The following is a 134,699-nucleotide window of genomic DNA, read 5'->3' on the forward strand; positions in this document are numbered from 1 at the left end:
AAACTATGAATAATGATCTTAGAATCTGATATAAATTTTACAAGTGTTGATTTTTATTCGTCTAATAATGCTCAGATTGCTGTTTTCGTTTAGAATCTGCTAGAATGTCCGTTTCTCATTCTTGTTTATCTTTCTTATTGTACCGAATCAGAATTAAAATCTCTATAAGTGAAACAGCATTATTAGACATAACCGTTGTCTTTTTGCAGCTTCAGCTCTTTTGAGAGCTACAATTCTCATCATTCTCATTAGAAAAAAGAAAAGAAAAAAAAGAGAAGAAAAAAGAAAAAAAGAACTTTAAGAATGATGAGAATAAAAAGTGTTTTTCATCTCCCATTTCCTCTAATTCTTATATGATTATTTAATCCTTATATATTTATCTCACGCGCAGTTCTAACAAAGGCAGTTCTATTTACGTTTTTATCTTTGTTCTCTTTCTTGCGCTGTTAAGCGAATATATAATCAACATCAACAAAAATTGCTCATTTAAATTAAGAATATAAGGATTAAGTACATATACATTATTAAGATAAACGAGTATTAAATAACTGCGGAATACGTCGCTGTTGAAGACTCATCATGGGCGAGACTGCGAGAGTAGCCAGATGTAACGTTCAGGTAGGACAAAGCTTGTTCACTATTGCGCATCTAAATATTCTGCATTGATTTTTCAAATTGGATGCAATTTGCAGGATCAATGTAGAATTAATATTTCGACTCGGGAAAGACTTGGGAATGAGAACGAATTGTCATTGCACTTGGACAATCTTCTGACACTGATTTCTGGTATTGACCGATATTCGATTTTCGGTACTGATTTACTCTTTCATTTTTCTACAAGAAAAAAAATTGATGATACGATGATTGATACGACTCGTTTATTTATCCGCGTTAATTTGATGAATAAATTAAACATTGATCGGTCTTCAATTTTCGGTACTGACTGATTCTCTAATTTCTTTATAAGAAAATAAAAATTGATACGAATCGTTCCTTTATCCGACTTAATTTGTTGAATAAATTAGTGGGGTAAGTACCTGCAAGATGAAAACAACTTGTCATTGCACTTGGACAATTTTCTTGACATTGATTTATGGTATTGATCAGTCTTCGGTTTTCGTCACTGATTTATTTTTTCAATCTTTTATAAGACAAAAAAAATTGATACGATTCGTTCGTTTATCCGCGTTAATTTGTTGAATAAGATTAGAGGGGTAAGTACTTGAAAAATGAGAACAAATTGTCATTGCACTTGGACAATTTTCTGACACTGATTTACGATATTGATCGATATTCGATTTTCGGTACTGATTTACTCTTTCATTTCTCTATAAGAAAAATAAATTCATACGAATCGTTCATTTATCCGCGTTAATTTGATAAATAAATTAAATATTGATCGGTCTTCAATTTTCGGTACTGACTGATTCTCTAATTTCTTTATAAGAGAATAAAAATTGATACGAATCGTTCCTTTATCCGACTTAATTTGTTGAATAAATTAGTGGGGTAAGTACCTGCAAGATGAAAACAACTTGTCATTGCACTTGGACAATTTTCTTGACATTGATTTATGGTATTGATCAGTCTTCGGTTTTCGGTACTGATTTATTTTCTCAATCTTTTATAAGACAAAAAAAATTGATACGATTCGTTCGTTTATCCGAGTTAATTTGTTGAATAAGATTAGAGGGGTAAGTACCTGAAAAATGAGAACAAATTGTCATTGCACTTGGACAATTTTCTGACACTGATTTATGATATTGATCGATATTCGATTTTCGGTACTGATTTACTCTTTCATTTCTCTATAAGAAAAAAAAATTCATACGAATCGTTCATTTATCCGCGTTAATTTGATGAATAAATTAAATATTGATTGGTCTTCAATTTTCGGTACTGACTGATTCTCTAATTTCTTTATAACAGAATAAAAATTGATACGAATCGTTCTTTAATCCGACTTAACTTGTTAAGTAAATTAGTGGGGTAAGTACCTGCAAGATGAAAACAACTTGTCATTGCACTTGGACAATTTTCTAACGCTGATGTATAGTATATTAATCAATATCCGGTTTTCGATACTGATTTAATCTTTGATTTCTCTATAAAAAAAAGAAAAGATTGATACAAATTGTTCATCTATCCGCGTTAATTTGATGAAAAAATTAAATATTGAACGGTCTTCGGTTTTCGTCACTGATTTATTTTTTCAATCTTTTATAAGACAAAAAAAATTGATACGATTCGTTCGTTTATCCGCGTTAATTTGTTGAATAAAATTAGAGGGGTAAGTACTTGAAAAATGAGAACAAATTGTCATTGCACTTGGACAATTTTCTGACACTGATTTACGATATTGATCGATATTCGATTTTCAGTACTGATTTACTCTTTCATTTCTCTATAAGAAAAATAAATTCATACGAATCGTTCATTTATCCGCGTTAATTTGATAAATAAATTAAATATTGATCGGTCTTCAATTTTCGGTACTGACTGATTCTCTAATTTCTTTATAAGAGAATAAAAATTGATACGAATCCTTCTTTTATCCGACTTAGTTTATTGAGTAAATTAGTAGAGTAAGTACCTGCAAGATGAAAACAACTTGTCATTGCACTTGGACAATTTTCTAACGCTGATATAGTATATTAATCAATATCCGGTTTTCGATACTGATTTAATCTTTGATTTCTCTATAAAAAAAGAAAAGATTGATATATATTGTTCATTTATCCGCGTTAGTTTGATGAAAAAATTAGATATTGATCAGTCTTCGGTTTTCGGTACTGATTTATTTTCTCAATCTTTTATAAGACAAAAAAAATTGATACGATTCGTTCGTTTATCCGAGTTAATTTGTTGAATAAGATTAGAGGGGTAAGTACCTGAAAAATGAGAACAAATTGTCATTGCACTTGGACAATTTTCTAACACTGATTTACGATATTGATCGATATTCGATTTTCGGTACTGATTTACTCTTTCATTTCTCTATAAGAAAAATAAATTCATACGAATCGTTCATTTATCCGCGTTAATTTGATAAATAAATTAAATATTGATCGGTCTTCAATTTTCGGTACTGACTGATTCTTTAATTTCTTTATAACAGAATAAAAATTGAATACGAATCGTTCTTTTATCCGATTTAATTTGTTGAGTAAATTAGTGGGGTAAGTACCTGCAAGATAAAAACAACTTGTCATTGCACTTGGACAATTTTCTTGATATTGATTTATGGTATTGATCAGTCTTCGGTTTTCGGTACTGATTTATTTTCTCATTTTTTTATAAGACAAAAAAATTAATACGAATCGTTCGTTTATCCCAGTTAATTTGTTGAATAAGATTAGAGGGGTACCTGAAAAATAAGAACAAATTGTCATTGCACGTGGGCAATTTTTTGACACTGATTTATGGTATTAATCGATATTCGATTTTCGGTACTGATTTACTCTTTCATTTCTCTATAAGAAAACAGAAAATTAATACGAGTCGTTCATTTATCCGCGTTAATTTGATGAAAAAATTAGGTATTGATCGGTCTTCGGTTTTCGGTACTGATTTATGCTGTCATTTCTTTATAAGAAAAGAAAAATTGATACGGATCGTTCGTTTAACCGAGTTAATTTGTTAAGTAAATTAGAGGGGTAAGTACCTGAAAAATGAAAACAAATTGTCATTGCACTTGGACAATTTTCTGACACTGATTTATGGTATTAATCGATATTCGGTTTTCGGTACTGATTTACTCTTTCATTTCTCTATAAGAAAACAGAAAATTAATACGAATCGTTCATTAGTCCGCGTTAATTTTTTTTTTTATTATATATAAGTGGTCCATGGGACGATTAAATATTCGAATACATGGTGCCGTATCAAAGTCTCCTCTATAATAAACGATTTGACACGTCTGGAGACGCATGATGTATCGTTGCCCGCATTCCATTCCCTTCGTCCTGCTTCCTTGTATAAAATGTCGAATTGAAACGTATCAAAAAATATTGACATTTTGAATATGTCTGAATTCTGATTCTTTTTGATCCGAAGAAAAGGATTGAAAAGTATTAGTTCCCATTAAATTTTATTGCGCTAAATGCGAGACGGTCTCTTTCGCCCGGGTGCCTCACCAGGGAAATTTCTCTGGTACGCTAAATCCCGTAAGGCCATCAGTCTTTGTAGTATATCTCGTCGGTGCATAAGGTTTATATTTCCTGTACATATATATTTTAATACATTTTCTTTGGATATTATATCAAACGGATTTTGCGTGTCACGTATCCTTCAGACTACACGGACATCATTATTTTGATCATTTTGATTTGTTTGGTATTCATTGAATTACCCAGAACGCGCAACTGCTATGTTGAACGACTCAATTGTCGTGTGAAATATTTCGATTTTCACAAATTCATATAAAATTTTTTATTTTTCACTGATTCACAGAAGTCTTTCACTTTTTATTAGTTCACGCTAGGGAAAAGATTCATGATCGCTGCCCCGAGCAGCTGCAACGCTTTTCGAATCATCTATGTCGGCGCGCTTTTACTTCTCAGATTTCTGTCATTAATAACTCGATAATTATTGCGAATCTCGCAAAATGGTATGGGACTTTTATGTTTGTCTCAACCCAATCTACCCTCACACTTTGGGTTGGCAGCTAATTACCGGACACTTCGTATGATCTTCATGATATTAATCATACACAATATCAATTCTTTTTTTTCTTGCACATGTTAACATGTTAATTCATATTATAAACGCGTAACAATGTGCGAAACCGTGCTTGTCAAGTACGCTATTATGGTTGTAGCACGGACTGTCACCACATACAGGTTTTACCGCCGAAACCTGAAAGTGAATGTAGCATCGTAGTTCCCCTCTCAAAATGGATGCAGATGGCGCCCTTTCCCAGTGCGGAAAGTCGGTGTCGTCGAAAACACCGTGTTGGCCGCTCTTACGTCCTCTCTAGTTATACTACAACCTCAGTTTGTCGATAAAAATGGTGGCGACTCGACCGACGGAGACTTTAGAACACTTGAATGATTCAACTAGCGATAAGGACAAGCTTTACTCATCACCTCACTGTTGAGTGGCGACATCTACGTCAGTTAAGCTCCAGCGAAAAAATATCATTTTAATTCCATTTGGTTTTCACCTCTCTACATCGTAACATCGTTAATGTGAGTTTTTATCTAATTTTTTATTATTAATAATAGCAATTTACTACAAAGAACAAAGGAAAAGGCTTGTGGAACGTTAAGATATAAGCGTTTCATCTTTTCCATGGCAATATAATCTTTATCTTCTTATGCGTAATACGAAATTGGGAGGCTACGACGGAATCTCTTGTAACCTCATTTCCATTGCGAATTAATTTTTTTTAAGTAACAATCTAGAACAAACAAGATTTTTCTTCGTCGTCGTTTATCCTTTCCATGCTGCTGCATATCACATATTTGCACATGAGTTTTGTGACTGCAGTGCCATTTGATAATTATAAGACGAAATAAATAACATATAAAATATGTGATACACTTTAACACGAAGAATGAAGTAGAATTTAAGATACACTCAAAAGATCATCGTATAAGCCACGAGAGAATGCGTAGAAAATTACTTCTGAATTAATACAACTGCTTGAAGATGCAAATAATACGGAAACGAACGAGCGAGATGGCGGCATTAATCTATTCCTATATTCGACGTCACGATGTTCTTCGCGAAACGTAGTTATCGCATGCGATAATGCAAAAGCAACGATCAATAAATTTTTCGATTCTCCCATCAAATGATAATGTAACATGCATATCGTCGGACAACAATAACAGTAACTTCCGGTCGGGGCAACATTTCGCGATTTCACGCGTGCTATTTCATTGATCGGCGTCTCTCGCGCAAAAGACAAATCAAACGCGGACTAATTCATTTGGAATTTCACAGAAAAGTGCGAAAAGCGAAAAAGCGAAAAATATGAAAGAGATGAACGACGTTAGTTTTGAGATCTCTCGCGTATGTTGTATTTTGTATTCATATAATCGCGCTTCTGTAATCGCTTCTGTAATTTAATGGTAACCCAGACAGCACCGGACATCCAATGGATTACGTTTCACGTCCAATTTGTGTCCGTATGTCCGATTTACGTCCGTGGACATAAATTGGACGTAACAAGGATGTTCTTATTGGACATCGGACCTGTAGGACGTCCGATATAGTATATCCATCAGACATCCATGTCCGAAATTGTGACAAACGTATGTCCTATGGACGTCTTTTATAAAAAAAGATGGACATATAACGGACGTCCAGTGAACGTCCATGTGCTATCTAGGAACGTAATTGCTTCTGCACATCTACTTGTGTAAAAAGGCAACTTCTGTCGTAAATTGGAAGATTATCACAACGATAGGAAAAAAGAAAAAACGATAGGAAAAAAGAGTTGCTCGTCACTTGAGTATCGCGTGTTGGACAAATCGACCGCAAATTTATTCACCGCTTAAACATCTCCCTCCTCTCTTTTTCTTCCTCCTTTTGATTAAAAAAAAGAAAGTTAAATTAGGAAGCTAATATTTATTTACAGATTACTCGCGCCCTCACAATTACATGTCGCGTTACGGAATCGTTTACGGTAATCAGCAATTTCTTTCACTATTCGCTTATTCTTCGAAATGTCCTCGAACACGATCCTTAGGGATCGTCCATTAATCACGTCCATGATACATTTTTCGGTGTTTTTTTACCCCCATTCCCCTGCGTGATTTTAAGTGATCCCTTCCTTCTTATCACGTGATTTATTAATGTCGTCTTATTAATAAGAAATTCACGTATATAAATATATATTTATTTTATATATTATATAATTTCATATAAATTTTACATAAATGACTCAACCAATAAACAGTCGCGACGTAAACATCAGTTGGTATTGAAAAGAATTAACTTTCGCGAAAAAATATACGTGATATTTCGTATCGTCTTCCCTTCCCCTTTCATTGACTCTCCCCTACCCCCTTAAACCTCACGTGATTAATGGACGACTCCTTATCACGCGTCTCACGAGATAAGGTGTGCAACGAAAGCGATTAAAAATGATGAGAATTTATCATTTCCGCCCGGAATTCGTTGGAATACAAGCGAGGATATTCTCATTCGTTTATCGTTAATTTACTCGTTTATTCGATAATTGTCCAATTATCGATGTCCTTAACGAACAATAAATCACAACTACGGCATCGGGTGCGCAACCTGTGTGCGAAAAATTCGCGAGTCCCGAGCACGAGGATGTTAAATTGATCGAAGGAGAAGGAGGAGGAGAGAAGTTGTCTCGTTATACACACACACACACACACATAGTTTCTGAATCCGAAGATCCCGGATTGATCGAGAAAGCTCTCCGTTGTTGGTAATTACATGTTCGAGTTTCCAGGACCTAACTGAGTATATGTTTTCGAAAAGAACTTCGCGGCGCATTTATCCGGAACGGGTCAGCCGGGATGAATCTGCGCGCTATTGACTTCTCGCTGTGCAATCATCACCACCGACGTAACAGCTCGATCTCTCCCCCCGCCACCTGACCTGATTAATTCCCCCCTTGCCCCGAGATCCTGCATATCATGTCATCACGATGACGTAAGCGCACTCTTTCTCTCTCTCTCTCTCTCTCTCTCTCTCTCTCTCTCTCTCTCTCTCTCTCTCTCTCTCTCTCTCCCTCCCTCCCCCTCCCTCCCCCTCCCTCCTCAGCTTTTCCTTATTGATTCCATGACGTCATTCGCACATCCTACGCAACAGGAGTCATCCTTAATCCTCTGCGTCATGATCACACCTCCGAGCCCCAGTGGCTCGCGCATGCGCAGAATGATGGTTCGAAATTTGAACAACGATTGTGCGGAGAGGAGTCGCGATGCGACAGAAGATAATTGTATATGATTATATATGGAATTTTCTCTCTAATCACATATATGATTATATATAAATTTTTGCCATGTATAAACATACGCCTACATCGGAAGAAGAATGCTGTTCTCTATATAATTATATTTGACTATGCAGAGACAAAATTCTCACGTATGGATCTATATGTCATAATATATAATTTATGCATAATTATATATAATTTTATATAATTACTGTAATTTTTTAAGATTTTATCTCTCTTCGAGAATCGAACGTGAGAATTATGACATAATGAGCACGTGCATTTTGCGACTCGAAATAGGTCTTTGCTCAGCGAGAAAGAAAGAGAGAAAGGAAACGCTGACTTTATCGCGGGCTCGAATGCATTTATTATTGTTAATGTGCTGCTCCGTCGCAGCGACAGCTTACTTACCGTTTCCCGAAAGGCGATACGCATCGGTTGATCAAACTAACGTGAAAAATGCGCGCACGTTAATAATACGCTGTGTAATCGAGGCAATGCGTACTCGCTTATTATCACATTTCTTTTTTCTCTCACAGTTGTAATCCCGCTGTTGCGCGCATTTCCATATTCAATGACTCGTTCCAACGTGTATAAAACGGCGATGATAACGTTACCGGTTGCTTCGAGCGTCCTAAGTAAAAGTATCAATATCTAGACAGAAAGGTTGTCCGTAATTTTTTCGCGTGAGCTTTGGAATGTATCCGTCTAGCTTAGCAGAAAAATTCGATTTCTGCTGGGAAAATTCGCCCACTGAGCAAAGTCGATGTAAATCGATTCTAAATCTCGCACGAGAAATTACGGCAAGCTTTCTGTCCACCCGCCTAACCCGCCGCTCTGGTGACATTCTTATTATTTTGGTTTTTAATTAGGATGTTTGGTCTTTAAACACGAACATTTGAACTTTCACCCAACAAAAAGTAATTTCAGAATAAGCGAAATCATTTAAATTTTAGAGGATTTTATTCTTATATATGGTCTCAAATAGATTCTTCAAAGATTAAGAGGAAAATATTATAAATAAATTATTCTTAAAATTAAAGGGATTATATGTTAAACGTATAATGCAAATCTTATTGATTTTAATGTAAATTTCCTCTTGTACACAGATTATTTAATCTTTTTTAAGAGAATTATTACTTATTCTTACTGTATTTTATTCTTACTGGTTATATTGATTAACTTGAAAAAATTATTATAAAGTATAGTAAAAAGTAATGTGTATATATATATATATGTGTGTGTGTGTGTGTACTTCTAGCTCCAGTTCTACAATAAGTATATAAGTAATAAGGCATAAATGAAATAAAATCATCATAACAAACAAATTTCCAATCAGTTTTGTTATGGACTTCATAGCTACGAAAGATGTTCAGATTAAAGATGTTCATCATAACCAATTGTATGAAACATAGTTAAAAGAAAGAATATATTATTATTCAACTTCTTACAATAGATTATAAACTATTTTTGACCAAATATGGGTAAATTATCTTCGTTACAGCAACACACATACCTTTTTGAAAAAGCATCCCAAATATTCTGACCCATGAGCATATGGTTATTTTTTCATTCATATCTGGAGGTAGAATATGACTGAGCAAAAGAAGTCGACATTCAAATCAACATATTTCTCTTCATATGAGAGGAAAATTAATTGATATAAGAGGAAATCCTCTTGAAATAAGAGGAAAACAGTTAGAATAAAATCTAGTAAATTTTAGATGAATGGTTCACTTTAATCGCTTTATCGGAAGAAAAATCCTTTTTCTGTAAAAGGTTTCGCTTAAAATATGAGACTACAGGAAAAATTACGTTACAAGTAAAATACTTTTTTTTGGATGTTCAATATAGAATACATACGTATACGCGATACATGTGCACACATTACGTGTTGGAAGTTTCAACATATTTATATTTAAATTCAAAACGATACGGATGTCCAAATTCAGGCAGATGTCTCGGCATTGTTACGATTTTATCTCACGCGTGTATGGCGCCAATCAGACCCGCGTCTTTCTGTCCGCTGTGTTATTAAGTCGATGGTTTTTCCGTTTTTCTATTCTTTATTCTATATTCGAAGCTGCTGGTCTTGCACTCCTTTTCCGCGTCTTACGAATCATCGTACGATCTTTCGTCATCCGCGCACGTGAGAGATTTACTTTTCCGCGAATTACATTTAATACCCCGGCAGTTTATTCCATTGCCGGCATCAACAGCGATCGCATCGATATGTTATCCGATAATAAAAAGAAGGCTGCCGAGCAGCGTCCGTCCGCTGATTTAGCGCGTCTATAATTTAGCGCGAACGACAAAAAATAAAATCGACGTTAACTAACGGGAAATGATTGAGTAGAGCAAAGGATGAATTTGAGATTAGGGAAGGCGACGTCGCTCGCCACTTGAGCGGTACGCGAGAACTTTTGCGGCAGCCTTGCGAGGTGAATTACGATGATTGATCGTCTCGTTTCTTTCCTCACCTCGTGCAGATACTCAACGGCTCTAATTGCAGCGATATCGTAACGGGAAATAACTTTTTCAAACATAATTAGGCGCTCTGAAGTACAATTCAGGGAAGCAATCGCGCCAATGATCGCGATGAAGAATATACGAAGAAAATCGCAAGTCTCACGTTAAATAACATCTCATCGAACGTTTCAGTCATCGATTACTAGACGGGACTCGTATTCCTTACGATTCCTCGCAGGTGGCTATGATACGGTGCCTCGATACGAAATATTCATTTCCGTGAGAAATATTTATTATTTGATAAGCATCGCGCATCGCGCGCAATATTGCGGCACCTCTCGAGGCGAGTTTCCTCCGTAGCAATAACCGTCTGTCAACCTTTCTCAAAGCAGTCATGCGAGGCAACATAAAAAAACCGACACACCTGGTCGAGGTTGAAAAAGGACATGTCGCGGAGGGGACACCCCAAAAACGCATGCATTCTTTCGCGCCCTTTCTTCCCGAGACCTTTCATTCCGCTCTAGTCTTTTATCCTCTCTCTCTCTCTCCCTCTCTCTCTCTCTCTCTCTCTCTCTCTCTCTCTCTCTCTCTCTCTCTCCCTCTCTCTCTCTCTCTCTCTCTCTCTCGCGACGATTCTCCGGGAAGCCACACAGCAAAGTTTTGCATCCACGCGAGGCGTTGGGCAAGCCTTATCAAACTTATCAAACAGCCTCGTTCTTTTATTCGTTCGTTGTGTAAAGTTACAAAAATCGTTCGAGTAAGTTTCACTTACGATTGCAGTGCATTGCCTATTACATGGAAACGTCGGAAATCATTTTTACCATTTTTTATTATTCGCAATGAAAGTGAAAGTCGATGAGTAACAGACAATCTCGACGGCGATCGATCCCTTTGCCGGATCAAGCCGGATTTACGCTATCCCTTTAGACATGGTCAGACAAAAAGTCTCCCGATCCTCCATCGAATTTATTTTCAATGGAGACGGTCGAGATGTGACGATGGCGGATATAATCCGTGAATACTCCAACGCGAAAGCGTTGAAAAATATTTTGTCGAAGAGTTTATACAGTTTAATTTATCCTGCTTGCCGTCGCCTAGACGGGATTTGAATCCAGCCTTACACAACGACGGAACGTACTCCGCTCGCCAGCGAATATTACACTCTCGAGTAATGATCGGTTGCAAACGTGTCAAAATAGAACGACGGGCATTGAGTAACGCTCGACCGCGGCTTCGATTGACGGCAGTGTGACTGACCTTTTAGCGCGGTTACGTAAAACGCAAAAATGCACGCGCGAGAGGCGCGGAAAGTTTTGCAAAATAATTACGTCATTGAATAATGAAGTCTCGCAAAATAATTAATCGGTGTGATTTGTTTTTGTCCGCCACGATATCACGAGTGCGATAAGGACGACGAGATATCCCCCGTTACCCTCCACCGTCACGCCTTCGTGAGTCTCTTCATTGTCCGATGCAGATGTGAGATTTATCTATCTGGTTACCGTCTGTTTATCTATCTGTCCATTTATCTGTTTATCTGTGGATCGGCCGGTCGATAGAGCGAACCCCCTCGCGCCTACCAGCTTAAATCACGTTCGCGTTAACGAGCTGTTGGACGGTTCGACGATTATTCACTTAAGCTCGGCGAGCGATCTCGTGGAATATATTAGAAAGGTAAGTGATTGTTCGATCCTTGCCACCTCGGGCGAGGGACGAAGGATCGCTTCCCACCGCAAGGTGAGACGAACATATCGTGCAGCGGAAGGGAACGACTCGGTCCGACATCTCGAACGTTTCTTCTTTTCAACACTGCGACACCGCTCCCTCGAGGCCGGCTAAGACACAAGTGTTTCGACTTGAGGTACACGCGTGTATCGACGGTCTTCCGGCGATTAAGCGGGCGGGAAACAATGAGAAATCGCGAGTCGCGTTTACCAGGTCGCGGTGATACGCAATATGTCGCAAGAGGATTTTCATCGGAGACGCGAAGCGACGCTGTTATCTTGACGGCCGGACGAGAGAAATCTTAACGACAGCCGGTGAGGGAGAGATAAAAGTTCGGAAAAGACTGGAGGATGAGGAAAAGCACGTATCTCTCGGTAACAATGTCGAGCTTCGATTCTTCTCCCCGCTCTCCTGCAACTCCGCGGCAGCAGCCTCGTTACTGCAGAATCGCGTTAGCGCGAGCTCCGACTCGGCGAGAAAGCCGGCTGTGATACGCAATGCGCAACAGCGAAAACATGCCCCGCGTTTGTGGATTTTAATTTGATAATTTCAATTTGCGTCACGACCGCCTTCGTAAGAGCGCGACTATGAGATTGACATCGGCGGGGAAAGAGAGCGCGAGCGATAGTCCAGCAAGTGAGCCGTAAAATGACAAAATATCGAGCCGGGTTACTGGAAAACTCTCTCGGAACTCTTCCTCCGTTCGCCGTCCGCTCGCTGTCACTGAGCCTCGCTTCGCGTTAATATGTTTCATAAGCGTGTGTCAAGTCGATTTTCTCAATCCGCCGCGTCAACTATGAATGAGTAACGCGCGCGCGGCTATTGTCACGACTTCGCGCCCGCGCGAAGCACGACGGCCGATGTGCGTTTATCGTCCTGGGATCACGTTCATCGATCTTGTTTGTCGATCTCCCCAGAGATCGAGGCCGATGAGACGTCTCTGGAGTCTCGTCTGGGAGGCATGATAATCCGTCGACGATTGCGCTCCAGAGATCTCGTTGAGTATACATGGGGATTTATTAACTACTTATTTGTTACAGTTGCTTTATTATATTAATTAATTATTAATTAATTATTTAATTTATCATACTTAATTATAGTTTATTATCTGTTCTTAATACGCATACAGTTTAATATTGGATAAATTCCGCGCAGGTTATAAGTGGCAAAACGCCGGCTACCGAAGCGTTCGAACTTGTAAGCGGAGAAAGAGAGATTTGGAATTCAGGAAAAGTTAAAATGGAGAGACGTGAGATCAGAGCAGAAATTGTCAGATTGCGGAAAGCGTTGTACCTGCGAGGAAACTCGGCAAACAGAAAAATCCACGTCCTGTTCCGTGGAGGAAGGATTTAGAATTTATACTACTGTGATCAAAAAGTATCCGAACTTTATTTTTTAAAAATCGCGGGTAAACTATAAATCAAATCCGTTTGCTTTTTTAAGTTGGTACACATGTCCTTCACATTTGGTGAAGAAATCATGGCGTTCCTTCAAGCCGTTTGAATGATTTTTACGATGTCGAAAAAGATGGAGTAAAGAATTCGTTTGAAATTTTGTGTTACGAACGAAATTTCGTTCACAAACGCATTCCAAATATTGCAAAAAGCTTGTGGCGATGATTGTTTATCGAAAACAAGTATGTTTGAGTGGTTTAAGAAGTTTCAAGAATCCGTTGAAGACGATCTCTGGAAGACCATCAACATCAACGCCGATGACGCTCACATTGAGAAAGTGAAAGAATTGGTGCTCCAAAATCGTCGATTGACTATGCGAGAGATAACAGATGAAGTTGGAATATCATTTGGATCGTGCCAGCACAGTCAATCCGTAAGAAACGACCAGAATTGTGGGAAAACCAGCTCGTGGATTTTGCATCATGATAACGCACTATCGCATACTTCGACACTTGTGACGCGTGAATTTCTGACAAAAAACTCAACGTATGTCGCTCCGCAAGCACCGTATTCACCAGACATGGCCCCCTGTGACTTTTTCCTGTTCCCCCTACTGAAAAAACTATTTCGCGGACAGTGTTTCGAATCGATTTACGACATGAAAGAAAAATCGTTGCGTGAATTGAAGGCCATACCGTCCTGCCGCGTATGTTTCCTGGACTGGATCAAACGTTGGCATATGTGCGTTGCAAGCAATGGGGACTATTTTGAAGGAGACTATAAGAATTTTGATGATTGAATTGTAATTTTGATTCTTAAAAATAAAGTTCGGATACTTTTTGATCACAGTAGTATTCCAGCGGATAAATTTAGACCGGATCGTGGGAGAGACCGCTTGTCGTTGCACATTGTAACGTCGTTATCGCGCGAATTTATCATCGTGTTTTCGACACAACGCTGATTTCCGCGCGGGGGTCAGCGCTTACGCGTCGTCGGGTTACGCAATTTTTACGTATCGGCACCTCGCGCGCGTAATGTGTTTTTATCGCGCGCGATAAGTCCATAACAGGCGCTGGAATTCTCTCGCGTTTCCCAATAGGACGCAATACGATCAACGATCGTAAAACGACAACGAGACAATCGATTAATGACCCCCTGTTTAGACGCACCGCAATGGTCGGTTATTTTTGACGTCTCTCTTTTGACGTCTTTCGTGATCTTAGATATTCTCATCTCTGATATTGCGAATCCTTCGACGATTCCGAGAATCTAACCGGGTATACATGGGAATTTATCAACTACTTATTAATTATAGTTTATTACTTATTTTACCGAATTTGTTGTTATTATTTATTGAATTTATTATTATTATTTTACCGAAACGGGAATCCCCCGTCGGGGCAACATTCAATTTCAAATTCAACCAAAACGTTGATTTATCAAAATTAATTAACTATTGGCTGAGTACGAGTTAACTATCTGATAGTATCATTTAACCACGATTTCGTCGCCTGTTTCCCTCCTTGAAAACCGCCTCGACACGGAAAATCGTTATTCCCACTCGTCGATCCCCTAGGCACCCCGACATTTTCGCTTCGCGAAAGTCAGTATCAAATCGTCTGGGAAATTTTATTAATCCAAAAGTGGGAATCACGTCCAGCAAACGCAGAAGCATCCCACGCGTTGACATAGAAACGGTCATGAATCATCCGTTAGCCTCAGCGAGGGCTACCCTTAACCCTCACCCCCCCGTCCGGGAGGTCGCTATAGCGGGTTAGCTTAACGTTTACCAAGTCACTCTTCAACCTACAGAAAAAAAGTTCTAGTTCAAAAATCGCGAGAAAATCAGCCAAAGAAGCAGCCGGACTGTAAGGGTTAAAATCGCAGAAAGCGGCGTTCCAGGGGCGGCCGATGGGTCGCTCGATACGTCACCGGAGGGTGAGACGGCGTCGGTTGCGCGGAGCTCTCCCCTGCGCCCGTCCGCACGCAACTAACGCGCATACTCTCATCGCGATCACACACATACATACACACACACACACACACAGTTTCATAAATACATCGGGAGTACGCGCACGACGTCCACGGCACGGAGCAAGCGGGAGCGAGCGTCATTCAGAGCTCGACCAGCGCTCCGTGCAGACTCGGCGGCTCCGTCCGAAGCTTTCTCTTTCCTTCGTCCTCGTGCTGGCACGTGAGAAACCGCGCTCTCGCAGGTCTTCCTCCATCGAGATCGGTCTTTCTCCCCGAGAACGGGAGTGCGCGCGCGCGCGACAGTCGGAGCCGCAATCAGCGCGCGGGTGGTGCGACGACGGTGGTGCGATCCGAGAGGAACGTCCGCGAAGGCGAGGAAAGCGTCCGCGAAGTGCGATGGCCGGCGTCTGAGATCGATCCCACAGTGCGACGCGCCTGCGAATTTACCCCTTCGCACACACCTGGCCCCCGGTTGACCCGCAGCAGCAGCAGCAGCAGCGGCAGCAGCGGCAGCAGCAACGACGACGGCAGCCTGCGACGCATCTGCGAGCACGGGTGAGAGAAATCCGCGCGACGCGGCGCGGCGTCGCCTCCGCCAGCGGGAGTCTCGTCGTCGCGATCTTCAATGAAAAGTCTCGCGGAATCTCTCGGCACCGTCGCGAGACGTTAGGCCGAGGGCTGGCGTGCGCGAGGCGCGTCGAGCAGGCGCGACGTGCCCGTCGAATTCGCGAGGAAACGACGACCGTGACGAGCAGCTCGGCGTCGGCGTGCTGACGCGCGCGACGCGCAGTATGGCGGCCGAAGGGATGCATTGTGCGCCGTGCGACCTCGGGAAGGGCGGTTTCAGACGTGCGCGCGGCACCCCGAGAAGGTCTCGCGACGGCCTCACGCTCACTCGAGAGGGTGCTCTGCGGTACCGGGAATTCGAAGCCAGCCGCGTGCCGCTCGCGTCGGCTGGACTGCTCGTAAACACTACGCGGACCTCGGCGACGTCTCTTCGGCTGCTTTCCTACGGGTCTTTCGATCCGGCCAACCGACGATTCACTGGGCCGGCCGGAATTGCCAGCGTAGGAACTGAAAGATAGTTCGTCGCTGAAGCGAGTAAGAAATTTGCGCGTTTTTCGGCATTTGCAACGCGCGCGTTTCGATCTACTCAGTCTCTCAGTCTGCCGTTCATCGCTCTGCTAACCTAACATACACGGGATTGTTCAAGTTTCTGGTTATTGGCAATATTGGCAATGGTTGGCAATATTGCCGGCTGATTGACGACTGGTTTAATCGTAGGCTGGAGGAAATCGCTCTTACGGTGAAATCTCTGGTGAAGCGACGCACTGTAGGGCCAGATGACATTCTTTGGTTCAAAATTGTTTAGAGACTGAATTTCCAACCGATCATCGATACACCGATGGATGAGGTTGATCCTGAATAAATTCCGAAGAGATCTGTCTTGCCAAAATTTTGAAAAAAATTTTTTTCTCGAATTACTAATCTCAAAAGAGGAAAAATTATCATTAAACGCGAGAAACTTGTGGAATACTCATTATTCGGCACTTATTTCTATCTAATAGCGTATTGAGCGGATTGAAACTATGAAACCAATCAACAGACACTTCGAGATTTATCGATCTTGAACCAGAAACTCATTAACCCAAAACTCATATGCCCAAGATACAAAAACATCAAACATAGACCCGTTAAGCATAAAACCGAGAGATTTTAATCCTTAATTCTTTCTTAATGTGGGCTGAAATGATGAGCTTTGAAATTCTGAGTCTTCTAAAAAGTGATTATAAGTTCTGGGGTCTCGCATTTAGTATCCATAGGCTCGAATGCATTGAGGTCGAACCCAAGACACTGTACTTTAAACGATAAACTTTTAAGACAAACCCTAAACCCATGAACCCTGAACCGATAATTTTTTTCAAAATTTCGGCTAGACAGATCTCTTTGGAATTTATTCAGGACCAACCTCATCCATTGGTGTCTTCACCACCATTCTTTCGGAATCGCAAGAGCGTACGTTTCACTCAAGTAGAGATTGTTAGTCGTAGCGAATATTCCAGTCGATTAGGAGAATCTGTTCCACAGGAGCGAGTTGTTGAGACGGTGAAGCGTGTCGAATTCACCGCTCGATTTTGAATGAAAATGTTCGCTCTGCCATTCGGGATGAAAAAACTCACTCTGTACGGGTGAGAAATTACTCGAACACGCGCGACTCGAAGTGTCTTCTCCTTCTTGAAGTAACGCTATAAGTTAGAATGAAACGAGTATACTTTCTTTCAACAGTGTGCGTTCTATTTCAGAAGTTCTCCGAAAACGTATGGACCCTCGGCTGTCACTCTGCTTTTCGAGTAGAATCTCAATTTTTCTATTCAGAGAATTATGAAAATTGAAATTTCACCTCCCCCCCCTCCACAACCGATAAATGACTACGTGAAATTTTGGTACTCAACTCTCGGTGGTTTATATGTTGTTAGATCGCGATTAATCTATGTTGTTTTTTTACGAGCCGCAGAGTATCTTATTTAACGCTTTGATTAACGAGCAATCGTCGAGTGAGAAGAAGAGAAAGAGAGAGAGAGAGAGAAAAAGAAAGACAGATAAATTTATTATCAAATGAATGTCCTCCGGAATGTGAATGCGTTGATAATGCAAGCACGCTACAAACGCGATAAAGGTCGCGAGCGTAACAATGCTTATCTTAATATCGATCGCGCTTTATAAATAATGAACATGATACTTAAGAGCGTCGAATATTCAGCATCCTCTGCGCTCGCACGAAAACGAAACGAGCGAGTTCGTTTACGATGATGCTTTACGAAGCAGGCTACTCAGAGACCGCAGGAGATTCCGCCGGAAGTCAGCGATTCCTTCGCGAGTTTCGAAAGTGGACACGACGAAATCGAGAGTCTCTCGCGAAGATTCACGCGTTCTGAGTCCGCGGTGCCGACGGTTCCCCTCACCTCCGAGAAAGTGATGGACTTCAAAGATCGACGCGGGGAAATAATTTCCCCGAGAGAGAACAAACTTCCGGTTGTTCTTTCTTCCAGGATAACGAAAGAAGACTTGACTACCGCGTCTTCGTATTGCCGCTCGGCTCGCACATGCGACACGTCACCGCGTATCTTATTCGATAGATACGCTCATGCATAACGGACGTTCTATTTGGTCGATTCCCCACGTAAACAGCGTGAGCCTGCGGCATTAATGCGGCCGGCACGAGGAGGAAGCGGGCGCGGGACGAAAACTGGGTTTGGGAAACCCGGTCGGCGACCCACGTGGCCTATTGATTTTCTCGTCTCAGCCGTCACACTTCGCTCGCGCTGGCGAAACTGGCCCTTTCGCCATCGATGAGTCGCGCGCGCCGACGACGATGGCACTCGACGCGAGCGCGCTTGATAACGCGCATTAAATTATAGCCGCGAGGGGAGCTCGCGACTAGCGCCTGTAATTTCCGCGCCGACGAGGATCGGCCCACGTCGTTGTCGTTTGCAGCCGTCAGCCGTCTGGCCGTTAAACGGCGAGATGTCGATTTCGCGGCCGGAACGAGTACCGCTCGCGCCGTTTTCTGCGCGACCACGAGAAGAGGGAGGGAGGGAGAGAGAGAGAGAGAGAAAGAAGTCGCGGCGGGGACAGACGCGGGTTAATTCGCGGTCGCGAACGAGATTTCACAAGCGTCACTTCGTACGCGTCGGTAGTGAATCAACGAGAACAGGGAGGGAGGAGGAAACGAGGTGATTTGTCATTCTAGCGTCGGAGGAGCTACGCCTCGTCGTCGTCCTCTTCGCGGAAGGTAATCGATGGCGCCTGGCCGTGTCTTTGCTCTTTCCGCAGATGACTTTAAGCACAGTTCGTTGGCGAGCGAGCACGCCAAGCGCACGGAGGCCGTCTGAGAATCGATAAAAAGTGATGCAACATTCGGCTGGGCTTTGGTGGACACTATCGTCAGCTGATATGCTAGTCGGAATTGCCAACAAAGCGTTCTCGTGACCCGCACACGTGCTTCGCTCGCGACAATAACCGCTGCGATAATATTCCATGGAGAGAACAAACAGACAGAGGAGGGAGAGAAAGAAATCTGACGTTCTGCGACGCGAATCTAAAGTTATCAGACACGAGAAAGAAAGAGGAGTGTCGATGAAAAAGAATTACGTAATGTCAAATTACGCAAGACTCGATTCGCGTTCAACAAATCAGAAAATACACCGATGTTGACGAACTGGAGGTAAATTAAGTTTGATCGAATTTGAGAGAATGCTCTGAATTTAACGGATTAAGAATGGATCGACACGTCTCAGCAGGGGAAAAGACAAATTGAGATCAAATTACAAAAAATAATGCACGTTGAAGGAAAGTTTGTGAGGAAACGTGAAGAAACGTTGTGAGGAAAGAATACGAAGGGACGAGAGTAAATCACGCACGAAAATCCGTTACGCTCGGCGTATCTGAGGAACGAGAACGGCGCTTCGTCGAATACTTTTTTCACGCTCCCAAATGGCGGGTATTAGGGACCGGTATTCGAAAATGACGAGAAGGAGGGAGGGAGAGAGAGAGAGAGAGAGAGAGAGAGAGAGAGAGAGAGAGAGAGAGAGAGAGAGAGAGAGAGAGAGAGAGGGAAAGAGAGAGAGACAGACAGAGAAAAGAAAAGAGAGGGGTGTATATATACAAGAAGAAGCGACGGGGCCCTAGATAATCCCCCTGTATGGCTTGAACAAAGCTCCTTTGAATGTGTTCGCGACCATACGCGGCCACGCTCTCATAAGAAAGAACCGTGTAGACGAGGCGATCCTCGAATGTGTGCATCGCCGCGTTGCACCGAGCGGTTGAAGCACTACGAGTGCCCAGACTGACGCATTAAGACGACTTCGAATAAAGGGGGTTCTACGTCCGCGCGGTCCCTTCACGAAGAAACGCTCGCCGTAGAATCGGGACGCACGAATTCAAACATTTATACCTCTCTCGGCCGGCTTCTTTTCCCTCTCTCCTCCTTCCAAATTTCAGGGGAGAATCACGCGTGAGAGTTTACCGCGGTAGATAAGATAAAAGCGATCACACCTGGAAGAGCCGCAGCGCACGACTGATAAGTCTGCAAAGTCGCACGGCAGGATTTCGACTTTGATCTCTTTTCTCCTCTCTGGTGGCTCAACTTTTTTCTCGCCATTTTGCATTTCGATTACATTTCAGGATATCTCGGATTCCTTCGCAACACTTGCTGCAACAGTGGTTCCGCCGGCAAGAGACGTTCTTGAAGTATAAATTTACCTTCGAAATTTGCCCGTACATGATAATGACTTCGATATGCACGTGTCTTATTTTCAGCGTAAGTTCCCAGGTACAATTTTTGCCTGAGGACGAAATTTACAAAAGAATGAACGCTTATTCGCTTATGATCCTTCTCGGTAGCGAAAACTCTTCTTCCGCGTGTATCTCAACGAAGAGGAGACCGTTCTTTTTCGCTGACGCCCTCTACCTTCGACGATTCGGCGTGTTTCTTCAGTACCGTCGAATCGAATCAATGCCGACGTCGACGGGAGGCGCGACAAAGTGGAATACGCGCGATATATCGTAAGGTTGTTTAGTCTGTAACGCGAGACAGGACATTCGATACTAGACACATCGAGCAAGTCAACGCGATTAAAGATCCGCGCCACCCGCCGCGTGCTGGATTTAGTGTTGTTTCAACAAACACGACAATTGCTCCATGTTGCACTGGGAAAAAGACTTTTGTTGTCACAGCAAATGGACGTTTGCTGTTTGGCATTTTTCGTTATTTGTAATTTCCACGAATACACATTGCCGGAGATGCAACAGAGATTTGTTCCCGTTACGAAATTGTTGAGGTCAGAGCGACAAATCGTGAGTAATAAATTATTTGTTATCACAACGGAGTCATTTGCTGTTCCACATTAACAAACCATTTGCTGCGGTGTTTTGTCAACCCAACAAAAGCTTTTTTTCCCTCATCGTGTGGTCATCGTCGCGTCAAGGAGCCCGGCGACGTGGGGGGCATCGACCTCGGGACAAGCGCTGACAAGTGCATACTGCATCGCGCTTCTGCAGCAAACGGACACTCTTTATCGATAGCGCGACGTTAGCTGACTTGTCCTCAACGACGTTGACGAACTTACGGTAAAACGGTACGTGCGAGCACATCGAACGCAACGATTGATCCGCGAGATGATCAACCTTCGTTCTCGTCGTCACGGCGAAGAAGCGGAGGAAAACGAGCAGACTCGAGAGACGATAACGGAGTGACGAACTACTTCTCGAAACGAGTAACGCTAACGAGTTGATTTTAACCCTTTAACGCCCGACTTTTTTTTTAGTGTTTGAAGAATAAAATTTGAGTTTTTTGAACTAGTCAATCGTCCCTTTCCATTTTTCGCTGCATAAAAAACTGTAGGTCACTAGGTTTCACGATAATCGGTTGATTTCTTGATTTACGTGTCCACCATATTGGATTCGCCATTTTGAATTTCTGTATTCTTTTAATTTCACATTTTGCATCTGAAAAAGCTTCCGAATGTATAAAATTATAATAGATACCAATCTATTCATTTATAGTGCACTTCTAGACGTCAGTAACAATGCCAACTATGCCTACTTGGAATTTGACAAAATATGTTATCACTAAAACTGAGCTAAAAACAGACTAAACCGAATCTACATACAATCTATATACCATTTTTTAGACGAAGAACTCACCTTTACGGTGAAGGTGCAAAGAAAACGAAAATATCTCCTTTTTGATTAAGTTATGGATTCTCAAATGCGTTTCTGGTAACTGTGGTTACCAGTAGGCGTTAAAGGGTTAATAAGCAACTTCCTCAACGTTCTGGTAACGAGTCTCTCATGAGGAGCGCAATTAAAGAGCGCTCGAAGTCGGCGATGCGACGAGTATCGTTGGCCTCTCGAGACTCCGTTTGACGAAACTTGCTTTTCGATCGAGAGGAATCCTCACCTGAGTGTGTGGACGAGCAGGTAAAAATCGAGCGCGATCGATAACTCGCGGACTTGGCGGGACGAAAATGACATCGACGCCGCGCGGCACGGCGCGGCGCAGGCTCGCCGGTCGATCGGCAAATCGGACGCGAGTTTGACGTAAATCGCGCGACCTTTCGCAAAAATCCGACGAACAACCGGTCGCCCGGCGAACGTGCATGCGTGCTAATGACGAAAGCGCAAGGCAGGGGAACGAGTTTGTCACCTTCGCGAGGCGAGTCTTTCGTCGGGCGATAATAGGGCGTGTATCGATGATTGCGCTCGTGATTGGCGCCGAGTGGACCATCTGACTCGATAAACCGCCTGATATCGATGGAATCCCGACGAATTTGTGACGCGTTTCAAAAGCGACTCTTTCGCCGGCCAGTCTGGCGGCCGCGTTCGCGACGGAACGTTGACTTCGGGGCTGGAGAATCGCGAACTCGCGGAAAGGTTAGCCAAGTGGAGTGCTTGAGACGCACGTCGCTCGATTTCCCACTCTTTTTCTCTCTTTCTCGGTTTCTCGGTTTCTTTCTCTTTTTCTCACAAACCCGGAAAAGTCGTAAGTACGAGAAGATGATCGTCATATCAGCAGCTTGCGAAAGTACGCCGGATCGGCGACGATTTCGTCGGCTCGGGAAACGAGTGATTTCACAAAATGCACAATTAATCGAAAGATGGCGGGAACTTTGATCAAACCCGGCGTGTCATCGTTATTAATGAGAAAAAAAACGTGGCTGAAAATCCGACAAATTTTCGCAAGCCATTAGGAAGTAATAAATAATTCGTATCGTATTTGTATAGTAAGGTAAATAATATTCTACAGGATTTTGTCATGATCGGCTTCCTTCTCGACATTAATTTTCCACTCGGGGTTGTTTCCTTCGCGAATACCTTCATCGGCCCTGACATTTAATGGCCATTCAATGTCCTTTCGACGGACCGTGACCGTTTTCATGCGCTTGATACCGGAGACGGCAAGGACTAGCGAATTTTTCGGTAGGATAAACCTGTTGCAGGAAGGCGCCACGAGACCCGCGAGTTTCCTCGTGAAAAGAATTGGAGCAAACGTGACTGCCCACGCAGCATCCCTCCGCGTATCCTTGCGCACGTCCTCGTAGCGAATAGATCCCTTTTCTCCCGGATAACACCGCGATAAATCGGCGCTGCTAGTTACAAAGTAAAAGTCCCTCGCACTCGCCCGTGTCGGTTGAATTATTCAGGACAAGGGTGGGAGATCCTTCGGAAAGCAGAAAGCGCCGGTCCGAGAGCGCAGGATCGCGGATTTATACATACGCCTCGCTCTCATCGAATTACTCGCGACCGACCGTGAGGAAAGGCAAAGACGCGGTGATAAATTCACGATGTCTTACGGCTGGTAGACAGTCACAGTCGTCGTAAACAGCATTTTCTTGATTCTAAGAAAATAACTCTGTTGCAAGTAATCGTGTTGATCCTCAAACATGATCGTGCTTTGCGCGCGAGATATGCACCGACAAACATGAACCATCGCGACGACGACGCTCGTCTCTCTCTCTGTTTCTCTCTCTTTCACGTTAATTTAAGAAATAGATTTTCTTATTCAAATGAAAAGCGAATGTCCACTGGGATCTTTTCACTGTTAAGGCGGAACTTTTGTACAAATTGGACGCTTCAAGCTAACTCACTAATTACGACTCGACGCTTCCGCTGCAAAGCTCAACGATATACAGGAATCGGAAAATTTAGAAATGCGTGTATAGAGAAGTTTTTCACACTTATTACATAAATTATATTATATAAAAATCTTTTCTTATTATATAAAGAGTTTATTATATAAAAATTTTAATTATCGTGAAAAAGGAAAATTCAGGCTCGACGGAGCCTCTCTGCATAGAAAGTAATTATTAAGGGATAAAATTCATTATAACGCCTGTGTGTCCTACAATATTCTACAAAAGTTACAAACGCAAAGGAAAATGACGCAAATGCATTTTATAAAGCAGACTTGCGCGACTGTTGCGTGACCGAATGAGATCGCCTCAAAATGATGATCGATTCGCTGTGCCAACGACGCGGGGATCATCAACGTAGAGGGGGGTTGAAAATTTGTTACGTAAGTGGGGGGGGGGGTTGACAACTTGTTACGTATTATATCTCGAGGTTCCACGGCGGCCGAGGCGTAATGGACTTAGTAACAATGAACTTAACGCTTATATCATTAGGCTTGCTACGCGTACGATTTTCAATCGTATACGCATTTACGCGTGCGTACGGTTGACAATCGTACCCGCTGCGTGCTAAGACTATTATGCAATCTTCCGTACAGCACGTGTAAGCAAACTATAACACGCTTATAACTGTTTGCCGACGCGGCTCGTATAAACTCCGCGACAAGCAACGTTGATGAACTCCTCGCGGTGATCATCGTGAAGCAATATGGTTGGTCATTAATCGACTGACATGATGAAAATCAACACGCGGTAAATCGTGATTGCATACAATGACTGTCGTAGTCGATTGCTCTGCTTTAATGAGTCACGCACTGGTCGATGATTAATTTCATTGATTTCGTTGCGTTGTTCATAATTAATGAATTTTGACTACCGCTTCGCCGATTATTTCGGTCAATTGAGACTTTGACCGAGTAATGCTCTCGACCTCGTCGCGAACTGGACACGCGAATTGGAGATCTCGCGTTGCGTGTTTCAGGAAAAATGTCCAAGTCGGGGAGCATCAAGGATGGCGAGAAAGGGCCGTACGATCCGGTCTCCACCAACGAGAAGGGCAACGACGAGATCAAGCTCGAGGCGAAGATGTCGCTTCTCAACGGCGTCACCGTCATCGTCGGCTCCATCATCGGCTCCGGTATCTTCGTCAGCCCCACGGGTGTCCTTAAGTACACCGGAAGCGTGAACGCGAGTCTCCTCGTGTGGACCGCGTCCGGCATCTATTCCATGGTGCGTGCAACTGCCATCGAGGAAACCGTCCTCGCCGCCATCGTCGCAACTGCGATATTTTTTCTTCCACATACAAAACACCTTTATTTACTCCGTTATTATGCCGAGCGCGATATTATTCAAGTAGTCACGACCGAGAGACGATAACACCGCGTTCCCGAGCTATTTTTACACGATGCATTCTCGCATCGCATTATCGATATTTACAGCCTCTCGATTCGGGTCTCCTGACGATCGACGCTTATATCGGAGAGAACAAATAAACAAATAAATAAATAAAAAAGGAACAAGCAAGATTCGCGCGACGAAACTCGTGTCACAATTTGTTCGGGTTTTCAGCGCGCAGCAAACATCGGCTTGTTTTCATTTATTTCTCGTCTTATCTCGACTGTTTAGCGACACTCCGTCGAATCGGCCGCGAGGATGAACTTTGCAGCTTTTCTCTCTTCCTTGGTCGATCGTTTCGGTTAATCTCTCCTCGAATGTTTCCTCGCTCGACAGGTAGGAGCCTACTGTTACGCCGAGCTCGGATGCATGATACGCAAGTCGGGCGCGGACTACGCGTATATCATGGAGACCTTTGGGCCCTTCCTGGCCTTCGTACGATTGTGGGTCGAGTGTATGATAGTGCGGCCTTGCAGCCAGGCAATCGTGGCCCTGACTTTCAGCGTCTACGTTCTCAAGCCGCTCTTCCCGGACTGCGTGCCGCCCGATGACTCCGTCAAAATGCTCGCCGCCTGTTGCATATGTAAGTAGAAAAAAAGAGACGAAAAAAAGAGATGAAAGACGGCGAAAAAAAGAGAAAGAAGAGAGACGAGAGAGGGAAGCCGCGTGTCTTGGAGAAATCGCGCGCCTCGACATTAACACGGAATGACGGACGATAAATTCGAGAATTTATATCTATTGTTGATTATCGATTGCGCGACGCGCGTCTGCGGTGAGAAAAAGAGAAAAAAGAGAATGAAGAACAGAAAAAGTACATAAAGAAACGATAAAGATAAGATAATAACATAATACGATAAGTACATACAGAAACGATAAGATCAATGGACTTGAAATTTTCCCAGGGTATTCATTAATGTTCAAAGTATAAAATAAATTTTATTGAATCACAAAAACCGATCCAATTTGTAATTTTAGATAAAAATACAATCATCCGTTTGCAAGCTCTGTATTTGCTATGTCGACATAATCCCGGATCTCTAACTATTCTGATACCAAAAAATGAAAAAAATTTTTTTAATATATGGTTATCATTATAGTCAAAATGAAGACAGTGAAGCCAAGTGTGGAAAAATAATGACTGTACAAAAAAAATATCGAAAATGAAATTTTTTCCAACTTGTAATCATGTTTAAAAAAATGAATAAAATAATATATAACTGTGTTCGAAGTAGGAGAGGAAACTACATGTCTACTGTATAATGTATAAAAATTTCAAGTTATTCGGTTTAGTAGTTTTTGCGTGTCGACAGTTTAAGAAAATGGTGTTTCCAGATAAACGCGTTTAAAGTTTTATGTGTATCTATACTTTCCATATAGATAGTAACAAATTTATTTTATACTTTGAACATTAGTGTAGAATACACTGTAAAAATTTCAAGTCCGTTGATCTTACTGTTTTTGTTAAAAAAATTCGTAAAAATATCCTTGAAAACGGCCTGCTCCGTATGTAATTCTCTCCTTAAATACATAAACGAAGCGCATAACCCAGGGGTTCCCAACCGAGGGTGCAAGGAAAAGTGATTGTAATTAATAATGAATAAGATGAATTTTGAAATAATTCGGCATTTTTATCATCAAATTAAAAAAAATGTTATTAAAATTATATATTTTTTATGTACGTATATATTCTGTACATATATATTCATTACGTATCCTCTGCGAAGCTCGTGATATCATGGATAATAATTTTATAATATTAAAATGATAATTAATTTCTATAAAACAATACTATGTAATAATAAATTATTATAAATTAACTTCTTACCGTAAAATCCTAACAACTAATTTTTATCACAAAACATACGAATAATTTCTTTTTGTAAGGGGTGCGAAGGTTCATTAATGAATTTTTAGGGCTGCAAAATACAAAAAAGGTGGGAAACCCTGACATAACCGTAACGTGACGCGACCCGGCCGCTACCTGAAGAGTGAATCGTGGATTTTCGGCATTATTATCGGTTTATACTTTTATCGGTTCTATTATCGGTTATTATCGATACATTATTATCGATTATCGACACGTCCCGAAAGGTAGCGTCGGCGTTGCGTCACCACGAAGAGAAAGGAGCTCGATAATCCACATTGCGCGCACGATCGGACCGAAGAGGGTTGGATCTATGAAGGAGAGCGCGAGAGAGCAATTAAGTTTGTCCGCCGAGACCCTCTGGTCGTACGCAACAATTACGATCAAACGAGGGCAATGCTGATCCTCAGTGACGAATAATATGCGCACAATACCGAGGCCAACGATTGAACTTCATTGGCTCGTGTGCGTTTGTCCGGGATTAAGCACTTCAAACGGGCCGACAATGCGCCGCTCAGAAAATTCATCTCTCCCACAGCAATCGCGCCCACAACGCGCGTCATCCACGACAGTGTCATCGTTCCGATTCTTATCTCGTCTCACAAGTGTTCTCTTTTCTTCGTCTTCTACCGCGTATCGTGAGATACTCCTCGTATCGTCTTCTCTCTTTCCCGGGGGTTATTGGCTGATTCAATTACGTCATTCAACTACGTGAATTCAGCTACGGGTCCAGGTTGATTGCTAATCTAATCGCGAGATCGCGTCTTCGGGAAATCCAGCCAAAGCGGCTGTGTAAATCCGCGGCGCGTGAAGTATTTTTCTTGCCGTCTAATGGGGACATGGATTAGAATTGGAAATAAAAGAGAATCACAAAGAAGAGAGCGGATTTCGCCAACGTGGATTCCACGTCGGTCCCACGCGATCTCAAATATCTTTTGCTATTTATATAACACACCGGGATTGCGCAATGTGCAATTGCGGTAAAAAGCGTGCCACGCGGAAGGAAAAATGAACTGATGTTATCAGGAGCTCCTGCGTTCCTGCGAGCTCGCGGCGTAGTCGCGCTGTTAGCCGCTGTTAGTCGTACACACCACTTGGGAATTCCGCCTCTTAAATGCGACTTTCCTCTCGAGAAGAACGTCAAACGGAATTCCCTGAGCGACGGGAGGAATGACGATATTCCTCGAGCTTCCTCGCGCAGTACTTCGTCCTTCGACGACGTTTCTCACCCCCGCGGTTTGTTTTCTATGGGGGACTCAGTCTTTCTTTCCTACCTCGGCAAACGAATAGATCGAATGGTACTCGTCGCATGGTACTCTTAATTTACAAGATATTATCAGTGAGACGGTGCTCGCGCTTGCAGGGGGGAGGGCATGGAGAGGGAGGACGCTGAGGCTCGAGGCGGCTTCCGAAGTAATCTCCCGAGTACAATGCAATGCTTCCTCTCCAATAAAACATAATCGCGATAAAGGACTTTCCGAGAAAAGTGTAAACGACAAGTGTAGAGCGGAACCGCGAGGTATATGCGAATGAATGATTTACGAGCCCGCGCTAATTACGTCGCGATAACGTATTTGGTGAGGAAGATGAAACTGATAACGACGGCGTTAGACGACACGCCGTTACTTAATCCGACACGTTCGCTTACGACGCGAACATTCTCCCTCTCTCTTCTGCCTCTTTCTCTGTGCTAGCGTGAACGCGACGATTGAAGTGCGTCAGCGCAAAAATACGCGCGACGAGGAGGCATGAAAAATGGCCTTCAAATTAATATTTCCCACTTTTTATTATACTAGCGCGTACGACTCAGGAGTTCCGATCTTGTGTGACGCGTGTCCTCGAGTTCCAGGAATTTCGTTGACATTTATTACCAGCGTAGAAATAATTACGCCCTCTTTCTCCCTTCTCCCCTACCTGAAACAACGCTCTGTCTTCTCGCCTTCGCTTCTCTCTCTCTCTCTCTCTCTCTCTCTCTCTCCCTCTCTCTCTCTCTTTCTCTCGTCGGAGAAATTATGGGCGATTATGCATACTGTGATTTTCGCTCCCTTTCAATATATCCGCGGGAATGATCGCGGGAGAAACTCGGCGATAAATCGCGAGAAACAAGCCAGAGAGAGAGAGAGAGAGAGAGAGAGAGAGATGCAAATCATAGCGCACGGTTTGCTCACTCCATATTTTCTCAATGAATTGCGTCGCGAAATCGAAACGCTTCGTCACCGCGACGCGTTCTTCCGAAGTATTCGTTTAATTGCTCTTAATTCTCCCGGAGCGCAACGAGATTGCTTGTCGATGATGCCGCGCGTAACATCACTGTAACGCTATCGAGCGTTATTTCAGCAACGAAAAAAGTGCGCTCGCAGCCGCGTCGCTGGGAACGCGTAACACGGCGGGATCGCGACAGGAGCAGCGCATACTTCCCGTCTTTGTGGAAATTCGAGGACGCACGCGATTTTTCTTGCGTTGAACGCGCATGCAACATTCTCGTGCGCTCGCGTTTTTCGAGGGCGGCCAAACAAACGTGCGAGCGAGCGAGCTTGACGAAGAATGCGCAGTTTCGAAATATGCCGCCGCTCGCCCCTGAAGCTCGTTTCATTCAGAGCGATTTTTACTCGCCATGTCGCTAACTCACGTTAGAAAAAATTTCCATCACCGCATAATGTACATTTACAACGCGTTACCGCTAAACGCTTGAATTCATTAACGATCGTTAGCAATCGGCGATGCACTTTCGCGATTGCGAATTCCGATCGCAACGATTTTCACCTACTACGTTGCGCACGTTAGCTACTCATAAATTTAGTTTAAATTTTAATCAGGACAATCTCTCGTCTCCGGAGCGTGCGATATATTTTGTGTGAATTAACGGTAGCGAGTTAATCAAGCATCATTAGAGCAATTGCACACGCACAGTTGCAGAAATCGTTTGTACACCGCGGAAAAGGATCAATCGGGCGTGTCGATCCTGCGGGGCCCGGCAGGATCTCGCTAACTGGGTTGCTCGAAGATGTCCTCGCGGGGAGAGACGGCGCACGCCGCGCCGCGCATAAAAAGTCACTCCTGGCGCGTCCACCTCGCCGGACGAGGACATGACCGCAAACGGGCGTATCGTGTTCTTGCGGTCGTTTGACTGCGCACTTCTCTCACTTCGATATCACGCTTCTGCATGCGCGGATCGTTTTACAGATAGATATACGCGCACGCAGCCGCATTTTACGGTTCGTTTTTTTTCCTCTCTCTCTTTCGTGCAGGGACAACGAGCGACACGCTGTTGAGAGGTCCTTGATCCGCATCCGCGCGACGCGCGATCCTCCCGTTCGATCGCGCGGACCACGAAAGAATCCTTACCACGCGATGCTCCAGCTGAGACTCGAGACGTGAAATTGGGGCTAAAAAAGCACGGCGAGAGAAAAACAAAAGATCCGGAATAACGAGCTTTAGCGCGACACCGCGCGGTTCTTATGAATAAATCGGCTCGAATAGCATTTCAAGCAGCCAGACTCAGCGGTCGGATACCTTTTATTAACGAATTAATTAACGCGAAGTCGCACCGCGTGCGGAGGCGTGCGAGTGTGCGAGATGACGCAAGCGAGACAATCGTTTATCCAAATTCGATCGTTGGGTGTCGATCAGATAGTTGGACAAGTCGCGAGCGGAAGACTTGACATTATTGATATATTACGCTGTCGGGCTCGCGATAAGCGCGATACGCTCCCGAATTAACGGACCGTGACCGCAAGAGTATTGCCCGCTGCTCGCGCCGCGGTCTTTGCTGGAAAATCGCCGAGGGTGATCCACGAGAGCGGGATCGATCGACTAATTGGGCCAGCGGAGAGCCCTCGATTGGCCACGCGAGTTGCGCTCATCTTCGAATCCGACGGAAGGAAAACGCAGAGCCGACGGCGATAAAGCGCAAAGTACGGCGTGAATTTATCACACGACTGATAGTTGGATAGCTCGCCTACGTTTGAAGGAAATAAGATTCACCGTGCATATATAGAGTCCCATTTACTTGCCGATAAATCGCTCGGCAAACCGGGAATGGCTTTTCCTGCGAGGAAAACGAAGCGCGGACACGTTCGATCGGCGCGGCGATGTCATTTGCGAATAGATGAGTGCGTTTTCAATGCTCTCATCGCCGAGCATCTCCCCGGGGACGGAGTTATAAATTATCGCTAGAGAAGCCGGTGTTCTCTCGCGGAACAATTCACGACGGATCTCTCTTAAGTAAGTCTTGAAAAAAAAGAAACAAATGAAGGAGAAACGTTCGTCCGATGCATTTATCGTTTCATCGTAATGATTTCAGATTCACCGTTCCTTCTTTCCTCCTTCGATTCTCTCTCGATAAATTTCCGCAGACTCGGAATCAAACGAAATATACCGGTGAGCGAGAAAATTGACGGCAAATTTGCAGCGTTAGGCGATATTCGTTGATTTAGCCAACGAGCGGAATTCTCAAGGAAAGGTGAAGCAAAATGCGCGCACATACACCATCGAATCTGGTTGATCGCGCGCACACGCACACGCACACGCGTATACGCATCGTGCGTGCTTAACATCGTAATTCAGACCACACATGATTCTTACACGACATGTAAAATTCGTAAAGATCGCAGAAAATCTTAGTAAAAGAGTGTAAAAAGGTAAAAAAAGAGACATCAATTTCTTATCCTTCTTATCAAAATACATACAGAAATTACTATGCAAAATATTTCACTTCCAGAAAACGACAAAATTTACGAACGTTCAGATAAGACAATACATAGAAGAAAATTGCTCGAAAAAAATATTTCGGGAAAAAATCTGCGAAAAATAAAGTTAAATTTCGAAGGAAGAATATCATTTGGCGCGTAACGGCGTGACGACACGTAAAATTAAAGATCATAGAAAATCTCAGTAAAAAAGCATTAAGAAAGGTAAAAAAAAGAGATGTCAATTTCTTGTCTTTTCTACACACATACACACAGAAATTCTATGCAAGAAATTTCACTTCCAGAAAACGACAAAATTTTTACGAACGTTCAGATAAGACAATAGAAGAAAATTACTCGAAAAAAATATTTCGCGAGAAAATCTGCGAAAAATAAAGTAAAATTTCAAGGAAGAAACATTTGGCGCAGGACACTGCTGCGTCTTGAACAAAACTCGCGTGAAGCGATCTGGCGTAAAACGGTACGCAAATCTGCCTGGATTTGCTGCTCTCGCACGAATCGATCTCGATCCGCTTCCATTCCGCTCGAGCAAGTGGTGAAGATCAATGACCAAGACGCTCGCGCAAGCGTATGCGCGTGCACGCACCTTGCCGACACGTTTGCGTTTCACGGTTTCAGCTGCGACGCGTTTCTCCCAACGATTGCGATCGCCGCTTCTCCTTGCGTTTCTTTGTTCTTACCGGCATTCATTCACGTGGTTCCTGCGGTAGATGGATCAATAAGAACCATCAATCCGACCATGATTTCGATGTATTAATCTCCGCGACTTCTGGAGACGAGAAACGTAGAATAAAATATTAGCAAACAATATGCAACCGATAAGCATTGTCAAGTGAACAGAACCTGCTTCAGACCCTGAAGATAATTCCGTCGACCCGTCGAGGATTACGCTTCGCCGGCTCGGAGCGACTGAACGGTATTTAACGAATGAAGAGATTCCCGAAGGAAGAAATCGAGAGGACCGAACTGCGAAGAGCAAGAGAACAATTACCGAACGACATGTGATTACGATGTGGCACGTGAACTGCCGATTGAAGAAAGTGGGGACTGGAGGCGCGCTGGAAATGCCGACGCGAGACGTTCGCGGAGTCTGGTGAGTCAAAAGCTCGATGGCAATCACGTCTCATTGTGAACAAATGTAATTTAATAACGTGGCAACTGGCCATCACGCACGGCATAATTCAGCGGACGGTACGAGCGAGGAGGAGGAGGACGGCGAAAGGGAAGGACAGAGCGCGGACGGAGAAGACGGAGGGCGCACGAGGCAAGAGGAAGAGGAGGAAATCTCGCGATCGGCGCGAAGGGGAAAGGACGGCAGGAGTGTTCTCGCGATATTCGCCGACGATGTTGCATCAGTCTGTCGACGGCGTCTCGTCTTCCTTTTGTACCGCGGCAAGAATCCGCCAAGGACGAGCTCGACGTCGAAGGTGGAATTTTTCGCGAGCGCGAGCGCGCGCCCGGCTCGAAAGGGTCGCTCATGATCTCGACGGAGCGTTGTCTCTCGGCTCCGTCCGTGAGACCGAGCCGGAATTGAACATTTTTTAAACTCGGCAGAGAGGCCTCAGGCTTCTGGAAATAGAAGAAGAAACGTGAACAACGAAGAGAGTTAAGTTAATTATTTCCAGACGCGTCCTTCTCTTCAAGATGTCAGTGTGAATGTGACGGTTTGTAGCATCGAGTTGTGGCATCTCAGATCTCAATAATCCGCAAGGGACTGTCCATTGAGATCCTGCAAACTCGATGAAGTTTGCGGAATCGATCTAGAAGCGGTAACAACGCTGCGCAATTAGCAAACGACCGTTGTCCATCCGCGCCGTGACAACCTTAGCAGCGCGGCTCTTCTCGCTTGCCTCGGCCGATTATTCCCCGCGGAATGAAGCGAAAATTGTCAACATTCCACACCGCGTCGGCGTCGAGCCGGAACGTGATGGCAGATAACGATCTACGTTTAACGAAGCAACAATTACCTCGTCGAAGTATGCCATGACTTAACGCGGCTGTAAAGTTTTACGACCTCTCTCTCCGCCGCGGCCGCCGCCGCTGCCGTCGGCGTGAAGTCACCGCGAAAGTCGCCGGCAATTCGCGCCGATCCGCGCCGCCTTCTTCGTTCGCGCTTCTCACCCCCGCCGGAATCCCCGATGATACGGCGCCGTAATTCGCGTCCACTCGCTCGCTCTCGCAAATCGCGATCGTGCTCTCTCCACGTGCTCGATAACCCGTTTCCGTCCACCCCCGAGTCGCCGAGTGGTCTGAGATGAGGAGAGCGTGTGTGTGCGTGCGTGTGAACGCACGCGCAACCGGTTCCACTGACAAGCGCGTTAACCGACTGTGACGGTATAACTCTCGTTATCGTAAAGTTACATGCGGAACCGCGTCGAGCCGCGTCAGTACACACCGCCGTCGAGAGACATCGCCGTCGGCGAATAACCAGGTGCCACGCGCCCGGTGCGGTCGGCCGGCCGGCTCGGGAAATTCACGCGGAAACTTGTCCCCGCGAGTCGTATTACATCCGACACGCTTATCGCAGACGACACGTTAAGTAGCGGAATAAATTTGCTGAAAGGACCGAGAGGATATTTATCAAAGAAATCCCCTCTTCTTATCTTAATTTTATGCGATACGAATTCTCGCTTTCGAGGCCGACGAGGATCCTCTGCTGAAGAATTTTCTTCTCCTCTGAGTTTTTCTGAAGTCTCGCGAGAAACAAACCTCTATATGTGAATTGCACCATTAGATTAAAGTAACTTGCGATGAAAAGTAACTTGCGCGCGAATATCCGTGCCAGTTAGCTCGCAGTGGCCTAGTCGAAAGGATGGATAAAACTTGCAAGGATCACCCGCAAAGTTTCCCCCTCGGATTTCGATGAAACTCGATCATACTCGTACAGCATAACCGAAATTAAGAAATACATTCCTTTTTGTCGCCAGTTCATTTCAGCCTTCAAACTTATATCTCAGCCGATAAAAAATACGTATCCTTAATTCTGATTACTGTGAAAGATACATGCACATAAATATGTTCTCCGTTTTTAAAGAGCAAATACCATCGCAGTTGCGTAGTAATTTGGTATATCAAACACTCCCCCCCCCCCCGTTCACGATTCTACGTTTATATAAGACAAAACGATACGTCGCATTTGCATTTCAGGTGTCCTCGCCTTTATAAACTGCTGGGACGTCTCGTGGGCGACGAAGGTGCAGGATATTTTCACGTACGCCAAGCTCCTCGCGCTCTTCATCATAATCTTCACCGGAGCGTATCAACTCTGCACCGGTGAGTGTGTTGCACGTCCGAATCTCTCTGATATATCCACGAGATACGATTTCACGACGGCGATTCCACGTTGCGAAATATTCCACTGCTGATAGGACAGAGTCAGATAAGAAAAATATTAAGATGTATATTTATATTTCGGCCAACTCGGCGGTATCGCTCGATTGAGCGATATACGCGCGAGAAGTTGATTGTATGAAATGGACAGGCTCACCGGAGAGAACGCATTAAGGGGTTAAAGGTTAATGACACCGACATTCGAGCACGTTCGCGTGCGGCTCGCCGGCAATTTACGCTGGCAGTTGCAACAATTTCGAGCGACGCTAATCGGCCCGCCCGTGATATCATTACTGCCGCGTTCCCCTTCGTTTTTCTCGCGGCGCAATTTTTCTCTCGTCCAGCGGAGCCCGCATTCTCGATCGAGAGAGAACTCTCCCGCCTAGAACAAGCACCGGAGTTTCCGTGTACGTTCGAGCGGGCAAAAAGGATCGCTCTCCCTCCCTTCCCCCCTCCCCCCTCTCTCTCTCTCTCTCTCTCTCTCCCTGTTACGTCAGGCTGACTTTCTCCTCGCGGACGAATTGTCTATCCAGCCGATCGCTCGGCTCTTTTTTTCGGCGCGCTGATCGTGTCTTTCGTTATTGGTTTCGTACTCGCTGTGTCACGCGCTGCCACGCTGAAGAATGAAATCGCAACGGGCGAAGTGAATGAGACAGGAACGAGCTGCTCGATCCTAGCGAGAATCATACTTCGTTGGGTAAAAATATAAAAAAAAAAGATCGATCCTAGGAGAATAGCGAAATATCTTGAGAATAGACTTCGTTACATAAAAGTATAAAGGGAGAAGAAAGACTGAGAGGAGGATTATAAAAATGATCTTGAATCTTGTGAAGATGGCGGATCTTTTCACGTAAACATGTAAAAAGGGAGGACTAATTGAGAGAATTCTAAAAATCGAGGAACATCTTGAGGGTAGATTTTACGATGACTCTTAAACCGAGCTTTCCTCCGCGAATAATGTATTCTTCGTTTAATACAGTTCCTCGCTCTTCCATTCCATTGAATTCAATTGCCGCGTTTGAATGACGTTGTGTCGCTCGCTCGCGCGAGCGCGAGCAAACTCCGAGGAGAACGAGAACTTCATTATCTACTTATATGAGTGAGAAAAATTAAGGGAAAGGGACCCAGCCGGGTGGCTGGCCGACGGAAGTCGGGCGTCTTTTCAGCATTGTACACTTGCCGGACGGGACAATTTGCCCAATCAAAAAGGTGGATTAAATACGCAGGCGATGCAACGTGGCTGGCGTGCGTGCGAGGAATCGCTTAAATTGGACTATTCAGCGAACCAAATGCTTCCTCGACCGTCGTGCGTGGCCACCACCGTCTTGCTTCTGACGAAACCTTTCTTCGACCTTGCACGACCGTATGTGCTCGCCTTTCGTTGACGATTCCGCTCACGGAATTTCGCACGGAGCCGCGCTCCTTCGTCTTACGCAACACGGACGAGATCATATCGAATCGCGAATACGAAAACACGCGTATCGTGCCGAGGGGAATTACAAATTGGGAAAAAAGAATTACCAGCAGAAAACATTGCCAATATTCGAGGAAACCGAATATGTACTCAGAGTGCATGGTGAACAGATGATGATGATGATGATGACAATCTTCTCTTCTTGTTGTATGTTTATGTGAAAAGATCTTCCATCTTCGCGAGACACTTGAAATCACTTTTATAATCCTTTCAGTCTTTCTTCTCCTCTCATATGTTTATGCAATGAAGTCTATTCTGAACATATTCCCCTATTCTCCTGGGATTTTCTTAACTCTTTGAGGCATAGTGGTAAGTATACTTACCACCTATTTATTCTCACATTTTCATGAAATATTTCATATTTGAGGGATTCTTGTCGGGTTTTTGCGTATTTTAGCTTCTTATATGATATGGAAATATACACGACAGGTTAAAAAGTGTTTTGCATAAGTTGTCCACTTATTATAAATAAACAAAGTGTGAAAAATACAAATTTTTACAGAAAAAAATCATTTTCCACGAACTATGAGTGAATTTTTTGTTCAAAATCAAGATTTGGGGATTTTTTGGGTCGCTGATTACGAATCTGAGGTCTAAATTCCAAAATTAATTTTCCAAGATGGCGGATTCCAGATGGCGGATCATAGAATGAACATAAAATTAGCTAAAATTGTACTCTGGTTAGTTTTTGAGCTCGCTGATTACAAATCTGAGGTCCAAATTCTAAAATTTATTTTCCAAGATGGCGGATCGTAAAATTTTTTTATGATTAGCTGAAATTGTACTTTGGTTAGCTTTCAAGGTCACTGATTACGAGGTCTAAAACTCATTGTCACCGAAATTATCGATTTTTCATATTTGTGACTGCCATCTTGAGTTTCGAAAATCTGATAACAGCGACCCCAGAAACCCCCGTATATAAATTTTCACGTGATTCGGATTTTCTGAAAAATACGTGCCTCAAAGGGTTAATCGATGTTTTTACGTATGTCCGCATCGCATCTGACGAAAACATTAATTCACGCGGATGACCGACCTCCGTTTTCTCAGGACACACGCAGTATTTCACGTTCGAGAACACCAACACGGAAGTCACGTCCATAGCTCTGAGCTTTTACTCGGGGTTGTTCGCTTATAACGGCTGGAACTACTTGAACTTTATAATCGAGGAGCTGAAGGATCCCGTTAGGTGAGTTTCCAGCCAAACCCGTCTCGACCCGCAAAAAGCATCGCGATTCTTCTTCACGGCACGAATAACAAATTATCCGGGGATTGTATTCCGTTTGCACCGGGTAGAAAAATAAGAACGACTCTCGAACGAATCTTTCGATTTACTCAGGAATCTGCCGAGAGGAATCGCCATCTCGTGCAGTCTCGTCACGGTCGTCTACGTTTTCACGAACATGGCCTTCTACACGACGCTCAGCCCCGTCGAAGTGCTCGGCAGCGAAGCTGTGGCAGTGGTGAGTAGTCGCGAGTGTAATTGTAAATCGTCTTAACACATTTCATCATCCCGTCTCATTTTCATCATTCTTCATCCGCAATTTTCGTCTCGCTTACAACCTCGCCTGCTCTTCGTCAAACCGTGTTGAATTTCTCTTTCCCTCTTCTTTTATCCACAATTCCTTGCTTCTGCTTCTGCGCATCCAATTACCAGTCTTCTGCTCTCTTCCATCTCCTGTCGTTTTTCTCTCTTAAACTTAAACTCTGCTCAATTTTAACCGATAATTCCGCCTTTGTGATGAAAAATCGGCTGGTCTCGCTGTAAATATTCTCGCTCGATCGGCGTGCCCTCGATTTTTCTTCGGCCGCGCTTTTGTCAATCGTCTCGAGGGGCCCGAGTGCGACCGCTCGCGTTATCCTTGACTTTCATAACCGGCCCCATTGTTCGCAGACCTTCGCCAATAGACTATTCGGCGTGATGGCGTGGACGATACCGGTTTTCGTGGCGCTGTCCACGTTCGGCGCGGTCAACGGCATCTTGCTCACGTCCTCACGGCTCTTCTATGCGGGCGCCTGCGAGGGCCAGATGCCGGAGATCTTGACTATGATCCAAATCTCCAGGCTCACACCCACGCCCGCCGTACTGTGCATGGTGAGTAACGCTTTCCTTCAGCTAGCTCAGCCTCGCGGATTGAACGCGTCCACGTCCCGTCAGTCGTGACGATCGTACACGACGTATTGATCGTATTAACGCGTCCTGCATAAAATGCACCAATGCGATCAATGATTTATTTAATCGCCGCTGGCAACGTCGGCTACAACATTGCGACATGACTGAACGCGCCGGATGTTGCGTGCAAAATGCGTCTGGGAAGAAACCAGAATAGCGGATCTATCGATGCCTCACTGCGCTGCGCGCGTTAGCAATATCTCTTGCGATATTTGTATAACGTTCAGCTTGCGTTTTGTATAACGTTAGCGTTCTCTTTCCATCTCGTAGTGATTAAAGCAATGTTCTGCTTTGATAAAGCTCTGTTCTGCTTTGACAAAACAGTAATTCGCGAACAATATCTTTTGCAATATTTGTACGAAGCACAACGATCGAGAGGCGAAGCTCTCTCGGAACAACCGCCATCGCTTCTTCGTCGAACGATTTGGTAAATTGTCCTCTCCCGATGTCTCTGCAAACAATTAGACCGAGCAACGCGTTTAAGCACTCGCGAGATCCAGTCGCTCTCTCCTCCGTTGACCAACGCGTGATTACCGGCAGCGTCGACAAATAAACATTCAATGTAACCGCGGCGGCGGATTATCCAGCATCGTGAAAAGCACGATGGCGGGACTAAAAATCTTGATCATCACGAAAGTTAACCGCCTTCTTTGCAGGCCCTACTGTCCATGTTGTATCTGTGCTCTTCCGACATCTCTGCGCTCATCAATTACGTCGGCTTCGCCACCTGGGTAAGTGCAGCAATATCTTTCTTCTCGCACCTTCTCGCGCTCCGGTCCGCCGAAAAGAGGAAATATCTCAACCACGATTCACATATTCGTGCGTGATTGAAGGAGGATTGAGGAAGATAAAAGGAAACTTTTTTTCTTCTTTTCCTCTCTTACCTTTTTCTTTCCTTTCTTTCTTCTTTTTCTTCTTTCTCTCTTCCTCTGTCTTTTTTTCGTTTCTCTTGCCTTCTTTTCCCTTCTTATTATGTGAGAATTTTTTCATCCTCGTTATATTTACTATTTTATTTCATTCTCTGTACACCAAAGGGGTCACAGGCCCGTATATTATAAATAAATAAATAAATTTTCAGTTAGACCGTCCCGGTCAGACGGAAACTCAGTTATAGAGACGAAAGAGGAATTTTTTTTTCTCGCTCGATCGTACTGCTAATTGATTGTTAATGCAGCCGACGAATTCCGGGCGCGATAACTGCAAAATGTCATCACCGATATGCCGCGACTTTTCGTTCTGCTTTCTACTCGACTACACAAACTGATACTTGCTTCTGCCTGCAGGCATTGAAATCCTCATTCGCCGAGATACATTCCGCCCAAAGGCGGAAATACAAAGAGAGACGGCCGTCAGTGTAACAGCGGCCTTCTCGTAGGGATTTTTTGCCGGTATAATTAACACGAAGCAGCGCGACTTTCCCCGCTGATTGTTCAAAGCCCGAATGAATGCCAGTCTCATGAGCAAGGTCCTTGCAGTGCGCTCGTCACGATCGCGTGGTCCTTGCGAGACTCGCATGTACACGCAGCAAAATCATTAGTTCGACCGGACGAGTGATAATTTTCTAATTCCCATTGCTCGCGGCGTAATTGGCAATTGCTCGTCGGGCAGCGTCTCGCCTCTATTAAAAAGCAGCCGCCTCGAAACACGAGACGCTCCCTCATTGCTGGCCCGTCGTGCCGTGTCGCGCGGATAAATACTCGCCGATTCCGAATATTCCAGATAGCCATCGATAAGTAAGAACGGACTTATCAAGCTTCGATCGAGACTCGATAGGTCGCCATCGCGCGATCGACTCTCGGCGACGACGAGCGAAAGAAAGCGCCCACGACGGGCAACATAGTTGATCCGGTTATCTCGCTCGCCGATTAATCGCCCCAGTTGCCTTGATATTTCGTCAAGGGGCAATTCAAGCCGGCTAATCGCAGACGTCGCTTGTTGCAGCTGAGCATAGGCGTATCCGTGCTGTGCCTTCCTTGGCTCAGATGGAGTCAGCCGGACCTGCCGAGGCCGATCAAGGTGAATCTTATCTTCCCGGTCTTCTACATCCTAGCCACCCTGTTCGTCACCGTGGTGCCGATGTACGCCAGCCCGATTGAGACAGGTGAGTGCGACCGGGACGCGCGCGGGACCGCGCGATCGCGGATGGGAGTCTTGACGAGAGTGATTTTCGCTTCCAGGATACGGCTGTCTGATGATACTCTCGTCTGTACCTGTCTACTTTGCTTTCATCGCGTGGAAAAACAAGCCCAAGTTCTTCCAGAAGGGAGTCGGTAAGTCGCGAAACTACGCCGCTTCCGTCGTCGTTGGCGCACTTAGCAAACATCTTCGATCGTCGAGAATAAAGGATTCGGTGAAAAAGAAAGTTCGATGAGAGAACGGAGGAAAACAGCGGAAGCTGGCCCTTGTCGGTTTTCCCTTTTATGTCACTCTCGCAAGTCCAACCGGCTCGTCCTCGAGTCGCGTCTTCGAGGGCGAAGCTAAAACTTGAGCGTCGTGGGCGCTCAGCCGACGTATTCGATTCGGGCAGTCTCCTCCACTCGGAAACGACACGATTTAGCGTACATACGATAGCCGTCGTCTTGATGTAAAAGTTTAATTAACAATCGTGTCAAACGAACTGCTCGAAAGTAACGCGGGGTCCCGCAAACGCTCCCCGACGCGCCACTCTTCGTGCGTCTCTCTGTTTAACCGATTTATTCCCACAGGCGCCGTCACCCAAACTTTGCAGAAGCTGATGGTAGTCGTGAAGCCGACGACAAAGGTTCAGAACACACTCTAACATAATTCTACTCTTGTCATGTCACGCATGCTTAGCACTCATCCGTTTTCGTTGCGCTCCGGCTTTCGTCTCGTCTCAGTCTAACGTCAACGTTTACCTTATATTTCTTTTTCTCTCTCTCTCTCTCTCTCTCTCTCTCTCTCTCTCTCTCTCTCTCTCTCTCTCTCTCTCTCTCTCTCTCTCTCTCTCTCTCTCTCTCTCTCTCTACTCTCTCCCCCCCCTCTCTCTCTCTCTCCTCCCTCTCTCCTCCTCTCCTCTCCTCTCTCTCTCTCTCTCTCTCTCTCTCTCTCTCTCTCTCTCTCTCTCTCTCTCTCTCTCTCTCTCTCTCTATTCACCTAATCTCTTCGTAGATCACTCTTTTAATCGGTTCACCTTGCATGTCTCTCTACTGTGATCTTCTTCTCTCCTTCTCTCGCTGTAATGCGCATCTTCTTCTCGCTGTGAGACATTCTCGACCGGCTGTCGTGCGACCGCAGTCATCCTCGCACGAGAGATGCTCGAAGATTGCATTCCTTAAGTTTGGGAAACAATTCCGGCGACGGAACCTCCGCTTGTCTTCGCGCCTGCTGTTCATCTCGCTTCTCATCTCTCTTCAGTTTGGAACTCCGGCTGATTTTTCAAGCACACCGCCGCGCAGTCGCAACGCCACGCTTGTCTGTTCCACGGCCGAACGGCTCGCTCCACTCGAGGCGAAATTTTCATGTTTTTGCGAGGCACTTTAATATCTCCGTCGCGGACTCGCGACGCTCTCGGGGGAGGATTCGGCTCCGAGGGGAGACCGGACGTCGTGCAAGCGGGATTGTTCCTTCGCAAAATTAGCTCCTACGAGTGTCCAAGGGCCGGTTTTTCAATCGTGGTTTAAACTAAAGATTATCTGATCCTTCCTTGATCCATAAACCTAGTTTCACATCTTGTGTGCTTTTCAAGCATACGCTGAAGACAGTTTAGATGAACCTTTGTTATTCTTAAGTTGGCAACGAAAAGTCATCGCTGTGCGGGTCACTTTTAGACACGTGGAGGTTTAATTCTAATATGAGTGCAGTCTAGGGCACCCACGCAACGTGGAAATCTTGCAGTATTGTAAAACTTTTCATAAAGTCTTTGAACATCTTCTTCTGTATTCGGAAATTTTACATATGCAGGTCTAAGCTGAGTAATTGCCCTTGAAACTTTATTAATTACTTTACTTGCTGTACTTTTATAAACACCAACAAAATCACCTACGCTTATAAAAAAACCCACTAGCATAAAATCTTAATGTTAGCAATATAATTTCATACGTACTGAAAGAGCCTGATTTCTGGAAAAAATAAAAAAAATGTAATGTAAATAAATTTTACACTATTCGTATAATGTTCATTACTGGTAAACACTATATTTTGCAACTAGTTAATTGGTTAAAACTAATATAATTGAAAAATATTCTATATATGTCATTTCATTTATAACATATATCAATATTTTTCAATCGGTGATTGAACAGCGTCTTGAATTTTTTCTATTAACATGTGAACAGTAGCTTTGGATAAGCTAAATCTTTGAAGAAATTCTTTCCCATCTCTCAAATTTCAAAATGATTTGGTCCTCGCCTTACACGTTTTTTCTCATATTGATATGTTTCATACGTCCTAAAATATCCTCATCTTCGCTACTCTCTTCATAATGTTCTTCATCAAACATCGTAAAAAATATTTTATACTTTTACAAATATTTAACAATATGATTTTAAATATAATAATACAGACACTATATTGTAACGACATTTATTAATCCATTAAACGGCGTTTAAACGGTCATCATTCAGTTTAGTTAAATTTTACTTTAAACTACGTTTTATTCTGATCTATTCATTGAAGAAACACTCTATGCTTTCGAATAGAGTTTAAACTTCGATCTAAGTTTAAACGATTATTGAAAAACCAGCCCTAAGAGCGTCTCATTCGCGTGTCGCGTACTTTTACGCGCGTCTTCTTTAAATTGAAGGAGATATTCAAGTGTCCTCGCGGACACGTCGTCGCACACTCGCCGACGTCGATCGCTCGACACTTTCTAAACATAGAGTCGTCAGAAATGATCGATCACACGCATCGATGCCTTTGCGGTCGTGCTTACTCGAGGAAATGGCGATGTTTCGAACGTTATTCGGAAATATATTACAAGGACATGTATTCAAGGATGCAGACGAAAATCAAGAAACTTTTTAAATTGAAGAAAGAATTTTTTTATTCTCTTTTCTATCACGTATATAAAGAAGTGGCAATATTTGAACTTATTATTCCCGCGAATAAACAGCGACCGTGATGCGCGAGTGTTCAAACATGATGCGTGTGTGATTGAAAATTTCCAGCAACTCCTCATCCAGCAATTATCGGAGGATCAATGCCGGCGAGGGTGTAACTCGACGCGGCGGCGGCGGCGGCGTCGTTTCCGTCGTCCGTCGCGAGAAAAACGTCGTTTTACCAGCGAGACGAAGCGTCATTTCGCGAGCAGCCAGTTGATAATCACCGCGACTTTCGCTTGAGTTGGCCAACGCATTGTTAAGATTTAATTTCACACGTCGCACACACAGCCACGACAAGCACACACTCGAGCGTGTTGAAAACGATTCTCTCTCTCTCCCTCTCTCTCTCTCCCTCTCTCTCTGTCTGTCTGTCTCAGAGCTCTAACAACTCAAAAGCATCAGCGACTAACGAAGAGATCGCGCTGGCGATCTCGATGTCGAAACTCCTCGCTAGAACCGCACATTCGCATCCTACGCGTGAGTCGCACCCGACGCGGCTCTCCTTAACACGACGTCCGTTCCTGTTGCAGTAAGCACGACGAAGCTACTGCAGAAGATAATGCTGGTCGTCGGCAAGTCGAAACCCGCTCAGGTGTAATCAGTCAGGACGAAGTCCAGCTCGCGAGATCGAGACGACGAGGACGGAAGTCGAGGTGGAAGCTCGTCGACCTTCCCAGCCGGAAGAGCCGACGCTTCTGTCTTGCCGAGAAACAGGTCGGGAGCCTCCGAGGAGATGGGGGGGAACCAGCTGAGACTCCGGCTCGACGGGTGCCTCCCGACTGCGCGAAAGAATAAGGCAGGGGCGTCCTAAGACAACAGGCAGCCATATTGTGTCAGGACGCCGGTTGGGCTTGGCGGACCTCTGAAGTGGCTCGTCTTCCGAGATCTCGCGCCCGGACTCACAGCGCCAGGACCTGCCTGCCCGATCACGAAGTCTCGAAACAAGGCTGCTGCCTTTCGTCGAGCGAAGGGATATACGCGATGTGTCACGACTGCACGCTTCTACGTTAATTACATACAATGATCCATTGATTTCGCCTCGTCCTTCGCGCGAGGGACGGGGCTCTCGTCGTCCGTGCGGAATGGGTTTCTGCGCTACGAGGGGGTATAAGTTAAGCATAATCAATATCGATTAGTCGTTAATTTGAGAGAGTCGGCGCTATCAGTGGTAGATCGAGGTGCGCTCCGTGCGCGCCGCGAGCGTCATGTGGGTGTCTTAACGTGAAAAACCGGAGCCACTCGGAGCGCGCTCCTCAGCCTTACACTCGCGGGGACGAAGATCCCGCTAGATGAGTCGGAGAGAGAACTGGGGAATCTCGACAAACATATGAGTGATTACACATGACGATAGCCTAAACTGTCGTAACGATAAGGCGACAACCGTTGTTACTTGGATTAGATAACGTAGCTCTACGTGCGCGATAGCGGCCTGATGATTAGTTCTCCAGGCTGATAGTTACAACATATCAGTTACAACATAATGGTTACAAACAAAATTCTTTGTACGACACGCAGCGCCGCGATGGTGCAACAACATCGAGCGTTGTTAAATCGGTGAACGCAAGCTGCGGATACTGCGAAATCGCCTTCTCCAGGTTGTGAACGCATTTAGCGATGAGGTCGCGCATGACGCTCGCTGACGACTCGCGGAGCGCGCCTTGATCACTCGCTCGAGCAGGAGGAAGTGATCAAGCTCGATCACTTGCGCTTCTAGGCGAAACGAAATCATTGTCGAGCACCTGAACAAAGCAACGAGCAGACATTTCCCCGGATGCTCGTCAGGAATGGATACTGATAGCGCTGTATCTACCGTTATATCTATCGAGTGTGTCGTAAGAAACGTTACTTCAGATTAATCGTATCACGCTCGCGTATTTTCTCGACGCGAAGCTCGCCGAGATCAGTCGCGACGCGCTATCTGCGCGCTCGCGACGCAGCTTTCATTTCGATCGCCGGGGATTAGTCTTATTTATTGCCCGCGCGGCGATCAGGAGTGGAAGGGAGGGCGGCGAGTATCGCTCGCGCGTTCCGTCGCGTTTGTACGAAAACTGAAAAATCGAAAAAAAAAGAAGCAAACAGGAGCGAGTAGCAGCGCGCGCGCGCGCGGATGTTGAGCGCGCGAGCCGCTCGTTCGACGAACGGGAGGGAGGGGGGTGTGATGCGCGCACGAGTGCAGATCTCATCTCGCGGTCTTGTGTCTTTCTCTCCGTGCGATCGCAAAGCTCGTCGAAGTTCGGCGGGAAGAAGAGTGTCGCGAACGATCGCTAAGGCAGATCGCGGAGACTCGGCGAGAAGCGCGCGCAACCGGCGGCAGCAGTCACGTGTGGACTTTCTCGTTGTTGTTACTTCGATTAAATAATAAGCTTCGCTCGGGCGCAGAGTTAGTTTAGCCGTTAGTTTAGCCACTGCGTTCGCATCCCCATCGACTAGCAGCGGCGCGCGCGAGCCGCGTGTTCTCGTTGTGACGCTCCTCGTTACCTCGTTACTTCCGGCGTCTCTCCCCGCCGAGGAGAGACGGCTTTCTCTCTCTCGGTCCGACGCGGGAATCCCGAACGTCGTCCGTACACACACACACACACACACACACACACACACACACACACACACACACACACACACACACACACACGCGCGCGCGCGCGCGCGCGCGCGAGGGAAAAAGAGAGATCGGTCGAATTAACGCGAATCGAGCGCCCTCTTCCCGCGTCTCGAGCCAAACAGAATCGTCGATTCTTCGGCACGAATCCGCTTCGTGAAAAACTGAACTTTTCTGTCCGACCGGCTCGCTCATCGTCGCGATAATTCAAGCGATCTCCTCCTCCCTTCTCCGTCGTACATTCGACAGTCGCAATATCGCTCTTTCTCTTCGTTGTTCCTACACGTTGCTGTGCGTTTCGCTCGAGCGGCAGCGCACTCTAGGGGTGCAAATACCTCCACAAACGATAGCGATGCGTTTTCCCTCCCCCTCACCCCGGAGGAACACATTTTTTCCCTGTGTGTTTTTTTCAGTTGCCGAGATGTGCAAGTTTTGATCGCGAGTCCACTGCTCGAAGCGAGAGCTATTCTTATCCTCCGTATCCTGATCCTTTTGTCGTGATAATGCGGCAACGCATCGAGCATCTCGCGAGGGGTTCTTCCTCGGTGCAGGTAGATCGCTTCGTGGACGTGCTATTTGTCGCAGACGTAACTCCGCTTATTTTTCAAGAGGTTTGCGAAATGTATTTTGATGTGTCGCGCTAAATGTATCTTGCATCCTTAGAAGAGAAAGACGACGGGTTAAGCCGAGGGGAGGGAGTTGAAACTTGTCACACGACGTCGCATAATAATAGTTTTACATTTTACTGCCTCTGGTGATCACGTGTGTGTGTGTGTGTGTGTGTGTGTGTGTGTGAAGGTGTGTTTACGTATATACAGGGTGTTTCAGACCACCCGTCCACTGCTTTTAAGATAAAGGGAAATGGTTTTTAGCAAAAATCCTGAAAATTTTCATGACTAAACCGGGTACGCTCTACTCAGTGGTGATATCTTCCGGTATTGACCGGAAATTGGCTATGCAGACCAGGAGCTGAATTTTTTAAACGGAGCATAGCACTTTTCCTTGCATGTTCGGATTAAATACAAAGAAAGAAATAAAAAATTGTCCCTTCATTTTATAAGGGGTGGACGAGTGGTCTGAAACATCTTGTGTACAGGGTGTATCATCATCATACAGGTCAGTATGACCGGTTGCTTGCCTTTATTCGGACGATAATGCAGATGTTGCCAAAAATGTCACTCGTTGATTTTGTTGATAATGATATTTGCAGTGCTCCCAGTTATGACAAGTGCAACTAATTTGAATTAAAAAAAGATGTTTAAAAAGGTAAAACTGAAAAATAAATATTACGGAATTAAGCAGAATAAATAAGAGTAATAGTTAAAGAGATAAATAATACAACATATTTTCTGATTTCGCGTAATTTCTTTCTTACGTTGAAAAGTTCGACAGAAATTGGAGATTAGAAAGAACGAGGCGGAAATATTTAAAAGTCTTATATACTGTATTTAACTGTATTAAAAATGTGTAATTGCAAAAATATAAATCGACTAGAAATACAGTATAAACTTATGCGGTTGATAAACTGTCATAACGATCACGGTGCGAAGTTGGTTTGTGTAGTGCGAAGTGACTTTTTCGACGATCTCTGCATTATAGTCCGAATAGAGGCAGGCAACCCGTCATACTGACCTGTATGTTGATGTTATACCCTATACATATAGTCATATGCGTTCTCTTCGAGAACAGAAGAGGCGGGAGGAGGAGGGGAATAAACAGAAGATTAAAGGAAGATCGCAAAGTTCCGGAAAGAGAAACGAATGGACTCTGCGACCATTTTTGTTGCTGAGAGCGAGCGTATGGAAAAGAGCGGTTTTTCTAAGAAGGCTTCAACTTGCTACCGACGTTGAAAGGTGGCGGCGTTTTCATGCAATTTAGAGCGATGAGGTGAAGTTCGCGGTTGAAGAAGCGTTAACTATCAGCCAAGTCTGTGAGTTCATATGTGTGTTTTAGGAGAAGCTGATACACCAGATATATTTGATAATTAGTGGCCCATATTTCCTCATTACTACATTAATAATTCATGACCATTTCTCTGACGATTTATCTGGTATATTTTATCTCATGCTCCATTAGAACTTGACAAAATTTGATCGTGAACTTGCGGACTGATCTGATAAGTTTATCACGTGACGACTGCATTACTACGAGTAAGAAATATGCTTGTCTGTTAAGTTCCTAATTCCAAAATTAATTGACGATGAGTGCGTACAAAGAGAGAAAGAGAGAGAGAGAGAGAGAAAGGGAGAGAAAGAGAAAGAGAGAAAAGAAAGAGAGAGAGAGAGAGAGAGAAAAAAGGATTCACTCGCCATCGATTGTACAAAAATGCGTTTCCGTTGACAGGACTGATTATAAGCCGACATCGCGTTCGTGCCTCTCAAGACGTGATTATACTTAAGTAGAGTCTCGATTTTTCGCATACGTGTGTGACGCGATAAAGAGAAAAAAGAAACGCCCGGGGAACAAGTTGATTAAGTACCGATTTTTATCATTCCACCTGTATTTTTAATCCCGCGAGAGGATCGACTCCAGTTTAACAGTCGTCTTTTTTTCACTCGATGTACAGTAGCGGTAATACTTGTTGTATTATTTTACTATTATTATTATTATTATTTCTACACACACGTATTGTACACTTTGCACCCCTTTGGAACGGTGCACCTAAGAGTAGAGACGGGTGACCGTTGACCCGAAGTAGAAGCAAGAAAAAGAAAAAGAAAAAAAGAAACACTGCACCGCTTCACACATATCCGTAATAGAATTCTCCTAGGACCAAGCGTTTTTTCTACGAGGTGTTCACTCGAAACGAGATCTCTCGCCTAATTGACGGATCATCCTAACTTCCTGTGAGCCTTCAGTTACCACAGAGTCTCGCGCATGTTTAAGAGGCAGCTCGGCGATTCGAACTTGTGTCGATTAAAAAGTGAGCGAAATGATCACTGCGAGACTGTAACAAGAATCAATTCCGAGGAAGACTGTGTTTGGACAAAATTTTGAAGAATAACTTAAAACAATCACGCCGCGCGATATACTCTATGACGCGTCAAGACAATAACTTTTTTCCTCGTCGACGTTCTTTCGTAGTAAGAAGACGAGTCGCCGACGCTGCGGCTTGCGGCGGCCGATAATTGCATGCGTAGCTCTTCGTCGTTTAGTGTATTTTTTGAGGGTATTTTTTGAGGGTATTTTTTGGGGGAGTATACTTCGAGAATCACCAGCACTCATCAACGCTCTTCAGGGTGCCTGCGGGTGTGGATTTTATCCGCGGTTGACGTCGTTGACGTTGCGCACTTGTAAGATATAACTTTACGTAATCGTGATCGCTTCCAAATCGCCGAACATTACATTTACATATATTTTGTAAACTTTTTAACGAAACACTGCGCGCATCGGTATCATTCATTGTCGATGATGAGTATGATCATAATGTTTTGTGGTCATCAAAGACGCGGACGCTCCAGTCGAGAATCTTCACCGATCGTTATTAATTTTCGTTATTAATCATCGGTAAACATTTAATTATCGCGACGTGCGAAATACCAACAGGCACCCTGACACGTGACAATAAGACATCAATAAATTGATCGATGGTAAAATTAGAAGGAAGAAAGAGAAAGAGAGAGAGAGAGAGAGAGAGAGAGAGAGAGAGAGAGAGAGAGAGAGAAGAAGAGAGTGAAGGAAAAAAGCGAAGGAGAATATTACCGATACATGAGTGCATCTTTTGTATTAATTTTTACGTTGAAGCCTGTAAAATACGGGTGTGTTTCTCGGTCGATTTCGCGACATTGACCTAATGACGAATAATTAAATGAGATGAAACGTGTAAATTAACGCATCATTGTTCTGCGTAACGCGTTACAGTTTGACGAAAGCGTGCGAACAGAGAATTGTAGCTTAGGATCTGAGCACGTAAGGAGAGAAAAGCGTGAGAGAAACAAAACAAAAAAAAAGATATATATATATATATATATAAAGAGCGAACTGTGACAATATATTATATTGTGTAAACACGCTGTGTATTAATTGTGTATGCAACCCTCTCGCTTGCGCGCGATGTTGAAGCTGAGATTAATTAAGAAAAAGGGGGGCAGGGAAGGAGCAGAAGAAAGAGGAAAGCATAACGAGTGTTGTGCGCGAAAAACGACGGCCATTAAATCGACGGAATAACGGACTCTCGTGCCTGGTTATATACGTGTCTATATTTGCATGTATAAACATATAAGTTATAAATACAATATAGATCCGCGTATTTATAACTTACACATATAATAATAATAATAATAATAATAATAATAATAATATATATATATAATATATGTATATATTTATATAATAATAATTATAATTTTTCTTTCCTCCACAGCGATGTTGTACGACTTATCGAGGACATATCGAGAGAAGAGAAAACTCGCACTCTTGCTTCTCCGGTAAGGAACAGAATGCTACGTCACGCTTCCCCTTCTTCTCATTTTTCTTTTCCCTTTTCAGTTTTTCCGATCCTCTCCCAGAGGATCGCTCGGTGTGCGAAATAAACGGGGGATATCGTTCGCTCGCTCGAGACTCGAGACGGAAAATCCGAGATAAGAGAAGCGCTTACGACGGCTATTCTCGCGGACTGATTACGCGTTGCTATGCTACACGTGGTAAAAACGTCGAAAAAAATCCCCCGTCGGAGATATTAAATATTATATAAAAACGAATCAATATCACCGGATGCAGGCCTGTCGATCGATCGATCGATCGATCGATCGGTCGGTCGGTCGGTCGGTCGGTCGATCGTCACCGAGTAACACGGCGAATATCGTCCTCTTCCGCCCCTCCGAAAGCGCGGCTGCTTCGGAAGGGGCGTAAGCGCGTTAAATAATCATGCATGCTCGTGGATATATCGTCAATAATTTAAAGTGCTCGATTAGGCTCTCGTATTGCTGCAATTTGTGCGTCCGACGAACCTCCGCTGCGCGAGGCCGATTGATCAAGCGAGGAGAGGTTCCTTGATGCTTGACGCTTGAACTCCCGCGGAAGTTTGTCGAAACTTGTCACGCTAAAAAGGTCACGCGCAGTATATATTATATAATCTACAGAACGAGAGAGAGAGAGAGAGAGAGAGAGAGAGAGAGAGAGAGAGAGAGAGAGAGAGAGAGAGAGAGAGAGAGAGAGGGATACGCTGCGAAATAATTATGTATACCAATTGTGCACAGCGAGTCAATTTGTACAAGAGGGCCTCTCTCGCTCGCATTATCTCTCTCCGCCACTAACAACTTTCGTTTGTTTGTTGAAAATTTAATCAAGCAGCCGAAAGAATCGGTTCTTTGACCGATTCTTTGAAGTTTAGCTTGAGTATCGAATCGTTCAAAGTTTTTCCCAAAATTACGCACAAGATACTCCGCAAGACTCCAGTCGCAGTTCCTCCGAATCCCTCTCTGGATCTCTCTTCGACGTTTCGAATGATAATTCTTTCCTCAAACGCAACCTGTCCCGGTTTTATTACCTCGCAAGAGATCCCCAGAGTGCGACCGCGACGTCTCTCCGAACGACGGAATATAAATAATTCGGCGACTCGAGCGCGCGCCGTTATTATTAAGCACCGAATCGTCGCCGCTCCGCTCTCTCCCGATGATGATCCTCTCTCGCTCCTCCCTCGCTTCGCGATTTTTATCATCGTAAAATATTGTAGCCTCACAAATAGCTCAGTGTCACGTTCCACTCTGACGGCTTTACTGCTTTAATACACGCGCCACTATTGCGCATTAACGCACCGCGCCGCGACGCGCGATAAGTCGATCGACGTTAAAAAACGGCGGTCCCGTTATCTCGGCATGACAAGCCGAGTTGTCACAACACCGAAAGCACCGACGCTTTTATTGCAGTTGATGACACCGGGTCCGAGGGAAAGGGGCGAGAGAGCAGGGACGAGGTGCGGATGGGCGATAATATGTTGCTTCACGGCGGAACTCATTTTCGCGCGCGATAACGCCGCGAGTTACCTCCACCTCCTCTCTTTCTCTCTCTCTCCCTTCTCCCGACTTTCCGAATATATTCGCAGCCTTAGGCAGCGCCATTGTGCCGCTCTTTTCGTACATCCGTATCCTCGGAACGAAGCAGTCGCACTTTTCTACACCCTGGACTGACCCTCGTACACGCAGAAAAAATATTCTCTTGCGACAACTAAAAAATTTTCTCTTACATGAGGTTGCAGCAACGGAAAATTCTGTTTCGCCAACCGAAGAACCGTTCGCATCAACAATTGCCTTCGATCGAAGGGACAGAAACTTTCGGTCGTGAAAATGTAGTGACCACAGCGGAGTATTCGGCTACTCTTAAGCGTCGTCTACAATGGCAGTAAGCAATAAGAAGTAAGCGTAAGCGGTAAGAAATAAACCAATCACGGTCGATTATGACGAAAATAATCAACTGTGGTTGGTCCATTTCTTACTGTTCACGCTTACTTCTTACTGCTTACTGCCATTGCAGACGACACTTTACAGAAGGCGTGGAACCATATATGTAAAGAGAAAGGAAATCTCTCAGTTATACCGCGACCGTAAAGATTCTATTTGAAAAAGTTGAATAAAACGTTGCCAATGATGCGACCTTGAACCCGTGTGTGCGCTTTTCCTCTTCGCTTACGTACATAGAGACGCTTTGTTTCATCCATGTGAAGACAGTCGTCAAGCGAATACAGCGCAGATGCAAGATATGCATATTTATATAGGTCCATATTCTGAATTCTCTTTCATCGCTGAAAGTGAAACTCTGAAAGTAGTTCAGCCAATGAGAAGGCTTATTAGCCACTTTTGCGATCACTTTTAACGACAAAAGAGAGTTCAGGACATGAACCTATATATCATCATCTGCATTATTGTGCCGAAAAAGATACAATAACCATAAACATGTTTATCTCCATTGAAAAAGTTCGCTGCATCAGCAGACTTTTTAGTTCGCAAAACATTACATTAATTGCAGAGGAGGACGAATGAGACTTGTATTCTTGACAACTTAATGTTCGGCTGAGGTGAGACCGAATATATTTTTGGGACAACAGAAATGGAATTTTTCTGTTGTTGCAACCGAATTTTCTGTTGATTCCTCAGGAGCCCAAAGTTTCGGTTGTCGTAACTGAAATTCTGTTGTATCAACTGAATAATTTTCTGCGTGTACATTGCCGCAACCCGATCAACATCATCAATGAGACGGGAGCGATCCGCGCTTATTTTCGACCGAACGTCGATCGCCGAGGAACATCGACTGTTCGCTTCCTCGTCGTCGGCGCTCGCGCGAGCAAGAAAGGAGCGAACATTTCTCGGATACGGTATCACGCGCAGGAAATGAGAGAATAACTTCACGCAATCTCCAGAGTACGGGGTTTCGATGTTTTTTTTCTTCCTTTTAATTACACGAGATATCTAGTCCATATGTGTATGTATATAATCGCGCAGACGAAATGTTACATAGATCCGTAATGATACAAATACGAATTGTACAAGAGAAGCGAAATATATTTGCAAAATTTTATATATATATATATATATAATATTATATATATATATATTGTTTTTTTTTCAGCAGTCTATATCGGTATATTATATTTACGTAACTAACTCACCTACCTGTCTACCTACGATACATACATAGACAAAAATATATGTATATGTATATATATATATTTAAATAATATATATATATATATATTATATATATATATATACATATATATAAGTATATATATATATGTGTGTGTGTGTGTGTGTGTGTGCGCGCGCGCGTGTGTACGAATAAATTACGCTTATTTAGTTAGAAAAATTATTAAATAGTTTGGTATATATTCCGCGAATACAACAATCGGATACCGCCTACGATCGCTGTAGATCGCGACGACCGGGTCGATCGTTAGATCAGAATATCCTCGGCCTCTCCGTTTCCTCGTGTTACCCGTGTGTCGTTATAAATAATACAAAACGGTAAGTTTATAGGAAAGTGCGCGTTTATAGGAAATATAATAACGTCTTAACAAGTATCCCTCCGAAGCGACCGACGTATATAAATTAACAACGTAACGGGATCAGGACACTTTGAGAAATCACAGTTGAATGATCATAACGAGAGGCTCCCTAACCTAGGCTAACGTATCGCTCAGCTGAACTCTCGCGTGTCGCTCGGCGGGACGGGCGGAAATTAATCTTGAGACACACTTTTGCGTGTGCGGATGAACAGTCGAGCAGTTCGGCTCTTTGCTCGTTCGTGATCAATCGTTAAAATAGCCCTCCCCCCTCGATAAAGAAAAGTAGACGTATCGAGGAAGTGGAAAATCCGCAAACTCGCTAATGTACGGCCCGATTATAAATATTGCGATCTCTGAAATATGAATTTGGGGAAAGCTTCTTCTCGTCCGCTTGAAAACTGCGGCTGAAAACATTGGCGGCGTGTTCAGGTCGTCAAGTTAGAAAAACTTCGGATCTTACGCGATATTTAAACCTTACGTATGAAACTCCGGCCTAGCGCGGCTAAAATTTCTGCTGCAAGCTTGCTGCTGATAAGTCTGTTTAGCCTCTTTCTGACTCTCAATCGAACGTCATCACGCAGTTGCTTGAACTCGACGAAAACGCACACTGATCCTTGCGATTTGTCACCCCCCCCCTCTCTCTCTCTCTCTCTCTCTTACCAATGTCTCTTTTCTCCAATAAAGTTCATTATCCAAGAAGACGAATCGTGAAGCCGACGGCTTCCCGAAACGAGCGGAGCGTGGGAGCTGACGGAGCTTTGCGTGAAGCAATTCGGTAAGCCCGCTTTTTCTTTCGTCTCTTCGTTCATTCCGGAATTGTTGCCGATATATTAAGAGCGACATTACGCTTTCGATATCTACGACATCCCAATCCACCCAACTCTTCTTTCTCCTCCTCCTCTTCCTCCTCTCTGTCCACCTCCCTTCGTAAAAAAAAAAAAAAAAAAAAACGAATCTCTTACCTGCTGCAGCGAAATCATCGTAAAAATGATCGTAAAAAATAATCCGTTCCTCGCAGTAGAGCCATGCGAGGAGCGCGATATACTCGAGGTATTGTTCGTGTGGCGGTCATTTAGGCGCATTTGTGCATCTTGCAATTCGTGACGAACCCTTAGAGCGCGATCCACGTCTATAGACGCTGGGCAGGTCACGAGGGCGTGACGAAACGACGGGAGAGTGATCGAATCATATTCGCAAAGCGAGTTTTCATGGTTATTTCCTCGTCGTCTCGACACGTCGCCGTGATATCCAGTTCCGCCCCGGACGACGAAAGTCCTGGATGTGCGCAAACAGCGCGTCAAGTGTCTGCCTAAATTGTCAACACTTTGACGACCGCGTTTAACGCCGGCGAACTTCCGGCTGAGCCCGAAAGCTCGCTCAGGCCGTGTCTGAAAACGCACAAGCGACTTCCTGGAGTCTTTAGTCTTTCTACCTTCATACAATACCTTCTACAATACGATAATCATAGACCGTCATTATCGACAAACATCCTCTGCGCGACGACAATCGCTGATGGAATGAAGTCTCTCTCTCACACACACACACACGCACACACACACATGCGCGACAGCAGCCGTCAAAGTGTCAACACTTCAGCGCATGGAAGTGCCGCGCACAGCGGTCGCCTCGCTTCCGAGCGGCCGGCAGTCTAAGGGTTAACAAGTGTGCGAAGTAGGGTTGCCAGATGGCCGGGATTTCCGGGAATGTCCCGGAATTCTTAAGCCTGCCTCGTGTCCAGGAATTTAAGTCTTCCGGAAAATGAGAATTTCAACAAAATCATAATCGTAACATTCATGTTTCTATCTGGCACCAGAGAGAAAGCTGAGAGCTGAGAGCTGATAGGGTCGAATTTTTCGACGTGCCACCTAAGAAAATTCATGTCAACTAAGCCATTCGCGCGGTAAAAAATACAATCGCACGGTTTATGTCTAAACTTCTCTCTATTGCTACCTAAATTCACGCATTTGTTTGCTGCGAGTGCACAGCGGCATCTCTTAGCAGTCTTTTTTAGCCCTCCATCTCTCAAATTTAACTAAATTCTAACATTCTCTAACAAGCTATTTTCTAATCGTCGCCTAAAAATGTCGCGAAAATAGTCATTTCGCATCTGGCAACCCTAGTGCGAAGTTTTACAGGCCGTACGCGACGTGCCGTTCGTCGGCGGGCGTGCGACACACACACACACACATACACATACATATGTATAAATATATAATGTCGTGCGTAAAACAAGCGTGAGATTGTTCGTCCGAGGACACGCAGAGGTCGATTCGCCGGTCGACCCGCGCGCGGTTTGATCCCCGCGTCGACGCGGAGGGATCCTCATCGTCGCATCGTTCCTCTCTGCGACCGTTTGTGCGTCTTTCTCCCCTCCTGATATCTGCACGCAAGGTGCATCGCGAGCGTATTTCGACTCGACGAGCGTCCGATCGCACGCGCAAGTCTCGCCGACGTGAGGAAATTTTCAAGACAGCGGTCGACAGCGGCAGACGTCCGGACTAGCGATCGTGTAACTTTTCTTCCGAAGAGCGCGGAAACTTTCAAGTGTACTCGATGACCTTAGCGATCGTGTAACTCTCCGCGCGAGGAAGACGCGAAACTTTTGGCGTTTCCGCCCTTGAGCGGCGATCTAACTTTCCTCTCCGAGTGGAAAGTTCCGCGTTTCCATTGTTCCGGGGGCTCACGTGATCGCGAAAGTCATCAAGTTCGCTCGCAACTTTTCGCTTTCCACGTTCCCGCTCTTGGGGAAAAGTTGCGCGAGCGCCGGGATCTGTTCGCGCGGGAGTCTCTCTTCGAGTAATTTGTGCGTTCGGACTCCCACTCGCGGCTGGCATCCTCGTCATCTCCGGGCCCACCATCGACCCCCTTCGGCGCTCCCTCTCGTGCGTTTGGGCGTCAGTTAGGCGACGTCCGACGTTGAGAATGTCGAGTGACCAAAATGAGATTCGCTCGAAGATGCCGCGAGCGACCTATCTCCGGAACGACTGACTCCTGGCCGATCCTCGTGACGGAGATCCTCCAGTGAGATTAAGCGGCGCGGCTCCGGTTCGCGCAGACGCTCCCTCCGGGATGCCGCGGCCGGGAGAAACGCAAGTCGACACGTTCGACGCGGCCGTGCCAAATGATTTTGGGCGCGCTCGCCGGGAACTGGCTGGCTGGCTGGCTGGCTGGCTAGCACACGCATCGCGATTGGAGAACAGCCAAAGTGCTTATGAGCACTCTGAGCGCACCGTTAATCCGCCCGAGCCAGCGCGAAATCTCCTCGCGAATCGCACAGTGTTTCTCAAAGTGCCACGCGGCGTCGCGTCGCGTCGCGTCGCGTTGCGCAGAACGGAGACTTCTCGCCCGGAGACTTTGAGATTTCGTCACGCTAAGGAGAGATACCGCAAGTTGCGTCACTGCGGTGAAAACATCGTACAGCCTAGAATCTCAGATCTTAATATTAACGACGGACTCTTCGACGGATTTAGAATGGACTTTCTTGACATTAGACTCCGAAGTTCGTCCGAGGATCCTGATGTCATCCTCGGGACGCCCGGCATCGGGGATGTTAAAAGGAATACTGAACACCCCGTGAGATTCTTCGCGCTCTCTTGAGGATGAGACGAGAGAGAGAGAGAGAGAGAGAGAGAGAGAGAGAGAGAGAGAGAGAGAGAGAGAGAGAAGGGGACGGGAGGGAGGCAGAGGTAGGACTCGCCAAGGACCCGGAAACGATACGCGACTGTCGTAACTCGTCCGGGAACAACGCGTGTCGTAAAAGACGTGAATACCGCTCGATCATAACTGGCCTCCTAAAACCGCCGACGGATGCAATCTCCGTTTATTACTCCTTAGTCCTGTTTTTCTGGACGCCTGCCCGTCCGCGGGACGCCGCTGGGCGCTCGCGATTCGATCAAAGTCGCATCGTTCGGTACGCCGAAGGCAAAAGGAACAGCTTCCTTCCTTCCTTCCTTCCTGAATACGCCTCGCTTCGCCTCGTCTCGCCGCCAGGTCCTTGCGTGTTCCGCAAAGCAAAGGTCGACACTCGGATCTTGAGAAAGGATAGCCGAGGAAAGCAGATCTCAGAGCGACCCGACAGGTTTCCGGAAAACTCGCTTCTGAAAAACTCGCAGAGACTGAGTTCCCTCGCGTTCCGAATCGCACTCGACGAAAAGCGTTTGAGCCGCTTCGTCAAAGCCAGCGTGTCGACAACACCCCCGCGGACGATAACAACCCTTCGTGACGACGACAGGCGAGGCAGCCGGGAAAACGCGCGAATTCTGGAATTTCAGCGCGTCGGATTCATCGGCGCGTCGCCGCTTGGCGGCTCCGCTTCGTTAATCACTCGCTCGTTTGGCCGCAAGCGGGGAACGCGAAAGCGTCACTTCCCAGTCGTCGTCATCGTGCACGCATGATTCGACCACGACGGCGGATCATGATGTATCTCGGACGCATCGGGCGAACGTTTATGAACGCGCGAGTGTTTATTTGCTCTGCGGTGGTATCGAGTGTCTGTTTGCCGGTAGCTTAATGTCGCGATACGAGCGAGGCGCGGCGCGGCGGGGCGAGACGAACTTCTCACGTGCTCTTTTACGACCTGTCCGTTCCACGTGCGCGCCCGTTATCGCTGTCGTCGTCTACGCTCTTCCGACCCGCGCTGAGATCCCCGAGGATCCTATCGCGCACTCGTAAATCATGACGCACGGCTGTTCGCGGCCGAAGTTCTCGGCCAGCTATTAGAGTTTATTCGCCTGCGACGGCTCGCTCTTACGCAACGTCGGTCCCGTCGAGATTACGACGACGACGACGACGACGACGACGACGTCGAGAGGGAAACTAGGTGGCCGGATGGTCGCGGGCGAGACGGTGCTGGAGTTACAGTGAGATTCAGCGGAGATGATTGAGTTGATTCGTGTCGAGAGTATGCCAGAGATGAAGATCAAGTCGGATCGCACGGTTACTTCTCCCTTCTTCCCTCTTCTCTCTTCTTCCCCTTCCTCTCTCTCTCTCTCTCTCTCTCTCTCTCTCTCTCTCTCTCTCTCTCTCTCTCTCTCTCTCTCTCTCTCTCAAGGGTGACAAGGAGCTTGCGCATCGCCGACGAACGGAAACGATTTGACCGCAAGACCGACGCGCGTAAACGAACGAGATTACATAAGTACGTATAAAAAAATGCTCACGGACGACTGCACGTCCACTGTTACCAGCCATTCTTATCTACGTGTATAGGTGTGCGCACGTTGATCTTCAGCTCGACACACGACCTTCTGAAGCTCTTCAAGGCCGGGGATTTCGAGCGCTTGGCCGTCGTGGATCGTCGCGAATGACACATTCTCTCTCTCTCTCTCTCTCTCTCCCGGCCTCTGCGCGTTTCTAACGGGTTCGCGATTCTCCTCGCGAGCGTCTTTTCTCGCAACGTCGAAAGGTTACACATGTGTCTCACGAACACGTTGTGTCGGGCGAACAACACACACCTACCTACCTACCTACCTACCTACCTACCCACCTACCTACCTACCTACCTACCTATCTACCTACTTACCTACCTACTTACTTACCTACCTATCTACCTACTTATCTAGTTATCTACACCGCCCATGACTCCTCGTTCGCACGTACGGACGACCGAACGACGACACACCGCGGCTCGATAAAAATACGTCGATATACGCGCAGGAGCACACGCGTGGGCGTTTCCGCGTTCGAGCTTCGGGAAGTTATATTTGGTTTCACGAACGCGTGTGCCTGCCCACCTTGCTGCGTACGATTACAATACTGGAGTGTGTTTATGCGCGTGTGTGTGTATACGTGTGCGTGTTGATACGTTAGCTTAGCGAGGTGTACGTGCGTACGTGCGTGCGTGCGTGCGTGCCTGCGTGCGTTCATATGTGCATGCGTACGTGCGTGTAGAATCGCGCGCGAATCCCTCGGATCCTCGACACGACACCTCTCTGCCCTCCCTCTCTTTCTGCCTCCCATTTGTCCTCTCTCATCCTCGTGAACCTCTCGAGGAACACGTTCGAGTGGCACGCACGTCACCGGGACTGTAGGACACTTCGGGTCCGCGTTCTCTTTCGCTCTTTCTCTCGTCTACCGTTCGTCAGCGGGCATCGTGCAACCGCGTTCGTGCGGTTGCCGAAGACTCAGGCGCCACCTCTCCTTGGCGGGAGATTCCCGGATGTTGTTGTCGTCGTCATCGTCATCGTCGTCGTCGTTGTTGTCGTCGTCGTCGTTGTTGTCGTCGTTGTCGTTGTCGTTGTCGTCGTCGTCGTCGTCGTCGTCGTCATCGTCGTCATCGTCGTCGTCGTCGTCGTCGTCGTCGTCGTCGTCGTCGCCGTCGTCGCCGCCGTCGTCGTTTCAACCGAGGCAACAGCTCCGAAACGCCGGCGACCTCGATAGACTCAGGCTACTCGCGTTCGTCTTGGATCAGCTGGTCAGCATCTCCGAGCTTTGCGTCTGCGCCAACTCCAACAGGTGGCACTCCGACAGCGGGATCTCCCTCGTGCGGGCGCTCTGCTTCCTCTGCGTGTGACAAAATTATTATCCGATTAGAAGAGCATCACTCTTCTCTAATGAGTGTCTGTGCGGTAGCCATTGCGAGCGACCAGCTGCCGCTGCAACGTCGCTTTTGCGTCGCGAGTCTTCGCATCTTTCCCCCCCCCCCTCCTCCCGAGCGAGAGCTCTTGAGATGTCTCCATGAGACGACGCCGTCGACGTTCTCCGGACGTTTCTCAGCCGGACTTTCGACATCGAAATCTTTATCGATCCTTTCGTCGCCGCGTAATTCCTCGCCCTCCCACCAACGCACCAGGTGTACTTCAAGGTGCCTCACTCACACACACACGGCACCGTGAAAACGACGTTGCAGCAACCGCTGGCTCTCTCGATTATTCTGCTCTATCGCGTTCTGAAAAGTTCCCGAACGACAAAGAGACTCGTGGTCGCGCCGGTTGAAAAGCGTCTCGACACGTTCGTGACGCGGCGATTGCAAATTGCCGGCCGAATTAGCGGAAAGATTGAGACTCGAAAGGTCGAGGGGGCAATACGAGAGAGTTCAAAGTACAAAGAGAGAGTTCTCGCGAAAAAGAAAATTACCTTTCTCCGAAACGGAAAGCAGCCTCTGTCCTCATTGTTGGGCGGCGGATGGTTTATCAATAAGTCTGGAGTGGGCGTGTTGTTAGGACCTAATACGTTCAGCTCCTTAAAACACTCAGTCTCTATCATCTGCAAGAGGAGGAGAAACGTCGGGCGAGTTAGAACGGTGCGATTCGCGCGGCGAGCGAAGTGATTTAGAGCCGGCCTGCGGAAGCTAAAGGTGGCTCGTGCGTAAAACGCGTCTGTACGCAAACCGGAGCTTTAAATACACCCACCCGAATGACGCCAGTGATAACGAAAGCCCTCTTCCCCCTCCCTCCTCTCTCTCTCTCTCTCTCTCTGACGTAGGAAAACACTTTGTGCAAGACCCATATTTTTCGATTTAAGTGCTCGCTCTCCGTTCTCTCCAGATGCTCCCGAGCGCGAACTCGGTTCGCGCTCGGGAGCGATGCGTAACTCGGCGAAAGTGCCGGCTGCCGGCTCGAAGGGCTTTCAATTCGCGAGGATTTGATTCTGCGCTCTCCTTCGCAGTGCGCGGATAACGCCCGTTTATTACAGCGATTAGTCGGACCAAGACAATAGCTTGGTTCGCAGATGAATTTAATTCCTATTCGTGCACGTCACCGGGATCAGTTTTATCTTCTCGGAACTTCGGCTCAAAGTCCAGTCGCCGGGACGTCTCGAGTCCTGAGAGCTGACGAGAGCACGGTGACTAAGCGCGGATTTAGAGGCTTTCGGCGCGGCGTTTCTTCGATCTCGACAGGAGACTGATCGTGCGAATTTGTCGGAAATTCGTAGATCCGTTGTGAAGATGGAAGATTTCAGCAAGCGGTAAGTTGAGGTTGAGTTATTAGTCGCGCCGCCGATGTCCCGGCGATATCACCGAGCGCACTTGACGTGCGGCGCGTGGGCGATCGAAGCGACGCGATTTACACTCCAAGTTACAATGGAGATCTTGTTAAGTAGCCGGAGCCGTTGGACGCCGGGGAGCATCGGTATTTTTATACGACAGGGTCAAAGGCCTCGCGACTTGGCGCGAAGGCGCGTATCACGTGTCCCTCACAACCGGCGTTTGCGACGCGGACGTGTGACGGACGGACGGACGGACGGGCGTGTGTCTTCGTTATTACCTCGTTTTGCCATGGAATGGACACACTGCCGGTGTTGAATTTGCTGTAGAACGTGTCGTCTGTGGCGTCCAAATTGACACCTTTCACCGTGGAGAACTGCTCGATGTCCAGGACGTCTTTAGCGTAAACCGCGCGAGGCTGTAACAAAAACGAGCGGCGCTCGCTTAATGACTCGCACCTTCGCAGCCTGACACTCCTAAACGTCGTCCCGTATGATTCCTCGCGCAAACAGCGATAATTCGCCGTTAACGCGTCGGCCGCCATCGCAGTCGGCGCTATAATGCCGCCTTGTCTCGCTAATTTGCGCAAAGACCGATTCTCGCTATCCGTCAAGACGACGGACGAACAGAAGTCCGTCAATCCTCCGTCGGAGGAGCTTCTTCTCCTCGTCAGAATGACGGAAATGTGACGTTGCGAAAAATAATGTACTCGAAGGAAGCTAAGCTCTTTTACAAAAAGGCCTTTAAGAGCTGACGAGAATCAGTCTTAAAACGTTACTTGACGTATGACAATTTAAATAGATACATCAATTTAAATATACCGGCCGATAGGGATATCTGCATTGCGAATTGCAATTTGTTCGCCGCGTCGCGTTGGTGATTCAAACACGAATTGAATCGACGGAGGCCGGCGTGGCAGTCAACATGTCAACGCGCGTAAAAACCGCGAGGGTTTTCATAAAACATCGCACCGAGATGCTTTTCGCGATTGATTTAATAAAAAGCAACACCACGTTCCGTTTTATATATAATCCAATCAATAAAGACTGTCGAGATTCGTTTAGTGCAGGAATGCAAATAGCCGAACGGATAGCCGCCGCTTATTTTCAGTTCGCGGTATAGTACAGGTCAAAGAGAGAAAAAGAGAGAGAGAGAGAGAGAGAGAGAGAGAGAGAGAGAGAGGGAGAAAGAGAGAGAAAGAATGAGATGAGAAAAAAGCGAACGAGCGAGCGAGTGAGCGCACGAGTGCGAATCGAGAATAAAGGCAGAAAGAGAGCAGGGGAGGGAGGTGTGTGTGTGTGTGTGTGTGTGTGTGAGAGAGAGAGAGAGAGAGAGAGAGAGAGAGAGAGAGAGAGAGAGAGAGAGAAAGTAAGTCTCGACGCGGATAAGATAATCGATCACAACGGCACCTACTTACATCCGGCACAAACGGCGGTTCCCACATACCGGCCTCGACCCTCTTCCAGTTTAAGCACTGGAAAAAGCCGTGGAGCTTCACCTCCTTCGCCCCGTGCCGGCCGCACTTGCAGCCGAGCCTGCTCTTCGGGCTCTTCTTCAGCAACTGCTGGCAGAGGCTCTTGGCGTCCTCGCTGAACTTGGACGAGTACCTCTCCTGATCCTCTTTGACGCGTCTGTCGACCTCCTCGCGCTTGACCTTCTCCTTGCGGGCGCGGAAGGGCGCCTGGCCCTCGATCATCTCGTACAACAAGCAGCCGAAGCTGAACCAGTCCGGCGAGAAGGTGTACTTCTCGTTGTCGATCACCTCGGGCGCCATGTAGCCCACCGTGCCTACCCGGCCGCGCACCATGTCGCCCTCCGTGATCTCTACGGCGAGACCGAGATCGGATATCCGCACGTGACCGTGATCGTCCAGCAGTATGTTCTCCGGCTTGCAGTCCCTGTAGACGATACCCTGTAGATGAAGGTGCTCCAGGCCGCACACGACTTCGGCCGCGTAGAATCGGGCGCGATTTATGTCGAAACCCGGCTCACCGCCCATGTTGTAAATGTGGAACTTGAGGTCGCCGCCGTTCATGATGGTCAGCACGAGGCAGAGCGCGTCCTTCGTCTCGTAGGCGTAGGCCAGCGAGACGACGAACTTGGAGTTGATCTTCTGCAGGATATTCTTCTCGATCAGTACCATCGACTCGCCCTTGCGCTTCTTGATCCGCTTCTTCTCCAGCTTCTTGCACGCGTACATCTTACCCGTGGCGCGCACTTGGCAAGCGCACACCTCACCGAAACCGCCCTTCCCTAGTACCCGGTACATCCGGAAGGTCTTGTACGTCACCGGCTGCGCCTCCAACCATTTCCACTGAAGGTACCTGAGGAGGTCATTTATTTAACATTTATCAAGTTGTGTCGTTCATATGAATAGAACTCAAGTGAATATAAAGTAAACCCCCAAAAAATCGGAATTTGGCACGTTGAAGAACATATTAAAAAAGCTCCCTTCTGCTTTTCTTAAAAGCTGCCCATGGGGCAAACTAAAGCCCATCAATCAACCTACGCCGCGACCCTCTTTCTCGTGAAAGGAGAATTTCGCGCCGCGAACGGCGGTGCGAAATCGCTCACGATTTGCACCCCACCGCGTGATAACACGCGATAACATTGATCTTGATGGTCGCCATACCTGTAAAAGTAGAAACTGTTGAGGAACAACGTGAACGGCAAACCGGCCAGAAAGTTCTTCACCGTCTGCGCCACCTCGACGTACAGCTCCTTGGCGCCGGTGCTGAGACGCTCCTCGCACTGCAGGATCTGAGAATCGTTCAGGATGTCGATCACCTCGGAGTCCTCCCTCTTCAGGTACTGCTCGAACAGCTCCTTCGCCAGCTCCGTGCGGTTCTCGTCCATCTCGATCTCGTACTTCTCCATCGCGTCCAGGAAGAGGTTGTAGCGGTGGTAGGTCGGCTTCCTGTCCTGGCAGAACTGCCTGAATAGAAGCCGCCCGATCGGCTGCTGGTCCACGACATAGCTGTACCTGATGTCTGTCCAACATTGCGAACGTCTCTCGGTTACGCTCCTGCGCCTTGACGAATTTTTTTTTCTTTCCTTCCTCCCTCCTCCCCTCCCCCCCCCGTCGTCGCGCGAAATGAGTCCCACGCGTCACGCGAGTGTCCTACCTATAAATCTCTACTGATCCAGGACCGTAGGCTTCTCCTCCTCGAGAAGATCGAGAGGCGTTCCTCGTTGGTGAAATTGAAAGTCTCGCGTGCACGCGTGCGGAATTGATGATCTCATAATGGAGGAACGTCGGAATAACGCCCGTCCGAAAACTGCGATATTATTAATCTGACCGTTCATCATCGTTCGTTCGCGGGAGGGAGGTTCTCCGGGACTGCGCGGGACGAGCAGAGGGGAACAGCTTCAAAGCAACGGGAAAAAGAGCGGTGAGAGAGCTTTACGGCGCGCGATGGCTCGGAATAATAATGCCGCGGAATAAAACGTCGAAACGCGTTCGCGATACGAGAGACAGGCGCATTTGCTCGCGACTTTTGATTATTTCAAGCCGAGGCGGCGTTATCAGAGTAGGTTAATGGGACGCGCAACGAGCGCTGTCTCGTCCCTCCGCGCGTCGCGGCTTTTTTTAACAGCCGCGCGAGAATTATTTTTCATCGAGACTCGATAATCGAACGCGCGCGCGCGCGCGTGGCTTCCGCGTGAAATGTTCGCTTTTTGCCGAAGCCTCGGGTATTTGTGCAATCGATGCGCCTGAAACCGTACGATTTATTTATGCGGGGGGAAAAAGAGCCGAGGAAAAATGTCGCCTTTACTTTAATCTCGCGCGGTGTGAATTTTTACTCCGACACGACACACGACGCGGTTTAACGACCACGACGGCGACGACTCTTTGTCGACGCCCGAAGGGAATCGCCCCGCGAGTTGAATTTACACCTATTATTATGACTAATTACCAACGTTCGACCAACTCACCAAGCTTATCTTTTAGGCCGATGCACTGGGAAATGTGTGGGAACTGAAGTATCTTCCGCCATTTCTTACTCTTTCCTTTGTTGCTGTCACCACCGCCTGCGCATAAAACGACGCGAATTTACGAGGATTTCGCACAGGTGCTCGCAGGAGCGACGTCGGACGCGCTCACCGATCGGTACTTAATTAACGCACAAGTCCACCTTAACGCCTTCCGCCGTACATCGAGATTATGCTTCGTCAGAATAATTTATCTTCTTGTTTATTTATTCGTAATATACGGGTCTGGTGTACAATAATGGTGTACAATAAAAATAGCATAACGATTGAGAAGAATCTGACACAATGAAAAGGAAAAAAATTTTTTTTACATGATGTACAGTCACACATTCCGCATTCCGCATATGAATTGGATTGAACTTGAAAGTACAAAATGAGTCATGAAAGATATCGCAATCATTTAAGTTAGCGAGACGACAAATCCGGGTAATATACTGTGTGAAATTTACCGTAATTTATTCGATGGTGCTCAATATTGAATATACGTATTATAAGAGAGAACACACATTTAGGCGCCACATGAAGACCAAAAAGTTTAAACATATGATCCTACAATATATTACATAATGGAGGTGAAAACTCGTCACAAATTGTAATTACATGCAACAATTGTCTCCACCGATTATTTCGATATTGTTAGCTTTTTATACCGAATACAATAATACAATAAATCGATTAACTCACTCATCATTACACATGAGACGCGACGATTGATTAATCCTAATTTGTCGACTATTTTAACCAACTAGGATTTACCGATCTACTTGATTCAATCGCCCAAAACGTTGATTCCGTCCGCGTTTCCGCGTTGTCGAACCGGATCTTCCTTTCTTTCTCTCTCTTTTCCGAACGAGCTATCCCGAGATTTCACCGCTGGAATTCTTTTTTCCGTCACACGAACGGGGAAAACGAGGGAATTCTCCAAGTTGCCAGCTGCGACCGTTGAACGTTGATTAAAAACGAATACGCGCATCAGGTTCGCCAGCCTGATGGCTATTAATTAGAGATTGCGGGCGGATGCGGAGTGGAATTTGCGCGGCGAATCCCGGCGCGTCGGTGAATCTCAAAGCGTTCAAAGGCGGATTAAAAGCGCCGGATATAAAGCCGTCGCTTCATTGTACATCGGCTCGATGCTGATCCCGTAATCGTCGCGGCAGGAAAGAAAAGAATCGTGCTAAGACACGCAGCAGAGACGAATAAAAGTCGCGGGATAAAAGGCGTCGGCGGACATCAGCGCGGACGCGCGAGAACGCGTGTGACTGCGAGAAATGACTGCAATTTGGCAGCGCTAATACCTCGTGAACGTCCATTAATAACGGGCGATTCGCATGTCGCGGTCGTGTGCCAAGAGAAGCACCGCGAGAGCGCATCAGCCGAGAGACGAATTCGGGGGCGGGGGGCGGAAGAGGGACGAGAGCGCGGAGCTGGGGAGATCTTCCGAGCGCGGACGGACGTCTCCGTCGGGCGGCGCGAAATGCGCTGGATTGAAAAGTGCCGGAAGTTACGGAATTCACTCAGACGGGGATAACGGCGGCTATTGGATCGGCGTTACGAGATTTATCCCCCCCCCCCCCCCGGCGCGGTAGAACTCTCGAAACGACCTCGGGAAACTCGTCGCTGGGCATCCGATAGCGGTTAAACGAGAAGAAAGTTGCTTCCACAGCCGCGAGCGCGTCCGCCCGCTCATAATTCATCGCTGGAAACGTACGCGATATTTCCCACACGCCGTTCCGCAATTTCCGCGACTCCCCCGTGCGGAAAATGCCGGCCCTCCCGGCTCTCGCCGGCGGCGAAACACGCGCGCGGTATAATATATCTTTACAAATAATTATAAAAAAGTAACGGGGCAAGAGAGAGAGAGAGAGAGAGAGAGAGAGACAGCGACGAGAGCACGTACTCGTCGCCGTTATCCGAGAAACGTGATCGCGGCGATAACCGTCACCGAAGGAAGGAAGGAAAACAACGACGCTGATTCGTCGTTGTTGGAAAAGAGATAACTCGTGACGCGCTAACGCGTCACTTCCCAATTCCGAAATGGAACCTTACCGCTCGCATCCGTCGAGCGACGAGCGATCAAAATTGAGATTAATTACGCGCGCAAGACGCGCAAAAGCAACGCCGGCAAGACGCTCGATATTAAATACAGGATGTCCGAAAAAGCGGCGATAATCAATTCCGAGGCTTCAATCAACTCGTCAATCTCACCGCGTCAAATATCGAGAAACCGATAATCTTCATATTAAAGCACGATCGAACCTCTCCCTCCCCTCCCGGCCGCTATCCGCCAAACTCTCAGGCGCGCTCTCTCTATCCGGCTCGTGATCGCAAAACAAGTTTCGTCGCGCGCTTCGACATTCGCGCGACGACAAACCCTCACTGTTATCGCTCGTTGACGGAATTCTTTTTTATCTTTTTATATCATCCGCCGGCCCCCGCTCTCCGCCCCGACCACCGACGCGAACGTTACAATATCCGATACAGCGTAGCAAGCGCACGTGCGCAAAAAAGGAAAAAAAAGAAGATAGAAAAATAGCGATAGCGTTGCAAAACGCGTCGCGCCGAACTTGTCGAGAGATAATTTCTGTTTACCGATTACCGATAGCGTTACAAAACGCTCGCGCGAAACTCATTTCACGCGCTTTATTCGCGACAACTTTCGCGGCTATCGCGCGCGCGTTGGCGGATTTTATCCCTCCTCTCTTTCTTTCCCCTTTGCTTTCGGGCAATATCGACGACGCGAACGCCGCAATATTCGTCGCAAAAATGCCGGCCGGCCGGCGTCGCGAGACGCGAGACGCGCGCCGTGTAACGTCGCGCGATAATGATTTATGGCGCGCCCATTGTTGTGACGGAACTTTCTATCCGATAATCCCGCCGCTCGATATCACAGACGCGGCAAAAACGGCCGGCCGATTTATTGCCGACGAGTAAAATACGGCTGATAAATGAATCGTTAGAGAGGAGAGAGACATATAGAAAAGAGATAACCACGTGTGAAGCAGCCTCGCAGCGTTTCCCAACGCCGCCGCGAGACCTCGCACGGCTTCTCTCTCTCTCTCTCTCTCTCTCTCTCTCTCTCTCTCTCTCTCTCTCTCGGCCACGACAGGTTCTTCGATCGACGCGAGATTGATATTTTTTGTGTCCTGCGACGACACTCCCGCACCAATATCGTTCTTTCTAGGCGATTGAGAGTCTGGAGAATTATTGGTTCGGTTATCGCGCGGGGGCGAAAATGCAGCCAACGGGGCTTCGTTCGGGGCTCCGGGTAAGCGTTAATTTATCCCAATCTGGATTCGCGAGGAAATGGATAGGGGATAGGGTAAGTCCGGGATAGATGGGCATAGGGGATAGATGATCAATTGCTAGAATTTTGTTAATATATGCTAGGCGTCAGCGCTGATCGCGCAGCTGTGAGTTGGATATACCACGAGTAGCTGTCTCTCTTCCTGATGCGCGAAAATACTGTTATCGCGAGTAAATAAATGTTTTATGTTTCTATTAATCTGCAAAATGTGTGTTTCACGCGCCGGAAAAGTATCTTGCGAGTACGATTGGTTTTGAGTTACAACGTTAGACCTGGGCTTAACTTTTAGAGGACCGGGGTGGCTCCTATAGGAGCCACATATAAGTCGGCATTCAGTGTTTTCTTAAAGATTATATCATAGTTTCTTATGCATTTATGTCGATGTTTATGTGCTCCAAAAATATATTTGCATATATGTTCGTGTGATTTTTACCTTACTTGTAAATAAACATTTATTAACAAGTACTTGTAACATTTTAACTGCACAGTAATTTGCATCTTAGTACGTTTTTATTTATTATAGGCCCACCTTCTCTCAGAATTATATAAAATCAGCACACAACACTATTAGAGTTTCGAGATTGCGCACAGTGCGTGACAACAATCACTCTAAAAGTAACAAATAAGTATAAAAAATACAGAAGAACAGTTTTCGAAATAAAACAAATTTTCATTATTTTTTAAAACCAAAATTTAAAAAATTATAAAAAAATTGAAAAATAAAAAAATTTGAAATAACAAAAGATATAAAAAAACAAAAGAGCTGCATAACTTTCCACGTCCACGTCGTTAGCTTTGGGTTATGCTAAAGGAAAGTTTTATTACCGTATGAGATTACTTATAGTAATATAGACTTTTTTATTTTAGGTAAATAATTGCCTTTGTAAAATTTCGATAATCTGATATCAAAATGATGATCAGCGATATAAAGAAAAACCCTAAAAATGCCAAGATCCAAATTTTGAAAACTTTTTATTTTGGCCGTTCCCCGTTCCGGACCGGGGTAGTTCCTATAAGAGCCACTAACAAACTCGAAAACTTTACGCGACATGATGGTTACATATATATATATATATATACAAATTTTCCGCGAAAAAAATTGCAAATTTTAAAGAAAAAATGCCGGTCCTCTAAGGGTTAAACGACCAAAAAAAATTTCGTGTCTGCGTGTTCAACCTCAAAATTCGGCACCAAGACTACGCTTCACGCGGTATGCGCATCTTTCGCGCGAACTCTCCAAACAGAATAGATGGCTCATTTTGATCAAGGTTAGATGGGCGGTCTACTTGGCGAGAAATAGCAAGCGATGGACATCGAATCGAACGTTTTCTTTCGACTAGATGCTTTAGACGTACAAAAGACGTCGATCCGAGCGAAATCATTTTCCCCTGGATACCTAACACTAAAAACTTCAGTACATTTTAAACAGCTTCTCGTTTCGTTTAAAGCTGCCGGGTAGATTCCTTTCTCTTTTCTCTCTTTAATAAACAATGTTTTCCCACAGGGCTTTTTTCTGTGTCGCCACTTTTCAACCTTCTCTCCAATGTCGTCCTTGGTCGTCCTATAAGAAACTTGTGAAAATGTTTTATTTTATTAATAATTATAATAAAAGAATTAATAAAAGAATTAATAATTAATAGAAGAATATAAAATACTAATAAAAGAAATGAAGATAAACAAATTTCTACATTATTATAGGCATGCCTAACTATCCCTTCACATATAACCATCTATCCCACGCCGAATATTTTTAATATCTCGTTATTACATGGCGTCCCATGAATTTTTTTTGCAAAAATTCTTCTATGCTTTAAACATTATTCTCTACTGAGTGTGTTAATATGTTATTGATCATTTATCGCAATAATGTCGATGTATTATTTCCAATTAAAAAAACCAAATAAAAAAAACCAAAGAGACTGATGGCGGTGAGTTCTGGAACACGCTGTATATTCATTTGCGCTAAACGAATTCTGGTTACGGCGAAAAGATGCCGCGCACCTCGCCGAGAAACCCGCAAATTCCCTCACGACGGCGCTATCGATCGTGCGGAAAAACCAGAAGGACGCGGAAAAGCGGGGGGGGGGAGGCGAGGAGAGACTTACGAGGCCACGTAGCACGCGTGGTCCTTGGTCCCAGTTTTTCGCTCCCACAAACGTGCGCTCGTCGCACACGTCAGCCCGAGAGAACGCTATATTTGCTGTACGTAGATAATGGATTATCTGTGGAATGTCGGCTATGGGAAACCACGCATCGGGGTATCGCGGAGGAAAGTCGCGTCTTTTACTTCCTGCGCGGGGACCTTTACCACTGCTCACGGGCGGGAAACTTGGACGAGGAATAAATGACTCTGTGTCGGGGATAATACAAACGATCGTTCGGGAAATTTAAACGAGGGAAATCAAGCAATCGATCTTTGTCGCTGAGCGAGCATCAACAATAGTGCGAGTCGGAGGTAGCGATGAAAGTGAGCGATGAGAGTCTCTTGGAATTTTTCAGAGCGAAGTATCATTCGAAGTGATGGTGAAAGTGTACCATCGCAAAAATGAACGTTTCGCTGGAACTCGGAATGCAAAATTTCTCAATCTTCATGAAAGAGTATTCAAGTCGATTAGAATAGATTTATTCATGTAGATTCTTCAATCCGGCGTAAATTTCGCGCGAAAATTCACTCGACGATCCCGAGAGGAGAATTCAGCCTGATCTGCGAACAAAGAGTCACTCGAATTTGAGTGACGCGGTCATCGCTCTGCATTTCGAACAGGATTGTACCCGAGAAAATTTCGACAGTATTCTTATCAAAGCGACGACAATCGACTCGCGTCATTGAGGTGTTTAATGATCTAATCAATTAATCAGATAAGATTACTGTCGAAGAGTCGATGTGAATCCGAGCCACCGACGACGAAAACGAAACTCCAGTGTCGCGGTGTACGTGTTCGTTTCGAGACACCCTGTATATTCCAGCGACGTGCTCGGGCCCGCTCGTTCGATCCCCAACGAGCGGAAGTCGAGGGTCGCGTAGCTCCACCTTCTTCCACATCGGCGGAGGAAAAAGGAGGAAAAGCGGGGGAGGATATGCGGCGCTCCGATGCGTGCGAATTGCATCGCGCGGTAGGACGAGATCCTGTCTACTGCACGCTGCATCCTGCCGAGCAGAACAGGCCTGCATATCGTATTCCACTATCAATCATAATACACGGGTGGAAGCGTGAAGAACGTTCGGAAACGGTAAACGAAGGTAATCGACTCGTAACGCGGTCCGAATTTCCGCCTCAAATTTGCGTCGACAACAATCCATCGGCGGGAAAGCCGTTTTGATTGGAAATTCTTGATTCGGAGATATCTGTCGGCTTTTGCGAGAATAATTGAATTGAACGATTATAGAAAAGCGCGACTCTGCTCCATTAATTAATAATTAATAAATTTTCTCTCGCGAGTAAGGATTATTATTATAAAAATATTGTTGTTCTTATTATTATTATTATTTTTGTTGTTATTGTTATTATTATTATGAAAATAATTGAAGCCGCAAATAACTGCAGACGTCGAAACGGCTGTAGAAACGACTGTAGTTCCGGTCGACTACGAAGATCGGCCAGGAGAAACGAGACTCGAGGAGCCGCGAAATTCGCCGGGACCTGTCGAGCGCCGTCGGAGGATTCGTTCCGCAGGCTCTTTTGCGCCTTCAGCAAGAGCCGGACTCGGCCGTTACCTCGATGGCGCAGGGTCGCGCGTCCTATCCCCTATCTGATCGGAGCGCGATCGCGGCGGCCGATCGGCGCGAAGTGAAAAACCGCGTTCGGCTCAGTGAGTCGCATCAAGAGGGAAGGCAAAACATCGACAACGAGCGCGGCCGCTCTTGCTCGATCCCGCCGAGCGGTGAAAAAAAGAGACACACACACACACACAGGAAAGAAGAGGAAAGAGGAGCGGGAAGAAAGACGCTCGACGTAGTCGGAAGTGAAATCTGGAGGAGGATCCTCGCCGGTCCTCCGCGGCGCAGCTGAGGAGAGAGACTCCTCGAGTCCGCTCCAAGACCCAAGCGTGTAAAGACTCGGAACGGGCGAATCGTGCCGAGTCACCGCGTTCTCTCCTCGTCTGCCGCGAGCGAAAACGCATCGCGCTTTGTTTGCCTGGGCCGGTCGAGCTCGACGAACAAAGCGCGATTTATTCGCTTCCATTAGCATTCATTAACTTTCGGGGCTAAGTGTATGCGCGGTATTATTATGTATTATGTAAAGCGATTATTGTGTGTGTGTATGTATGTGTGTGTGTGTGTGTGACTCTGAGCGCGAAAATTCGTCGGCGATACAGCCGAAGTGGCGCGATGCCGCATCTCGACTCCGGAGAGTGGAACGCGGCCGTGGAATTTTCTCACGCCTCGTCATCATCGCGTAATTATATCAGCGTGCGACACAGACACCGTCTTCCCCGGCTTCATTTATGATAATTGCAGCCGCGGATCCTCCTCGCTATCATTATGATAATTGAAGTTCCCCCGCGACGCGACGGAACGTGACTTTCGATTATACACGGGCCGCTCGCACCGGCAGGTCCTGCTCCACAATAGGCAGGACGGTGAGCCTTTAGGCTTTTGCTCTCTCTCTCTCTCTCTCTCTCTCTCTCTCTCTCTCTCTCTCTCTCTCTCTCTCTCGACTCTGAACTCCATTTTCGGCCGAAGGCGTCTTTGCCGCTGCCGCCCCCGAGGTTGTAATCCTTAGGCTTCGAGCGAGCTCGCGCGACAGCTCGATTCCAGCTGCGAGGGCAGCGCGGAGAGGGCGTTTCCTTCTGTTAGCAGATATTACAGGACTTGTAGCAAAAAGCTGCAGGCTTACCACTAACACCTATCGCAGACCGGGCTTAATGCACTCCCGAGACGTCCTCGGCATCCCCACGCTGCGCCCGCCGTCTCGCTCAACGTCAGCCTTCTGTTCGCAGGGTGTCCAAGGACCTCCATTGAGACCTCCTCGCGAGCGAACTTCACACATTCGCCCCTTTGCATCAGACTCGCGCGCGTCTGTGGCTGAAAGCGTTCTCTCCCGGAGAGCAAAGGAGAGGAACTTAGAAGGGGCTCTTCTGGAGGAAAAAGAGTCGGGAGAGAGCGGGAGACTTCGGGCTGCAAAGTGCACGCGCGCGAAAATCACCACGAAGAAACAATCGCGTCCGGTTGAGGCTTGAGTCAAGATTAACTCACCGCCGGCACACTCCTCTCTGTGTGCCACCCCGCCCTCCACCCCTCCCCCCTCCACTCTTTACCCGCCCATCCGACCAGCTCGTAAAATGTCACGACGCCGCACAACGTACAACGCGCGGAGGAGAAAGAGAGGCGGCAAACGAGCCAGCGCGCGGTAAATTGGGATTTCGCAAGTGGGAAACTTTTTCGCCGGCGCAAATTGATTACAGTCATTTCCCGATCGCGGCCGTAATTACGTCACCGCGGACAGCGCGGGTATGAAACCGCTAATTAACCCGTTACCCCAAGCCCGGCTCCCGTATACTTAACGTAATTTGCGGCCGGGTCTCTCTCTCTCTCTCTCTCTCTCTCTCTCTCTCTCTCTCTCTCTCTCTCTCTCTCTCTCTCGGCTTTCATTTATAAAGTTTATCAAGGCGATGCGATTACAAGGCCATTGACTGCCATCGCTGGCTCGCTATCACGCGAACCCATTTACCTACTTTCCGACCACGCGACGCGCCTGCACTCTCTTCGACAGGACGTCGTTCGTAATATACTAATTGAGCCGGCCCGATGTGTGGCATCCCTTCCCCCCCTCCCTCCATCCTTCCGCCTCTTCTCTCTCTCTCTCTCTCTCTCTCTCTCTCTCTCTCTCTCTCTCTCTCTCTCTCTCTCTCTCGCCCTACCTCCCTCCTCTCCCTCTCTCTCTTTCTTAGTACGCGCGCACACACTAACACGGCCAATCGCAATTTACGATAATCGACGAAAGTTAATCCCGAAATATGCGGGAAAATTTCTATGCAAATAACACTACATGTCCGGATGTGCTCCCCGGGTTTTCCAATCCCGAGGCTTAAAGGTCTAACGACCGAGCGAGAGGGCTGGGTCCCTCCCCAAACGACGAAAGGTGGATTACTTCGGGGGAAGAGTCTGGTAAGACGGCTTCGGAATTTCCGGCGCGATAATTGAAAATACGGAGCAGGAGGATGGGAGATCGCTTTGGGAGATCTGCTTCTTTCTTTTCGGCTGCACTCTGGAACTCTGTTCGTTTCCTCATCAAAGTTCGATCACACATTTGTTGCAGTCTAACGCGCCAAACAGGCGCCAACTTGACTCTCAGAAGAGCAGCTTCCTACCCTCTTTCGGAAACGTTGATTTACTCGGCATATGAGGCCGAGCTTCTTCCGATCGATTTCACTAATTCTCATCGGCATGAATATTCCTTCCCCCCCCCCCAACTGCGGCTATTAGCGAAACGCAGTGTTGCGGAAGATGTGGCGCGGGAGGGGAAATACAAAGAGAACAAAAGGGGCAGCCCATCGAGCTTCGAAGAGCGAAACGACACGGGGAAAATTTCGCTGCGTGGGACGGGGAAAGCGCGGGAAAGCGGGGCTTTCCCGGGGAAGCGCAGGGTAGTAAACGCATGTGCCGCTCCCGCGGGATGCGAGTCGCAGGAGTAAAGCGCGTCGCGGTGCTTTTTGCTGCTTTCCCGCGGCGAAAATGATCGGATCTTTTCTCCCTGCAAAAATCTGCCCGACCGCCCCTCTACCCTTCGCCGTCGAAGATGTGCGTCGTCGGCGACGCTATTTCCACGTCGGCTCGAATTTGCCACGTAATCGCGAAATTTTCGCGCTAATTGCAAGAGGCCGGGGTAGGGAGGGGAGGACAAAAGAGAGTCGTCGGCGAAAAAAATCAGAACGGAATGATGCGAAAATCAAGCCGCGGATTTTTCTTTTTTTCTTCTCTCTATCTTTTACTTTTTTTCCCTTTTTATTGTATGAAAATCCTCTTACTTGTTATACTATTATCTCAATTATTGTACACCAAAAGGGTCAGACCCTTATTATTAATAAATATTAACAAATTATTAATAATTTTTATTAATATTATTATAAATAAATAAATAAATCATCCTCGAGCGCGCCCGCGTGTCCGCATCGGACGCGCGGAAAAGGAGAAAAGAGTCTCGAGTCGAGAGACGCGAGTCTCCGGGTTGCGCGAAGTTCGTGGCGCAAACTGCGCTCGAGGGACACCGAAAGAAAGATAAAAATGGCGGATCGGTAGTTCGACGCGAGAATTTCGGCTGCGAGATTTAATCAACGCTGAAAGACTGACGCGAAACTCAAGCGAACTAGCTACATGTACGACGCGGAAATATTGAACTGCAAAATTTCATCAAGACTGAAAAAGTTGACGCGGAAGCAGGACGTGGTTGCACGTGCGATACGCGGGGGAGAAAGATTGGCCACGTAAACGCGACGATGAACGAGCCGAGGGAAATTTCTCGTTCTTAAAATCGTCGAGTTGGACTCGACGAGACCGCGAGAATCCTGTTTCCCGTTGTTATCCGTGTATCACACAGCTACCTAGTTTTGCTAACCTCCCACAGTCGATTAAATCGCTGCTTCTTCTGTTGCTCTGTCAACCACTAAAAGATTGATCTAACCGGATAACACGTGTAATCCCAGCGCCGGTGGACGGTTCATTAAATCAGACGATAATTACAACGGACAATGCGCCGCGCCGGGTGGAGCTTGACGCGACGCCTCGCTGAACCGAATTTCCAGCTTGTTCTGCACAAACCGGAGACAAAAGAGGAGGCAGAAACCGAGAGAAAATCAGTCGCGAGACTCGCCATACACAGAGCCCGAAATTGAATTCCTTCAACTCGGCTCACGTGGTCCCGGCAGATCTCTCTTCACAGCGCGATAAATGCTCGGTAAATTGATAATAATAATAATAATAATAATAATAAATCACAAGTGACAGAGTGAATACGCGTGCGATCCGTCAATGGGGATTTTATCCGGGCGACGTTAGCCGGGACGCGGCTGATTTAAATTTCATCGAAATCCGTGGCGGGGCTGTGAATATCTCACCGACGGCGTCGCAGTGCGCGGTTCCCCCCCCTCTGTCTCTCTCTATCTCTCATCGGGAGACGATCAAAACAAAGAAGAAAAACAGAAGGCGCCGTCTCTCACGAGTGGCTTCGGAGCGCGCTTACGCCCGCCGGCGCGATACACGTCAGCCTCTCTGCCGGCCCGTTCCTGTATATCAATTAAGTAACAAATATATGGCGGTGATATCGGGCAGCGTGCGATTCCGTTCGCGTGGTGTATGTCGTCATTTCGTTTAGTTCGCCGGCCGCATGTTGGCCGCGTGCAGCAGCCAAGGGCGTCGCCGGGGGATGCTCCGCTCCGTCGCCCGAATACGTCGTCGTCGTCGTCGTGGAGATTTCGCGAGATTGCGAAAACGCACAGTGTAACCGTCTTTTATGCCGCCTCGCTGCCGTCGTATCGCTGGGCCGAGCATCGCTCTAGGCACGTGAATTGATGCTTACGCTACCGGGCGCGGTAAATCGCGCAAAAGTGCTCCTCGGAGACGGCGATTTTCGAATTTCCCCGTCGCGTCCGCGAGCCGCGCCGTGCTAACTTCCCGTCCCGCGTACTGTGTTCCGGTGTAAATTTGCTTCCGCAGAGTGATCCGCGCGATAACGAGAGAAGGAGGAAGGAAGAAAGAAAGAGAGAGAGAGACGATTAATTTTTCGTTCATGTCTGGCGGTAGAGGATGACTGAACAAAAGAAGCCGACATTCAAAACTCAACATATTCCTCTTCATATAAGAGAAAAATTAATTGATAGAAGAGGAAATCCTCTTGAAGTAAGAGGAAAACAATTAGAATAATATGCAATAAATTTTAAATGAATGGTTCACTTTAATCGCTTTATCGAAAGAGGAATCCTTTTCCTGTAAAAGGTTTCGCTTAGAATGTATTAAGATGTACTAAGATGAATGTAATAAGATTATAGGAAAAATCATTTTACAAATAGAATATTTTTTTTGGGTGAGAAAAAATGAGTCTGTATTGAGAGCCTCACTGCGAATTGATTATTTGTTTAATAATCTTCCGCGCAGAGATAATAAATCATTTTCGATGCTTTTTAAAGCAAATGATTCAAGCTTTGATCTTTGATGAAAAGATGAAGAGTACCGACGAGTGATCGTTTGATCTCTTGTGGTCAAATGCTGAGCGAATGTCTGGCGGCGCCTATGAATGACAGAGGTGTGCTGAGACGTGCCTTGCCGAGCGGGTGAAAGAAAAACACGACGTGTTCTCTCTCAATCTCTCTGATCGTTTTGCGATCGTTGTAGAGATTTTTTACTCCGATCTATCGCTCGCGTTACGGCGCTCATGCTGTCGGCGCCGAGTGTTTTAACCATCGCGGTCGTTTTAACACGCGTGTTAAAGCCGGTCTCGCGCGGGAAAACGTGCGCGTGCAATAAATATCGTAACGTCGTCCGCTTGCCGGCCGGCGCTTTGCGAGACCCGACGCATTGTGCCGCGGAGACGCGGAGAAGCGATGTCGAGAAATCAGCCGGGAAGTTTGGCCCGATTCTTCCGACGAATTTCACTCCGTCGCGTTCGACGGGATGCGCGCAGATTATTCATCGCGTAATCATTCGCCGAGCGGGCGATCTCGTCGTCGCGTTCTCTGCGGATCTTTCGCTCCCGACGTTCTGACAGCGGAACGTTATCGGCACCGTTACCCGCGTTAGATGAACATGACGTCATGTGCTCAAGAGCGAGCCGAATTTCTCGCCTGACTTGATATCACGGCAATTGTAAAATTGCCGTCTCTCGGGTAACGGCATCATAAGCGCGGCGTTTGGATTAGTAAAAAGAGAAGGATCGCGCGTAGATTCACCGATAAGAAATGCTCATCTCCGGGCGCGCGAAGCCTCCATCCTTTCTCCGTAATCCTCGCGTCTACGCGCGCATGTGAGAATTAACGTAAATTTCATAACGCGAGAGAAGCTACAAGAGGGGGGGGGGAGAGAGAGAGAGAGAGAGAGAGAGAGAGAGAGAGAGAGAGAGAGAGAGAGAGAAGGAAAGAGTTGCGTCCTCGAGACACACAAATTACGCTTGAATTTCCTCGGCGGTATAATGATGAAAGCAACATCGCGTTTCTTTGCGCAGTCCGCAGGATGAACTTTCTCGACTCGGCTCGGCGAGTCAAATGCGAAGGTAATGCCATGGCCGTCCCGGGTGCATATCGCGTGTTAAACCCGAACGCTCAATCCCGCGGTTCAAATTGCGGGGCGGTTTTACGCGCGCAATAAATGTCGCCCGCCCGAGCCCTCGGTAATCACCGAGCGCTGTGCAAAGTGTGTTCCGGGAGAGTTACACGCGCATACGCGTGTGCGAGCACACAGAATTTTAACGTTTCATCGCGCTGATCGACCGAGCCTCGCTGATTGTTGCGTTTCCGACACATGTAACAATTACAAGCCGATCCGCGCGCGTTAACTGTCGCGCGTTACAAAACGCGATCGCCGTAAATGTCTGGCCATCGAGGCCGCCATGAACGCCTCCTCACGAACCTCGCCTCGTCGCTGCTCTGAGGGTTATGAAAAAACTAGAGGTGTAATTTTTCCTCCAAGTCTTCGTATTCAAAGCTTCAATACAAAATATTCGACGATCGAAGTTTCGAAGCTTCGAAGCATCGAACCTTCCAAGTTTCGATCTTTCAGTCAACTTCGAAATTTCGAGAATTCGAAGGTGTTCGAGAATCGAACGACGAGCCGATACTTTTGTTATCCATAAAATGTAGAATATATGACTGAGGCGGCTCAGCATGCGGAAACAAAGAGCGCAGGCTCGGAAACAAACGTCCGACATCCTTCGAAGCTTCGAAGAGTGATATCTTCCAAAAATAGTCTTCGAAGCTTCGACATAAAAAACTTCAGAAGTTTCAAAGTCGACTTCGAAGCTTTGAATATATCGAATATATTGAAACTTCGAAGCTACAGCATAAAAAACTTCGAAGTTGACTTCGTAGCTTCGAATATATCGAAACTTCGAAGAGTGATACCTTCGAAGACTAGTTTTCGAAGCTTCGGCATAAAAACTTGGAAGTTTTCAAGTCGACTTCAAACCTTCGAATCATTCGGAGAGCTTCGGAACTTCGAAGCTGCCGAAGAGTAACAGCCTTAGAAAAAAACACGTATAAAAAAAGATCCCGACTCGTGCGAGAGAATAAGAGAAGGCTACACGAAAATTCGCGATGCAGAAATGATACTTCCGGAAATAAATAAATTAATTAATCGTTTACACTCGTCGACGTACAACTTGTCGGTCCCGTGGCGTCGTTTCTTCGTCGTCGAAAATCGGACTCGTCGAGATTACACCGCGGTTACGAGCATCTCATCGTGTCGTGACTTTCGCTCGCTCTCTCTTTCTCTTAGTCTCCCCATCTCTCCGCCTATCTCGTCACCGTCGACTATCAGGAAACAATCTTCATAGATACAAGTCCCCGTTCGAGTCGCACAGGCGACTGTCTGGATTGCCTAATAACCACCTGTGCTCGACGAGCGCGCCGGCCGACGACACGAGACGCTCTCTCACTCTCTCTCACTCTCTCTCTCTCTCGAGAAAGAGTGAGAGAAAGAGAGAGAGAGAGAGAGAGAGAGAGAGCGAAGGGGACTCACCTTCTCTCGCTTTCAGGTACACGGTGTTCGCCACGATGTTCTCCAACTCCATCAATTCCAGCTTGATCGGATTTGCGCGGCCGAATCGGATGGGAGAAGAGGCCTCGTGGTCGACGACGTGGTCGCGCGGGTGCGAATGCCAGGAGCTCGCACGATTCTTGCTGTCTCTGTCGCTGCTGCAGCTGCTGTCGCACGGGGTTGATCACCCTGCCGGGTCCTAGCAGACCAGCTCCCATCTGCGGCCCTGGGACACCACCAGGGATGATCGGTCCCCGCCGCGCGAGGACCACCACGTGCGAGGGAGCCAACGACGAGCGCGGTTGGTCTCTAGTTGCGAATGATCTTCTTGAGTCGCGAGCAGCGTGATGATCCGACGAATCAGGCCGATCAGTCGACGATGACGGTCCACGACCAGGTCGCAATCACCGGGATTTATGAGCCAGTCGCACCGATCATTCGCGGTCGCTCCAAGAAACGCGCGACGACGACGTTCGATTTGGCGTCTCCCCGGCTCGATTCCCGGGAGACGACTTCTCGACCACGAGGAAAGATCGTTGGAGTGTCTTCGCGTCAGCTGCTGGGAGGGAGACGATTATCGAACAACGGCACCTGCGACCAAGTTCCGCGCGTGAGGATGCTCGCTGGCTGGCTCTCTCTCTCTCTTCCTCCTTTTCTCTTTGTTCCTCTCTCACCCTCTTTCTCCGTGTCTTTGCGCTTTCCGCAGCTGGCTGGCTGAACAATTTCGAGGCCGTTTCCACCCGCGCGCAATTAGGTTAATTAACGGTAACTTAGGTGTACATATCGTGGAAGGCGACGTTGCTGAATTTCGGACGCGAAGCGAAGAAGAATGCGACGTCGGGATCGATGAACAATGCGACGAGGCTTTTGTCGTCGACGCAACGAACGACTGCGGATCCCGCGTTCTAATCAGTCGGCAAATATTTTATCAGTCTGAAGTCTCTTCTATCTTAGTAGGCGCGATGACAGGTCACCGAAGTAGCGTGCACCCAAGTGGAGTGTAGGCGTGTGCACACACACGCGCGCGCGCGCTCGCTCGCTCGCGTTATCATCAATGGAAGAAGCTGTGTCACCGTCCGTCCGGTGCGCGCGGTGCGGATGCGGATGCCTCGGCCGTGCCCGAGGCTGGCCCGTCCGTCGGAGCGAGCCGCGTCCAGGTCCGCCGAGATGAAATCTCCTCGCCGCTGCTCAGTCCCTCTTAGGCTCGTCCGCGTCGGTCCGTGGGGACGCCGGTCGCATTATCGATCGCACAATCGGCACTCGTCGGCGGCGGATTCCGCGCGATCATCCTCGTCGCAGTCGAGCCGCGATTCGCAACGACCAGCCGCAGCAGCACTGTTCTGTCCCCGCGCACGCTCGTCGTCGACGACTCCTCCTCAATCGTGCATTCCATCAATTCCAGCGGCGACGGGCGATGATCGGGCCGTCGTCTCGCGGGCATCGACAGGCGAGAGAGAAACAAAGAGAGAAAGAGAGAGGCTGATGATTCCCGGGCACGCCGGCACGGAGTCGTTTAGGCAGAATTTCTCTCTCCTCCGTCTCTATTTATAATACAACCGGCATACAGCAGCAGAGATGAGGAGCGGCGTAGACCGACGGGAGACTCTTGGTGAGAGCTGCTGCACAACTCGCGTTCTCCTCTCGGCGAGACGTCGCGACCAGACGCGAGAGACGAGAAGATTATCCCTCGTAAAGAGGTGGGTGTATGTGTGTGTGTGTGTGTGTGTGTGTGTGTGTGTGTGTGAGTGTGTGAGTGTGTGTGTAGCGCTCATATATCTATAACAGCAGCCGCTACATCGAGGTTTTAATCGAGGACGACGGAAGACTCCGGAGCGAAGAGCGAGAAGGACGCAGGCAATGACGGAGGAAGAGAAAAAGAGAGAGGGGGGGAGAGAGAGAGAGAGAGCGGCGTGTCGCGGATCGGATAAATCGCGCGTAAGCTGGCGGTCGGTCCCGCGGGTGGATTTCTTCGCGGTTTGCGGCCTGCAGCGCGGAAAGGATCGCGAGTTCCGCGATGCGCTCTCTCGGACAGGCGCCGGCCGCCTCGGAGTTCGAGGCGCCTTTCACTCTGACGCCGGCGTTGGGAGGCCGACGGCGATGACGCGCGTGTGGCGGCGCGCTGACGAATGGTCCTTGCCGAAAGCTGCGCGAGATTCGAAGAGGCGACGAGGATTGCCGCGGCTCTCTCGGGAATGCCGATCTCGCGTGCCTGCCTGCGTGCGTGCTTGCTTGCGTGCGTGCGTGCGTGCGTGCTTGCTTGCTTGCTTGCTTGCTTGCTTGCTTGCTTGCGTGCGTGCGTGCGTGTGTACGTGCGTGTGTGTGTGCACTCGGTCGGTCAGTCGCTCGTCCGATCCTCTTCCGTTCTTCTGCTTTTGCTCCTTTCCTCCTCCTCCTCCTTCTTGTTCTTCTTCTTCTCCTTCTTCTTACGACGCGCTCGCAGGGTGAATGACACTCGCCCGGAGCGGATTCCTAATGGCTCTCTTCGCGCATTTCATTTCCTCGCGGTGCGTGGCCACTCTCTCCCCCTCTCTCTCTTTTCTCCTCCTACTCCCCTTCGCTCCTCTTCGGCCACCACCGCCTTCACCGGCGCATCCACGTCGCTCGTACGCACCGTCCCGCAGATTCGTTCCCGTGCACGCGCATCCTGCAACAACAACAACAACAACGAACTGGATTTTTGCTCATGGCGAAGACGAGTTTCCCGGAGCGCCGGAGGAAAGCGCGAGAACCGGACTCCCGCTTTACTCCGGCCGCGCGCCGACTCGGTGAAATTCGAGCGAATCGATCAATCTCATTCCTTCCCCTCCCCCTCTGCTCTTCAGACGTCGCGAAGCCGCGAATTTTCAAACTCAACTTCGACTTTTGTAAGAATCCGATACGTAACATTCCTCGACATCCCCAGGAAGAGAGAGAACACCGTCCAAGCCGCGCTTAAAATACATCTGAGGAAAGTATTCTATTTGTAAAGAGATTTTTCCCATAGTCTCATATTCTAAGCGAAGCCTTTTACAGACAAAGGATCTTTCGATAAAGCGATTAAGGTGAAGCATTCATCCCAAATTTATTAGATATTATTCGAACTGTTTTCTTCTTATTTCAAGAAAATTTCCTCTTATATCAATTAATTTTCCTCTTATATAATATGTTGATTTGAATGTCGGCTTCTTTTGTTCAGTCAGGCTCTACCTCCAGATATGAGCGAAAAAATAACCATATGCTCATGGATCAAAATATTTGGAACGCTTTTTAAAAAAAGGTATGTGTGTTGCTGTAACATATAACAAAGATAATTTACCCGTATTTGGTCAAATACAGTTTATAATCTATTGCAACAAGTTGAATAATATATTCTTTCTTTTAACTACATTTCATACATTTGGTTATAATGAACATCTTTGCAGCTACAAAGTCCGTAACAAAACTGATTGGAAATTTATTTGTTATGATGATCTTGTTTCATTCGTGTCTACTTATTGTAGAACTGAAGCCAGAAGTACATCTATATATATATGAATATATTACTTTTTGCTATACGTTATAATAATTTTTTCAGATTAACTAGCATAACCAGTAAGAATAAAATATAGTAAGAATAAATAATAATCCTCTTAAAAAAAAGATTAAATAATCTATGTGTAAGAGGAGATTTATACTAAAATCAATAAAATTTGCATTATGCATATAATCCCACTAACTGTAAGAATAATGTAAAGTGTTTATAATATTTTCCTCTTAATCTCAGAGGAATCTTCTTGAGGCCATATACAAGAATAAAACCCTGCAAAATTTAGACGATTCCGCTTGTTCTGAAATTACTTTCTTTTGGGTATATTACTTTTCGCTTACATTATAATTCCTTTTTCAAATTATACCAACCAGTATAACCAGTAAGAATAAATAATAATTCTCTTAAAGAAAGATCAAATAATCTATGTGTAAGAGGAGATTTATATTAAAATCAATAAGATTTGCATTATACATATGCAACATACAATCCCTCTAACTTTAAGAATAATGTATTTATAATATTTTTCTCTTAATCTTAGAGGAATCCTCTCGAGGCGATAATGTAAGAAAATCCTCTACAATTTAGATGATTCCGCTTGTTCCGAAATTACTTTTTTCTGTATCCTCCTCCGTCCTTTCTCAAAGGGAGGGAGGGGGGAGGGGGGAAGCGCGCAAACCTCGGAAAAGCGGCTGCCGCGCGTATCGTCGCGTCGCTGACGCACACGTACGTACGCGTGCGTGAATGGCCGTCGGCGTCGGCGTGGACAGGTGTGTGCGTCGGCGAAGGAAAGTGCCGGCTGCGAAGGAAAGCGAGAAGGATAGAAGACGTGTACTGTGTATGTGGGGGAGGGTGCGAGTAAAGATAACGACGCGACTAACCGCCGCGTCGACGCGATAGCCGACGGTAATCTAATAAAGCTGTCGAGCGCGCGCGCGCGCGCGACTGCGGGCGGCAGGAGGCGCGTTTCCACGTACTCGCGTCCGCCGGGACACTTGGACAATCCCAGGACGCGCGGGCGGACATAAATTCCGGGTAATCGCAGAAACGCGGCGTTAGGAGCGGATTAGATGGACTCACTCCGCGCGAATTGAAGCCGCGCGTCACAGCCCGACCTTTCCCGTGCTGGTTTTATCCGCGCGCGCGCGCGGCCGAGGTCGCGTCTCTTCTTTCCATCCTCTCGCTTCATATCCCGTCGATATCACGTCGATTGATCCGGCTCCGCAGCTCCTGCAGCCAACCGAGAGAGCTAACAGCTCGTGAGAATCTGAGACGCTGCCGAATGAAAGGGCTCGCAGGCCCCGGTATCGATGCTCGTTAGTCGGAACTTGTCCCGAAGCGAAGTGGTCGGATGAAACGCAGCTGCGGTTTACGGTCGCGGATTAAAATTTGCAGTTGGATCCGATTCGATTATACCAGGCACGCGTAGGGATGCAACGACAAATATCGGTAATATCGAAATATCGATATATCGGGAGACAAATCTCGAATATTTATCGATATTTTTTGTCACCGATAAAATCGACATATCGATATGAATTTTACTGATTTTCGTATTTTTCAGTTACAGCTCGGGGGGGGCCTATTACGGTTCTACGACCGAGATGAAAATTACAAAAGTGAGTGAATTCACTAGAATATATATTACGTAATTGCTCGATGTCTAGTAAATCCGCTCACTTTTAATTATAATTTCCACCTCAATCGTTGAATCGTAATAGCTCTCCCGCTCCATGTGTGATCTCCGACAAACGACTGCGGTTCATTATATATTTTCTAATAAGAACACGACAATAAATTATATGAAGATGAAAACTTTTAAGAGATCTTTTCAAATTTTTCGTGCATACCCTTTATATGCATACCCCTATATGTATACAATTTTTTTTTTATAAAAATATCGATATTATCGTTATCGGTGGTTGTGAATGACGATAATATCGTCGTCGATATTTTGAGAAATCATTGCATCCCTAGGCACGTGGCGTTATAATTGCAATATCAATACGACCGAGATCACGTCTAACTCCAAAGCCGAATCTCTGTAGCTCTCGCTTGAGACGAGCCTCAAACAACGATCATTAAGACCGGGCTGGAAACACTCGAAAGCGAAGCTTCGCGGAGCTGAGTCGACAAAAGCCGCGAAATTGTCCGAAATTACGGACCGCCCATTTCGCTGCGCTTGGTCGAAATTCTAACATTCGCGTCCGTGTCAGCATAAAGTTATATCCTCACCGCGCGCGAAGAAGAAACTGCGTTTGATATTCGTAACTGTAATTGCGCAGTGTGATATCTGTGATTACAGTCGGAAGAAGCATTTCCGCAGCAAGTGCCACACTATCGTGCCCGCGATAATGCGCGCATTGCTCATCGGCAGTGGCTTTCGTCGGAGCGATGAAAAAGCGATGCTTCAAAATGACTTCTCCGATTTCAGCGAGACCGATCATTTCTTCCTCCTGCCGCGCTGCGCCGCGCCGGCGGGTGCACAAAATAAGCAGATTTACGCGAGTCCATTACGTCGCATTGTTCGCACGGTCGGATCTGATTCCCAGCGCGACACGTCGCGCCGGCCACGCGTCGTCTACATTTGCATTTGTATTTTTCGAATGACGTCGCACGCAAATGTTATTGCAAATCGCGTCGACCGAGCGCAACCCGGCATTCAAACGTCGCCCGACACACACACACACATACACATACACACACACACACACACACACACACACACACACACACACACACACACACACACACACACACACACACACACACACACACACACATACACACACACGCACGCACGCACGCACACACGCACGCACACGCACACACACGCATACCGAGTGCTTTTGGAGGACAGCGTGTTTTAGCAACGAGCGTACAACGAGCACGCAAACGTCGCAAACAGAATTGTTTTCGAGGAAACGTAATTGGCGAAATAATTTTTCAATGATAGCGAGTAGGACGCCGCCGGAGAGCCACTTATAAATGCGACATTCCCGATATACGCTCTGGAATGCGACGCCTGTTTTCGTGCCATTGTTCGCGACACGCGATACGCGACTGTAAATTGACGACACGATGCAACGCGCCGGGCGTGTCTGGATTCCCGAGCGCGCTGAAATACTATTTCGCAATTAATTGCGTGATATCGCGCCCGTTCTCTCTCTCTTTCGGAACTCCTCACGCGCTCCCGTAATACTCGCGCTCGGCACACGCCGTTAGTTTCTCGCGCTTAATTGCCTCTCCGCAAACGTAATTCCATTTCGTCGTTAATATCTGCCCTTCATTCAACACCGCGGTTTCCCCTCCCACGGTCGATATTTGTTTTCCCATCCTGCCCCTCTCCTCGTCGGAGTCGCCGTCCTCGACGATTCTCCAGTCGCCACCACCACCACCACCACCACCCGCGACCGCAATTGCGTAAATTTTATTAATAAGGCCAGGCTAAAGAGCGGGAGGGAGAAAATGTCAAACAGACAGAGACGGGCCGAGAAGAGAGACAGACAGAGACACACACACACACACACAGAGAGAGAGAGAGAGAGAGAGAGAGAGAATGATGAGTGAGAGAAAGAGCGAGCCGCCCTCGCAATTGCGCGCGGTTGCGCCAGTTCGTGACTCGACGCGGCGCTTCCGTGCTGAAATCGCGACGAAATACACGCGTACACGCGGGACGATAAATCAATTCGAACACCGCGACGATCTCTCGGGCGACCGCGAACACGATAAAACGATTCCGCCGCGAGAAGGGAAAAAGGAGAAACAGAAAGAGAGAGAGAGAGAGAGAGAGAGAGAGAGAGAGACAGGGGAGAGCATAAAGGGACAGAGGGAAAAAAAAAACAAAGAGGATCGAGTCATCAACGTCGCTGTCTCGCCTTTGAAATCTCGAGAGCACGAGCTGAATCCGAGAACGAAGCGAATAATATCGTCGCATCGCTCGTGTCTCTCCCTCTCTCTCTCTCTCTCTCTGCCCCGCGGAATTTTCCCGCTTTCTCTCTCTCTCTCTCTATCTCTCTCTCTGTCCATCTCTCGCGCGCGATACACGTAGGGCGAAATAGAAATTGCCAATAACGGCGCGGTGGAACAATGCGCGCCGACGTTGATATGCATTAAACGCGTCCGCGGTGTGTCAATCAGTAATGCAGTTTATGCGTGACTGACAGTATCATAGACGGCGTGCATAACGCGCGAGGCCGCGTGCGTTCGTCATGCACGCGTATGCACGCTGCATCCGTGTGTGCGTACGCTCTCGCGTATTACGCGCAAGTGCGTCGCGTTGCGTGCGCGTGTGAGGGTGCATCGATGAGAGAGACTGGCGAGAAGGGAGAACACGCGCGCGCGCGCGAGAGATAGATAGAGAGAGAGAGAGAGAGAGAAAGAGAGAGAGAGAGGGGGGGGATCCAAGAGGGATGGAAAAGCCAATTCCGTCGTATCAGCGCAAATGGCTATTGGCCGACAGGAAGAAACGCCGTGTGCGCTTCGCAGAAGACGATAATAATAAACGTTTACGATCGGTGAGTTGGAAATTGGTGCGCTGAGAGAGGCTTTCACAATCGGCCCTTACGCCGAGCGATGTTTCAATATCCGACGCCCTTGCTCCGCCCTCTGGCCGAACCTTGCACCCGGGAATTATGGATCACCCGGACCTCTCTCATTGTCTAAAAGCCGTCCGGCGATAATTTGTTAACGTGCGCGCGGTTTCCCTGGAATTTTCAGCGGGAATCTCGCAGCGCAGAGTGAAAGAGATAAATCAGCGTCTCCCTGGGTCTCTCGAGATTGATTAGGGTGGAACTTGCAATCGCACAGCATTCGCTGTACGTATGCGAGATGAGACAGGTGCAATTTGAAGAAAAGGGAAGGAGAAGGGAGAAAGAGAGAGGGAGAGAGAGAGAGAGAGAGAGAGAGGAGAGATAAATTGCCATCACTTTAGACCGTAAGATCTTGCAGAAATTTAAAGACCAAGAGAAAGAAAGGGGCGAGGAGAGGGAAAATCGTTAATCATATATCCTCAGTGAAAGGCGCGAAAGGAACACGCCAGACTTTCCGCCCGTCCGGCGGAAAAGTTCCGACTGTAATGAAGATTTCGAGCCATTCGAGCCGAGACGAAGATCAATTTACCGTAACATGAAATCGCGCAACGCTCGGCGCGCTTCAACGTTAACAGCGGCATTTAAACAACGACGGTTACCTCGCGCGATCGTTATCAGGGGCCCGGGGGGGGGGGGGAGAAAGCCGGGGGAGACGCGAGGCTGCAGGGAACATCCTAAGCAAACACCGTAGGAATTCAATGTAAATCATTAGACGGCGCGATATATTAGCGCTCGGCGCGCGTTTACAATATGAGAGAGCAAGGCGTGTCTCGAAATAATAATAAAGCGCGACCTTGGATGAATGTGCCGTTGTGCGGCGCGATAGCGCAGCCCGCTTTATTTTCGGATGACAAATACTCGCAGCGAATAACGAGCGAGTTGCGAAACTTCAGCTCGAGCAAGTTAGACGAAAGTCGCACGCTTCGACGAAGCACACAACAGCGGGGCACGAGCTCGCTCTCGCGGGTCTTGCGATATCGCGTTCCGCTCGTGCGTTACTTACGCAAAAAATGTGATTAACAAGGCCTTTTTCGGCGGACAGTCGTCGTTGCCTTCGACCACGTCGACCCGGTCTTCGACGACTTCGTCGAGGCGCGGGAGAAGCAGCGCGCACCTGTAGATCGCTCGATTGTATCGCCGCGTGAGATTGTACACTTCTAAACGTCCTCGAGCAAAATTCCAGCGAGAACCAGTGAGGATCTCCTCGAGATAATGAAGATACCGTCACTCAGATCGCGAGAGCAAATGTTTAAACGTTCTCGAAGAGTGAACTCTTAATCCATGCGAGAGCGAATGACACTCAAGAGAAAGAAATGTCAGACCAAACGGAATCGTCTACTAAATTTTGGAGGATTTTATTCTTATGGCCTCGAGAGGATTTCTCTGAAATCAAGAGGAAAATATTATAAACGCATTATTTTTAAAGTTAGAAGGAGATTGTGCGTTGCATGTATGATGCAAATCTTATTGATTTTAATAGAAATCTCTTACACACAGATTATTTAATCTTTCTTTTCGTTCGTGTCTGGAGGTAGAGCATGACTGAACAAAAGAAGCCGACATTCAAATCAATATATTCCTCTTCTTATAAAAAGAAAATTAATTGATGCAAAAGGAAGTCTTGTTGAAAGAAGAGGAAAACAGAATAATATCTAATTAATTTGAGATGAACGCTTCACTTTAATCGCTTTATCGAAAGAGGAATCCTTTCTCTGTAAAAGGCTTCGTTTAGAATATGAGACTATGAAAAAAATCACTTTACAAATAGAATACTTTTCTTGGATGTTTCAGCCGATCGGAGTATCCTTCGAGGTACAAACAAAATAAAAAGCGGTACAAATAGACAAAGTACAATCGAAGCATATTGTGAATTTTTCTTTTCATCAAGTTGCTTGCCAGGTTCACACATCGGTGCAAGGAATCGCCCGAATTCGAGCGCTCTGTTCTTCGAATGGAGGGAGGGGGGGGTTTCCGCTTCAAGCATTGTAGAGGATGCGCAATCAGCGAATTGCGCACCGTTAGGTCAATTTGCGCGTCTGCAAATTAAAACGCATAAGGATATCAACTACTGGCTTATTTGTTTTCTCTTTTTCTTCGTAAAATTTGCGATGGCGCTTCTCGACGACAACGGTCTCGGCTGGCCGCGGCCAGAGCGAATCACGTTATTTGCATTCGCGGAGTGTCGACAGCTGGGACGTGATAACGAGTATCTCTCCCCGATACCCCGATATTTTACTTTCGACATTAATCAGCCATCGATACCCGCGGGCAGCGGATATCGAATATCGCGCGATTCCACGGCCGCGCTCAATTTCAGTCACCGTCGTATTACACGGAAGTCTCGAATTCCGCGTCTCAATCTCGGATTCCAGCCGGTGATTCGCGCACTCGGCAGCCCGATGTCGACTTTATTAGGATGATCTCGCAGACGCGGAGACGCGCCCCGTTCGACGACTCTTTCCCCGAGCCTTGCGTGCGAAGAGAATCGGAGAGCCTCCCCTCGAGAGGCGGGCTAAAGTCCGTGCAAAATTACCACGGAAATATATGCAATTCCGTTCGCAACTTTTCTCTCTCTCGACGATTACCGCGAAGCTAGACTTACCGAGAGGGAAAAATCGAATGAGAAGAACCGAGTCGTCTCGGGCTCGGGCTAGTTTCGTCGCGCAGAGTGCGACAGGGTGAAATTGAGCAAAAATTCAGGCAGATCTGACAGGCAGTAGGAATTTCAACCGCGAGATCTCGTCAACATCGAGCGCGGTTGACGAAGCTGAAACGTGGCTGCGCGCGAGATACAGATATTCGTTCGACCACCGAAACGATTTAGCCGCGCGACGCGAGTAATCCCATCTCCGAGAGATGGACGATTTATTAAATCAGACGATAACTGCGACCAATGCAATGTCGTGTCGGTTTCATGATCCGCCTGGTTGAGCTGAAATTTCAGCTTGTGTGTTTTTACGCGTGTGTTTGGCGCCGATTTTTCTAGTTGCCGTTATCTTTTCCAGAATTTTATCTCGTAAGAATAAACAAACTTGTTGCCCGTTGGGAGAAATGTATGCAGGCCAATGGTCTTTATTTTTATTTATTTATTAATAAATAAATCTTTATTTTGATTAATAAATATTTAATTTTTAACTGATATATGAGTCTTTATACTCAATACGTAGAAACCGTAATTATGTTTGCATCAACCTGCTGTAAGAAATGACTAATTTTATCCTTGCAAATTTTTCCGAAAATCTCGCTCGTTCGATCGCTCGATCCGGTGGAAAGTGTCGAGTTTCATAGCGTCAAGGGAACTGAATTTTCACATTGTATATCGCGAATTGATTGCTCCGATCTCTTTGGAAAAATTCGCGCGGTTTGAATCCTTTGATTCCACCGAAATCAGACGATAACTGCGACCAATGCAATGTCGTGTCGGTTTCATGATCCGCCTGGTTGAGCTGAAATTTCAGCTTGTGTGTTTTTACGCAGACAAAGGATTCAAACCGCGCGAATTTTTCCAAAGAGATCGGAGCAATCAATTCGCGATGTACAATGTGAAAATTCAGTTCCCTTGACGCTATGAAACTCGACACTTTCCACCGGATCGAGCGATCGAACGAGCGAGATTTTCGGAAAAATTTGCAAGGATAAAATTAGTCATTTCTTACAGCAGGTTGATGCAAACATAATTACGGTTTCTACGTATTGAGTATAAAGACTCATATATCAGTTAAAAATTAAATATTTATTAATCAAAATAAAGATTTATTTATTAATAAATAAATAAAAATAAAGACCATTGGCCTGCATACATTTCTCCCAACGGGCAACAAGTTTGTTTATTCTTACGAGATAAAATTCTGGAAAAGATAACGGCAACTAGAAAAATCGGCGCCAAACTTAAAATGATAAGAACCGCGATTATTTTTGCACCAATCTAACAGATTTACTCGATGTCCGCTAACAATGCGAGATATATTCCACGCGAATCCGGGAGATTTTCCTCTGCGGGAAAAAACGCAGAGAAAATTAACTCGACGTCTCAGTCGCTTCCACTGATGATTTCCCCGCCTCTCGTAACGAGCTCCTCCTCCCTTCCTGGACACTCCTGAGTATCCCGAAGGTTCAAACCCAACGACTCGCCGACGGGCAACGACACACTTCGGAAAAAGACACTTCCTGCTCTGCGGTCCGACGGTCTGCGGTCCGCCGCCGAACTTAGGCGCGTAACATCCACGTCGCACGAAATAAGTCGTTGACCGGAATAGAGGTCGGCGAATCGCGCTTTCCTCGCTTTCGTCGGCTGACAAAAGCCAACACGTCTCGCACGTGATCTCGTCCGCGTGAACTCGCCCGAGTACGGCTATCCGGCTGGGAAGCCGCGCGTGGAAAGCCCGAAAACTGCCGCCGCACGTCAGCACCACCAACCATCATCATGCGCGTTTCCACCTTTGCCTTCGTCCATCACGTCGTCACCTCGTCGACGACGACATCGCGACGCGACTCTTCTGACACGGTCGCTTTGACCGAGCGATCATCGGCCATCTGTGGAGGCTGCGCGGCACATGATCGGGGAAGCCCGGAAAGCCGGCCAGAACGGCGAGAAAGCAACATACTCAAAAAAAAAAAAGTATTCTATTTATAAAGTGATTGTTCCCATAGTCTCATATTCTAAGCGAAGCCTTTTATAGAAAAAGGATTCCTCTTTCGATAAAACGATTAAGGTGAAGCATTCATCTAAAATTTATTAGATATCATTCCAACTGTTCTCCTCCTTATTTCAAGAAGATTTCCTCTTGTATCAATTAATTTTTCTCTTATATCAAGAGAAATATGTTGATTTGAATGTCGGCTTCTGTTCAGTCATGCTCTACCTCCAGATATGAACGAAAAAATAACCATACGCTCATGGGTCGGAATATTTGGAAAGTTTAAAAAAAAAAATATATGTCTGATATATAACGAGGACAATTTACCCATATTTGGTCAAATACAGTTTATAATCTAATGCAAGAAGTTGAATAATATATTCTTTTTTTAACTATGTTTCATACAATTGGTTATGATGATCTTATTTCATTCGTGCCTATTTATCGTAGAACTGGAGCCAGAAATACACACACATATATATATATATATCACTTTTCGCTATATATTAATAATAATAATTTTTTCAAATTAACTAGCATAACCAGTAGAGATGTGCGAACTATTTGAATTCGAATCCCTATGATTCGAATAGGAATCAAATGCATTATCGTTTGCGTGCATCAGCTATAAAACGGGCCATCTGAATCTGTATGTTTAAACCCTTAATTTGTAATTAACTTAACTTATAATTAATAACTTGATTATAAATTACTTTAATTATTTAAATATATATTTTACTTTAAAATGATATTACAATATCAATATTCCCTTTCATATTAAAATCTTCCATCATTATTTCATGTTTAATAGTCATATTAAATTTTTTAATGATTCGATTCGATTCGAATTCGAATAAGAGTAAATAATAATTCTCTTAAAAAAAGATCAAATAATCTGTACATAAGAGGAAATTTGTATTAAAATCAATAAGATTTGCATTATACACATAACATATAATCTCTCTATCTTTAAGAATATTGTGTTTATAATATTTTCCTCCTAATCTTAGAGGAATCCTCTTGAATGATTCCGCTTGTTCTGAAATTACTGTTTTTTAGGTGCACGCTTCCCCGTGCCCCGGCAACGAGCACGGAACTTTGGAATGCAAATGAATATATTGGCCGCGAATAAATAAAATTCGCGCGCCGCCCTCGACGCCCATGTTTGACGCCGCGGCGCCGAAAGTTGGTCGGCCGGGAGCTGAAAGCCGGCCAGGACGACCCGCGAACTCGCTGGGATCCTCGTCGACTCGCGCTACCGTCTGCTAAGAAGGAGCCGCAACCGGGATGAGTTCCTAGGATCACCCTAATGCACCTCCGAGGATGAGAGAGGATCTCCTCCGCGCGGAAGATACGCCCGGCCGCGCGTTCTGCGTCGTTGTTTTCCGCGACGGACAAAGGAACAAAGGTCGAATTTTCACGCCGACGCGCGAAGGAGAGAGAAAAACGCGAGAGCCTCGCGTTCCTCGGCGCCGTGCATAATTTATCGCCGAGTGCCTCCGCGTCTCCCGTCCGAGTGCGGGCGAAGGTCGGGATCGCCCGGTCACGTTTCGACGTTAAATACACACGGTACGGCGAGAAAATACGTCCGTGCGCGACGCGAATTCGTTCATTCAGGCCGGGGACTGGTCGTGTATGCAGAACGACGACGAGAGAGAGAGAGAGAGAGAGACCGATTCCGTGCGCGTTTCGCGAGCGGCGGTAACGAGAATGGAGATTTCCACGGAGAATCTCGCCCACGTCACGATCGCCGCCGCAGTCTTCCTTTCTTCACGGCGCGGAGAAATTCCATCACAAGCAAGATTCACAAGTTTCGAGAGGAGAAGTCGCGATCCCGGCGGTCACGGCCGATAATTAATCTTCCAATCGATGCGCTTCATTCGCCGCGGCGCGTCGTGCGCGTCCGCCGAGCGGTTTGCACAAGCGTGTGCCGAGGATAAACAGATGGGTAAACAAATTAATCGAGCGGCTAAGACGATGAAAGCTATCAAGGCGCGAAATACCCGAGCAAAAATCTTATTCTCTCGCTGTCTTTCTCTCTCTTTCTCCCCGTTTCTCGCGTGCGCGTCCTTTCCGACGGATCCGACGGATTCTTCTTTGCGGAACAAACACTCCAAGAATCGCGTTTAATTATCCCACCACCACCTCGGTATCGCTGTATTTGTCCTCGTCGGCGGCCAAACAAAGGAGCAAGAAGAACGAGAGCGAGAAGAAGAAGCGCGAGTGAGCGGCCGCTTGATCGCTTGAACGCGCGCGGCGCGCTTTTTAACCCTTTGAAGACCCCCTCGAGGAATCGGAGTTTCGGGAAGAGCGGCCTGTTTATCGACCACCAGATGTTCCCTTCGCCGCGGATGCCACGAGACGAGATCGAGACCTTTGCCCGAGAGTCGAGGATGCCGGAACGTCTCTCCCCGCGTAATCAAGGATTGGAAATACGAAGGACTAAGCGCAGGTTGTTCCAATTTCTTGGTAAGTTAACTAATAGTTAAATCATATGTCTGTCTTTGTCTGACAAGGAACATCCACGAAGTGTGTGTCTTCGATTTCGACGAAACTTGGCATATTCGTAGAGTAGCCAAAAATAAAAGACCCATATCTTTTTTATCGGCAATGGCTCAGGTTTAAGGGGTGAAACTGCCCCTCAAAGTTTCATTCTCTTTATGCTATTTCGACAACTATTGTAGATAGGAAAAAAATTTTTTAAACAAAAATTGTACACCACGAAAAACTGTACAATTTTTGTTTAAAAGGTTTTCTCCCTGTCTATAATGATTATCGAGATAGCATAAAAGGGATGAAACTTTGAGGGGCAGTTTCACCCCTTAATCCTGAGCTATTGCTGATAAAAAAAATATGGATCTCTTACTTTGCAAATATGCCAAGTTTCGTCGAAATCGAAGACACACACTTCGCGGTTGAAGTTGAAGGAAAAACAAAGACAAACATACTACTGAACTATCAGTTATGAACTTACCAAGAAGTTGGAACAACCGGCCCTAAGTAGATGCTGTTCGCGCGGCGGAAACGACGAAATGACGAGAAAATGATGTCCTTCGGCCGAGCTGAGCCTCGACGAGGCTTCGACGCACGCGGCGCGTTGATTCACGCTGATTGCACAAAGGATTAACCGACGATCGAATTACCGGAAACGCGCTAAGAAAATGTAATTCGAGACGCACCTTTCACCTCGTCCCGCAATCAAGGATTCGATAATCAAGGAGTTGGAGCGGAGGAGCGAGTCGCGAATGTTTCTTGATTTCTTGATATTTCAATTGCTTCTTCTTACATTACCGTATACAGACTTCCTTTTTCGAAGAGCGCCAACGTTCGACTTCTGATTCCGGCAATTAGCCGAAAATATCCGCCAAAATAACATCTCGCTCGCGTCGGCTCTTGTTGACAACTCGCGTTGTATTATTGCGTCGCAATTAATTATACTTGATACGCAACTTAATGAGACGCGATAGTAGCGTCGACGGTGAACGTCACGAGGCGTCCGCAACGCGACGATATCGGCGCGAGTTCGCCGCAAAGTCGCGCGACGGATGACGGCGACGCGTTTGAAACTCGGAAACGCGATGAAATGTTCGACGTTTCCGGCTTCGGCGGAATCGCCGCGTTCTCGCCGATGAGAGAGAGAGAGAGAGAGAGAGAGAGAAAGAGAGATCCTCCCGACTGGCTTCGAGCGAGTTACGCTCGAAGGGACAACATTCTCGAGTTCTGGGACACGCGGCGCGCGCGCGCGCGATTCCCCGGAGGGTGAGCGCCGTCGTGTACGAGTGCGGACGAGCAGACATCGATTTCCTCTTCCTCGTTCACGGATATCCGCCGTCCCTTTTCAGCCATCGAGCCACCGCGAACGCGCGCTTTCTATCTCCCCCTCCTCCCTCCCGGGCATCGATTTCATCGATGAAGTCCTTTCACCGGCGCGACCGCCACTCGCACCGGCCTCAACGGAGCGTCGTCACGTCGTTAACCCTTGAGCGCCGGTCGCTCCGTAAATTCGCTCTCCCGCAGCTTTCGCGGCAGTCTCCCCGCGGGTGGGGGGGGGGAGATGCTCTTTCGCGACGAATGCACATGTGACCCGCGACATTTCGCGTAATGATCGAGGTGCAACCTGACCGGCGCCAGCATCAGCATTTCAGCGACCGCACGCGCCGCTGCTCAAGGATTTTAACGCGCGACTCGCCTCTCTCGCGTACCGCCGCCTCTTTCAGCGACGAGCACCTGCTCTGTCTCTTTTCTCTCCCTCCCTCCCTCTCCCCCGGCCCCCTCGCGCTCTCTCTCTCTCTCTCTCTCTCTCTCTCTCTCTCTCTCTCTCTCTCTCTCTCTCTCTCGCTCTCTCTCTGCCCACCGACAACCGTGAACTTGGCTGGACATGCCTGCTCGCCGTGCTCCGTTCGTGGAAAACGCGGGAGCGCTCGTACTCGTAAGAGACCCGCGCTCGTGATCGAAACGTGCGCCTCTCACGGTTCCCCCCCTTTTTCCCCTTTCCCCCCTGGCCATCGGTTCGGGAGATCTGTCACGCCGGCCTGCGTCTCGCGAGACGCGACCCAGCCCGGGGGTCGCGTATCATCCGTGGCGGCGGCGGCGAGAGAAAGAGGAGACGAAGACACGGGCAGCGGGGGTGGTTGGAGAAGAAAGAGAGGTGAAGGACGAAGAGGAGGAGGAGGAGGAGGAGGAGGAGGAGGAGGAGGAGGAGGAGGAGGAGGAGGAGGAGGAGGAGGAGGAGGAGGAGGAGGAGGAGGTGATGGTGGACAAGAGGGAGAGGGACGTCGTTACCGACCGAGCTTGGCGGACCGCGAGCATGTCACGCGAGAGTGAGAAACGATGAGGAGAGGACGGGCGTGAACGAATGTGACCGTCGCTCGCTCTCTCTCTCTCTCTCTCTCTCTCTCCCCCTCTTTCTCCTCTCTACCTCTTACTCCTTCTCCATCTCTCCAGACGCTATCTCCGTCTCTCTTACGTACTCACCCCGTGATGCTGGCCCACGATGAGAGGAAGCTGCGGCCGACGTCGGTGGCGGGGTCGTGCGACGGCCGATCGGAGAGCTCCGGCGATAGTAGCCGGCAACGACTGACGCGTGCGTACGCACGTACGCACGCACGCACGCACGCACACACGCTCCTCACGTACGAGTCCACCGGTTATGTACAGTCCAGCACAGAGAGCACACCGACAGCCGAGGGTGTATATGCCGACGAGGACGACGACGGCAACGGCAACACGGCGCGGTCCCGTCGGCGATACGAAGAAAGCACAATGGCCGACCACCGCTGCGCGCTGCTCCGCTCTCGCTCGCTCTCGTGATTCCGCACGGGGCCCCACGAGGCGCGCTTCTTCCTGCCCCTCCGACGAGACGAGACGACGCACCTAGCTCGCACCTTCCGCTCGGGGCGCGCGTGCGACGCGAGACCGCCGACGGTGACGATGACGATGACGGCGGCGATGACGACGGCGATGACGATAACGATGACGATGACGATGACGACGACGATGACGACGACAGTACGAAGGTCGCGGTGATACGCAAGTCGCAGCGTACGAACGGCCGCCTGGCGATCCTCGGGCTTACGACGGCGGATCGCGCTGAAGCCGCTGGTTCTGTCGCTCCTGACGCGTCAAATCGCCGCGCGCCACTCCGCGCGAAACATAAAAACCGACTGACTGGCGTGCCGCTGCGCGGCGAGGCGCGATGCGTCCACGGCGGCCGAGAGGAGGTTAAGCGGTGGGGAGATGACGCGCGCTTCTCTCGCGGAGCGCGCTGTGCAGAGAGGACGACGCACTGGCAGGAGGCGCGCGGGCGCAAGCGAGAGGCACGCGCGAGACACGAGACGTGAGACGCGAGATGCGCGCGCGCGCGGACGGACGGACGAACGTCGCTCGGCCGCGATTGGGCGTGGTGGAGTCCCTAGACCCGAGTCCGAGCCGTGTGTATCGACCGCGCCGTGGCGGCCGCCATTGCGGCGGCGCGCGCAGCCGCGCGACATTTCAAACGATCGAGACTCGAATCGAGGAGACACGGCTCGGCCGGCCCGCGAGATATCTCGATTCTTGCCAACGCGGGCTTTTCGAGCGGGCGCACGCGCGTGCGCGCAAACACGAAATCGAGATCGACCCCGCGCGACGCGTCGACTATTAATAACTATTAATATTCAGAAATGGAAGGGAGGAATTGTTAATTTAATACGGGCGGGGTTTTGCTATTTAGCGTTGCGTAAGAGTAATTACATCTCTCGCCTCTTGACTAATAATAATATTTCAGCGGTACGTACGAGCGCCAGGGGAGGAGGGAGGGAGGCTGATGAAACGAACGGACTGTTACAACGATTTGCAGCGGTATGCAAGAAACGCGCAGCGGGTGTCGCTCGCGAGATAAATAACGCGCGGGCTGGCACGCCCGCGAGGAATCCAAGATCTCTCTGGTTTCCTCGCGCTCTCGGAGATTCCACGAATGCGTGGCCACGAGGCGGGCGAACTTTTTTGGAAGATTGCCCGTGTATCGGAGTGTATCAATAGGGCGATTACGGCCGATCCGACGTAATAAATATCTCGTCCGACGTCTAGACTGGTTTTTGCGCGTAAACACTTGACGACAGATCGAGACGACACGCGCGGCCAATGAAAAATGATGCGCTCGCGCCGCGGCTTCTCTCGGAGAAATATCGCACATCACGTTGCATCCGTGTGCAGAAGCGCAAAGAGAGAGGAGGGAGGGATTTATGCAACGAGACAAGTTACGAGTTTCTGCTAAAGCGCGCAAAGTTGAGAGCGTAATTACTCCGAGAGGCGATTTTCGACGGCCCCTTCGCCGGCGTTTTCGGTGCCGAGTTTAACACACGTCGACTCGGGCGTCGCGATCGCTTCCGCAAATTGCTGCGGAGTGAACGCGAGTGAAGTTTGAGTAAGCAAAGTTCCGGAGAATACCGGCATAACAGCTCCGGCTCGCGTTGGTACAATCGAGCGTAAGCGACGAAAGCGTAATTATCGAGGAATCGAGGAGCGTCGGCAGTCAAGCGTCAGGTGGACAAATTGAACGACGAGCCGTGCTCGACGACACCGCCTGTTTAATCGAGTGCATCGGCGAGATGTGAGGCTATACGCTTGCGGTTGCGAGGAGCGAACGAAACCGATCGACGGTCTTCGTCGTCGTCTTCTCTGGCGATTCGACTCTGGCGTTACTGTCGAGACGAGAGACACGAAAAATCGCTCCACTTTCGCTTCTCCATATTCAACTCTTTGTTACATAAAGTTGACAAGAAAATTACGCGCACATGTACGGCGGCGTATATACAGCCGCCGAATAGGTTCGCGCTGTATCGATTCGACATTAATAATTCAGCTGGGGAGCGCCGAGTAGTAAACTTTTACTTATTCACCGGCGTAACACTTTTTCGATTCGCCGCATTGCGAATCGCGACTTGAGCACGGTATTAGCAAGTATATTACCAGAGGGAGATGGAGAGTACGAGATGACGAGGGAAACTCGCTCTTCTCTTCCTCTCTGTCTCTCTAAAACGTATGTATCTCTCTCTCTCTCTCTCTCTCTCTCTCTCTCTCTCTCTCTCTCTCTCTCTCTCTCTCTCTCTCTCTCTCTCTCTCTCTCTCTCTCTCTCTATTATGAACAGTGAAACAAATGTAAAATTTAAGATACTCGATCCGTAAATCCTTTCAACATTTTTCACAGCATATTAACTGATAACATGATCTACAAAAAATATAAAAAGATAAACATCCTCAGCACAATGCATTGTTATAAAAATAAAAGAGACAAAGCCGATAGTGTATGTGTGAGTGTGTGTGTGTGGCATCGCCCTGTGTCGTTTCCTTTTTTATTTCTGCACGGCCTTTACGCCGGCGTTCCCCTTTGACGACAAGTAACGAAAGTCGAAGCGGCTCTTCCCGTGCGCCGTTAACTTAATTTATTATTGAGGTCAAAGTGAGCTCATCGCACAGTTGCCCAAATTTAACCGTGGCGCTTGAGGGTTAAACTCATTCGTTTCTCTCATCTGGCACAATACGAGACAATGCACCGCACATTTCCGCGGCTTCGCAGCGAGCGCGTGCGAGAGCGGTCGCGGTCGATTCGCGCGCAACGCGCTCGCCAATATCAATCATCGCGCCTGGACATCGTTCATCCCGCGGAATCAGGAAGCTCGGCTGAAAGATTGGCCCGGCCGCGCGGTGCGGCGTAAATTTTTCGGCCGCGAAACCGCGGCTTCCGCCCACGCGCGGACGCACGCCGAGCGGCGGACCTTCTAAAAACGTCTCCAAGTCCATAAATCCGCCGGAAAACCTTGACCTTTCCCTGCGATGAAGTTTCCATGGATTTGAGTTGAGCCGGAAAAAATCACTTTTGCGTGTCTCTCAGCCTCTCCCTCCTTCTCTCTCACTCCCTCTCTCTCTCTCTCTCTCTCTCTCTCTCTCTCTCTCTCTCTCTCTCTCTCTTTCCACCTCCCTCGGTTTTATTTTCACTGGCATTCAAATTTAGAACGGATAATCATTCCGCGAAGTTGTACTTCTTCCAAGCACGATGAAGACTGATCTCTATCGATGGAAGAAATCGTCGCACTCTCGGTAAACCGCCGCTCTCCCGCGGCAACGTCACTCGCCCGACTTTGCGATTCGTCAAAGCGGAAAATCGGATTACCCGGCCAAGAATTCCGAGACGCTTTTCGGCGGGGCGGTGCCCACCCGCGTGCGGATCCCTTCCCCTGCTCCCTCATGCCTGCACGAGTCGGGTGTCAAAGACGCTCCCGAGGAAAGGAAGAAGATCGTAGCCAACGGCGGAGGCGGAAGGGAACGAGGGAAGAGAGGGCTGTCGGGTGTCCTCCTCGCGCTTCGAACTTCCATCTGCTGTCAGAAGTGAGATACATCATCGCGGCGGCGGCGGCGGCGGCTATTCTAATCTCGTCGACGACGCGGCCTAAATGGGTCGTCGGGGCCACGGGCGAGCCATTCAGGAAGAGATCGCCGAGGCGGAAAAAGAAGCGATCCGCCATCTGGAGCGTCGATGATCTCGCAAGCCGGCGGGCGGTGCGTTGCGTTGCGTCAAGCAAGGAGCAAGCGAACGCACGTCGTGCACGTCATTGCGTGGCCTCGCGCGTTCAGTAGCCCGCGGAGTCGTGCCGCGAAATGCACGTGCACAATTTCGAGATGATGCGCCTTCGCCGAGGCAGCGCGGAACTCGGCTCAACGCGCGTGTGAGCGATTCTCCCGATCGCGAAATTTCTTCACGAGTTTCACGGCTCGCTCGGCGAATTTCGAATATCGCACTTTGACTTATTCGCGTGACATTCACGTAGGCGCGCGAGCGCGAGCGCGAGCGCGCGCGCGCGCGCGGATCCCCTCGCGCGGGTTTCATCGGCTCTTCCTCCCTGCGGTGGTAACAAGCGGAAAAGTGCGGTGAATCGTAGCGATCGACGACGTCAGGGCGTCGTCCCGCGTACGTGAGACGATAAGTCGAAGCAAGGCGGAAGAATGAGGCCGCAACCGCGAGAAGCGCGGCTCGCGCTCGCTCTGCTGCTGCTGCTGCTGCTGCTGCTGACGTGCGCCTTCGAATTCTGCGCGAGCGACAACGACACCTGGCCCGTGACACGCGACACGAAGGCGCGGATGATGAAGAAACTGCGCACGGACTACCGGAAGCTGAAGAAGCAAGAGGGAGCGTTGAAGCTCGTCGGAGGCGAGAGCGGCGATCACGAAGGTGCCGCGCGTGTCCGTCTCTTGCCAGATAACGCTTAACGTCCTGAGACCATCTTGGATGCGCCTGGAACGTCCTCGGGACTGATTCTGAAGCCTGGGACGTCCTCAGGACACGTTCTGAATGGTCTCGGGTCACACCTGCCTGTGCTACCTGACTCGTCCTGTGGCAAAAAATCCCATCGCTCCGCGCATGCTTAACTCGCGGACATAACTTGCCGAAACTAAGCCGAAGAGCAAACAGACGAATAAGTAGAAGAGAAAAGCTAACAACGCGGATTCCGTCGCAGCGGCGAGCAACGCGCGTCGAGGAAACGGCCGGCGGTGCGCCTCGTGACGTACGCGGAACGGAGGAACTTTATCAGCCGGATCAATTGATGCGCCGATCAATTACGGTGCGCGCCACAAAGCTCTTCTCTCTCTCTCTCTCTCTCTCTCTCGCGCGCGCGCGCGCGATCTTACCGCGGACGGCACGCGGATGCGGATGCATCAATAATTCGCGTACCGACGCGACGACGACAAACACCGACCGGTACGGCCCGCGAAAGCAGGCGCGCACCGTCCGTCGCGTCGCGTCGCGCCGCGGCGCGTTCTCCTATAAATCCGACTTTCCGGCCGATAAAAGCGCGAAGTTTCACTCTCCGGTTTCTCTCCCCGGGAGCGTAGGGGTTGATATTTCCCCCGTGATAAAGAGCGACGGGGCAATACAGGCGACGACTATAAATCTCTCTTCGTCTCTATCTCTATATATCTCCACTCTCCCCCCTCTCTCTCTCGCTCTCTCTGTTCATCTCTCTCTCTCTCTCTCTCTCTCTCTCTCGCACGCGTGCGAACGGAGATAAAAAGCAAAAAGCGACGCGCGGCCTTTTATTATCGCATGCGGCCGCGCGCTCGCGCACGATTTGCACAGCGCCGCGTGCTCGCGAGGACGCAACAACGATTAAAAAGGGGTCAACTCGAGGAAGATTTATGTCAACGACCATGTGTCAGCACGACCGCACGCTGTACGTCACGTACGCCGCACGTATGCGCAATACCGGGAATCGCCGGATAGCGTGGTCATCCGTAAAGCCCGGCTGCGAAATAAGGTCGCGATCCGCCGCCGCCGCCGCCGCCGGTCGTTAAGACAGAAGGCCGCGCGATTTTTCCCTTTTGCCTGCCGCGAGATCCCTTTGTCTTGCTCCGCCCGACGCTGCGATCCGTGAGAGATTTCTCAGGGGGGGACGACTAATTAACGAACGCGCCTCGAGGAGCAAGGCGCATAGTCCGGAAGTAGTCCGAGTAGTTTTCTCAGTCAATAGCTCGCCGAAGGATAACGCGCTCTCTTATCTCCGCGAGGATTCCGCGCCACGGGGACTCGCCGCTGTCGGTCGTGATCGGCGATTATCCGCCGCTGATTACCAGCCGCGACGACCTCGTCGATGAGTTTTTCTTTTCCTCGCTCTCGAGCTCGCTCTCTCGTCCCATTTGTCGCGGAATTTGTCGCGATATCCTGCCGCGTGTGTCGTGCAAATCGATTGCCCGCATGCATACACACGCACACGCGCGCGCGCACACACATACACACACACTATCGCTTCCTGCTTTTTGTGCCGCGAGCGGGAAAAGCGTGAAAAGCGCGAGATTTTATTGCTCTCCCTCCCTCCTCTCTCTTTCTGTTCTCGCTCGCAGGAAACGTGGAGATACTTCACGACGGGAAGTGGGGCAGCGTGTGCGACGACGAATGGGACGACTTGGAGGCCGATGTGGTTTGCAGACAATTAGGTTTCAACGGGGCAATTAGCGCGACAGCGAATGGGCACTTCGGTCAGGCCAGAAGTGAGACGATATTATTATTATCCTCTCATCGTATTAATCCCCGCGATCCCTTGCACGGTCGCCGCGGTGCGGCGGAAGCTCGGCGGACGCGCGACGGGCCGTTCGCTCGCATCGATTAGTATCGACAGACGCGGCGCGGCGCGACGCGTCGCGCGTCGGTCTTCGTCCGAAAAAATTCACGACAAAAATCCTTAACGACACGTTGGACTTTTTGTCATTTCGCTCGATCTGCCTGCCGCGGCCGTTCGCGAGCTTTTCAATTCGCTTTTTCACGAGGGAGCATCGGTTGGATCGAGAGAATCCTAAATGTTGCTAGCGCATCGCGTGAAGCTTCGTCTCTCCGCGACGACATATCAGACTTTTTGTCATTTCGCTCCACAGACTTCTATATATAAGCTAGACTTAGAACTTCCATTGGTTTTCATGTATAAAAGCGTCCCTTTTGTAAAAGAATCGTGCGCACTGCAAGGTCCCGAGAGGAATGTAACTGCACCACGTACAGGCATTTGTATTCCGGAAAATGTTAATATTTATCCAATATTTAATATTTATGTGAACATTGAATGTGACATTGCAGGAGGGAATATTAAATTTTGGATAAATATTAACATTTTCTGGAGTAAAAATGCCAGTACGGTGCAGTTACATTCCTTTCGGGACCTTGCAATGCGCATGCGCGAAATTTTAATACATACCTTTAGGGGACGTGTTAAAGAGACCACACGGTTATCGGTCTGGTATATAATATAGAAGTCTGTGTTTCGCTTTCTCGATGCCGAGCTGACGCCGCGTTCCTCGTGGATTTCCTTCCGACACGTGACGTTTCGCGGGCGTTTCAATTCCCTCCTCCTTGGCTCGAAGGCTTCAGGCTGTCCTCCGGCGGAGGAGGTGTGTCGAAATGCTCACGAAACGACCCGACGGGACCAGATCGAGCACTTCTCCACGCTGCGAAAACTTGAAATAACAGATTCTTACTGTGTTCTCTTTTATTCGCTCGCATTCGTGTCGTTTCTCGATTCTTCGACTTTGAACGCACGTAAGTAATTAGCTCGCCAGTCAGGCCGGCGAGATTTTATAGTCGAGTTCAGATGAAACAACGCGACGCAACGAGCGTGCAAATTCTCACGTTGCGAACAATCCCGAAGGAAGATACTGGATGGACAACGTTTACTGCGACGGCACCGAGGACGAGCTCGCGAGATGCCGCTTCGATGGCTGGGGCGTCTCCGACTGCGGCGGCAACGAGGCGGCCGGGGTGATTTGCTCGCACGACGAGGAGCCGACGGCGACATCGGTCCCGCGACAGAAACCGCCCAAGTCCAGGATAAAGGACACGCATCAGCGGGGAACGGCGCTGCGGTTGTCCGGCGGCCGCGTGCGCTCCGAAGGTCGCATAGAGATCAAACTGGGCGTCGCGGGTAAGGTGGAAACGCGAAAGCGAAAAAGGAGGGAAGGAGACAATCGTACCGATGTGTCCTGACACTTGGTCCTCTTCAGGGTAGCGAGCAATTGATTATCCAGTTACTCAATTAATTAATTTCAATTCTCAATTTTAAATTAAATCCTAAATCAAATTTTAAATACAATTTTCAATTAATTTCAAAGTTCAATAATTTCACATTTCAATTTTGTAAAGTAATTGCTCGACTGAGCAATTAGGTAATTAGTTGTTTACCGCACCGGGACCGAGTGTCGGGAAATCGCGGGAAGTTCACCGCGGAAACCTGCAACCTTCGGAGATCGAGGCGAAAGTCAAGCCGGAGCGACGATCTGACGCGGCGATTTGAATTGCGAGGCGTAGTCAACGGCGAAAGGTTAACGGACGCCGGAACACGGCGGCGTGCAGTCGTGTCGGAAGGTTGCTCTAAAATTGTGAAAGAATTCCGCGAGGAAATGTCGCAACAGAGAATTGCGCTGGAACGCGATACTTCCCGTTCAGCGTCCAACGTACGACCTTCGAACTCCGACGGCGAGGATCCGGCGGGAGCTTTCGCGAGCCGATACAGGAAGGGTTTTCGCGCGATCTCGACTCGGCTGGATTTCACAGATTGGGGCGTCGTCTGCGCCGACAGCTGGTCCATGCTCGAAGCCGCCGTGGTCTGCCGGCAGCTGGGCCTCGGCTACGCTTCCGTCGCGACGCAGAGCGACTTCTTCGGCGGCGGGGCGACGCCGATGTCGATCAGCGGAGTAGAGTGCCGCGGGAGCGAGGGGAATCTGGCGGATTGCCTGCACGACATGGTTGTAGACTGTCCAGGTACCTGGAGCGGGAAAACTAGTTCAAATATTTGCGGGAGAAGATGCGAGACGACGCCGGGGCTCTGCCATTGTCACAGAAATTACTCCCTCTCCCCCTCCCTCCTCCCGCCTTCCCGCCGAGCATGCACGCACGCCAAACAGGACGTGTTTTTTTTGTTTTTCCTTGCGCTCGCAGAATGAACGGCGAGATGTTTACAAATCGCCAGCGGGAACGTCGGAGCGACGCGACGGACCGAGCGGTCAAGCAATCGCGAACATCTGTTGGCAGAGAGCACTTTTTTCCCTCACATCGACGCTTTCGTGCGCGAGGAGTCGATTCTCGCGCGACGACGCGGAAGCGCCGTGATCCACTTCGCGTGCGAATCCGATAGCGAAGAGTGCGCTTTGCAATCTCGCATTCCCTTTCCCTCCCCCTTCGCCTCTCTCGTACCGGTGTATCTTATGTATACATGATGTACCTTAAGTGCACACTGTGTACACTCAGCTCATGTGTCTAACGATAAAACGAGGACCGCTATCGACTCGTGAACGCGAGCGACTTTGACGTTTACGTGTACACTCGGGCGAAAAAAAGCGAGTCCCGGGTAGAGATGCAACGATTTCTCAAAATATCGATAACGATCGATAACATCGATAATTTTGAAAAATATCAATATTTATATCGATATTTTTATAAAAAAATGTATAGGGGTATGCGTATAAAGGGTATGCGCGAAACATTTGAAAAGATCTTTTAAAAATTTTTATCTTCATATAATTTATTGTCGTGTTCTTATTAGAAAATATATAATGAACCGCAGTCGTTTGTCGGGGATCACCGCATACATGGAGCAGGAGAGCTATTACGGTTCAACGATTGAGGTGGAAATTATGATTAAAAGTGAGCGAATTTTGCTAGTAGACATCGAGCAATTACATAATATATATTCTAGTGAATTCACTCACTTTTGTAATTTTCATCTCGGTCGTAGAACCGTAATAGGCCTCCAGAGCTGTAACTGAAAAATACGAAAATCAGTAAAATTCATCATATCGATATGTCGATTTTATCGAAGACAAAAAATATCGATAAATATTCGATATTTGTCTCTCGGTATATCGATATATTTCGATATTATCGATTTATCGTTGCATCCCTAGTCCCGGGGCTGCGCAAAAAAATTTAATCGCGCGAACTCATCGTCAGAAAAAGGTCGCACGTGGAAATTTTTGAGAATCGCGCGGAATTTGCAGATGTCCCTTCAACTGCCAGCAGGCTTAACCCATTCGCATGATTTGTGAAAAATTCTTAATAAAAATAAATCAGACGGTAACTATACGATCGATACGAACGAATTGCTAAATTTCTCTCACACCCACAACGAGGCGAGAGGGAACTCAAAAGTCACCTGAAAGAATCAACCGGTTAACGACGTATACAACCCCGAAATTCACTTTTGAATTCGACTCGATTCGACAGCCGTTTAGGCTATGGCTATAAATCATACTTCCGTAAAATTCCGATTCTTCGAAACTTCGAATTTCCGAAAACGCCGAGCCCAGGCGGAACAGAAAATCACGATGACATTAAAGTAACATTAAAATAATCAAAATGATGAGGAAAACTCATTTTTCCATCTTGATTCGATCTCTGATTTTCTCGTTATTTTCATGTCGTTTTGATGTCATTATGATTTTCTGTTCTGCCTCGTTAGATTCCAATAAATTCCTAGGCTTGAATATTCAAACATTCGAACGATACTAACTGCACCGCATCTCATTGCACTGCACGCAATTAACTGTCAATGAAGACCTTCGATGTTCCGAACGCTCGAAAAGACTTCGACTGCTCGAGCGTTGAATTCTACCAAACAAAGTCCCAGGTAGAACCAGAAAATCACGATGACATCAAAATGACGAAAAAATGATTGAATCATAATGAAAAAAATGAGTTTTCCTCATCATTTTGAGACGTCATTCTGATGCCATCGTGATTTTCTGTTCTGCCTGGGCTTTCAAAGCTTTCCGGATGCCTCGAACGGCACGGCACCTCGCAAGACCCCGACAGGTCGTCTTCCTTCACAATCGCACCGAAAAATCGAAATCGGTCTCGCGCGCGCGAGTCACCGCGACCCGACGGCGGTTTCAGGGACGGCGGGGAACATAGCGGGGGTGGTGTGCCAACGCGAGATGGCCGACCTCGTGTTCGATCACATCGAGCTGATGCGCACCGCGCATCTGGAGGATCGTCAGCTGTATTGGCTGCAATGCGCGATGGAGGAGAACTGCGTGGCCTCGCAGGCCTACAAGATGCAGAAGGAGTCCGCGAACTGGTACCTGGAGACCAGGCGGCTGCTGCGCTTCACAGCGAGGATCCTGAACGCGGGCACCGCGGACTTCCGACCGTCTGTACCCAAACATCTCTGGGAATGGCACATGTGTCACATGTGAGTAGCGCGACCGGACTCGGCCTCCTGGTGCAACGTACGACCGCGAAGTCTTCACGCGCCGAGCCGAGTATTCGCTTTCTCTCGTGTTGTTAACTCTCAAACACTGGGCCGGGTGAAGATTCACCCGATGGTATTTTTTAACCGCTGCCGCTAGGTAGCAGCACATTACACAGCGGCGTCTTGCTAGGATTTATAATGTTCGTGAATACTTATAGACTCCAAAAGATTTTGAATGAGAGCTCACCCGTCCGGGTAATAGGAGGTAAGAAAAATATTCAAATCTTCAAGAGTTAAATCTACTCTCTCTCGAAGTCGGGAGAATCGTTTTTCAAACGGCTACAATTTATCTAAAAAGAAGTGATTTCAGATTCGGAGTCATCTAAATTTGAGGGGATTTTCTTCTTATATATAAACCTCAAGAGGATTCTTCTGAGATTAAGAGGAAAATATTATAAACACATTGTTCTTAAAGTTAGAGGGATTATATGTTATATGCATAATGCAAATCTTATTGATTTTCATAGAAATTTACTCTTATACACAGATTATTTGATCTTTCTTTAAGAAGATTATTGTTTATTCTGGAGGATTATTATTTCTTACTGTACTTTATTCTCACTGATTACACCAGTTAATTTGAAAAAATTGTTATAATGTATAGCGAAAAGTAATATATATCTTAGATGTACTTCTGACTCCAGTTCTACAATAAGTAGGCACGAATGAAATAAGATCATCATAACCAATTGTATGAAACATAGTTAAAAAAGAAATATATCATTCAACTTCTTGCAATAGATTATAAACTATATTTGACCAAAGATGGGTAAATTATCTTCGTTATATGTTTCCGTTTGCCGGCGTGACGGACATCCGGACGAATATCCGAAATTTCACCTGTCGCAGGCACTACCACTCGATGGAGGTGTTCGCGACTTTCGACGTGATCGATTCGAGCGGCAATAAAGTCGCCGAAGGCCACAAAGCGTCCTTCTGCCTCGAGGATAATCAGTGTATGCCCGGTGTGGAGCCCAGGTAAAAATGTCCACAACGACGCAATGTCATCATGTCGGGCGATTCGCAACGTACAATTCAGTCGTCGTCGTCGTCGTCGTCGTCGTCATCATCATCGTATAACCAATCTCGCATCCGCGCCTATATTTCATGTCCGCGGTCGCATTTCGCATCGACCGGTTTATTAATCGTGACTCCCCTGATTCTAAACTGTTATCGTCCGTTTCAGATACAAATGCGCCAATTACGGGGATCAGGGCATCTCCGTTAATTGCAGTGACATTTATAAACACAACATCGACTGCCAGTGGGTGGACATTTCCGAGCTCGAGCCGGGGCATTACACGCTGAAGGTATGAGAGACGCGCGCAATAAAGTTATTTTCATAAATATACGGAGAGTAATCTCGCTTTCTCTCTCTCTCTCTCTCTCTCTCCTCTCTCTCTCTCTCTCTCTCTCTCTCTGTCCCTATCTCTTTCCGCCTCTCTTTCTCCTCCCCTCGTTCTCGCCCTCGCTCTCGCTCTTTTCTCTCAGTGCTCAGACGAAGTTGTGAATAATAATAACGCGAGAGCTCTCCGACGCGAGTTCCGTGAAAAGGACTTTTCTTGTTTCCAGGTCGCGGTGAATCCCGAATTCAAAGTTGGCGAGATGTCGTTCGATAACAACGCGGCGATCTGCCGCCTGCTTTATACCGAAACTTTCGCGACTGTCCACAGTTGCATAATGGGACGTCCTTGACACGCGACCCGCGCAATCGCCGGGATTTTTCCAGCTTCCCGGGCGATTGTCACGGGGGTGAAATTAACGTCGGCCCGCTGACGTCGATCAAACGTGAAGGCTGAGGAGAGTGACGACGACGACGACGACGACGACGACAACGATGACCGACTACCTCTGCCACCAGCCTGTGAACTTAACGAAGCAACATGCAGACGCGAATAAATCTGTAACGAGATTTGTAACAATTTGCAACGCCTCAGCGTAACTCTCCATTGTAACCTTAACAGCTGTGCGATTCCCTTTTAATGTAATAACTTCCGATCTGAGAAAAGTATATTTCACCTTATCTTACCTCGAACAAAATAAAAATTATATTACCGCTCCCTCCCCCCCCGGAACTCGAACAAAAAGCGCGAGAGCGTGCAATTATGCCATGATCGTGCTTCACTTAGCCTGAAGTCGAACGGCCTTAATAACATAAAACAATCGACAGCGCTAATCGCCTAAGTCCTGAAAGGGCCCCTCAGTCGTCGCCGTCTCATTGAACTCGCGGCTTCAGTCCCCGACCTCCTGCGAGAGTCTGATCGACTCCGCGACTTTTTCGGATAATTGCGAGGAGCGACGTGGCGAGGGCGTGGCGCGCAGGGAGCATAGCCCAGCCGATAGTAATTAAACTAGAGCGCAGCTCTCTCGACCGAGAAAGAGAGAGAGAGAGAGAGAGAGAGAGAGAGAGAGAGAGAGAGAGAGAGAGAGAGAGAGAGAGAGAGAGGAGAGAGAGAGAGAGGAGAGAGAGAGAGAGAGAGAGACGGACAGGCCGCCTACCTAGCCTAGACCTGCGCCTGGCGAGGAGCAACCGTACCGTGCGGGTAGAAAGCAGCCGCAGCACGACGGCCACCTCCTCGGCCGACATGCTGGCCGCGCACGAAATCTCAAGTTTTGGAGTCTAGGACCGAATTTATAGACGTCGGCGGAGCGGAACTGCTGGCTCGCTCTAGATTTCCACCATCTGCGCCTCTAAGGACTCGCGCACTAGGAGACGAATTTTCGGGGGCGCGTCCGAGCGATAAAAGAAGAGAGAGAGACAGAGACGGGGAGAGGGAGAGAGAGAGAGAGAGAGAGAGAGAGAGAGAGAGAGAGAGAGAGAGAGAGAGAGAGAGAGAGAGAGAGAGGAGAGAGAGAGAGAGGAGAGAGAGAGAGAGAGAGAGAGAGAGAGAGAGAGAGAGAGAGAGAGAGAGAGAGAGAGAGAGGACACTCTCGAGGCGACGCTCTTCCGCTCCTGATAGCGCTTGCGACGTTAATTACGTGTCCTAGGAAAATTAGCGTCGCGCAGGTACGTGCACGTAGCGAGGATCGAGCTGAGCTCTAGGCTAGAATAGAGCCGCGCTACGTCACGCTCGGCTGCTACCTTGGCTAGTGGCGACTACCTGCTGCCTGGCCCGCAGGTGCTCGCCGACAGAGGACGTGTGTTTGTGAATCGCGCGCGACTCTCGCTCGTGTGTACGCACATGGCGCCCCGATACCGCCGCGTCTGGCTCGTTCGATCCGCTCGAGACGACCCGGCGGCTTGGCGGTGAAATTTTGGGAATTCAGAGCCGTGAATTGAAAAATCGATACACACACGTGTCGACGACTGTCGGACGACCGCGATCCTGCGTCTCGCTTACGCGCGTGTAGCGCGTTCGCAGGTGATAATCCCCTCTGTCTCTTTCTCTCTTTCTCTCTCCCTCTCTCTCTCTCTCTCTCTCTCCTCCCCTTTCTCCCGAATATCGCGTAGTTTGTTACACGCTGCTTTTTTCCTGAGGATCCGATTAAAAGTAATTTATCGTTGTTATCGCGAGTGTGTAAAATAGCGAATTCATAGCGAGGCCGGTTATGCAATCATCCTTCGGGGACTAACGAAGCATATCCGATTAAACGCAATTTGTTAGACTCGTGATCTAAATAAATCTGGCGTTTGTCCGCGGCGGAGGAAATGAGAACTTTCGAGCGTCCAATGAAGCCGCGTTTATGAAGCGCAATCGTTAATCGGGAGAATAAGAAAGGAAAACGAAACGCGTTTAATGCGCTCGCAAATGGGGGAGGCGTTGAATTGGTCGGAGGATCTTCTCGAAAACGTTTTGTCCCGGCTTGTCAGGAGAACGCGTGAGGAAAAGAGAGTGAGTGACGGAGGGACAGAAGAAGAGAGAGAGAGAGAGAGAGAAAGAAAGAGAGAGAGAGAGTGAGAGAGAGAGAGAGAGAGTGAGAGAGAGAGAGAGAGAGAGAGAGAGAGAGAGAGAGAGAGAGAAAGAGAGAGAGAGAGAGAGAGAGAGAGTAAAACGGCAAACCGCGCTACGCTGGGCATGAAATATTTATAAAGCCGCCGTAAAATTCGCCTCGCGTTTCAGGCGAATTAAACCCATAGCCTGGAAGACGCGTCGCCGTCGTCGTCGTAAAGCGAACTCGCGAAAGTTAAGTTAACGTCGTCCCTCCGTGGGGTCCTCGCATTTTCCCTGGAGTCTCGAACTCGCTCTAAAGATACTTTGGTAGGGCCTTTAGGCACGACCGATCCATCGTTTCGACCAAAGGCGGATTAACGTGAAACACCACCTTCGAAATGCTAATCATTAATTACTGTTGGGACGATAACAAGACTGCGCGTCGACGACTTCAAGGAACAAATCGCAAGAGATTCTGCACTAGGTGGCACTTTATCGGAACAAAACAAGTATGTAACACCTAAAAAAAGGTATTCTGTAAAGTGATTTTTCCCATAGTCTCATATTCTAAACGAGGCCTTTTATAGAAAAAGGATTCCTCTTGCAATAAAGCGATTAAAGTGTGAACCCTTCATTTAAAATTTACTAGGTATTATTCCAACCGCTTTTCTCTTATTTCAAGAGGATATTAATTTTTCTCTTATATTAAGGAGAAATATGTTGATTTGAATGTCGGCTTCTTTTGTTCAGTCATGTTCTACCTCCAGACATGAACAAAAACATAATAATATACTTATGGGTCAGAATATTTGGAACGCTTTATAAAAGAAATATGTTTGTTGTGGTAACATATATATAACGAAGATAATTTATTCATATTTGGTCAAATACATTTTATAATCTATTGCAAGAGGTTCAATAATATATTCTTACTTTTAACTATGTTTCATCATAATTGGTTATGATGAACATCTTTGTAGCTATAAAGTCCATAACAAAACTGATTGGAAATTTATTTGTTATAATGATCTCATTTCATTTATGCCTACTTATTGTAGAACTGGAGCCAGAAGTACATCTATAAGTATATATATAAATATATATTACTTTTCGCTATATCCGTTATAATAAATGTTTCAAATTAACTAGCATAATCAATAAGAATGAATAATAATCCTCTTAAAGAAAGATTAAATAATCTGTGTATGAGAGGAAATTTCTATGAAAATCTATAAGATTTGCATTATACATATCATCCCTCTAACTTTAAGAATAATGTGTTTATAGCATTTTCCTCTTAATCTTAAAGGAATCTCCTCCTGAAGCCATATATAAGAATAAAACCCTCTAAAATTTAGATGATTCCGCTTGTTCTGAAATTACTTTTTTTCGGTGAGTCCAGCATTGAAGGGAAGGAAGGGGGGAAAGGAAAAATTTCCGTGCAGCAACTCTTTGTGGTCTCTCGAGTAAAACCAACAGGCTCGCGGCACCGGTCGACCGGCCCGGCCAGACGTCGACTGACTGTTTCTACTTGGCGCGCGTCGTCGATCTCGCGCGAAGTGCCTCTCGGCGCGTCGCGGAAAATCGGCTGTCACTCGCACGCATCGCGCGTGTCCGACGGCAACGTGACTGCGAGGCTAATTCGTTTAAAAAAGAAACAAGGTGGTTCCCGGCCATGAATACGGCTTCCACGTCGTGTATCATCACATATCGCGCAGTGTCGCGGGGCGACTTTCAGCTCGCGCATTATGGCCGAAGGAGACGCGCTCAATCTCGCGCGCGTGGAAAAACGATCAGCGATCCATCTTCGTGCGCTGCCGGGAGTAGATTATTCAGGATAGATCTGGAGCAGGGAGTATTCGCGAGAGAGACATTCCGCGAGGCGTTTAGGACCGTCGCGTGGAAGGGATGGAAATGTTGAGAGTGTGACGAAGCTACTACATCGGCGCCGAACCCCGCGGGGTGGTGATGACATTTTTGCGCGAGCGGCGTAATTGTCCGAGGATCAATACCGAAGCCGGGGCTCCTGGGGTTCAATGTTCATCACCGAGGTCGATCCGGTAATTGTAAAAATTGGAACGAAGAGAGAAGGACGCGCGCAAAAGAGGGACGTAGAGGGAAGGGAGAAAAGAAGAGCGCGTGTCCCGTACCAATTGTTAAACATCGAAGTGGCCCTTGTCACGCGACTTAACGAGACCAACGCGATCGAAATTAATGTCTGGGAGAGCGGCGGATGAGACCTTTGCGAAGGGTGGCCTGCGTGATAAACGACGTTTCGCGTAAATAAATGATAAACGTATTTCGCGTCCTGCGTGACGTCACCCGGCAGACTCGGCCGGCATCTAAGTCTGCCGAAAGTTGATCACCAAAGGAGCGAACTGAAATTAATGTTTGGAGAAAACGGACCAAGTCACGCGGTATATAATTACAACAATACCTCGGACAATGGCGAGCGACGCGATAATCAAGGTGTCGTTCTTGCTGAGCGTCTTCCCGCTAATTCTCTCGACCGACCGGATCCCCTGCTCCAACGACACGTTATTGCAAACCGCGGGCGACGCTGTTTTAAACGGTAAGACATTAATTAAATAGCATTCTAATTTACCCGATGCGGAGCTCGAAACGATCGCGACACGCGATTAGAACAGTTTTTTCCGACCACTTCGATCGATCGCGATTGTTAATTGTTATTTTCGAGCTTGCGCCTACGGTGACATCTGAAGGACCCCAACAGGCGAGTCATATATTCGCTGATTGATAATAATTGATTAATCACCGATTGATAATTAGTAGTTATATCGTACGAATAATTTAGACATGAAACGCCGAGAATTTCAAACGTCATCGTGCTACAAAATGAGACTGCTCCGAGCAAAAAATCGTTGGGGCCATCCTCATGAAGCATAAGGCCCCGATAAGGCTGAAAGTAGGGTGCCCTAAAAAGGGACCACCTCATTATTGCCACGTCAGGCCGCGAGATGGATCTTTTAGGAATACTTTAGATTTTACGAAATAAGACTTTAATAGGAAAAGCTGATAAGGGCTTTAGAAGAATCTTTTAGGGATGCCTTAAATTTTAGGAAATAACGTTTTAATATTGAAAACTGATGTGGGCCTTAGAAGGATCTTTTAAGGATATTTTACATATACATCAAGTTTTGTTATAGAAACTTAATAAGATCTGAAGCGTGTAATAGAAATGTCATAGTTTACTATTGTTTTAGTATTGTTTAGGTGCGCTCTGGTTCTTTTAAAGATTTTTTAATTATACCGCAATTAAAAACAAATTTTGTTAGTTTTATTAGCTGCCATATTCATTAGTCTCTTCCAAGGATTTTTCTAGTATCGCCTTCGTTTTGAAATGCAGCAAACTTTAATAAAACCAGTAGTAGGATTTTTATGTATAAAAAATGCTATATTTTATTGCAAAGTATGCTATATTTTTAAAATAAAAAAATCTTGTTGTATACTAACAAGATTATAAAGGAATAAAGAAATTACAGTCTAAATTTCTTGGAATGAACAGAACGAATATTTTTACTCAAGCGATAATAGAAATATTTTCTTATAAGGCCCTATTAATATTACTTCATAAAGCTCTTATAATAATGCCTTATAAGGCCCTCATAATATTGCCTTATAAAGACCCGTTAAGGATCGTTAATTTATTGGGCCTGAGAGATGTGCAAATCAAGAATTTTTATGTCGAATCGAATCGAATCTATGAAATTTCACTCGAATTCGAATCAAATCAAATGAAATCGAATCGAATCATTAAAATATTTCACATGACTATTAAACATGCAAGTAATGATGAACGATTTTAATATCAAAGGGAATATTGATATTGTAATATCATCTTAAAGTAAAATATATATTTAAATATTTAAAGTAATTTATAATTAAGTTATTAATGATATAAGTTAAGTTAATTACAAGTTAAGGGTTCAAACACACAGGCCCAGATGGCCCGTTTTATAGCTGATACGCGCAAACGATAATGAATTTGATTCCAATTCGTATTCGTATTCGGATTCGAATCATAGGGATTCGGATTTGAATCGAATCCGAATTTCGATTCGATTCGATTCGAATTCGAATAGTTCGCACATCTCTAGTTGGGCCCTTACATCTTGCAGAGCCCTCGTCTTTCTACCCTTTCTACCAGGACCTGATTAATGTTAGGGAAAAATAATCAGGCCCTTACCGGTGGGGGAGCCCTATTAATTTTTCTACTCGGGTTGCTGTGTGCAATTCACGTATGCAATTCTCGCTGCAATCGTTATTTACGTTCAATCAGTTTTCGCGGACGCCAATCACGGACAATATTGCAACGTGTCGTCAGCCAAGGGTCTCCAGCAAATCTCGGCGGCGCTGTACGTGGTGCGAACTTTGAACGAGCATAACTACGTGCCGGGCCGACGACTGGGTGAGCGAATTGCATTAATCTTCACCTTTCGCGTCTGTCTATCTATCTACGAACTCGCTAGCGATCACAAGCGAGCGAAACCGTGCGAGGCGAGGCGGTGAAACCGTAGGACTCGCTGCAGCAGGTGCAGATAATTGCGTTTCGACTTACCGATCGCACAGGATTGAGGGTGTTCGACACGTGTCACGATGGAGTCCAGGTGTTCAAGCGAGTCCTGCGAGCCACGGTCGAGGGAGGTTGCGCGTCGCACTACGAGATGGGTTTCTTGGTGCCTTCCTCGTACAATTCCACGTTGGATCCTCTGCGTTATTACGGCGGCCGCCCGCCGATTGTCACCTACACGGAACAGAATCTCACGTTAGCCACGATCGACATCCTGACGCATTACCTGAGCACCAGGTATGAAAACGTCGATCTCGCGCTCGCCAGCACGGACCGTGTCCTCGAGCGTTTCCTGAGGATCAGCAGGGACGCCGGTGTGTGCGTAAGGCGCGTCGGACACGACGGCGACGGCGGCGGCGGCGGCGACGACGACGACGACGACGACGACGACGATGACGCGAACACGAACGTCACGGAAGCGGCGATAGTCGCGATCGGCGAGGCGAGTGACATACGACGGTGGCTGCGACGACGTCGAGAGGAACCGAAGGATCCCGGGACGAAGACGTGGTTCCTGCTGCCGCTCGATAACTCGGCCATTGACGGTAAATAATTCCGGACGTTGACGGATGACGGGGAAATTACGAGCGCGCCGGAAGAATTTCATTCTCGCGCGGCTAGTTTTTACACGCGAAGCGAGAAATAGCTTCCCGCCCTCCCCCGCCACTGCAACCGCTTACCCTCCACTCTGCCCTTCCGCCGTGGGAAGAACAAATTATTCCTTTTTAAGGGAAATTATTCCCGCGGCGCGACTGTTTCTCTCCGTTCTTCCTGTTTGCAAATGCGAAAACGAACGTTGCCGCCATTAACCCAAATTATAGCGCCATTTCAATGTTGAGGTTGAATCGCGACCCATAACGGCGATTACGGTGCGCAAGTTTAGCCGCGGTAGTTGAGAAGCAGTCTCACCGACGTCGGTTAACTTTAACGTTAGTTTAACTAAACCTCCCCTCTCTCTCTCTCTCTCTCTCTCTCTTTTGCTTTCCCTCTAGAATTAAAGTTGGGAGCAGACAAAGGGAGCAGACAGTTAAACTATAATTAAAGTTAACCGATGTTGCTAAAGCCATTAGACAAATTGGCTTACGCGAATTTCAGTTTGCACGGCGAGCAGCCCAGGACTGGCCGTCGATCCTCGCGAAAAGACTCGCGAGATGCAAATCGCGAGAACTTTTGATCAGCAAAGTCGCTCCTCTGCCGCTCTTGATCGTCATGAATACATCCCCGAGAGCCGAGAGAGATCTCGACGCACGAGCGGCAGCGGGCTAAATTCGCCTGAAATTTTTTAGATGTTACACCAGCCGGCTCATACATCATCAAACCGGAAGCTCTGGACTTTGACCGCGAGTTCGCAAGCGTGGACGAGGACCCGCGACATTCCGAGGACTCCGCGAAACGCTCCCCGTACCTTCTCGGCATCGCCAAGGCCGTCGTCGGGCTGGCGGAAGTCCTCCGGGACATCCGAGGGAAAAGTTGCTCCGGTAACGACGAGGACGACAACGACAACGACAACGACAACGACGACGACGACGACGACGATGACGACGACGATGACGACGACGACGGTGCCGGAAACTGCACCGAGTCGCCATTTCGATCGGTATCGCCGCCGGAAATTCGCGATTCCGACGTGTACGAGGCGCTGCACATGCAGCCGCGGTCGCACTCGCTGGGATACGCGGTCGCCATGAAGACGCAGCACGATCTCGTCGATGTCGCGCTTTACAGGGTCGAGGTGTCAGAGTCGCGAGCCCTCCCGAAAAGAGCGATGTCCGGGATGCCGGCGCTCTGTCTGCGGGATCTCGTCGGGAAGTGTGGGAATTGCACGAATTTTCGCGAGCATCTCCGCGCGCGCCAGGTCGTCACGCCAGGTAAGCCGGGGAAAGCCGGGGGAAGCGCGGCTGCCGATGCGTGATATCGCGCGATAAAATCTTTGTTAGAATCTTATAAATGCGACTTGATGCTTATGGATTCGCCTATCAAAGGCTTCGGATCGAAGGCTTAGCCTATTAGCGCCTAGTGCTCCGCTTATAGAACGCTTCTCTCTTGTATTGCATTTTCCATTCTTTTTGAGTCACCTGGTTAACGTAACTGTTCCGTATTTTTATATCTTCAATATCTAATTCCCAGCCGTACGCCTCCGATAAAAACAGTTCCAGTCATTTGAGAGCTTTAGAAAATAAGCGGAGGCTCTTTGACAAACACGATGATTTTAACTAATTTGGGACCTAGGAGGTGAAAAGAGACTGATGCTTCGGAGGAAGATCTGCGTCGTGTAACTATACGTATTAACGAGGGAATCACATGCGGAGCAGGCCGTTTTACGATTTTTTTTAACCGAACCGCTAGGATCAATGGACTTGAAAATTTCACAGGGTATCCATTAATGTTCAAAGTATAAAATAAATTTGTTACTATCTATAGGTATGGAAAGTACACATAGAACTTTAAACGCGTTTATCTGGAAACACCATTTTCTTAAACTGTCGACACGATTATGCAAAAACTACTGAACCGAATAACTTGAAATTTTTACGCAATGTACAGTAGACATGCAGTTTTCGCCTCTGTCTCAAATATAGTTATATTTTATTTTATTCATTTTTTCTAAACATGATTGACAAGCTGAAAAAAGTTTCATTTTCGATATACTTCTTTTTTGTACAGTCGTTATTTTTCCAAACATGGCTTCACTACCTTCATTTTGGCCTCCACTCAACCGTATATTTTTAAAATCTTTCTCACTTTTTGGTTTCAGAGTAGTGAGAGGCCCGGGATTATATAATCGATAGCAAACATAGAGATAACTACAAACTGGATCGGTTCTTGCGATTCAATAAAATTTATTTTATACCTTGAAGATTAATGAATACCCTGTGAAAATTTCAGGTCCACTGATTTCATCGTTCCTGTCGCAAAAAATTCGTAAATATCGTCCTGAAAATAGTCTTCCCCCCTTAACTCGAGAATGTTTGAAAGTCTCAAATGTTCCAAAACTACCTAAAACTCACCAGGTTATTGCGTCGAGTCGCAGGCTTTTCCCGAAAAAGATCCGCCTCTTTTCTCCTCTACGTAGCGCACGGCTCATTCGGAGACGCGATTTCATCGACCAATCGGCGAGATTAATCGGAACTTTCCAGCGGACCCCGTCGGGAAGAACATCTTGAAGAACAACGTCTACGTTCCCATTTGCCTGGTCGCCGTGGTGTGCGGCACCCTTATGTGCTGCGTCACCGTCGTATTCATCGTCTATCGTTTCACGACCGAGCGAGCCGAGCTCGACGGCGACCCGAGCCTCACGATCGCCCTCATCCTGGCCATCGTGTTTACCCTGCTAACAGCGCTGCCCTTCTGCATGGCGGACGATTATTTCGGCGCGGAGAGCCTGAACGCCCGGAGGATCCTCCTGGCCACTCTCGCGTTCGGCCTCACGTTCTCGATTATGCTCTCGAGGGCTCTCTTCCTGGCTTTATCCACCGGCGGTGTTCTCGTCAGCCACGTCAACGGATACCTGCAGAGCGTCATGGTGTTCTTCATGTTCGCCGTGCAGCTCGCCATGTCAATCATGTACTTCGTCCTAAACACCGCGGACTCGGCCGTGATCACCAGGAGCCTCGTCTTCATCGCGTTATTAGGTACTTTTAGTCCCAACACCGCGAAATTATCAGCGGCCAAGCGGAAAATTCGGATCTCATACTTGCCGAGAGTGCTCGCGCGTGTGAATGTAGAATTTTCTCTCCTGCGCCGCGGCTCGCCTTTCATCGTCGCCGCTCGCTCGAGAATCCTCGCTTTGATCTCGCAATTTTAATTCTTCTGCCTTCAGGATACGATATATTTCTGCTGATCGCGCTTTTCGTCGCTTGCTGCTTCATCACCGGGATAAGACGCAACTACCACGAGGGGAAGTGCTTCTTCGGCACTGCCGTCGGCCTGCTGGCGGTTTGGACGGGCTGGCTGATTTGCTTCGTACTGATGCAGCCGGAAAGTCGCGACATGATCATCTCCTTCGGCGTTATCGGCACTGCTTATTCGATTATCCTCGGTACTCTCGTACCGCGAATGTATTACATGCTGATGCACCTGCCCGGACGGAAAAGCCTCGGACGTAGATTGGACCTCGTGAACTTGCCGACCGACTCGGCTGTAAGCACGATCGTCAGGCCGGTGAGAGAATTCGACACTGTTGTCTTCTTGAAAAATGATGAAAGTAACGGCGAGCTGACGCATCTAATCATCGTCGACTCTTTCCGATCTAATATCTAGGTGTACAAATGAATGATCCAAATGTTTCAGCTAAATTCCAGGTTTGTTTTAAAAAGGGTTTTAAAACAAATTTGTCGTTCAAAGTATTCGACGTTGTTTTCTATAACTTTAAGCCACATCTTTCAGGCAGCTGATGAATTCCATGTCAGAAAAATGTTGCGTCTTTGGACACGATAAAGTCGTCAAGTCATTTTCGGATCTCATCTCATCTGATTTGAAGTGCACATCGGACGAGGCATGTTGCATCGACCGGGACAAGTGGTAATCGATAGGAGCGATGTTTGGTGAATATGCCGGATGCTGCAAAACGTTCCAGCCAAGACTCATTATGATGTCTTTTGTCGTAGAAGCAACGTGTGGCCTAGCGTTATCGTGCAACAATTTCACAGTTCCTCTTCGCCGCTACGAGATTTGATCAAAAAGTAACAAGAGTTTATTTAATCTTCAATGTTTATCCCATCTCCTTCAAAGTAGTCCCCCTGTGATATTGTACACTTATGCCGACGTAGTTTCCAACAGTTTGAGAAACATTGGTGGAACGCCTCTTCAGGTATCGTCTTGAGCTGAATCTGCGACTTCACCTTTATCTCATCTATTATTGAAAAACGTTGTCCTTTGAGTGTCCTTTCGAGTTTGGGAAGTAGGAAAAAGTCACAGGGGGCCATGTCTGGAGAATAAAATGGTTGCGGCATTACAACGGTGTTGTGTTGTGTTTGCCAAGAACTGTTGGATAAACAAAGCGGTATGTTGCGCCGGTGCGTTGTCGTGGTGCAAAATCCATCCAGAGATGTCTTCAAAACATTAGTAAAAATCGCATGAGCTGTATGAAATTCCTATTTCTTCAGCAACCTCTCTGGTTGCTGATGATCCTTCTAATAGCAAGCACAATCTCTTTAACTTTTTCCGCGTTTTCATCACTGGTGGACGTGCTAGGACACCCAGACCTCGCGTCATCTTCGATGTCTTCTCGGTCTTCCTGAAGGCGTTTGTACCACTCATAAACTCGTGGTTGTGACACAGTATCGTCGCCAAAGGCCTTCTTTAACATTTTGAACGTTTCGCTGTACTTAATTCTGTTTTTAACACAAAATTCCAGACGAACTCTCTGATCCGACTGATTTCGCCACACGAAAAATCGCCAAACACACTGAAGTACGTCTTGCTCATTCGCTCGCCAAACACAAGCGTCGCAGCTGCCTGAAAGTTGACACGTACGTCATTGCTAGTGCTACCAACACACAAAAAAAGAATCGACCGAATAGACAAGATAGAGCGCGAGCAATGTCAAAATTCTCGTCACTTTTCGCTCAAACCTCGTATACGGCTATTTTCATTCTAATTCTTGACTCAAACGGATTAATTGGTGTTGGTAGCAGCCCGCGGTAATTGTTTCATTCGGTCTTAATATCTCATAATAAATCACACCCTTCATATCCCAACAAATGCAGAACAGAATCTTCTTTCCGAAATATTTCGACTTTGCGTCCGATGTTGATGGTTCGCCGGGATTTACCCATGACTTTCCGCGTTTCGAATTGTCATAGAGAGTATCTGCTTCTCGTCCGCCCGTAACAATTTTCCACAAGAAAGACTTTCTACGCTGCTTATTGAGAAGAGAAAGACACGCTGCCACTCGTTCATTCTTGTTGACTTCAGTGAGTTTGTGCGGAACCAATTTTCCTTCTTTTCCTGAATCTCCTCCATCTCGTGTTTGGCATTTGGAAATAGTTTGTTGCGTTACTCCTAACGGCCTTGCAAGCTCCTTTTGCGTTTGTACTGAATTCTCAGCGAACAGTCGCTCCAAATCATTGCTGCCGCACTTCCGAGGGCTTCCAGGACGTTCTTTGTCGCTCAGACTGAAATCGCCGCTTTAAAACCGTCTAAACCAAAATATACACACATCGTACGATGCAATAGCCTCGCCGAGAAAAGAACAAATCGATTCGCGTGCTCCTGCAGCATTTTTTCCTTCGTTGGAATTCGTAAAGAATGCAGCGTCGGATACGCACCTTATCTGTTGCCATTTTTGACTCTACTGAACTGAATAATTTTTGAGATTATTGAGTCTCATTCCGCCTAATATACCAAATGTAATTAATTTAATAGCTATATGTCAACACTACATAAAAGAGCGGGAAAACTTGATTGCTTGAAACTTAATTTCTTAGCCGCTTGAAAAAAGTTTGGATTATTCGTTTGTACCTGCTCAATAATTGCTTCAGCCGATGAGATTACGCCGTTGATAACTTCATTTTCTTTTTTAATTGACACAATAACGAAACTCTGTCTTTGCAGTCGCGATTCGCCCACGATTACGCTCATCCCGTTCCGGGAAGCCAAGTTGTACATACGCCACCCACATATCCGAATTATTACGGCAGTTCCAGCCCGAGCTCCAAATGGCCCGATCGATCGCGCAGTCCGATTCAGCGTGAAATGCCTGGATACAGTAATTATGGATTTCACGCGGAAATGACGGAGATCGAGATTGCTCGCGCCGTGCCGCAAACGCGCCGTGTCGAGAACGCGGAGGCGAGTAATCGTCGAATATCTCGAGCGCGGCTGGTCTCCTCCCCGAGCACGTGTCTCTCTCCGCGAAGGATATTAAAAAGTATTGTGTGTCTGCAGGCTCGGAGGAGTCCTCACGTAGCGCCGAACGACGTCATTTACGCGCAGCCGAAGATCTGCAGAGCGCGGAGGGTGGTTCTGGGGCAGGAGAGAGAAGCGGAGATCAGCAGGGACGACTTCCCGCCCGGGCTGAGACTGCGAGACAGGCTGTATCCTATAAGATACTCGAGTCCGACTGCTGTAGGACGACCGCGGCAGGACAGGATCGATGAAGAGAACGAGGACGAGGACGAGGACGAGGACGAAGAAGAGAACGAGGACGACGACGACGACGACGACGACGACGACGATGACGACGAGGGTGATGAAGGAGACGAGAGTGTCTGCAGGGTTACCCGCTTTTGACAGAGATACTTGATTGCAGGCCGCACGGCACAATCATTCGTGTCACGTATATGAGCCCGCGAATCCTCCGTAAAACGAATTCTTCCGCTTACTTGAAACCTCGGGCGAGGCACTCCGAGGAACTTGCCAAATTGGAAGATTGACGAAGAACTCGGAAGTAACGATCGGCGCGCGAGCGTGCCCTATTCGCGTCTCCCCCGAACTTCTCGTCTCGGCTGACTTCTTTTCTCGCTCTCATGTCAGGCGAATCGCCCGGAATGACTTATCGGCTGTTTCCGCTCAAATTTCACCCCGACAAATTTAGAGAAATTTAGAGAGCGAGAACGCGCTCGCCGACGCTTCCTCCCTCGACGTTCGATGTTGTCTAATGAGCTGGAATTTTGCCGGACTACGAACCTCACCGAGCTCTCCCCCCCCTCTCTCTCTCTCTCTCTCTCTCTCTCTCTCATCTCGACCGGCTCAAGCGGCGACAGAAGTTCCTCGTTGCATCAGATACGCGGACAAGGACGCGGAAACGCAGCAAAGCCTGTGCGCCGTGCGCGGCGCAGAATCAATTTGGCATGTACCTCGTCGAAATTGCATTATGGTCGATCGTAATTTCGCAAGCAGGGCAGCAGGTGTGCGCGCTACGCGGGAATATCGATGACGAGATAGCGAGGCCCGGGCTGCTCGCAACAAAGGGACTCGCGAAAATGCAGTTTACCGCTCGCCACGTTTGCGACGTGTGGGAACGATTCCGCCGCCCGGTCGCCCGCGAGAATCTTCTTCTCGTCCCACGGCATTTTTATCACTCCGATTTCCCCGCTCTCGTTACAACGCGCCGAGTTATAACGCGCGCGCGTGCTAATGCGAATTTTGCATTCGCACTCGCCCGAGCACACGGCGGTTTCGTCAGCCCGGCAGAGCGCGATTTCGCGAACCTGCACACATCGATCCGGCCTTAATAAAAGCGTCGAGACGTTAACAGCCTTGGGGAGCCGGGCGAATAAAAGAGCGTCTACCTCTCGAATTAAGTTCAGCGCGGTTCAGCGCAGCCCGGCCCGGAAGCTCGAGCCCGGGTGGATCCCTGAATCTTTCGCGGAATTTTTACCTCGGCATCCTTGCAAAACTTGCAGCAACGCCCGAAGGGAAAGGAAGGAAGGAAGGAAGGAAGGAAGGAAGGAGGAGGGGAAAAAGGAAACACGTAACCCTCCGAAAATTCTATCAAGCCGGTGCAGCCCCCTCGTCGATCTTCTCGCCGACGTGTTCTCACAGTTTACGATCACGCGCGCGATGGTTCACTTCCAGATCACGAGGCCACCGTGAAAACCGCGAAAATCAGGCTGGCTGGCGGCGGCCGATAAGCCGTCATAATGGGGATAAATCGAAAAGTGCATCGGCTCGTGAAAGGGTGCGCCGCGTTCGGACCTTCTCGTAGCCCCCCATGAAAAAGCTTCTGCGCAAGAACGAGCTTCACAGGCTATAAAAGCTCGCACGAGACTCGTCCGCTTTCCAGTCACGTTTAGGGCTGCCTTTCAAGTGACGAAAAAAAGAAGAGGAATTCGCGAGAAGGGGCCTGCTTGAAATACGTGCGCTTATCAGAGCAAGGTGAAAAGAGGAGAGGAGGGAGGGAGAGGGGCGAGTGGGTCGTGGAATTTATCGACGTTCGGACAAGATCTTCGTCCGGTTCTCGAGCTAATAGAGCGACTACGCTCACGGACATGGAGAGATTGTCCTGAAAAGAGTATTCTCTCTTTCTCTCTCCCTCTCTCTTTCTCATCCTCAGTGCAACGCGTTTCATTCGTTCAATTTACACTCGCGTTTTCTTCTCGTTTGTGCGCGAAAGAGTGCTGCAACTAGTCGCAAAATCTCGGTGTGCGTTTCACTTTCGCACTTGCGCGCTCGACGGTATCGCGTCGCGTCTCGGATGTAACCGCAAAATTATTCGCTGTCGCGGAAATTACGACGCGTGAATCTTCGCTAGAGACTCACACAAGTCTCGAAAATTCTCCAGAGTCTCCTTGCAAAATTCATTCGAGTAGCACACCGGCACGGTGTGAGCGCTCTGTCGTTCGCTACTCTCCACGTTTCTTGGAGGACGTCCAATAAGGACGTACTTTAAAGACAAGCGCGGTCTCAAGAGACAATTGCCTCGGAGTGCATCACGTGTGAACGTGTGTGTGTGTGTGTGTGTGTGTACGCCCGCGGAGTATATCACGTGTGAGTGTGTGTGTGTGTGTGTATACGTGTGCCATATCTCTTCGGAGAGGATCGATGATCAAGGATGAGACTGGGCGATGTGAAGAACAGCCGCACGATCACCGTCGCGGTGGTCTATCTGAGTCTCTTCCTGGATAATGTCCTGTTGACGGTAGTCGGTAATTAAAGCAAGCCGACAAAGAAGCCGGGCCACGTGCTCGGCCGCCGCAGTTTGCTGATCCAGAAATGTTTCAGTGCCGATTATTCCCGATTACCTGTGCACGCTCGACGCGAATACGACCGCGAGCGCCGGCAAGGAGGAGGACGAAAACGGCAGGGTGGGATTACTGTTGAGCTCGAAGGCTCTGGTCCAATTAATTTTGAATCCGGCCGTGGGGACTCTCACCGGCAACCTGGGCTATGTGAGACCCCTGTTCCTGGGAAATCTCAGCCTGCTGCTGGCCGCTTTGCGTGAGTCGCAGATAATATTTTTCATGGCGATCGCATCCATCACGCGGATGTGCTTAATGATGCGCGAGAAAGGGAACGTGTTTGCGTTCGCTCAACCGTATGGGCAGAGCGTTGATGTAATAAGAAAATTGCAGGACAAGAAAGAGACACGCCCGACTGTGTCACGCAGAAGGAAAACCGAATATCAGCGACAATTATAATTTAAGCCCAAATTGCAGTAACATTCGAGCTCGAAGAAGCTCTCTGGTTTCAGCTTTCAATTTCATCCAAAATTATGTTCGTTGAATTAATCATGTCTGCGTACGTATCTTTTATTTTTTGCCAACCAAAGAAATTGTTCGTCACTCAAAAAAAGTAATTTCAGAACAAGCAGAATCATCTAAATTTTAGAGGATTTTATTCTTATACATATATGGCCTCAAAAGAATTCCTCTAAGATTAAGAAGAAAATATTATAAACACATTATTCTTAAAGTTAGAGGGATTATATGTTACATGTATAATGCAAATCTGATTGATTTTAATAGAAATTTCCTCTTATACACAAATTATTTCATCTTTTTTTAAGAGGATTATTATTTATTCTTACTATACTTTATTCTTACTGGTTATGCTAGTTAATCTGAAAAAATTATTATAACGTATAGCAAAAAGTAATATATTCGTATATGTAGATGTACTTTTGGCTCCAGTTCTACAATAAGTAGGCACGAACGAAATAAGATCATTATAATAAACAAATTTCCAATCAGTTTTGTTATGGACTTCATAGCTACAAATATGTTCATCATAATAAATTGTATGAAACACAGTTAAAAGAAAGAATATATTCTTATCCAACTTCTTGCAATATAGATTATAAACTATTTTTGACCAAATATAGGTAAATTATCTTCGTTATGTATTACAGCAACACACATACCTTTTCTAAAAAGCGTTCCAAATATTCTGACCAATGAGCGTACGATTATTTTTTCGTTCATGTCTAGAGGTAGAGTATGACTGAACAAACAAAGAAGCCGACATTCAAATCAACATATTCCTTTTCATACAAGAGGAAAATTAATTGATATAAGAGAAAATAGGAAATCCTCTTGAAATAAGAGGAGAACAGTTGGAATAATATCTAATAAATTTTAGACGAATGCACTTCACTTTGATCGCTTTATCGAAAGAGGAATCCTCTTCCTATAAAAGGTTTCGCTTAGAATATGAGACTATGGGAAAAATCACTTTGCAAATAGAATACTTTTTTTTGGATGATTGAAATTATTCAGGAAAATGCATTCTCCTTTTCCTCTGCCGTTTCTCACTTTGGCGCACATGAAACGGCCAAAGACGCTTAATTATCCAGCGGGGTCTCCGCGAGTATTAATTAGTCGACTACTCATTATGGCCGCAGTTTTCGCCTTCGGCCAGACGTACGAAGTGCTGTTCTTAGCCCGGAGTATTCAAGGTATAGCGTCGGCGTGCATAGCAGTCTCCGGCATGTCCCTCGTCGCCTCCCAGTACCCCGAGGAGGACGAAAGATCCAAGATCATGGGTTTCGTCCTGGGCAGCATCGCGCTGGGCGTACTCCTGGGCTACCCTGTTGGATCCGTGCTGTACGACCTCGAGGGTAAAATGGCGCCTTTCCTCTTGGTGTCCGGCCTCGTCGTCATCTTAATTTGTGAGTCATTCTTCTCCGTCATCAAATCCTACAAAATTATTTCGCGTCGTACTACACTTCCTCGATATCGAGACGCTGAGACGCAGGCTTGTCTGCCGGCAGGTCTGCAAATCCTCGCACTGAACATTCAGAGTGAAGCCAAGGTGAGTGCATATCGCGTCCGACGAGAGTACCTCTCGGATGTGTCTGTCAAATTTTTACGAGCTACTGCCGATGACCGTCCCGTCTGTTTCTTTCGTTTGATCGCAAAACGCATTCGAGGATCAGCGACACATTCGTCCAAGTTCAATTCTCATTTAATTCTGATCGCGATTCTCCCGGCGCAGACGCATCAGCCGAGCGACCAGCAGCAAAGCACTTGGACGCACTTGCTGTCTAACTCGCACATCCTCATCATCTCCGGCGCGATTTGGTGCTCGACGTCGCCGATGGCGATCCTGGAGCCATGCTTGCCGATTTGGCTTCGGACTCATATCAAGCCCAAGGTACGTCACGGGAAGGACAGAGACGGAGTATCCGTGCGAAGGAGAAGGCGAGAAAGAAAAAAAGCGAAAAGCGACAACAAGTAACGAGAGCGGGCTTGAGCGGCCTTAGATTATCGGCTCGTACAAGCGCGAAGCAAGATGAAGCGTCAATTAACATTCTTTGCAGAAATGGCAGCTGGGCACGGTCTTCATACCGGACAGCGTGGGCTACCTGATCGGAACCAACTTCTTCGGCGTGATAGCGTACCGTTACGGTCGCAGCAAGGTGGCGATCTTGGCGATGTTCTTGCTCGGCGTGAGCGCCATTCTGATACCGTCGGCGAGCACGATGTCGCAGCTGATATTCCCGCACCTCGGAATGGGTCTGGGCATCGGCGTCGCCGACGCAGCCCTGGTGCCGTTGCTGGCCAGTCTGGTGGACCGGAACGGTAACTACGGGCCCGTTTACTCGATCCAACAAGTGGCCGTCAGCCTGGCTTATTCCTTGGGTAAAGTATCTCGCGACGAGATGATTCATAAGACGCGACGAATGAGCACGAGGTACCTTCGGAAGGTGGAACCATTACGTATTTATTTTCGTCGACTCCGGCTTTTTCCTCGATTTCTCTCTCGAGTTCTCTCTCGTCGCGCTCGCATCGTCCTCATGGTCGTCCTCAAAGTCCTCTAATATTGTAACAGTTGCACCAAAGCTTGATCAAATTTTGACGTCGTGTATATTCATGAAGAGCTAGTCTTTCTCACATCAAGCACATCACCGATCAAAAATGAATAATTCGGAAGGTCCTTGGAAGGTTCACGCGATTAATCGCGAAATATCTCCCAAGGGAGCAGAATAGATGCTACAATCCCCTCTTTTTTCATTTAAAGGACCCATCATGGGCGGCGAAATGGTCAGAGCCATCGGCTTTCCATGGGTCATGCGAATTGTGGGCATCGTGAACATAGCTTACTGCCCGTTGTTGATATATCTCACGTTGGAACGGAAGAAACTGTTGACCGAGACGGAGGAGAAGAAGAAGGACTACGACACGTTCCAGAAAGCCAGCGCGCCGTATGAGAGATTTCACGATTCCGACGACGATCTCTGACGGTAAACAACAATCGCGACCCGACGACCTCGGCAAACTCGAGGGGACTAATTGCGAACTCCAAGTCAGGCGTTTTTCCGTGCGTGTTAACATTCTTCTCCTTCAAACTTGAAAGTAGGCCACTGAGACGAAGTATAATGCGATATCTCCTGATGAAATCATGTACAAATTCAAAAGAGAGAAAGAGAGAGAGAGAGGGGGGGAGAGAGAGAGAGAAAGAGAAACGAGCCTCCGCAGACACAAATGGTGATGAAATCTGTCAAATCGTCAGCTCCCACATAGTAAAAGACTCCCGAAGATTTCTCATCAAAGGTCACAGATGTGAAATATATACGTCAACAATATCCACGATTAATATCCGTGAGAGCTTGTCTCTGTTGCGCAAAGTACACGATGCAAGCACGGATTCGACGAGCACTCGTCGAAAATTGCGATCCACGCTGATGAGAAAACACGAGCGACTATCGCAGCATTGACGTCGCGGACTCTCTCATCCCTCCGTGACGGCGCGGTCTGATGAATATCGTTAAGTCCGCTTTTGCACACCTCGAAATAGCATCCAGTAGTGTTATTGTGTCCCCGATTAAGCGGGCGGCAGCAGATCCTCGTCTCGTAGCTGGTAACCAAGTGAATTATTGGCTGAACAGCATCCCCGAGGCTGTCATCCGTGGCACCACGACGACGTTCGTCGGATCGGGGAGCGCAGGCATTCGCTGAATTCGAGAGCGGTGCTGGACAAGGAAACACGCGACGCTACGCTCTCGACAGCGGGGAACGCGGCGATCGATCGGCCGGTCGCGCGATCGATCGGCCGGTCGCTCGGCCGACCGCTCGGCCGCCCGACGCGGCTCCCTGAAAGCTCATTAATGCACTCAATCTACGAGGTGAAATTCGTTTACGTTGCATTAACGCTCCTGGTGCATGCCGCAAGTTGCATTGACTCGTCATTAGTTTACGTACGATCGTCGCGCCGTACTCGAGCAGCGAGTGTCCTGCGAGCAAGCGACTGCTCGCTGGGCTGCAGCTTGAGGAGCCAGACGAGCGGGATCTCGCAAGCGCGAGGAAGGAACGTTCGTTCGCACGCCAAAGGTGTGAACGGAAGAGAACTGTTGCTCCAGCAAGTCGCGAGTCGCGAGCTGAATAAATTCCGAAGAGATCTGTCTTGTCAAAATTTTGAAAAAAATTCTTTTCTCGAATTACTAACCCCAGAGGAGAAATTATCGTTAAACGCGAGAAACTTGTGAAGTACTCATTGTTCGACACTTATTTCTATCTAATTCTATCTAATTCTATCTAAAGCCTATTCAGCGGATTGAAACTATGAAACCAATCAACAGACGCCTCGATATTTATCGATCTTGAAGCAGAAACCCATTAACCCAAAACTCATATGCCCAAAATACAAAAACATCAAATATAGACCGGTTGGTTAAGCACAAAACCGAATACGCTCAGCAAACAGCAAAACTGTATGTCGATGCATATTATTGGTACTATATTGCCTTCATCTGTTCATACTATTCTCTTTCATGGTGCAAAAATAATCGATCATTTTCTTCTTATACCTATAGGAACATTGTCAGAAGAAGCACAAGAATCGCGCAACAAAGACGTGAAAAACATTCGACAATTTCATACGCGTAAATGTGGAAGAGTAGAGGCAAATACGGATTTGATACACAAACTCCTCATTGAAATTCTGAGTTTTCTAAAAGGTGATTATAAGTTCTGGGGTCTCGCATTTAGTATCCATAGGCTCGAACCCAAGATACTGTACTTTAAACGATAAACTTTTAAGACAAACCCTAAACCCATGAACCCTGGACCGATAATTTTTTTCAAAATTTCGGCTGGACAGATCTCTTTGGAATTTATTCAGGATCAACCTCATCCATTGGTGTCGATGATCGGTTGGAAATTCAGGTCTCTAGAGAATTTTCAACCAAAAAATGTCATCTGTGCGCCGACGCTCGCTTACGCTCGGTCATTTTTCAGCGCATAAAGTACAGCGCGACAGCAGCTTGGCTCGCTTATAACCGCCTGGAATCTCGTATATCATGGGAAAGGAGCGATATAAAATATAAGTGCACGTAAAGACGCTCTTAAATACGTGGATTACGTTTAAGGAGAGAATCACGGGAGGAAAATATCATTTCGTCGATACCCGCGGATATAACGGGCGCTCGACGAGCGTCGCGTCGCTTCGCGCTCCTTCGATGATGATTATTCATCATTCACTCGGTATCGATCGCCGGTCCACTCACCGAGATTCCGCGTAACCGCCGACTGTTGCTATTCCCGAACGGCGGAATAATGATCCGGCCGTTATTGCCCGGGCAAGCAAATAATTTCGATTCGCCGGATAAAGCGACGCAAATATTGGTCCTGAGGAAATTCAGCTGCGCTAATAAATCCCAGCTATTTTCCCCGAGAAAGTCGCAG

General features: G+C 47.4%; 5 protein-coding genes across 11 annotated transcripts; 4 read left to right on the forward strand and 1 right to left on the reverse strand.

Moving 5' to 3' along the window:
• Positions 1–5,172: 5,172 nt before the first annotated feature.
• Positions 5,173–46,760, forward strand: LOC105184863 (Y+L amino acid transporter 2). Of its 6 annotated transcripts, XM_011143961.3 has the most exons (12): positions 15,454–16,038; positions 25,156–25,403; positions 25,905–26,151; positions 35,289–35,414; positions 37,996–38,134; positions 38,285–38,408; positions 38,840–39,040; positions 39,775–39,849; positions 41,060–41,219; positions 41,296–41,388; positions 41,824–41,879; positions 44,709–46,760. In XM_011143961.3, exons 2-12 carry the CDS (start codon positions 25,161–25,163, stop codon positions 44,709–44,711), a joined length of 1,467 nt encoding a protein of 488 aa, XP_011142263.1. In that variant the 5' UTR covers positions 15,454–16,038; positions 25,156–25,160; the 3' UTR covers positions 44,712–46,760. The 6 variants fall into 6 exon arrangements, with proteins under 6 accessions (XP_011142260.1, XP_011142259.1, XP_011142263.1 ...); XM_025305127.1 differs by lacking the exon at positions 41,824–41,879; XM_011143959.3 differs by lacking the exon at positions 44,709–46,760 and having other exon boundaries at positions 41,824–42,030.
• Positions 46,761–54,861: 8,101 nt separating this feature from the next.
• On the reverse strand, positions 54,862–100,255 carry Gprk2 (G protein-coupled receptor kinase 2). Of its 2 annotated transcripts, XM_025305124.1 has the most exons (9): positions 99,383–100,255; positions 81,657–84,318; positions 74,830–75,017; positions 66,631–66,726; positions 65,327–65,684; positions 64,112–65,018; positions 62,975–63,112; positions 61,845–61,973; positions 54,862–61,271 (listed from the first exon to the last, which is right to left on the reverse strand). In XM_025305124.1, exons 5-9 carry the CDS (start codon positions 65,569–65,571, stop codon positions 61,176–61,178), a joined length of 1,515 nt encoding a protein of 504 aa, XP_025160909.1. In that variant the 5' UTR covers positions 65,572–65,684; positions 66,631–66,726; positions 74,830–75,017; positions 81,657–84,318; positions 99,383–100,255; the 3' UTR covers positions 54,862–61,175. The 2 variants fall into 2 exon arrangements, with proteins under 2 accessions (XP_025160909.1, XP_011142258.1); XM_011143956.3 differs by lacking the exon at positions 74,830–75,017 and having other exon boundaries at positions 99,383–100,254.
• A 3,227-nt stretch (positions 100,256–103,482) lies between these two features.
• Positions 103,483–112,699, forward strand: LOC105184860 (lysyl oxidase homolog 3). Its single transcript, XM_011143955.3, has 8 exons — positions 103,483–104,114; positions 105,782–105,928; positions 107,074–107,346; positions 107,976–108,182; positions 110,313–110,610; positions 111,520–111,648; positions 111,857–111,980; positions 112,243–112,699. The coding sequence occupies exons 1-8, from the start codon at positions 103,889–103,891 to the stop codon at positions 112,363–112,365; spliced, it is 1,527 nt and encodes a 508-aa protein (XP_011142257.1). The 5' UTR covers positions 103,483–103,888; the 3' UTR covers positions 112,366–112,699.
• A 3,464-nt stretch (positions 112,700–116,163) lies between these two features.
• Positions 116,164–128,421, forward strand: boss (G protein coupled receptor bride of sevenless). Its single transcript, XM_025305166.1, has 9 exons — positions 116,164–117,114; positions 118,843–118,971; positions 119,133–119,678; positions 120,420–121,001; positions 122,271–122,765; positions 122,954–123,294; positions 125,689–125,925; positions 126,022–127,953; positions 128,360–128,421. The coding sequence occupies exons 1-8, from the start codon at positions 116,988–116,990 to the stop codon at positions 126,364–126,366; spliced, it is 2,802 nt and encodes a 933-aa protein (XP_025160951.1). The 5' UTR covers positions 116,164–116,987; the 3' UTR covers positions 126,367–127,953; positions 128,360–128,421.
• Positions 128,422–128,619: 198 nt separating this feature from the next.
• On the forward strand, positions 128,620–134,039 carry LOC105184859 (synaptic vesicular amine transporter). The gene is made up of 7 exons (XM_025305168.1): positions 128,620–128,723; positions 128,800–129,015; positions 130,418–130,684; positions 130,787–130,827; positions 131,011–131,169; positions 131,336–131,657; positions 132,037–134,039. Exons 1-7 carry the CDS (start codon positions 128,630–128,632, stop codon positions 132,255–132,257), a joined length of 1,320 nt encoding a protein of 439 aa, XP_025160953.1. The 5' UTR covers positions 128,620–128,629; the 3' UTR covers positions 132,258–134,039.
• The last annotated feature ends 660 nt before the right edge of the window (positions 134,040–134,699 follow it).

The sequence above is a fragment of the Harpegnathos saltator genome, unplaced genomic scaffold, assembly GCF_003227715.2.
Source record: "Harpegnathos saltator strain DR-91 unplaced genomic scaffold, Hsal_v8.6 scaffold676, whole genome shotgun sequence".
Classification (NCBI taxonomy): Eukaryota; Metazoa; Arthropoda; class Insecta; order Hymenoptera; family Formicidae; genus Harpegnathos; species Harpegnathos saltator.

Bases quoted from the DNA above. Each gene is read 5' to 3' on its own strand.
- Gprk2 (XM_011143956.3), bottom strand. From the start codon at position 81,708: ATGGAGTTGGAGAACATCGTGGCGAACACCGTGTACCTGAAAGCGAGA. The intron at 63,113-64,111 runs GTAAGTAGGTGC...TTTTTGTTACAG, and splicing joins AACCGCCGTTTGTGCCGGAT to CCTCGCGCGGTTTACGCTAA. The intron at 61,974-62,974 runs GTAATAACGAAG...CTCCTCTTGCAG, and splicing joins CCATTCCATGGCAAAACGAG to ATGATAGAGACTGAGTGTTT.
- LOC105184859 (XM_025305168.1), top strand. From the start codon at position 128,630: ATGAGACTGGGCGATGTGAAGAACAGCCGCACGATCACCGTCGCGGTG. The intron at 129,016-130,417 runs GTGAGTCGCAGA...TTATGGCCGCAG, and splicing joins CCTGCTGCTGGCCGCTTTGC to TTTTCGCCTTCGGCCAGACG. The intron at 130,828-131,010 runs GTGAGTGCATAT...CTCCCGGCGCAG, and splicing joins ACATTCAGAGTGAAGCCAAG to ACGCATCAGCCGAGCGACCA.
- boss (XM_025305166.1), top strand. From the start codon at position 116,988: ATGGCGAGCGACGCGATAATCAAGGTGTCGTTCTTGCTGAGCGTCTTC. The intron at 121,002-122,270 runs GTAAGCCGGGGA...GGAACTTTCCAG, and splicing joins GCGCCAGGTCGTCACGCCAG to CGGACCCCGTCGGGAAGAAC. The intron at 122,766-122,953 runs GTACTTTTAGTC...TTCTGCCTTCAG, and splicing joins CGTCTTCATCGCGTTATTAG to GATACGATATATTTCTGCTG.
- LOC105184860 (XM_011143955.3), top strand. From the start codon at position 103,889: ATGAGGCCGCAACCGCGAGAAGCGCGGCTCGCGCTCGCTCTGCTGCTG. The intron at 104,115-105,781 runs GTGCCGCGCGTG...TCTCGCTCGCAG, and splicing joins CGAGAGCGGCGATCACGAAG to GAAACGTGGAGATACTTCAC. The intron at 107,347-107,975 runs GTAAGGTGGAAA...TGGATTTCACAG, and splicing joins GATCAAACTGGGCGTCGCGG to ATTGGGGCGTCGTCTGCGCC.
- LOC105184863 (XM_011143958.2), top strand. From the start codon at position 25,161: ATGTCCAAGTCGGGGAGCATCAAGGATGGCGAGAAAGGGCCGTACGAT. The intron at 25,404-25,904 runs GTGCGTGCAACT...CTCGCTCGACAG, and splicing joins CGTCCGGCATCTATTCCATG to GTAGGAGCCTACTGTTACGC. The intron at 38,409-38,839 runs GTGAGTAGTCGC...CATTGTTCGCAG, and splicing joins GCAGCGAAGCTGTGGCAGTG to ACCTTCGCCAATAGACTATT.